The sequence below is a fragment of the Engystomops pustulosus genome, chromosome 9, assembly GCF_040894005.1.
Source record: "Engystomops pustulosus chromosome 9, aEngPut4.maternal, whole genome shotgun sequence".
NCBI classification, from domain to species: domain Eukaryota; kingdom Metazoa; phylum Chordata; class Amphibia; order Anura; family Leptodactylidae; genus Engystomops; species Engystomops pustulosus.
In genome coordinates this window covers 56,543,608-56,687,786 of record NC_092419.1, presented here as the reverse complement: position 1 = coordinate 56,687,786, position 144,179 = coordinate 56,543,608, and the positions used below count along the sequence as shown (strand labels likewise).

General features: G+C 40.9%; 2 protein-coding genes and 1 long non-coding RNA gene across 9 annotated transcripts in view; 2 read left to right on the top strand and 1 right to left on the bottom strand.

Annotated features, from left to right (window-relative positions):
- The window catches only part of ATRX (ATRX chromatin remodeler), a 133,347-nt gene extending 122,867 nt beyond the window's left edge, over positions 1–10,480 (top strand). For all 5 annotated transcript variants that reach the window (XM_072124093.1, XM_072124092.1, XM_072124089.1 and 2 more), the window contains 5 exons: positions 1,629–1,778; positions 3,666–3,800; positions 4,069–4,164; positions 4,255–4,383; positions 7,705–10,480. In XM_072124093.1, coding sequence (XP_071980194.1) covers positions 1,629–1,778; positions 3,666–3,800; positions 4,069–4,164; positions 4,255–4,383; positions 7,705–7,980 — 786 coding nt within the window. In that variant the 3' untranslated portion in view covers positions 7,981–10,480. The remainder of the gene's footprint in view (positions 1–1,628; positions 1,779–3,665; positions 3,801–4,068; positions 4,165–4,254; positions 4,384–7,704) is intronic.
- A 29,543-nt stretch (positions 10,481–40,023) lies between these two features.
- On the top strand, positions 40,024–102,640 carry LOC140077063 (uncharacterized). Of its 2 annotated transcripts, XR_011849694.1 has the most exons (4): positions 40,024–40,253; positions 40,531–40,613; positions 93,965–94,069; positions 102,534–102,640. It is a non-coding gene; the product is annotated as an uncharacterized lncRNA (long non-coding RNA). The 2 variants fall into 2 exon arrangements; XR_011849693.1 differs by having other exon boundaries at positions 40,024–40,613.
- FGF16 (fibroblast growth factor 16) lies at positions 70,296–100,116 on the bottom strand. Of its 2 annotated transcripts, none has more exons than XM_072123922.1 (5): positions 99,865–100,116; positions 98,566–99,092; positions 78,264–78,367; positions 71,725–71,966; positions 70,296–70,733 (listed from the first exon to the last, which is right to left on the bottom strand). In XM_072123922.1, exons 2-5 carry the CDS (start codon positions 98,837–98,839, stop codon positions 70,697–70,699), a joined length of 657 nt encoding a protein of 218 aa, XP_071980023.1. In that variant the 5' UTR covers positions 98,840–99,092; positions 99,865–100,116; the 3' UTR covers positions 70,296–70,696. The 2 variants fall into 2 exon arrangements, with proteins under 2 accessions (XP_071980023.1, XP_071980024.1); XM_072123923.1 differs by having other exon boundaries at positions 98,566–99,088.
- Positions 102,641–144,179: the final 41,539 nt, after the last annotated feature.

Sequence of the window (144,179 nt, the reverse complement as noted above, 5' to 3'; positions counted from 1 at the left end):
CCTGATCTGAACTATGATGTACACTTTCCTGCCCATGATTTTACAATCTGAACTGCATGAATAAGCATTAAATGTATAAAATTCTACGTGGCACTCATAGGGACGATAAGGTGATCCATAAGGAATTTGATCCAAGTCCAGTAGAAAGTTACCGTGGCCGCAATGTACTGACAGCTAGTTGGCGGGGTCTGGCTCTATTGTAACAAGCTGGTCCTGCGTGATACAAGTATTGTTCTGGGCTGGGACACTGGATATGATATGACTCCACAAGTAGCAATAAAGTATTTTGGCATTTTATGCTGCCAAATGTTTGTCTCGGATGTTTTTATGGGTGGTCCAAAACCACTGAAACAGCAATAGGCTTTTTCTTTCTTTTCTTTTTTTTTTTTTTTTTTTTTCTTTTTGTTTGTAGCTGGAAAAAAGTATATGTGTACAAGTCCAAGTATATCAGGCATGGACATTAGAAGTGGAGGTGTTTTTGAATCCATGACATAGCCAGAATCTGGCTAGAGGAAAGTAATTGATCTTCCTTTAATGAAGTTTCCACACACATCCTGGCAGTCGCTCACTGCTTATTTTTACCTTGGTTTTACTTTTCTTTTTTGCCCTTTATACTTTCCAGAGTATAGAGAATCTTCAGATATTGTCTTATAGTTGACATTAATAAAGGGGTTTCCCAGGATAGTTATTTAGTTACAAGGACTTCCATTCATCAGAATTGTGGATGTTTGCGAAGGAGATGCTAAAATCAACAAGATTCTGGTTGTGTGGCCAATGGTGACTGCAGGTGAAAACAGACTTACTATGCTGATTACCTTAAAATAGAATTATTTTTCTTGCTATGCTGTAGGTCTAGTGGATCGTATGTACGCTGCAATGTTTTATCTTACCGTCCGGATTTAGTTTCCCTTGCAAACACTATACAATCTGTCAACCCAGCAAAGAAGCTATAGTCTGCTACTCCATTGCTAGGGTCGGATCTGTCTGCCTTTCTGTTCTCTTTATAGAGATCCAGTGACTGGCCACGCCAGTCCTGGATCCCGTGCATCCTCATTTCATCAGCGAAAATTCTTCACACTAGCATCATGCTGCTGCTCCTGCTTGATATCACTGTTTTCTGACAGGGGGAGGGTCCACCTGGAAGTGTGTAGTGGTTGGTGCATTTTAAGAGTGCACACTCCTAAGTGCATAATGGGAACTTAGGGCAGCTCTGTGAGCCTCTGTGTGCTGGCAGATGTCACTCTTACTTTCAGCACCTCTGCTTTGTGAAAATGGGGATTTTACTGAGGAGCTCAGAGTGGGTGTTGCCATGGGGCCCAACAGGTAGGAAATACCAGAGTTTCACAAAAAGCAATCCCCTCCCTGTGTGACAAAGGGTTGTGTTTTTTTTTTTTATTTGTCAAATGGCACGTGCCCTTGTATGACAGACTATGATAGTACTATGTATATGTAGTGCAATCTATTCTTTTATATATATTTGATATAGATAAACGTAGTGCCTCAGATTCAAGAAGCTTTTGCCTCCCTTGTGCATTACTAAACTGTTGAGGTTCGCTTATAACCATGATCCATGGACTAAATGGTAATTATCATTAGGCACAAGCTCACATATGTTCTGTTTTTCTCAGGACACTGTTCTTGCAGAGTTGCTGCAGATCAGAAAGGAACAGATAGTGACCTACCATGAGCATGATTCTCTTCTGGACCACAAAGAGGAAGAGGCTCTGACCGAAGAGGAAAGGAAAGCAGCGTGGGATGAGTATGAAGCTGAAAAAAAGGTAAGACATGATGTAGAGAACCTCAGGTCTCCATTATTAAGGATACATATTAAATAGTTTCACACTTCAATTTTAAGATAGTTACATAAATTACTAGTAAGACATATTGGGTATGATTATGAAGTCTGATCTTGGCCCTTGGCATCCCCTGGTGTATTTTGCACTAACCCCTATTTGTATTTCTGCCAGTGAAATTGTAGAGGGCTGTTTTGGAGCACTTTGCCAAATTCAATACATTTACTGTAACTGGTATTGCGCTCTGCTTGTATCCCTCTTGTTTGTCTTGTATGAGGAGCAACTGATTTTCTGCCTTACAAACTAAATATCTATTTGTAGCTTGGCTGGGCTCTTTTATTAATCCAGTTGTGAATGCATACTATAATTCCATCAAGATCTGGGGGAGCAAATAACAAATGGGGGAAATTTTCTGCTTGGGACGTTGTTGGTTGTGCTTACTACAAACTTGAATAGGACTTACTGCTAAATGTTAATTTGCCCTATTTATTTTAATTCCTTAGAAGTAAATACCACTTTAAAAGTCACAATCTAAAGAATAGGTCATAAATATCTATATTTGCGGATCACATCTCAAGAATGGTGGTGTCAGTCTCACTGCTGGGCCAAATGGAAAGGAGGCAGTGCACACCTAAGCAGTGCACAATAAACTTATATAGAGTCACTGGAATTTCGTATACAACCGAGGAATCTAAATCTTTCTATGTTCCAGAAAATGGTTTTCTGATAGTCTGCCTTAAAGAGAACCCGTCAGGCAAATTAAACCCCTAAACTAAATATATTTTCATAAACTGCCATTGGAAAGCAATGCCTCTATCCCTCCATTGTCCCTCTACACATGCTTGTAAACTTAAGCAATGAGGTCCTGCTGTATGCAAATGACCTGTGAGATGTCCAATGAGTCATTATCATATTCAAGCTGTCCAGCTTATTCATGAGTTGGAGGTACAGCCACACCCCCAGTGCTTGACTGACAGCCTGTATAATGGTGTGAGGTATAATGGTGTAATGGCTCCACCATGTGCTTCCTGGTGCTGGTACCCCTGCATCCTGTTTGTGTGTGTATAGAAGAGATACAACAGCTGCGGGATACAGCCATGTTATAGCAGAACATGTCAGGTACTTGTGTAGCTGATGTCTGTGTCTCACACATGTGTATTAGGAGAAAGAGCATGTCAGCAGATAAAGCACAGACACTAGCAATGCTTTACTATACATTACACACAGACATGAGCAGGGGGAGGGGAGGGGGACAGGGCTGACATCACTGCCTCTGACCATGTGAACAGCCTCATTTAGATAATAAAAAGAAAAGATTATTTTATAATGATTAATGTACTAATTTACTTTATTGTGGGATAAAGTCAGTAGTTTAAATGGGATGAGTGCTCTACTAATATGACTTTTTTTTACTTAATCCAGAACTACCAGTGTTTGGATATTGTTATTAATTGCTTGTTATAGTTGGTTATTTTGTATGTCATGATAGAAAGAAATACGATCCAGCATTTCCTTTGCCCATAAAATGTAGGTTCTATTCCAGAGATATATATGAAAAGGCATCCATTTGCAACCTGCTCACACGTTTCAAACCTTGGCTTTAAGAGTGAATATCTATGGTTCTATGGAAATTCCATACACAATCCAGATATATTGAAAGGGAGATTCTCCTTTTTAACATGACACTGGTTGTGTTTCTGGACTCCAGGGTCCAGGAGATACAGCCATTTTAAGTTGATCAATGTCATACTGTTTATAAATTACATTTCTGCATGGCAGTCGTGAAGGGGTTAATGCCAGGTTTGTCGATCCTGCTGTAATGCAGTAATCTAATATCTTTACGGTAAATGTCTGTACCTTTTTGTTTTTAAGGGTTTGACCAGTCGTTTCAACATGGGAGCTGCAACTGGGATCAATTACTCTCAAATCAATTTTGGTGCTACCCAGTCTCCTTACATGCCATTAAACTTGGGAGCATTGTCTTCACTTACTAATCAGCAACTGGAGGTAAGTTATATATTGCAAATGGTCAGATCCATTCACAGTTGGACATTGTAAAATGAACAGTGCCTCTATTGGTCTGTTTAGAGATTTAGAACCCTGCTGCTGGCATGGATGCATATGCTGTTACTATATCTCTGACTGATTTTACTTAAGAAAATTACTTTAATGGGAGTATCCATACACACAACGATAAAGCATTCGTTACTGTACAGCACACACCTCGGTAATGTAATACATCATGATCTAACTATTGATTTACTCTCCATTCAAGGACCTTATCAACCAAGGCCGAGAAAAAGTAGTTGAGGCTACCAATAGTATAGCATCTGCAAGAATCCAACCTCTGGAGGATATAATTGCTGCAGTGGTAAGTAATTTTCTAGGAGTCTTTTCTGTGTGTTACATATACTCGCGTAGAGGTATACCTTCATGTCATCATGTAATGTCTTTTTCACAGTGGAAGGAAAATCAAAATTTGTCCGAATCCCAGGCCCAGTCTTTGGCTCTTAGTAGACAGTCAAGTCAAGAACTGGAAATCAAACGACGAGAAGCCATTTACAATGATGTTCTGTCCAAGCAACAAATGGTGAGTATCTGGCAATTGCTCACTTCTTTGTTATTTAAAGGGTTACATTTCACAGCCATTTGTTATGTGAGCTACTGACTCCTACCAAAAAATCCAACATTATCCTTCCTGCGGAATCCCTTTGACTTTTTCATGCAAGTGTTTCCTGGACTTATTTCCAGCAACAGGCTTCACACAATTAAAAATCCTTCCAGTCACTAAGTTCCAAGTTATTTGGGGCACACATTGCTCCGGAATGTCCTGGCCCCGGCAACGCTTTGGACAGATCGACATTCCTGTTCCACATTGAGCCCCACCATTAATTCTTTTATATTTGTGTGTCATTTGCTGGAATTTTTAACTTGCACATGTACTGCTACCCCTTCTCTCGTCACAATGAAAACCTCATCTCTGAGACAAATTTCAGCTTTACTTCCTCAATGCTACAAGGTACATCTAGCCTGCATGTGTATTGTTTTGAGAGTTGGATCAGGAACAAGAGAGAACAGACTTGTCCTGTGTCTGAGACTTAGTACTCACAGGAATTGCCCTCTGGATACCAACCTATTCGTGATAATGAAAAGTTTTTGCACTTTCTCTAGCTGCATAATTGATAAGAGAACATCATGTTCTATTAAACCAAATGTTAAACCAGAATAAACCTGTGAATAAAATTATTAGAGCTGAAAATTGAGAGATTTTAAGATTTGTCTTACACTCATGAATACTATTACTGATTCATATGTTTCTCTCTGTTGAGGGTTGTCAATCACTGCAGAGATGCAAATAAAATACAAGTTGCACTGAATTTTTTCCCCATAAAACTATGAGGGTGCTGTCACACGTTGCAGTTACAACTGCATCACAATCAGTTTTGAGGTGGTTTTAGATGCGGTTTTGTTAATTTAACAGGTGAAGGACATGATCAGAAAGGGTGAATTTGATTTTGTGGGTGCGGTCACACGTCGCGTTTAACACATGCGTTTTAAAAGTTACGTTCACAAAACTGCATCTAAAACCACCTCAAAGCTGATTGTGATGCAGTTGTAACTGCACTGACTGCAGGGCTGAGTAGTAGCTGGTCCCTGCTGACATGTGCCTCCCTGCCCCTCCCCCTTCAGGTCCTACTGATGTAGCTGACGGCAGCACAACACAGGAAGCTTCTCCCTAGCTCAATGCTGCAGAGTGCTGATGCCTCCCGCCTTGTCCTCTGCCTGTACTTCCTACCTGAGCTCCAGTAACATATCTATTATCGGGCCGGTAGCTACAGCAGTGATTTGAAGAGGCTGCAGCTCCCGGCCAAACAGATTTGAGATGCGGATTGATATGCATCGGGGTACTTTCTAGGAGTAAAACTGCCTATACATGCGTCAAACTCTTGTGGAGGCGTTAATGTAATCTCTGCGTGTGACTGCACCCTAATAATAAAGGGATTGTCCGGAACGGGGGGCGGGGGTTTAAGCGGCAGGTATAAATAACAACCTATATACCTATATACCTTTCCGGAACTGCAGTCCAGAACAGCACCAGTTTTTCTATTTTGTACCTGCTTTTGTCATTAAAGGCGTATTCTCATCTGAGAATTAACATTTAATTTAATTCAACTATCATATACATTCATTTAATAACATACATGGATGTTATCAAAAAAATAAAAATCTACCAGTGTGGATCTAATTCCCCATAAGCATAGGAAATGTTGTCCCTTAGAAAAGAGCAGTCCTTGGATACAGCCAACCCCGCACAGTAGCAGCAGTGACCAAACATTCTCTATTGAGGTGCCCAACCACCAGGATTCAGCGTTCATTACCACAGGACGGCTCTGGAACATGCAGTATCTCCCAGCCATTTCACATGCAAAGACAATTTTTTTTTCTTTTGTGCAATCATTCCAACAGCAGTGGCAGTATCCAAGGACAACAATCTTGTTTCTAAGGGACAACATGGCTACATTTATAGGAATTTATCTTCACACAGGTACATTTTTTATTAAAATTCAATTAAAGAAATGTATCTATTTGGCAGATAAAATAAAATGTCAGCGACAAGATGAGAATACTTAGTCATGCGATGTATGTGTACAACACATGTCTGTTAAGGATGTGTATCATCAACAGCGGGTGGAAGCTGCATTGGTGCTGCCATCAAACGAAATATTGGCATTTAAGTGTCTGCACTGCATGGGCACTGACGTGGGTGTCAGCAGGCTCTTTTTCTGTTCCAGTGAATAGTCGTCAAGTTATCAGACCTAGGGTTAAAGTACCTTTAAAAACCACAAAATGTTCAAATTGCCCCCTTTCCCTAGAACTGATGAACAAATTAACAATAAAAATCATAGATGTTTTAGGTATTGGTTAAGTTTCAATCTATTAATATATAAAAATGGTTATTCCCAAAGGTGAACTGCAAAACGGAAAATAGCACCTAAATGACTGAAATACCACTTTTTTTTTTTTTGTCGTTTTACAGCACAAAAATTTAATAAAAAGTAATGAAAAGTTAGTACAGTCCCCAAAATGGTACCAATGCAAATGTCACCATGTCCTGCAAAAATTTACACCTTAAACAGATCCATCTGTTAAAGTATGAAAACGTTACTAGTTATTAGTTTATGGCAAATGTTTAAAGCTCCGACCACAGAAAAATAAACTTATACTTATTGTTTTAAAGACGGCAGGAAAACAGAAATGCAAAAATGAAAAAGGGAATTGGCATGAAGTGTTTAATATAATGTATGTGAACCCCTAATTAATTCAACTGGACCATGGAATTAATGATGCCCTTTAAAAAATAGTTTTTGTGTACCAGCAGTGACTGAAGCTAATGTGCTGGACCAGAGAGAGGTAGGTATATCATGACAACGCCTGGGGCCCATAAAGGAATATTTACACATCCAGACAACCAATTTAAATGTAAAGAATGTATTTTCCTTTTATTTATATTCCATGTTAAAATTACCACTTTAAAGGTAAAGTTCACATCTCTGCTCACAATTTCTGGTATACTCAAATGGTATAAATAATGTAAATAAATATTGATAAGTGGTATTAGGTTTTGTCTATTAGATAGTAATAACTGAGTTGTGGAGAGGGGATATGAACCAATTGGCTTTTTTCATGTCAGACATAACACATTGGTCTGCTCAGTGGTGGTCCTCTGTCCTTGGGTGCAGCTTTCTAAAGATTTTGTGGTGGTCTCAGCCACTTGGACTTGAAGGATTGATGTCATAACTGTTAGTTATGCAATAATCCTCATATATATATATATATATATATATATATATATATATATATATATATATATAAATAAAGGACATGGGTTAATTGTAGTTTCTCCCTACAGCTCATCAGCTGTGTCCAGCGAATTTTGATGGGCCGAAGGCTACAGCAACAATACAACCAACAGCAGCAGCAGCAACAGCTAGCCTTCCAACAGCAGGCAGCAATGAACCGTCTGATGATGCAGAAGCCTCCAAACATTATTGTGAATCCAGCTAACTTTCAACAGATTGACCTGCGAGGAATGTATCAAGCCGGTCTACAGAACCACCCAATGCAGAGAGCACCAACTCCCAACAGAGGCAAAAATGCTGGACCTTCCCAAGCAAAGAAAATGTGATGAAATTGCACTAAGACCTCTACCAGATTGTTTGTTTCAATGAAAGAGATTTTTTTTTTCCCCCATTTGTCTAGGAAGCTAAGGCTTTACATACTGTAGAAAATATTGCAAACTGTACCGTTATTATGCTTTGCAGATGATTGATTGTTTCTCAGTTTTTGTTGAAGAGGAGCCCAAAGGAGACTTTTTGCCGACAGGTTGCAGAAGAGACCTGTTTTCAGTGAAAGCATGCCTTCTGTATCTGACGGTTGCTTCCAAGAGCCAATCTCGCTGCAAAACATCTTATTGTTTAGGAGCCAGTGCGCTGTATATGTAGTTTAGCATCCCGGCTGTACTTAAGGCATTTCTATGGTATTGGACAATGCCATGTATGTACTAGTTTTCTAAAGTAAATAGTTTTTAGACGAGAAATCTATCTGTACTGCCGTCATTGCTGAATTATTTAATCAGAGACTGTAACTGCAAGAAGTAGCGTGAGATCATTGAGGGAATCGGTGGCTTCTAAATGATCTGATGTATGCAAATCTTAAAATGACTTGAGAATTACCTAATGGCTTCTATATTTGACTAGACACTTCATCCTGAGGCTCCTGATGTTATGTACTGCTATACGTTTTTGTTGTATTCGCATCCCTGTGCCTTTGTAAATATAGTCAGTTTTTTGTTTTCCTAGTTCTTTACTAAATAGGTGTTTACATTAAACATTTTTTTTTCTTCTTCTGCCCTTGTACTGCGCCACAAAGTGTTTGAAAATATTAGATTATTCTGTCATTTGAATTTGCACAGCGATTACTTGTATCTTTAGCACTTTTAAAGTGCAGATCTTTAGCTTCACCTTAAAATTAGATTAAATTGTGGCTCTCAATTAGCACTACCAATTAATGGAGATCTAAGTAATAATGTGGAATATCTGGACGTGTTAGAGATGTGAACATTTTTCACTTATGCATGTCCTACTGAGGGGTGTAATATTTCAACATGAGTAATGCATTAGAACTACTGGTTTGTTTTTTTGCAATTTATGCATAGTACTGAGAAACTGATTGCTTACTGTAATGGGATTTCATCCTGAGCAGCCTGCAGGAATTAAGCCATTTTGAGCAGACATTAAGCAGAGCAGAGATTTGTACTTAAGTCAAAGGAGACGAGACACATTTTTCTGCTTATGCCAATGGATGGCAATGATTCTTTTTATTGGTGGTTCATTATAACAAGGACTATATTCATATAGGTACCAATCCGTGATAGCACTGTTTAATGGCAGGCATTTATATACAAATAGCAACACTTATTTTGTTACTTCATTAAGGCCTTCCAAAGCCCTTCCAAATTTTTGGTCGCTCTCCAGACATTTCTTTATTAGTTTCTATTGTTACATGGCCAATCACTGAATATAAACTCTCTAGCTGTGGCTGTAGTGGAAGTGGTTAAATCAAAACTACGGTATGTGGTAGTCATTGTCGGGAAGCCACTGTGATCCCAAAAAAGGCAGTTTTACTCTTCGTTCTTTATTTTATTTAACTGTTTTCTTTAGTTTTTCATGTAGTGGTAAAAGTCAGGACTTTATATAGTTAATGATCTGGCCAATCCAATGTTGAGATGTTTAAGAGAAATAATGTACGGTATGTGCTTTGTAACTGCTTCAGACGTGTTGTAATAAGTTTTTATTTTTCATTTTACCTAAATGTAAAAAAAAGAAGAGAAAATGCAGTTGCTCATTATTAAAGCAAAAAGTGTATTTGCCTTTTGAAGTTACAGCTTTTTTACTTTATCAATAACATCTTGGTAAATCAGCACCATCTTTGGACTTTATACTAACCGGACACTTGGTTGTGATAAAACAGCAAGTTTTGTGAAGATGACTTGCGTCGTGGACCACTCACACCAGTTTGTCAGTAGACGTTTTAGCTGCATAAGCTGTGTGCATTACATAGAGCATCAAGCTTTAACCAATATTCACAGACTTTATCTTTAACTTTAGAAATATGTGGAAGGCTTTTTTTTTTTTTTTTTTTTTTTGCGTTTTAACTAGCTGCACTACCTTTTAAGCACAGTTAAAACAAAGTTGCTTGTATTACAGTTTGCCTGCTAAACCCTCCACATTTTGATGCTGTTACTTTGGATGTAAAGCGTTTGGTATTTGTGATATTGTACATGTATGTCTCAGTTGTATAGTAGTCTCAGTTTATCTATTCAGCTTTGGCTGCTGAAATCATACAGCTGTGGAAATTCGCCTTTTTTCTTTCCTGCTCTTTGATTTCAATATTCAGTACTGTAGAAGTACCATAGAAGAGTTACTTCTTCCAACAACGCAGATTTTTTTTCTTTTTGTATTATACTGAAAGGACTGAAATGAAATTGTGTTTTTAATGAACGAGCATTGAAAAATGGAAATATCCTATGTGTTTTCACCATTGAAAGTGCTGTTTAGTAGTTGAAACTTAAAAAAAAAGTATATTTAATATCTCATTTAATAAAGTGACCAAAACTGTTTCCAGTCTTTTGACTGTTGTTTGGATTCTTCTGTGACAATCATTATTTCCTACCACTGAGACACACGACACTATGGACAACCAGGGCCAATTCATATATTGCGCCAAAGGATTTCACACACAAGGCTACATTCAAATTAAATATTTTTATACGCTTGGCTTATGTGCCAGGAAAGGACCTGGTGTATCCATAGACACATACTGGCAGGTGGAAGCATCCTTTTTGCCTCAGCCTATCTAGTATACATTGCATCCTGTTGGAAACTACAGTTTTAATTCCTGCTCACTTCTGCTGACCTACACACAGTCAATGGAGGCCATTAAAGTCTATTAGGAATGGATGCATAGTTACACATCCTACCTAGGCCTCCGCTAAATCTACATTCATGTAGGTCCCTGTGATCTCATTGTCCATAAAAGACGGAATTATTTGGTCTTGTTATAAGTTCATAAAATTATCCCTTTGGCTACTTTGAACAGCACCATAATTTCTGGTTAAGAAAAATATGCACAGGTCATACATATATGGTAGTTGAGGTTCCATTCATCAACACCTCTGACATGTCCTACACCCATTTGTTTATATCATGTAGTCTATTCTGTTCTTATAGAATAGGAAAAGTCACATTTCACTAAAAACACTAGTTTACAAAAGCACCTGACCTCAGACAATGACAACTTATCCAGAAGAGGGGGGCTGTGGGCTGACAATAGGATCCCACAGCTGCTTAAGTTTAGACTAGACCCCTAGACAAAATAAACTACATTGTGACGCAAGCTCTGCTGCGCCTGTCTCATTTAACAGAAGGGTCACCAAAGAGAGACTTAATACTGGCAGAAGTTATTTTTAACACTTGTCTATTTATGTAGTCATTTAGGAAGATGATAAATATGGACATCAGTTTTTTTTTTTTATAAATATTCTGTAATAGTTGGGAGCAGTAGCATAGTCACTTTGTCTTTTGAAGGTGTTGCCCAAGAGTCTGGATCTTCTAGTGCAGTGGTCTCCAACCTTTTTGTATCCAGGGACCAGCTATACTCAATTTTTTTTTTCCAGGGACCGAGTCAGGCAACCCCCTTACCATGGCTGCCCCCACAAATATTGCAAATCTAACCCTGACCCATATAATGTGCCCTTTCCAGCAGTCCCCAGTCTAAAATGCCCCCCTTTCTGTAGCCCCCTCCTGATAGTGCTGCTTAATCTGTTGTCTATATAATAAAGAGGCTACAGAAAAGGGGACATTATAATCTCCCTTTGCTATAGCCTCCCACACACCTTTAATGTCCCCTTGTTGTTGGCCTTTTCACTGAGAAAACCAAATGTTCATACTTAATATATGTATAAGCCACGGTGCCTAATTTTACCACAAAATAGACATGGGAGAAATTATTGACCCGAGTATAAAAGGAAATACAACTACTACTCCACGGCAACTCTGTTGCTCTCTCGAAGCAATGCATTTCTCATTTTACTAAACAGGCAAGTAGCCGACAGACATTCAAAGGTAGTTTAACCCTCTGGAAACCCTATTACCAAGGAACTCTGTTTTAACTGTGCTTAAAAGGTAGTGCAGCTACCTTATAAGCCACGGTGCCTAATTTTACCACAAAATAGAGATGGGAGAAATTATTGACCCGAGTATAAAAGGAAATACAACTACTACTCTAATGAACTGTCCACAGCAGAGCCCCACTTTAATGTTTAGAGCAGTGCCCCCCCTGCCCTTGAAGAAATGTGCACAGCAGAGCCTCCTTGAAGGGGAAAAAAAAACCACACTCTATACTTACCTCTGGCTTTTCCCTGTGGTTCTGTCTTCTCGTTTTGCCCATGTGCACATCATAGTGTGCGTGCGGCAGGAAGAAAACAAGCCGGGGGTAAGTATTGAGTGTTGTTTTTTTTTAAGCTGAAGCTATTTGCCATGGCCTGATGGTTGAGGACTGCTGTTCTAGAGTATTCCCTTGTCCAGAACAATGCGGTTTGCAGAGTTTACTATGGATTATGAAGGTCCCTCCCATGTAGCACTACACATAAGATCTCAGCCGACCACCTTCTCTGTTAATATATATTATGAAGTATTAGTAGAAGTTAGGCTCTTAATTGATTTTCACTTTGGAAACCCTATTACCATAGGTCAAGCAAAGATCCAGAGGGTTAAACTACCTTTGAATGTCTGTCGGCTACTTGTCTGTTTAGTAAAATGAGAAATGCATTGCTTTGAGAGAGCAGGCTTACAAAGTAATTCTGAGAAAATACAAGATCACAGCCATCTCAAATGAGCCGTGCGGTTAATATTTCATATCCACTTTCCAAAGAGCTGGAATAATTCAGATTAATGCCACCGTGAGGGAAAATTGATTTTGTATGGGAGAATGCGAGACTGACTTTGGTTTCTAGAAAGATATGGTCGCATTGTGTTTTCTGTTGTACATAAAACATAAGCTGCACTAATCTTTTTTTTTTTTTTTTTTTTGGAAAAGTTAAAAAAAAATAAAAGATAAACTCCACCTTTATTCATGGCACATTTGACTATTTTGCTGATAAAGCAAAAATTCACTTAATGTTTATTTTTTTTATCAGAAATGAATATTATTTTTATGCAGAATCTTTTCTGTTTTAACCCTTTTTAATTTTTTTTTAACAGCTGAAACATCTGATATTACTATCAGTTATCTGCTGTAAGAAGTTTCTGAACCCATTACTATCAGTTATCTGCTGTAAGAAGTTCCCGCACCCAAGTGGGTTCCTTTTCCCAGGTTAGAGATGAGTGAACCCAAACCGGCAATTTTTGCAAGTTGGACACCTAAAGCCGTATGTCACAAATCATTCTGGCTTTTGCGCTGTGATTTGCCTGAAGGGACATGTGACCCAGCTCATCACTAAGCAGCACCTATAAAATTGTACAGTCATGGCCAAAAGTTTTGATAATGATACAAATGTTAATTTTAACAAAGTCTACTGCATCAGGTTTTATAATGGCAATTTGCATATACTCCAGAATGTTATAAAGAGTGATCAGCTTAGCAGCAATTAATTGCAAAGTCAATATTTGCCTAGAAAATGAACTTTTTCCCCCAAAACACATTTCAACTTCATTGGAGGCCTGCCTTAAAAGGAGCCGCTAACGTTGTTACAGTGATTGCTCCAGTAACACAGGTGTGGGTATTGATGAGGACAGGGCTAGAGATCAATCTGTCATAATCACATCACTGGACACTTTAGAAGGCTGGTGCTTGGCAGCATTGTTTCTCTTCTGTTAACCATAGTTATCTCTAAAGAAACACGTGCAGTCATCATTTCACTGCGCAAAACTGGCCTAACAGGGAAGAGTATCGCAGCTAGAAAGATTGCACCTCAGTCAACAATCTATTGCATCATCAAGGAATTCAAGGAGAAAGGCTCCAGGGAACCCAAGAAGGACCAGCAAGTTCCAGGACTGTCTATTAAAAGTGTTTTAGCTTTGGGATCAGGCTACCAGAAGTGCAGAGCTTGCTCAGAAATGGCATCTGCACACACTGTGAGGTGGAGACTCTTGGAGCAAGGCCTGGTGTTAAGGAGGGCAGCAAAAAAGCCACTTCTCTCCAGAAAAAACATCAGGGACAGACTGATATTCTGCAAAAGGTACAGGGAGTGGACTGCTGAAGACTGAGGTAAAGTCATTTTCTCTGATGAATCCCCTTTCCGATTGTTTGGAACATCTGGAAAACAGCTTGTTGGGAGAAGACAAGGTGAGCGATACCACCAGTCTTGTCTCATGCCAACTGTAAAGAATCCTGCAACCATTCGTGTGTGGGGTTGCTTCTCAGCCAAGGGAATCGGCTCTCTCACAGTCTTGCCTAAAAACTCATCCATGAATAAAGAATGGTACCAGAATGTTCTCCAAGAGCAACTTCTCCCAACCATCCAAGAGCAGTTTGGTGATCGACAATGCCTTTTCCAGCATGATGGAGCACCTTGCCATAAAGCAAAGGTGATAACTAAATGGCTCAGGGACCAAAACATAGAGATTTTGGGTCCATGGCCTGGGATCTCCCTAGATCTTATTCCCATTGAGAACTTGTGGTCAATCATCAAGAGACGGGTGACAAAAAACAACAAATTGTGACAAAAAAAAGCATTGATTGTGTAAGAATGGACGGCTATCAGTCAGGATTTGGTCTAGAAGATGATTGAGAGCTGCCAGGGAGAATTGCAGAGGTCCTGAAGACGAAGGGTCAACACTGCAAATATTGACTTGCTGCAGTAACTCATTCTAACTGTCAATAAAAGCTTTTGCTACTCATAATAAGATTGCACTTGTATTTCTGTATGTGATAAAAACATCTGACAAACACACATAAAACCAGAGTCAAACGGATCATGTGAAAATATAATATTTGTGTCATTCTCAAAACTTTTAAATAGAAATCCCGGCACTTGTTGTTTTCTCAAATCTTGTCGGTTTATTAACACATTATAAACCTATTATGATGCGTTAATAAACCTACAAGTTTTGAGAAGACAACGAGTGCCAGGATTTCTATTTATTTGATTGTGCATCAGCTTGGTCCGGGCCCTGAGCACCATTGGAAGTGGAGTGACGTCTACCTTTATCTATTCTCAAAACTTTTGGCCATGCCTGTATGGTTCATAATGTACATCTATGTGAAAACAATTTCAATTATGTCTCTGATCAAATGTGGATTATTTTTTGTAATTTTAAATTTGTTGTAAACAGCTGCTGAAATCAATTTATATTCTTATTGGAAATCACGTTAACCATGCTGACCTAGCCCTAATTTCCCACAAAGCAGCATTAAAACAGCTGGAAAAGTGTCATTATCTCCCACAAATACCACTTTCCTGAGTCACAGCACTCTTCGTGTACCAGTCCTCAGTGCCCCTATAAAGAAGGCTCCAGTAACAGCTGCACTTTGTGTGATGTTCTTCTTCCATTCATTGCAGCACTTCCTCATACTTAAAGGCACTAGCTACTTAGCCTTTTAAAGGGGCATTACAAACTAAAATCCTATACAAAATATGCAATATAATTAGAGATAAGGGGACATGTCTGTGATTGGCCCATTCCTCAATACATAGAATTAACATGTTTCAAGTATTCCCACTTTGAGCACTTATTGTCCGAAGGTGATGCTGCTTCAGTATAAGACTATCGAGCAGTTTGAGCATGATCAGCTCCAGAATGGAGAGTTATAGGTGGAAAGAAATAGAAGAAGGGACTGGTGTAACTACCAAATAATGTGAGGGGATCAACAGTGAGGGGACATGATATACACTCACCGGCCACTTTATTAGGTACACCATGCTTGTAACGGGTTGGACCCCCTTTTGCCTTCAGAACTGCCTCAATTCTTCGTGGCATAGATTCAACAAGGTGCTGGAAGCATTCCTCAGAGATTTTGGTCCATATTGACATGATGGCATCACACAGTTGCCACAGATTTGTCAGCTGCACATCCATGATGCGAATCTCCCGTTCCACCACATCCCAAAGATGCTCTATTGGATTGAGATCTGGTGACTGTGGAGGCCATTTGAGTACAGTGAACTCATTGTCATGTTCAAGAAACCAGTCTGAGATTATTCCAGCTTTATGACATGGCGCATTATCCTGCTGAAAGTAGCCATCAGATGTAGTTTACATTGTGGTCATAAAGGGATGGACATGGTCAGCAACAATACTCAGGTAGGCCGTGGCGTTGCAACGATGCTCAATTGGTACCAAGGGGCCCAAAGAGTGCCAAGAAAATATTCCCCACACCATGACACCACCACCACCAGCCTGAACCGTTGATACAAGGCAGGATGGATCCATGCTTTCATGTTGTTGACGCCAAATTCTGACCCTACCATCCGAATGTCGCAGCAGAAATCGAGACTCATCAGACCAGGCAACGTTTTTACAATCTTCTACTGTCCAATTTCCATAATCTTGTGCAAATTGTAGCCTCAGTTTCCTGTTCTTAGTTGGAAGGAGTGGCACCCGGTGTGGTCTACTGCTGCTGTAGCCCATCTGCCACAAAGTTCGACGTATTGTGCGTTCAGAGATGCTCTTCTGCCTACCTTGGTTGTAACGGGTGGCGATTTGAGTCACTGTTGCCTTTCTATCAGCTCGAACCAGTCTGCCCATTCTCCTCTGGCATCAACAAGGCATTTCCGCCCACAGAACTGCCGCTCACTGGATGTTTTTTCTTTTTCGGACCATTCTCTGTAAACCCTAGAGATGGTTGTGCGTGAAAATCCTAGTAGATCAGCAGTTTCTGAAATACTCAGACCAGCCCTTCTGGCACCAACAACCATGCCACGTTCAAAGGCACTCAAATCACCTTTCTTCCCCATACTGATGCTCGGTTTGAACTGCAGGAGATTGTCTTGACCATGTCTACATGCCTAAATGCACTGAGTTGCCGCTATGTGATTGGCTGATTAGAAATTAAGTGTTAACGAGCAGTTGGACAGGTGTACCTAATAAAGTGGCCGGTGAGTGTATATGCACATTTGGGTTCAGCAATTTCTGAACAGAACAATATCTTCAAGTTACATGGGCTGCTGCTGAAGCCATGTCCATTATTAATGCACCAAGTAGGACACATAGCGATCAACTCTGTGTTAAAATGTTTTGTTTTTTTTTTTTTGTTTTTTTTAATCTAAATGGCACAATGATGCACCTTTAATAACGTTGCTCTGCTTTATATGAGGATAATAGTTAGTGTTTGTTAGGGCAGATTCACATTGGTGTTTTGATTTTGCATAGGGGGTTTTTCACTAAACCCATTTTGGCTTATAGGCACATAGAGTTTGGTTTTTGCTTCCTGGCTTCAGTGATTTTTCACTGATGCCTTTCTTGCACTAATCCAATGTTGTCAGTGAACACAAAAAGAACAGGTTCTAAATTGACCACTGATTAGTGAAAGGCACTGTTGCTATTTAGTTTGCCAGTCCATCAAAATTGCAGGGTGCTGTTGTTCTAATTTTGCCTGTCAATCAATATCTGAAAGGTCCTGTTGCTGTATATTTTGCCAATCCAACAAAATTTGAAAGGTGTTGTTGCAGTATAGTTTGCACCTTCAAGCATGATAAACCAGGGACACCTACTCATAGTTTCAAGTACTGTTACTGTGGTAATCTTCTCATATTTGTTATCTGTGTTATTCTTCCTTCGAAAATAAACTTTAAAACTATTCTAATGAGCCTGAAGGGCTCTATTGGCTGTTTCCGGAGCCCCATTAGTGCTGTTGCTTCACAGTTACAATGAGGAGAGCAGGTTTCTTCTCCCCCTGCATTTCAAATTTCAAAATTACACAGGCAGAGCCAGAGAGGGAAACCAAGGAGTGGGGTGAGACAAGTTGTGCTCACTCCTAGACATTGATAAACACTCATAAACATTGATTTTAGAAGGAAGAGGAGGCCATGGATCTAATATATAAAGCTGAGTGTGTGTATGCATGTATGTATGTCCACTAATGCAATCTGCAATGTCGCATTTACAATCACCAAGTTTTGCACGGCCACTCTCGGTGTCTCAGGGAACGTCTTAGACTAGGTTTTGAGCTGAAATTTTAACCCTACGCTTTCCAAAATACACTTATTTACCACCATATACAGGAGCCATTGTCTGCTGCTGCTGCAACAGTTAAAAGCTGAGCCATGATTGGTTGCTGTTTTGCCACAAGTCATTAATATGAGCTCTGAGCTTTGATTAGTTATAGGCAATGAGTATAAAACAGCTTATTTGTGAGGTAAGTTAGATAGGGGGAGATTTATCAGAAATGTCTGATTTAAAACTGTTCCAGTTGCCCATGGAAACCAATCGGAGAACATCTGCAATTTTATAAACGGCTGTGGGAAAATTAAACTTTGAGTGCTGATTGGGTGCTATGGGAAATTACCGTATATACTCGAGTATAAGCCGACCCGAGTATAAGCCGAGACCCCTAATTTTACCACCAAAAACTGGGAAAACCTATTGACTCGAGTATAAGCCGAGGGTGGGAAATGCATTGGTCACAGACCCCACCAGTATATAGCCAGCCAGCCCCTTATAGTATACAGCCTGCCCCCAGTAGTATACAGCCAGCCCAGCCTGCCCCCAGTAGTGTACACCCCAGCCCATCTTGCCCCCAGTAGTATACAGCCAGCCCATCTTGCCCTCAGTAGTATACAGCCCAGCCCAGCTTGCCCCCAGTAGTATACATCCCAGCCCAGCTTGCCCCCAGTAGTATACAGCCCAGCCCAGCTTGCCCCCAGTAGTATACAGCCAGCCCAGCTTGCCCCCAGTAGTATACAGCCCAGCCCAGCTTGCCTCCAGTAGTATACAGCCAGCCCAGCTTGTCCCCAGTAGTATACAGGCAGCACGGCTTGCCCCCAGTGGTATACAGCCTGCCTGCCCCATGTAGTATACAGCCAACCTGCCCCCATGTAGTATACAGCTTGCCCCCAGTAGTATACAGCCAGCCTGCCCCCATGTAGTATACAGCTTGCCCCCAGTAGTATACAGCCAGTCCCCAGTAGTATATAGCTTGCCCCCAGTAGTATACAGCCACCTCCGCCTGCCCCGTGTAGTATACAGCCCAGCCCAGCCTGCCCCGTGTAGTATACAGCCACCCCAGCATAAAAAAATAAATAAACTTATATACTCACCCTCCGCTGGCCCCGATGCACAGCGGTGCTCCCCCGATGTCCGTGCGGCTCGTCTTCAGGCTTCTGTGCCCGTCTTTCTTCCTTCTGCCGGGCGGTGCCATTGCTCTTTCCTGGGCCGGCGTCTAGTATAACGTGATGGGCACAGAAGCCTGAAGACGAGCCGCGCGGACATCGGGGGAGCAGCACTGCGGATCGGGGCCACCGGAGGGTGAGTATATAAGTTTTTTTAGTAATTTTTACTGACTGACTGCTGTATTGACTCGTGTATAAGTCGAGGGGACGTTTTTCAGCACATTTTTTGTGCTGAAAAACTCGGCTTATACACGAGTATATACGGTAGAACAGTTCTCTTTCAGACACTTCTAATAAATTCCTCCATAGACAAACTTACAGTCAGAGACAGAAACTGATAGGGACAGTCGGTGAAAGTCAGAGACAGTCTGAGAAAGTTAAAAACCGTCAGAGAAAGACAGAGGCAGTCAGAGACAGAAACGGACAGAAGTAGACAATCAGAGACAGAGACGGTCAGAAACATTCATATAGATAGATACAAATAAAATATTTTTTGTTAACCCATTCTATTTTATTATAGCTAAGAGCAGTTATTTATTATTCTGGGCAATGCTGGGAGCAACAGCTAGTAACGAATATAAGATGATCACCACAGTCTCTGTGCCTGGATCTATGAGTAAGTCTCACAGGTTTGTCAGGCTTAATTTTGATGGTGGATTTCCTTTAAGTTAAAATACTAGTCTTAGACAAATTTCAGTGGTACTTCATACTTCACAGTTTTACAAGTGCAGTCATGGCCAAAAGTTTTGAGAATGACACAAATATAATATTTTCACATGATCTGTTGTCCTCTGTTTTTTATGTGTGTATGTTTTTATCACATACAGACATACAAGTGCAATCATATTATGAGTAACAAAAGCTTTTGACAGTTAGAATGAGTTAATGCAGCAAGTCAATATTTGCCGTGTGGACCCTTCTTCTTCAGGACCTCTGCAATTCTCCCTGGCAGCTCTCAATCAACTTCTGGGCCAAATCCTGACTGATCGCCGTCCATTCTTGCACAATCAATGCTTGCATTTTGTCAATATTTGTTGGTTTTTGTTTGTCCACCCGTCTCTTGATGATTGACCACAAGTTCTCAATGGGATTAAGATCTGGGGAGTTTCCAGGTCATGTACCCAAGCCATTTTGTTCCCTGAGCCATTTAGTTATCACCTTTGCTTTATGGCAAGGTGCTCCATCATGCTAAAAAAGGAATTGTTGATCACCAAACTGCTCTTGGACGGTTGGGAGAAGTTGCTCTTGGAGGACATTCTGGTACCATTCTTTATTCATGGATGAGTTTTTAGGCAAGACTGTGAGAGAACCGATTCCCTTGGCTGAGAAGCAACCCCATACATGAATGGTTGCAGGATGCTTTACAGTTGGCATGAGACAAGACTGGTGGTATCGCTCACCTTGTCTTCTCCGAACAAGCTGTATTCCAGATGTTCCAAACAATCGGAAAGAGAAAATGACTTTACCCCAGTCCTCAGGAGTCCACTCCCTGTACCTTTTGCAGAATAGCAGTCTGCGCCTGATGTTTTTTCTGGAGAGAAGTGGCTTCTTTGCTGCCCTCCTTGACACCAGGCCTTGCTCCAAGAGTCTTTGCCTCACAGTGTGTGCAGATGCACTCACACCTACCTTCTGCCATTCCTGAGCAAGCTCTGCACTTCTGGTAGCCTGATCCCGAAGATTTAATTCTGAAGCCGGTCCTGGCGCTTGCTGGCCCTACTTGGGCATCCTGGAGCCTTTATGGCAACAATGTAACCTCTTTCCTTGAATTCCTTGATGATGCAATAGATTGGTGACTGAGGTGCTATCTTTCTAGCTGCAATACTCTTCCCTGTTAGGCCAGTTTTGTGCAGTGCAATGATGACTGCCCGTGTTTCTTTAGAGATAACTATGGTTAACAGAAGAGAAACAATGATGCCAAGCACCAGCCTCCTTTTAAAGTGTCCAGTGGTGGGATTCTTACTTAATCATGACAGATTGATCTCCAGCCCTGTCTTCATCAACACCCACACGTGTGTTACTGGAGCAATCACTGAAATGATGCTAGCTGCTCCTTTTAAGGCAGTCCTGCAATGAAGATAAATGTGTTTTGGGGGAAAAAGTTCATTTTCTAGGCAAATATTGACTTTGCAAGTAATTGCTGTTAAGCTGATCACTCTTTATAACATTCTGGAGTGTATGCACATTGCCATTTTAAAACCTGATGCAGTAGACTTTGATACAAATGTTAATTTTAACATTCTCAAAACTTTTGGCCATGACTGTATCAGTGTCAGAGTTAACAGTGTTATTATTTCAGCTGTATATGCAATTAGTACCGCAGGTTTTTTAAAATGAGGTAAGCAGGAATTAAAGAGGACCTGTCACCAGATTTTGACCACCCTGAGTAACAATATCTGCTGATAAAGGGTTACAAGTCCTCCCCATATCACCTAAGTGGGGGACTGTACCTTAATTACAGACGGTTTTCTGATATGCAAATTAGCTTTTGTGACTCATGTCTGGTATCTGTGACTCCTCTCTGACTGGCAAGGAACCATGGCCCATTATTCTGATTGACAGGTCTGTGTCTCTTAAAATCATTGCCCTGCCGCCTTGTACTAGGGAGCATCTGCTAATATTCAACTGCAGACATATAAAACGCTATAGAGTTTTATATGTTTGCAGTTGAATATTAGCAGATGCTCCCTAGTACAAGGCGGCAGGGCAATGATTATATATATATATATATATATATATATATAGCTGGGAAATTTTTTTTTACATGATACCTCGTGTTACATCGTAACATGTAACCGGTGACATCGTTGCAGGACCTTTAGCCTTCTTAGAATACTGTACACCCAGAGCCGGATCATCATTGGCGCTATTGGAGCGCTAGCACCGGGTCCCCGGATCCGGATTTATTGATTGGGGGCCCCCGAGCTGGCGCTCCAATAGCGCCAATGCTCAGTCTCCTGCTGGGCCCACCGACGGGCCCCGACCATCTCTTCGGCAGTCGGGCAGGGTCCTCCGTCCGGACCGGAAGCTCCTGCCCGTCACTATATAGTGCTCGATGCGGCCACAACGGCCGCTCGAGCACTATAACTGGAGCAATGTGGCCGGAAGACAACCCCGCCGCACATCGCTCCATGAACTAGGCTGCGCGGCCGCGTGATGACGTCATCACGCGGCTGCGCACCCCTTCCTGCCCAGGCGCAAAGAAGATAGAAGCCGTGGGAGCCAGAGGTGAGTATAGGGTTTTTTTTTTTAATCAAACAGCAGTAAAAACATGGTGGGGGCTTATTGTATAAAATCACCCATTGGTGGTGAGGGGTGGTCGGCGGGCAGAACATAATATCATTTATTGTGGTAGGCAGCATATAATATATAATTCATTCTGAGGGGCAACATATCAAATAATTCCTTGTGGGGGACAGAATAAAAAATAATTTACCGTGGGGGGGGGGCAGCATATCATATAATTCATTGTGGGGGGGGCAGCATATCATATAATTCATTGTGGGGGGGGGCAGCATATCATTTAATTCCTTGCGGGGGGTGGGGTAGCATATCAAATAATTGATTGCGGGGGGGCAGCATATCAATATTTTAAATATTTACTTGAGGTGACCAGCATCTAAAATTCATGGGACACTACCATATATTAGAGAGGGCTATAAATAGGTAAATTAATTCATTAAAGGGGGCAGTAAAAATTAAGTCATTAATTGGGGGGGGGGGGGCAACATATATACCACATATACTCGTGTATAAGCCGAGTTTTTCCAGCACAAAAAATGTGCTGAAAAACCTCACCTCGGCTTATACACGAGTCAATAAAAAAAAAAAAAACTTAATGCTCACCTTCCAGCGCCCTGATCCTCAGCGCAGCTCCTCTTCTTCTCTATTTCTTCTCTATCCATCAGAGTCGCGTCCATGCGACCTGCTGGCCAGCACACACTATGATGCGGCAGTGTTGCTGCTGATGACGTCATCAGTGGTGACACCGCCGCATCATAGTGTGTGCCGGCCAGCAGATCACATGGACGCGACTCTGCCGGCTGGCTGTATACTACATGGGGCTGGCTGGTTGTAGACTACATGGGGCAGGCTTGCTGGCTGTAGACTTCATGGGGGATGGCTGTATACTACATGGGGGCTGGCTGGCTATATACTAAATGGGGGCTGGCTGGCTGTGTACTTCATGGGGGCTGGCTGTAAACTACACCCTCGACTTATACTCGGGTCAATAGGTTTTCCCATTTTTTTGGTGGTAAAATTAGGGGTCTCGGCTTATACTCGGGTCCAGGGCCGGCACTATGGGTAGGCAAAGTGGGCAATTCCCCAGGGCCCCCTGAAAGGGGAGAATCTCTTCTTTCAATTGAATTTTTAATTGTGTTTCTAGGTGCCATGGATCCAGAGATATTCAGGTTTAAAGTGAGAATATCAGGTGCCATTTTTATATTAAAAAAATCACTCCCGACAGCAGTTTAACAGTTAATAGCTCTGTTTTCCTGACACACACATTTAGATTCATATAAAAGAGGAGACTCTCTTCTTTCATAGGAAAAAGAAGTGAGATGCTATGTGTCACAGAGCCAGAGATACAGCCCCCTGAAGTGTCCCCCCTCCAGATTCATAGCCATTAGGCTGCAGGGAGAATTTGCTGCACACAGGAGCTGCTGCACCTCACAGATAATGGAAATATTCACTTTATACGTTACTACATTCCGATAAGGAATAAAATCAACTAATATTCATGTTTTTAACCCATATCTATGCAGAACTATCTAAGAATACACTTTCTTTTTTATTGCCTTTTATTTTGTGATAGTTTTTTTTTGCGAAAATTAACTGATATGATGAACATTCGATCCTCTTCGCCTAATGTCGCTATTATATATTAACACCACGACCCAGAACATGTCCATAAAGTTATATGTAACACCAATGACACATGTTCCAGAATAAAGTTTTTATTTCACACCTCCATTATTTACATCTATGTTATGACATTCTCACTCTCTTTCTTCTGAAGCGCGGAGCGTTCTGTTATGGCGCAGCTAATACATTGGTGCAAGTCTAAACGTGACTTTTGCTATCTCATTAGTTTGGTTTATGGATATATAGGTATTTCTTTGGGCTACCATTATGTAAGGAAGCATACAATGATAGATCTGTGTGACGCTCAGTGTAATTTTCTGCAAAAATTGTTTGGCATCCTCTGTGGATTTAACGTTCCCTTTGCTGCATATTTTGGTGAATATACACATGTGGGATATGTATGATCTCCTCACATCTTACTGTTTTAGGAAAGTATATTTTTGAGGAAATTTTGAATTTTAATTGCCAAATGCATCGCCTGGTTGTCTGCTTTCAAAATTTTATAGGTTATATAGGCGCCTTTACTTTTTATTCTGTTTTATTGATATATTTTGCAGGTTGTGACTGTCTTAAAATTTGTAGCTGAAAAGCAGATATCTAGTTATTTCAGTTTAAGTGATATTATGTGGATTTATTTATATGAACATATCAATATGGGGCATTTGTGAACTCTACACATGACCATCTATTACATTTAGGAGATGTGAAGATAAATATTTTCTGTTTGGAACACATTTTTTGCCATCAAAGTCAAATTTTATGTATTTTTTTATAAAATGTTTCAGTTTGAATCAAAATTGCATGAAGGCGCCTCTGTCTATAAACTCTTTAATGCAATTTTGAAAATGGGGCAAGTGTCTGCTTTCAGAAAATATGTCATTTGTTAGGTTTACTTTAATTCTTTTTGCTGTAATTTCGATTTGTAAAAAATGTAAAAATTGCTCTGGTCAATAATGCAACAAACTATCCAGAAATGCCAGGCGGTGAAAGGGAGGAACTGCCTTAATAAATCCCGGCCGGACCCGAATCCAGAGCAGAGAACGCGCCGCTGGGTTGCGAATGGACTGGGTAAGTAAATCTTACAAACTCTTTGCAAATGTTGACCAGCGCTGGAAGGCTGTAGTGCTAACCACTTAGGGAGATTGATGGGCAGCACGGTGGCTATCATCTATCTCCTATAAAATTCTCCCATATTACAGTTTGTTTTACCAAACTAAATGGAGCCTCTTGCTGACTGGTCATAAAATAGTTTTATTTTGGGGCCCCACTTTTAGTTGTGCCCAGGGCCCCACTTTGTCTAGAACCGGCCCTGCTCGGGTCGGGTTATACTCGCGTATATACGGTAATTAGGGGTACAGTATTATTTATTCAAGGGCTGTAGTATAGTAATATATTGGGGGTTGCAATGTGTTCTTTGATATATGCAGGAGCCACAGATTGGTTTTATTATGGGGTATATTTGGAGGGGCATATTTCTGTTATCCAGGTGACATTATACTGTGAGTAACTGTGGTATTTTTAGGTGCACAGTGTGGGGCATGTGCTGCCGGGAGCTGGAGACATCTGGTGGAAGATTCTTCAGCCAAAAGTTATGTTGATTCTGGCCCTGAAGGAGAAGACAAGTCACCTGTGAGGTACTAGAAACCACTTCTGCAGTATTGTATTCACAGATTAACCTCCTAGTGTGAGACAGCTCTCAGCTTGTACTGTACATGTACTGTTATATTCATAGTGTCCATAGTGAGCCAGCAATGTGGTGTAATTGTTATGCATTCTCTAACGATAACGTTGGTGCTGTGAACACACTTTGTGTATTTGCCCCCTGTGCTGTGACATCACTGTGTGTGTTAACCCCCTGTGCTGTGACATCACTGTGTGATAACCCCCTGTGCTGTGACATCACTGTGTGTGTATTAACCCCCGTGCTGTGATATCACTGTGTGTGTTAACCCTCTGTGCTGTGACATAACTGTGTTACTGTATCAACCCCCTGTGCTATCACTGTGTGTGTATCAGCCCCCTGTGCTGGGACATCACTATTTGTGTATATTAAGCCCCTGTTCTATAACTGTGTGTGTATGTGTGTATTAACTCCCTGTGCTATGACATCACTGTGTGTGTTTTAACCCTGTGCCTAATACATTCCTAAGGGGGGCTTACCTAATGATTTATTAAAGGAGAGCCCTGCCTAATAAATTACTAAGGGAGAGACCTACCTAATGAAGTACTATGGGGGACACTTCGTTAAGCATTACGGGTGTACCGTGTGGTCAGTTGTGTTGTGAGCAGTATATATGTGGAGGCACAGTGTGGACAGTTGTGGTGTGAGGGGTATCTATGATATATGTGGGGGAAGTGTGTCAGTTGTGGTGTGAGGGGTATATATGATATATGTGTGGGCACAGTGTGGTCAGATGTGTGTGAGGAGTATATATGATATATGTGTGGGCACAGTGTGGTCAGTTGTGGTGTGAGGGGTATATATGATATATGTGTGGGCACAGTGTGGTCAGTTGTGGTGTGAGGGGTATATATGATATATGTGGGGGCACAGTGTGGTCAGTTGTGGTGTGAGGATTATATAGGTGAGAGCACATTGTGGTCAGTTGTGTTGTGAGCAGTATATATGTGTGGGCATAGTGTGGTCAGTTGTGGTGTGAGGATTATATAGGTGAGAGCACATTGTGGTCAGTTGTGGTGTGAGGGGTATCTATGATATATGTGGGGGAAGTGTGTCAGTTGTGGTGTGAGGGGTATATATGATATGTGTGAGGGCACAGTGTCGTCAGCTGTAGGGATATATATGATAATGTGGGGGAACAGTGTGGTCAGTTGTTTTGTGAAGGATATATACGATATATATGTGGGGGGCCAGTGTGGTCAGTTGGGGTGGGAGGAGTATATACGATATATGTGGAGGCACAGTGTGGTCAGTTGTGGTGTGAGGGGTATATATGATATGTGTGAGGGCATAGTGTCGTCAGCTTAAGGGATATATATGATAATGTGGGGGAACAGTGTGGTCAGTTGTTTTGTGAAGGATATATACGATATATATGTGGGGAGTCAGTGTGGTCAGTTGTGGTGGGAGGAGTATATACGATATATGTGGGGGCACTGTGTGGTCTGTTGTGGTGTGAGGGGTATATATGATATATTTGGGGCACAGTGTGGTCAGTTTTGCATGTGAGGGTCAGGTGTGAGGATTATATAGGGTGAAGTCAACCATGTCCGTTTTATAAACCAGCAGAGATGAGTCATGACTCGAAGAAATCTCCTGGAAGATCAGAAAGAAGGGAAGAGACAACATAAGGGACGTCACCTGTAAGTCATTGGATCACACTGCAGCCTGTGTATAGGACTGGTATCTATTACTATATGGTAACTATATGCTGGTCCATACTGGTCTGTGTGAGGTTATCATATAGTATTGCAGTATTATCCTGTCATTATGTAGTGGTAATGTTATTATTGGAATAGCAAAAAAGTCCAAAAGATGGTGTGAATACCATCTAAAGAAAACGTCGGTACTACCAGACTCAAATTGGAAGTTCACGGACAGCCTTGTAATATGGCGTTCCGGTAGGGTGCACTCCTAATACACGGGTGGTGCTCAACCAAAGAAGGAGTATCCATATGAGTCAAAAAAGACAAAGAAAAAGCGGCACTCACCCAAATAGGAGACTCTTCTTTTTATTTCAAAAACGGTGCGTGGGACAAAGAGGTGCTACACGCTGTGAATCCGGCAACGGACCGTTTCGCGCACTCTTGCGCTTCGTCTGGCTGTATGGGAGGCGTGAGCGGATGTGGGCGTATATACACCCCCCGCTGACGTCACCCGTCATGGAGTGTCATGTGATGAGGGAAAACAAGGGGGTGTGTGTGTTCGTAGTGGGCGTCACGTGATCCGGTCATGTGACCGCAGTCAAATACACATTTGTTCCGGGCCTACGTGATCGCCGCAATGTTATTATTGGGCCTGGTAAGAGGTGCTATTAGTGATATTGTCCTTTGCAGGGTGGTGTTTGTATAATAACAATACGGCAGTAAAGATCATCAGTAAATGGAGTTTATATTTGGTAAATTATTGATAATTCTGGTCTGTGTATAGAGTCTTTTGCTCATTATCAGGATGTTGGTATTTTCTTTATGTTGTGGTGATGCTGTGTGCTGCATTTTGGAGGAATCATTTATAAATTGTAGCGCTATTGTTTGGAATACTGGTCTTATGGTAGTTTTAATAGTATGGCGGGAGTATTTGTTGGTTTCTAATATCTCTAGAGCTTTGAAACTATGTGGTATCTTTTTACTTATATTGTTGTGGAAGGGGGGCCCCGCTTTGGCTGCAGAGCTAGCGGGGCCCCATCCTAAATGAGGTGCTCCATACCGCTGGGACCCTTAATCTGGCCCTGTGTACACCATGTATGTGATTACATGAAATCACAGCAGCCTGGAGGATGGAGAGGAGTAGAAGTTGATGGAGGCTGCTGTGACTTCCTGGGTCATACAATTCCGACTTACATACAAATTCAACTTAAGAACAACCCTACAGAACCTATCTTGTACGTAACTGCCTTTATAGAGGAAATCTCATTTGTTTTTGCATCGCCAACTTTTCTGAGACGTAACTTTAATATTTTTTGGTTGACGGAGCTAGTTTGGGCTTATTTTTTACATGTTGAGTTGTCCTTTTCACTTGTACCATTTTGATGCACATAACTTTGTTAAAATTTTATGAAAGATTTACATTTTTGGTGAGTTCAGGTTTTGTTTTAACGGCGTTCACCGAGCGGGTCCAATAATGTTTCTGAGTTATTGTACGGATTGTTACGGACGCGGCTTTACCAAATATGTGGCTGTTTTTTTACTTTATTACATGTGTATAGGAAATGTTTGTGTTTACGGGACTTTAACCCCTTAATGACCACCGTATCGGCTTTTTACGGCGGTCATTAAGGGTACTCCTTTCTACGGTGGCGCGTCAGAAGAAGATTTCGGGACATCGGGTTAGGTTGGTGCCGGTGGCAGGCTGTGATATCGGGCTTGACCACGGCGTGTAAGGGGGTTAAACACTCGGGATCTGAGTTTTTCCAATCCCGGGTGTTTAACCCCTTACACGCCGTGGTCAAGCGGTGTGCTTACCGGGGAATTTGATCAATCCTGCCTCAGCCCCGGGTTCCGACGAGTGACGCGAGGCTGTCGGCTCCTCTCTGTGCATGGTTCCGCCTCCTGGCAGGACCCGGCTGTGTGTAACTGAGCATGCTCAGCATGCTCAGTTACTAACACAATACACTGCAATACAAGTGTATTGCAGTGTAAGGGCTTGAACAAACGATTGGATGAACGCTTGTTCAAGTCAAGAAGTAGTAAATGTAAAAAAGTAAAGAAAAAAAGATTTAGCCATTTTATAATATAATTAAATAAATAAATAAAATAAAAGTCCCATAATCTCCCCAGTTATACATAATATACAAATAAAGTATATAAAACACAAAAACACGTACATATTTGGTATCACCACGTATGTACACCAAATCTGTACAATAAATCTAAATCAATATTGAACCCGCTCGGTGAACGACGTAAAAAAAACCTCGAAAAACTTCCCCTAGTATACAATTTTTCATCAAACACCATCACTAAAAATGTTTTAAATAGTGATAAAAAAAGTTACGTTCCCTAATATGATACGACTGAAAAGAACAACTCTTTTCGCAAAAAATAAGCCCTCAACCAGATCTGACAACAAAAAATACAGAAGTTATGGCCCTAAAAAGTTTTCAATAGTAAAAACAATGCGATTTTCTACAATATTGGTTTTGCTCAGGAAAATTGAGCAAAGATAAGAAAAACTATATAAATGAGGTATCACCGCAATTGTAGTGAACCAGAGAATAAAGATAAAAATTTTTTTTTAGGTTACAGTGAGCGGGGGGAAAAAAATGCTAAAAATCCAAAATAACAGTTGATGATTTTGTTTGTGTCCCCCTTGAAATAGTTAATAAAACCTCATGAATAAGCTATAGACTGAATTATCTATACATTGTATCTCATCCCGTAAATAATAAGCCCTCATATGTTTGCATTACCATAAAAAATAAAAATGTATAGCTCGTACAATGTGACAATACAAATCTGCTCTGGATGGCGCCTCCTTTCATTCTATACTTGGTCGTGCGCCCATACAGCAATTTACCACCACATATTGGGTATCTTTACACTCGGGAGAAATTGGGCATCAAATGTTGCAGTGCGTTTCATCATTTAATTTATTCTGAAACTGTCAGTTTTGGCCTATATTAATGTATTTTCCAAAAAAATTATAAAGTTTCTAAATCGCACGTCCATATTGTTTTAACCCATCTGGAACACTTAAAGGGTTAATAGACTTAATAGAATTTGTTTTACATACGATGAGGAGTGAAGTTTCTATAGTGGGGTAATTTATGGGGTTTTACTATTATTAAGGCCTCTCAAAGTCACTTGGAATCTGAGTTGTCCCTCAAATTGTGAGTTATGGCAATTTTCATGAAAATGAGAAAAATGGCACCTAAAGTTCTGCACCTCATAACATCCCAGAAAAATGAGAGGACGCATAAAATATCATCTCAACATAAAGCAGACATTCCGTAAATGTTAATTATCAAGCTTTTTGGGTAGTTTTACTTCCTGTCTGGAAAGCAGAACATTTGAAACTTGGAGAATGAAGAATTTTTACAAACTTTTGCCAAATTTTCACTTTTTTTCAGAACGAAACGCAAAACTTATCACTTAAATTTTACAACTAACATGAAGTTCAATGTGTCATGAGAAAACATTCTCAAAATCACCTGGATATGTTTTTTTTTTAAAAACACATTTTATTTGGTTTTGAATACAAAAACATAAGACAATATAACATAGATGATGTGCATATCAATGTACATTTCTTGGAATTGAAAATGATTTCCAACACTCCTGTTTTTGTTGATCACTGTGCTGTCTGTTTCCGGTGGACAATAAGCCAATAGAGTGTGTTGCCCATGGGGGAGACGTCCCTATGGAACACTCATGGACCCCGTACTTGATCTCCAACGAGGAGGGCGCATTCATAATGAGACTTTTATCTCGAAACTCATTACAACTGTAAGGCTCCTAGGGTGCCTTTGAGTTGTTCTGTGTTATACCATTGCGTCAGGCGAAATGGTGAGACCAACTCTGTTATTTCTTCTCTATTCATATGTGTGATAATAAAAGTCTTCCATTTTTTGAAAAATCCTTTTGTTTGCTTATCTTTATGTCTTAGGGTCTATAACCTGTCCATTCATATCAGGTACCTCATTTGGGTTATAAGTTCTGACATTGTTGGAATGGATTGCTGTATCCAATGCGCCATAATGCATCTTTTTGCTACCAATAAAAAGGCATGTATATCTAAGCGTAAGGTTATAACCTTGTCCCTATCTTCCTCCCCTTCCTCATCATGCAGGATAAGAAGCAGAGGGTCCATGGGTAAGTCAATCCTCCAGTGTGTTTTGATATGTTCCCTAACTGAAATCCAAAAATTCTGTGAGTGCTCGCATTGCCACAGGCCATGCCATAAATCAGTGTTTGGTGTGGCGCATTTAGGGCATTCGGTGATCCTATCAGGTTTCGCGGGTGTTTTGGGTAGATTAAATCCATAGTAAGCATGGTGCAAGATTTTAAAAAAGGTCTCCCTCCACTGTTCGCTCCGTACACATTTGCGTATTTAAGCTACCTTCCAGCACTTCCCTGTTTGGGAATTTTCGTGACCAGCATTTTCCCACTGTCAACTGTGCTCCTCTAAGCATGTGATCCTTTAGGTTCCCTTACAGTGTAGATATGGAACGCGTGTTCTGTGGGGTACCTAGCGGCGCAGAGAAGGACGTTTCGGCCACTTCCCTAGTTACATCCACTACCCTGCTTCTCAAAAAGTTATGTAATTGGTGATACATGAATGACACGCAGCCAGTCAGTGAGTATTGTTGTTTTAACTCCTGTTCAGTTAGCCAGCGTTGTTCTGTCCCATGGAATAGGTCTCCCACTTTCTTAATCCCTTTCTCCTTCCATGGGCGATATAGTACACTCTCCATACCCGGTGTAAATTCCCTGTGGCACCAAAGGGGCATATATTTGGAGAGCAAAAAGGGGAGGGTATACAACTTTCTAACCTCTTTCCACGCTATCAACGTGTCTCTCATGACTATTGACTTTTTCACTATTGTGGGCCATCTACTGTATTTTGTGTGCAAAAGAGCCCCTAGGTCATCTGGTGCTGCCAATTGTTGCTCCAGCTCAACATTGGAAAAATGTCCTGTCCCATGGACCCAGTCACGTACATGACGAAAAAGGCATGCCAGGTTATATCCCCTTATGTTTGGTAGATTTACCCCTCCCTCCCATTTTCCTAGTATTAATTTCCTTGCAGCTATACGCAGTCTTTTCCCCCTCCAAATGAAAGTTTGAAAGGCCTTCATTATTTTACTCACGTCCACATGTCTTAATAGCACTGGGATAGTCTGTAATGGGTATAGTAGTCTAGGAAATGGAATCATTTTAATTAAATGGCACTGTCCCATCATTGTTAAAGGTAGTTGTTGCCACCATGACAGTTCCGCTAATATTTTTTGTATAAGGGGGGGTAGTTAAGTGCATAAATGGAGGTTGGGCTCTGGCCTATGTGAATTCCTAAATAAGTCAGATGAGTGCTGGCTAGCTTAATTCCCAATTCCGGATCGGGCCAAACTGTGTCCCTCTGATTTGCACTTAAGTCTAGAACTTCGCTCTTTGAAACATTGATATAGAAGCCCGCACATTTTCCAAATTCTCCTATATGGTTGAATACCTTCCTAAGTTGGTGTTTAGGATTGTCGAGAAAGAGAATAACATCGTCCACAAACAATGCCACCTTCACCTCTTGCGTTCCAAACTTAATACCGTCAAAGAGGCCAGAGTCCTCCAGTGTTCTAGCCAGTGGCTCTAGGGCCAGGTCAACCCTGTCGTGTGCCCTTTTGGAGTTCAAAGGGAGGAGAGAGAAAACCACCTGTGTGTATGCGTGCCATTGGAGTATTATATAGGTTCTCAAGGTATGTGTTAAACTTTCCTGTGATACCAAATTTTTGCAGGACCACCCACAGCCAGGGCCATTTGACGTTGTCGAAAGATTTTTCGGCATCAAGTGCCACCAATACTGGATGTTCTCCTGGGTGTGGGCAGGTCTGAACCCTATCTAGAACCGTCAGCACTTTTCTAATGGTCACTGCTGCCCTCCCTTTTATGAATCCCACTTGGGCTTTCCATACCAACCCCGGCATATATTGCGAAAGTCTATCTGCCATAATTTTATATCTTGGTCTATCACCTGTCCCACCCAGAACTTTTTGAGGCGAAAAAAATCCTCATCCCCTAAATGGGTCTCTTGGAGCAGTACAATATCTGGACGAGCCCGTCCTAGGTGCCTCAGGATTTTGGTTCGTTTCTGTGGAGATCTTAATCCCTTCACATTCCATGTTATAATTCTCATTAACTAATAACTATGTCAGTAATAGGTGGAATAAAAGTATGTTATGTACTTTCATTAAGGAGTATAAGTAATGGGCCCCCCTTCTCCACTGCCTAGTTCTTTGTTGTTGTAGTTGTTGTTTTTTTGGTCTCCCCCAAGGGCTAGTTGTGATCAGTGAATGAGTATAAGTTCCAGGAATTAACAGTTGGAGTATGTTGGCATCAAGGCAATAAAAAATAATACATTGAACCCTTAACATAATAACACAATAACACAAACATTTCCTCCCCTTAACCTAGCCATTGTGGTGGCTGTGAATAAGCCCCCATTTGAGCTCCTGGACCTCTCTTTTTTTCAGAGCGTAAGGAGCATCTCGGCCACCCATCCCTGTGTCTCGGGCCGTCCAGGCCAATAGTCCTGAAGTTGTCCAATAAGGATTGTCCTGGTATCGACCGAATCACTAGCTGCCTCCCCTGGTTTAATGTATGCTTGAACCTCAAGACCATAACCGCCCTTGAACTGATTCTATATAAATACTTTAACACTTTACCTAACTTAGCTACATGACTGTTGCTTATGTTCACAAAGCCACCACTACCGACTGTCCATTATCAAGCTCTTCTTGATGCTTGCGAAGCATTGCGGCCAATCTCTGGAGAAGATGCTCTTGAATCTCGACTCCGGAAGCGGAGTCTCTGGGATCTGGGTGGCGATGATGAAGTAGCCCTTTTCCCCCCTTCTCCCCGTAATTGGGAGGAGGAGAGAACTCGGTGTTTCAGGAGTGCCTCTTCCGCTGTCTTGGGTGTTGAGTATGTTCCCATGGAGCCATCGTCGTAGAAAACCCTCAAGGTTGCTGGGAAGGCTAGTTGGAATCTTATCCGTTGCCCCACCAAGGCTGTGCAGATATTGCTAAATGCTCTCCTTTTTTTGTGACTTCCGCCGAGTAGTCCTCGAACAAGAGCAGTTTGGAGTTTCTGAATAGCAGAGGTCTTTTGCGCTGGCAGAAGGCCCTGATGATATCGGTCTTGTCATTAAAATCAAGGTATCTCATTATGACTTGACGTGGTCTTATCGTGTACAGGTCTCTACTTGAGAGCTGCGAGTTGGTGAGTTTTGGGTCTGGGCCCAGCCTGTGTGCCCGCTCCACTCTGCATCTGCCTGTTATTCCCAATACCTTGGGCAGCTCTAATTCACAAAAGGCCTGGAGCTCTCCCTGGTGGACTGATTCCGGCAAGCCTACCAGTCTCAAATTGTTCCTCCTGGAACGGTTTTCCACATCATCCAGCTTTTCAGTTAAATGTTTCACCTCTAGAGTGACATCTTTCAGCCGGCATTTTATTTCATCTTGTGTATCCTCTGTGTTGGCCACTCTCTGTTCCACTTCTAGCAATTGCGTAGCTTGCAGCGATATTTCTTTCTGGAGTGACTGTATTGCCGCTTGCATGGAAGCTTCCAGTGCTTTTTGTATGTCCGGGGCCAATTTTGCTACTACTTCTGCTGCCAGTAGTTGATAATTCATTTGCGGAGCTAGTAGTGGAGGACCTACTGTATCAGTCGTTGGTGCGGCAGTTGCGAGTTCTTCCATGTTTCTTTCTTTCCCATTCTGTGAGTCTATTATCGTGTCTTGGGAGGACATTATTGTCGTTCCTTGTTGTTTCGGAGACTCAGAAGCGCTCTCTTGGGGGTTGCCCACTTTGCTCTTTTGTGCACTCCGTAGTAGGTATCTCTCCATGCACTGCGCTTTCAGTAGGAATGGATGTGTGAGTATGTAGGTCGGGTCTGCCCTGATGGCTGCGTAGCAGCCTGCCGTCGCTGTTGGAGCGGGTTAGTTGTTGCTATCCCCCTGAGATATAAGGCTGGGCTGTTCTGGTTCTTGCATAGGAGCCCACCTGAGTGGTATTACAGAGAGATCTGTTCCTGCAGGGTGTGCTGCTTTGCTCGTTATAAAATAGCCTCCTGTGTATCATGAAAGGGGGCTCTCTTGGCCTTTCTTTGTTGGGGAGCCGGGCTGCTCTGGTTGGCTTAGTGGCTGCCTGTTTCTGATACCTTTGCCGGTTGGGAAGGTGGAGGAGAGGAGGGGGGGGGGGGTTCTGGAGCCTTCAGCCTAGCCTTAAGGGAATCCCTCAGGTGTCATGTGGTAAAATCGCATTGTCGCATTATCTGACGCTCACTGCTGGGATGCAGCTTACCTCCCCCACCTCTGCTGTTCTGTGCCGTGATTTCGCGCATTCGCGCCACGTGGCTGCCCGTGATATGGCATTCTGTCAGCGTGCAAGTTATGTTCCCGGTGTCCCAGGCTGGCTTCTGTACTGCCTAATCCCGGTCTCCGCTGGGCTACTGGTTTCAGCCCTCTCCGCGCTGCTGCTGCTGCCAAGGCCCCTAGACCTTTGTGCAATTCCTCCAGCAGAGGTGGCCGTATCTAGGGACACAGTCGTGTTTCTAAGGGACCATATCACTACATTTATGAGAAATTATCTTCTCACAGGAACATTTATTTTAATGACATCTAAGGGTACATTCACACGATGTATGCCCGCCGTACCGTGGAACGGCGGGCATACATCGGCGCTGCGGAGAGGAGCAGGGGATGAGCGTTGCTCACCCCCGCCCCTCTCCATAGGAAGATACAGCGCATGGCGCCGTATCACGGGAAAAGATAGGACATGTCCTATCTTTTCCTGGGCTACGGAGCGGTACGGTGCCGCCGTGAGCCCATAAAGTGTATGGGGGGCGTATATCGGCCGTATATACGTCCCCCATACATGTGTGTGAATGTAGCCTTATTGAATAAATGTTTATATATGGCAGATTAATTAATATGCATGGGGAATGCCCAGCCGAGAAGACCCCTTTAACTTTATGTAATTAATTCTTTTTATGTAACTGTGTTTTTATTTAGTGTTTTTAACTTTTTTAATTTACTTTTACAGGTTGGCTTGAACAAGCGATCCAATGTGTTACATGTGTAATGTAACACATTGAGCATGCTGTGCCCCTGATGCCCCATCCCATGTATATGACGTGCAGAAATTGCATTGCACTCTGACCCGTTGGGGCACATTTTCTAAGATTTTTGAAAACTGCACTAAAAGTGGGTTTTCCTCTGTAATGCAGTGTGCGCCATAATCGTGAAGAACGGGCGCCAGAAATCATGAATTTGCTGCTTCCCTGCACTGGCCCGACTTTAACTTTTTTTTTGCGGTGCACCTTTAACATAGGGCGTGTGACACACTTATGTCTGACTTTGCATGATAAAGCTGCTGCGCGGTCGGAATGAGCTGCGTAATGCACCCCCCCCTTTGTGTTGCATGAAGCCTAGTGCAGATTGCGACACAAAGTGTCGCGTACGCCAAAAATGTGTCTCAGACGCTACTTAAACACCTATGCCAGCAGTTTGCACTGAAAAGAATGTGCAAAGTCCGATAGAAAACTGGTGCATGGCCCTTAGTAAATGTGGGCCATTATAATGTGTGTTGTCACACATTTTTTTCACGCACACATGCACGTTTTTTTTAACACGTGTTAAAATCTCAGCATGCTCTTCTTTTGCAGGTGAAAAATGTAGCATGCAACTCTATGGAGACACTTTAAAAACACATTGCACTCTGAGACGCATGCAAGTGCAATGCGTTTTTCACTGATAAATTGCCATAGAAAAGATGGACCACAGTCAAGAGTCTTTTCCACTGGAGTTGTCTGCGTGTGAAAAACGCATTGCAAATGCATTGAAAACACCAAGAAAAAAAAGCATGTGAAAAACTGAGACACTGAACAACCTCTGATTTTATTAACAACATACATATGACAAAGTAACTACCGTATTTTTCAGACTATAAGATGCTTCTTACTATAGGACACACCCCAGATTTAGGCTTCCAAAAAAAGGAAAAATATATTTTACACAAATTAAATCCCTGTTGGTCACACTAAAGCACAGCACACACAGACATACATTTACACAGACAGCTCTCCATCATCCATCCTCCTACACACTTTCTTACCCTGACCCTGTCAGTCACATGATTCTGACATCACCGCAGGTCCTGTACCTGTAGGACATCGGGGAGAGGAGGCTCTCCTCTCTGGGAGATTGGGTGCAGCTCTGTATCAGGGCATCACCCGATCTCCCTTGCAGCGATCAGGAGGGTCTGCCAGTGCTGGATCTTCCTGACCTTCGGTCTATAAGACGCAGGCACTTTTTAGCAAGATTTTTTCTTGCTAAAAAGTGCGTCTTATAGTCCAGAAAATATGGTACGTAAAATACAATACAAAATACATAGAGCACACAGATAATTTCCTGCCCCCTCCTGTAAAGTATGTACAGGCAGTCCTTGGGTTACGTACAAGATAGGGTCCGGAGGTTTGTTCTTAAGTTGAATTTGTATGTAAGTCGAAACTGTATATTTTATAATTGTAGATCCAGACAAAAAAAAATTTGGCCCCAGTGACAATTGGAGTTTAAACATTTTTTGCTGTAATGGGACCAAGGGTTATCAATAAAGCTTCATTATAGACACCTTACTGATCATTGCGGTCTGGGACTATAGTAAAGCATTCAGAAAGCTTCACCAGAGGTCAGAGGGATCTGTCTGTAACTATGGGTTGTCTGTAAGTTGGGTGTCCTTAAAGGGGTTCTCAGGAGGTGGAAAAACATGGCTGCAGTCTTCCAAAAACAGCGCCACACCTGACCATGGTTACTGCCAGTAGTGCAGCTCAGCTGTATAGAAATGAATGGAGCTTAGTTGCAATACCACACACTACCCATGGTCAGGTGAGGCGCTGTTTTTGGAAGACTGCAGCCATGTTTTTCCACCTCCGGATAACCCCTTTAAGTAGGGGACCGCCTGTATATATGATATATTCTAATATTACAGCAGCTCTTAGATAGATCCTAAAGCAGTAGTCACATACAGCACCTGACCATATATATGTATGTATGTATAAAGACATTAGAGACAGGTTCAGAGTCAGAGGCTATCCTGATGGAGTTCTATGCACTGCCTATCATAGAGCAGTATAACAGAATAAATCTGACTTACCCCCAAAACCAAGCTACAGGACCAACCCCAGATAAGACTGATTGGCACCTTTGATACAGCAGCTGATGAGGACCGGAGAATCATCTCATGATACTGGGGGAGACTAAGGCCCCTTCCACACTGGCGTTTTTCACGCGCGAGTTCTGCGCGTGCATTTGACGCGCAGAACTTGCATTGCACTCTGTCCCATTGTATTCAATGGGTCTTTCTTCATTAGCGTTGGTTTTCACGCGCGTGCTTGCGTTTGTTTTCACGCGCGTCAAAATCGCAGCATGCTCTACTTTTGCGTGTCACGCGCGTTTTTCCCGCCCCATTCAAGTCTATGGAGATGCATCAAGAACGCATTGCACTCGCAATCATTGCAAGTGCAATGCGAGTGCAATGCGTTTTAAACGTAAGGGTTGCTAGGTGACCAGAATAACAGTATTTCCCCTGCTCGAGAACGATCATTTAATTAAAAAAACACAATGAAGAACAGTGATGAATAGAATAAAAACAGTGAACACAGTGAACACAGGATCATTTAAGATAAAAACACAGTGCAGAACACAGTGCAGAATAGATTACAGATGTTCGGCACATCTGCTTACTTGTCGGGAGATACGCGCGGAACGGTGCGCCCAAAATAGCATGTGAAGAACAATATATATGTGTGAAGAACACATTGCAGATGTATTTAAACATCTGCAATGTGTTCTTCACACACATATATATTGTTCTTCACATGCTATTTTGGGCGCACCGTTCCGTGCGTATCTCCCGACAAGTAAGCAGATGCGCCGAACATCTGTAATCTATTCTGCACTGTGTTCTGCACTGTGTTTTTTTCAATTTTTCCACATTTGGATTTTTTTTTCAGCTTCGCAGTACACGGCATGTTAAAATAAATAACATTACGGGAAAGTAAAATTTGTTACGCACAAAATAAGCCCTCACACAGGTCTGTACACGTAAAAATGAAAAAGTTATGGATTTTTGAAGTTGGAGAGCGAGAAATGAGCCGAAAAACCCTGCAGCCTTAAGGGGTTAAAAGGGCTATCCTCACGTCCCATTGATCCACCTACCACCCGATCTACCTAGGTAGATTTGTGGTGGTAGGTTCCCTTTAAGGGCTGTAGACCCTGTGCTCAGCACAGCACAGAAACGGTTAACCCTTCACCTGTTTGGCTTCAGACCTGCTGTATGATAAATATCTCTGCACAGGGGACCTGCTAGAGTGAGGTAGGTGGTTCCCTTGACAATGTTAGTGGATAACGGATGCCTCCTGCTCAGCAGCTGTGAGTATGGTCATGTAGCTGACATGTCAGTATCAGGTCACATGACTGGACCACAGGCCACGTCCCTCCTGGCTTACCTGCTGAATCACAGACACCTGTGCAGAGAAACATAGGTAGTGAGGATGCTGGGAAACAGGAAGGGGCAGTGCCTTGAAGCCAAACAGCACCGAATGCATAAGAAACAGTGAGCCACCACCCCACCATAGACCACTGGCTGAAACACTGTACAGTACAAGCCAACTCAGTATGATTTGCAGACTTATGTGACTACATTTCAGTGCCCTAATCTCTAAGAATTAACTTTTCATAGTACCAACTCCCCTGAAGAGCCTAACATTGTGAAACATGTCATGGGGCATGTACCATATGAAGCCTCTTGGACCACCAACGGTACAGTAGTGGCACAAAGGACATCTTATTCCGGTCTGGTTGGGGGGCAGCCTCCGAGGGCTGTCACTATGAGGTTAGGACTACAGGAGTTAATAGCCATTCCCATACAGGGTGTAATAGGGCTAGATGGTGGTTTTATTGTAGTTAATAGACATCAACAAGCACACAGCAATATAGGCATACCCTGGTGATTAGGCCTTGACTTACCCCAAGCCACTTGTATCCTTTCGCCCTACCTCGCTGTCTTCTTGTGAACCTTGAAGCCTATTGATTCCAGGTGTGAACAGAACACAGGGACCAGATTTGGATCAAGCAGACCTTATTGGATCAACCCCTAGGCACTGACCGCATCAAGAACCGGTAAGATCCCCCCAAATTGGGCATGGTTTTAATAATTGCTTACAGTTGGTGTACTGTGTTTGTACATTATCGTTTTGTGTGTTGTCTCCATAGAAAAAAGTGGTCTGCAGCTGGGACGTTGGTCCTGCTGGTTGTCTATTGATCATTTATATCCTATTTTTAAACAAAGTAAAAGATTTGTTTTATACACAAATAATGTCTATTCCACACTTTTGGAGCTTTATTCTTTGACTAGTGGAATTAGCAGCAAAGATTTAAACTTCATCTTTCATTGCTGAACTCGTTATTCTCTTGTCATTAATATTGCACCATCATGAAAGTGCTGTTATTCATTATTATTGCGCACTGATACGCACATTATAAAATTGATGTCCATTAATATTGCTATTAAAATATACTGGATCCTAAAAGTGCTCTTGTCCAGATTGTACATTCATACGTAAATCATAAAAGTGATGTTGTCCTCTGATATTGCACATGGATATGTACATTATAAAAGTGCTGAGATTCTTTTTTCCCCACATCTTGAACTTCATTTTAGTGGTAAATTTTGGCTGATAAGTTTTGCGTTTATTTACAAAAAAAAATTGAATTGACTATTTTGGGGATAAATACCGTTTTGATTGAAATTTTACATATTTAGCATCAAAAACCCCCTATGTATCAACCCATTTTCAAATGTGCACCCCTTAAGCTATTAGAAACAGCTTTTAGGAAGATTGTTAACTCCTTGAGATCTTCATAGTAATGAAATCAAAATGGAGGTGAAATTTAGAGTGGTCAAATTGTGCCGGTTATACGTTCATTTAGCCCTAAAATTTACACATTTCCAAAAGATAAAAAGATAAAATCCATCATACAATTTGTTCTGCAATTTCTCCTGAGTGCAGAGACCCCCAACACGTGGCCATTTTTTCTGAGGACAGGAGTAGAAAAGCATCAATTCTGTACTGGAGTTTTTCCTTTTTTTTTTTTCCGTGTTCACCATAAAGCCTAATAATCATGTTATCTTTATTCTATGGGTGGATAGAATTACAGGGATACCATACATGAATATTTTTTCTTACGTTTTACTAAGTTTGCCAAATAAAAACATTTTTTTCCCTTTTTTTAACTACTTCATCCATGGGACTTGAACAAGCAATCATCTGATTGCTTGTTCATGATAAAACTGACGTATTGCAGGGTATTAACAGTGCACATACATAGGCTGACACTGTGCCTGTAAGATGACGTCAGAGACGCCATCTTTCAGGCACTGCCAGCAGGCATCTCTGGAGTTCTGATCGGACCCCAAAGATCCCATAGCATCGATCGGGGCACCCCAAAAACGGTTTGGGGGGGTGATTGTGGGGGAAAGATCCCCCAAAGGCATATTAAATGCCGCGGTCGCGCTGGGTTGCACTGGGCTCAGATCTTGAGCTGAACCGGCATCAGCTCAGCGTCCGATATATCTGACGCTGAGTGCTAAGTCACCGATATATTGGACGCTGAGCGTCAAGAAGTTAATATTGCATACACATACATACACTCAGCTTTATATATAAGATGTATGTGTGTACGCATGTCCGCCAAAAGATATCTGTACCGTCACGTTTATAATTGCCCAATTATGCACAGCCGCTCCCTGTGCCTCTGGGAATGCCATGGGCTAGGTTTTGAGTCAAAATTTTCGCCTTGCACTTTCCAATATACACTTATTAACCACTATATGCAGGAACCATTATCAGAGACAGTCAGAAAGAGGCAGACAGAGACAGTGATATATATCTATCTTGCTGTCTCTCTCTGTCTCTTTTTATCGGTCTCTCTCTGTGTATATGTGTATATATATGTGTGTATATTTATATATAATATTTTTTGTCATAGCTAATATAGCTATATTTTTTGTCATAGCTAAGAGCAGGTATTTACTATCCAGGGCGTCCCCGGGGGCTACAGCTGGTACATTATAAAAGTTCTGTTGTCTGATAATATTGTATACTGATACTTAGATCATAAAAATGCTGTTGGTTGTTAATATTCCGCACTAATGTACATCATAAAAGTACTATTGTCCGCTAATGTTGCACACTGATACATGGATCCTAAAAGTGCTATTGCACACTGATATGTAGATTATAACAATACAGTTGCCTGTTAATATTGCACACTGATATATACATCATAAAAGTGCTGCTTCCCGTTAATATTGCCTCCTCATTTGTACATCATAAACATGGCCAGCCTTTGTAAAGTGGGCATCTGAAGTATGCATGGTTAGACTGGGTTTACTATGGCGGCGCTGTAGCAAGGGCCTCTTTCAGTATCCATAGGAGACCCCTGGAAGTGGCTGTAGTAGTACTTGATCTGGAAAGAAGCAGCTGCTCGAGTACGATCATTACAGACTACAGTTTATGAGTGTGACATGGCTGGAAGCCTATGGGTACGATGTGTAAATTAATAAACTGGAGGCAAGTTGTATAAATGTATAATTTAAAGAAGAACTTTCACCACAGATACTGTCAGTGGCAAGCAATGTCAGAGAAGCTACTATGGACGACAAATACCGCTAACTGTTGACCTCGCTTTTACACTGAGTTTACATAATCACATTGTTACAGAATTGCATTCACATTGCATGTGCATTCCGTTTACATTGAAAACTAGTTGTAAAACCAAATGCCATGTTACTATAAACGCAATGCAAATGGCAATTTGATAACATTATGTAAACCTGATATGAAAGCAGATTTAATGTAAAATCAAGCGCAATTTTACAGCAAAAGCGATAACATAACATAAAACGTGATGGGCAGTCCCCGGGTTACATACAAGATAGGTTCCATAGGTTTGTTCTTAAGTTGAATTTGTATGTATGTCAAAACTGTATATTTTATAATTGTAGCTCCAGACAAAACATTTTTTTGCCCCGGTGACAATTGGAGTTTAAAATTTTTTTTGCTCTAATTGGACCAAGGATTATCAATAAAGCTTCATTACAGACACTTTACAGCTGAGAATAAGGCACCATCCAGACACGGAACTGCTTAGATGTTAGTCCTTAAAATCTCCTAGTAGCACATCCCGCTATATAGAGGAAAAAATATACGGACAAAGCGTAGACAGTTCCACAAATTCAGTAATTTATTATCAAATCTACTCACATAAAGTCAGATAAAATGTGCATAACAAATCCATGAGGACGATGAGTTGGGGGCGATGACTTGGTGTCTTCATGGATTTGTTATGCACATTTTATCTGACTTTATGTGAGTAGATTTGAAAATAAATTACTGAATTTGTGGAACTGTCTATGCTATGTCCGCATTCTTTTCTCTGTATAGTGGGATATGCTACTAGGAGAATTTTAAGGACTAACATCTAAGCGGTTCCGTGTCTGGATGGTGCCTTATTCTCGTCTGAGGTGTTAATGGTTCAACAGGTCAAGGGACTCCATTGGAAGATATACATGTAATACGTATGAATTTGGAATAAAACTGAGGGACTAGAAGATTATATAGAGCTCCGGTCACACTACATAATATTCTTCTTCAAAATCTTCGGATGCTCTGGATCTATCCGGGACCGTCATTTGAGCTCTTCCCACAGATAAGGTGCTGCATTTTTTTGTATGTGTATTTGTCTTTACAGCTGATTATTGCAGTCTCAGTTACACCCGACTTACAGTAAAGCAACCAGAGAGCTTCACCGTAGATCACAGTGGGCAGAGGGGTCCTTCTTTAACTAGGGGTCAACTGTAAGTCGGGTGTGCTTAAGTAGGAGACCACCTGTGCATTACATTTACACAAACATGAAGTTTACATAGTAGTTGCAATAACATCGCATTTACATTTACCTTACATCTCTGGGTATGTGGCATTTGCATTGACAAGGTACTTGGCATTTCGCTGGTGGTTGCGTGTACATGGTGTTTACATTTTGTTTACTTTTAACCCCTATGGGACTCCGCCTATTTTGGCCTCTAGGACCCGGTCCCATTGTTCAAATCTGCCCTCTGTCACTATAAGTGGCTATAGCTTTGGAACGCTATGAGATATCCAGGGGATTTTGAGATTGTTTTCTTGTGACACATTGTACTTCAAATTATTTTAAAAATTTGGATGATATCTTTTTTTGCTTAATTTGGCAAAATGTGGAAACATTCTTTATTTTCAAGGTTCTAAATTCTCTACTTTTGATGCAGATAGTCATAGCAGCCAAATTAATTCATAACTTACATTTCCCAAATGTCTGCTTTATGTTGGCATGGTTTTTCACATATTTTACTAGAATGTTATAAGGCTCAGAATTTAGGTGCCATTTTTCAAATTTTTTGGAAAATCACCAAAACCTGTATTTAGATGGACCTGCTCAACTTTTAAATGACTGTGAGAGGCCTAAATAATATCTAGACTAGTAAAATGTGGAAACTACACCCCTCAACGTATGAAAAAGCACTTTTAAGAAGTTTGTTATAGGGGTTAAATCAAAATGGAGGTGCGGGACAATACACTCATTTTGGGTATAAAGTTAAACATTTGCAATAGATTAAATGAAAAAAGGCTCCACAAAGTTTGATGCCCAATTTCTCCCGAGTTCACTGATCCCCCGTATGTGGTGGTATCCTGCTGTATGGGCGCACGGACGGGCATAGAATGAAAGGAGCAGATATGCATGTCACATTGTACAGGCTATAATATTTTTTCTTTTTCTAATGTGGGCCTATAGGGGCTTTTTTGCCTCTACATAATTTTGGGGCATCTATAGCTAATTGGTGAGATTTTATTAACTTTTTGTTGGTGGAGGAAATGAAAATCATCAATTTTTACGAAGTTTTTTTTTGGGGTGGGGGGAGGGCGTTTACCATACCATAAAAATAGTATATTATTTTTATTCTAGGGGTTGCCACGATTACAAAAATACCTCATTTATATACGCATCGCCGCCTTTTATATGCATGACTTTTTTATTTTTAAGCTGACAAATCTGGTTTAGGGCTTATTTTTTTGCGAGAAGCTTTTTTCTTTTTAGTGGTCTTAATTTACAATGCATTTTGTGTATTTTATTAAATTTTCCAATCAGGGCCTTTGTGGCTACAATAAGACGTGTACTAAGGGAACTGCCTGAAAACCTGTCACCATCTGGTGTCAGCCCCAGGCAGATCAGAGGTATGGACAGTTGTACATTTGACATGCATAAGGAACAGATTTTGCTCTGAACTTCCAGCCAAAAAGTCTTGATCAGGGAGCAAGACCACCAAACATGAGAATATGAGCCCCGCACCTCCAGCACTGTCCAGTTGGGTGAAGCCCCCAGTTATGTAGTGCCTCTGGAGTCTTATACCAACGAGCCAGTAGCTTGTAGTGATTCTCTTGTAGTCTAACACATCTGGAGAATCCATAAGAGTGTTTAAGTACCCGATTCTTTTGTTTGTCTGAAAGGGTGAGATCCAGCTCTTTCTCCCATGCTGAGATACATAAAGGGTAATTTGGTGCTCTTTTCTTCAAAAGGAGGTCATGGAAGTAACGCCTCCGCCAGATTTGTGAGCAGAAATATTAAATCGTCTGCGAAGGCCGTTAACTGACATGAGGTGGTCCCCAGTTTAACTCCCTGGATGCGCAGATCTTGTCTCTCAAATTGTATTAATGCCTCTAGACACAAAATAAAGAAGGAAGGAGACAAAGGGCAACCTTGCCTTGTCCCATTATGAATAGAGAAAGGCGCTGATAGCACCCCGTTTAACCTTATGCGCGCGGATGGTTCGCTATAGAGTGAAAAGATTGCCTCTACAAAACTGGGTGGGAAGTCATACTTCAATAGGGTTTCTCTCATAAACATCCAATCAACCCTATCAAAAGCCTTCTCGGCATCAGTTGCGAGAAGGATGAGGGGTGACTTACGTGCTTTAGCTAGGTGTATTGCTTTTAATATTCTAGCCACATTGTCCATTCCCTCTCTACCTTTAACGAACCCTGCTTGGTCTGCCAAGATGAGTCGGGGTAGTAGCGGCATCAATCTGTGAGCTAGCAATTTGGCCCAGATTTTTAAATCAATGTTAAGCAGCAAAATGGGTTGATAACTCCCGGCTGTTCCGGGTCCTTACCTGCTTTGTGCAGAATGGTGATATGGGCTGCCAGCATTGAGGGAGGTGCTCAGTGACCCTGGAAGAGGGCATTGCACGCGTTGGCAAGATGGGGTAACAGCAGTGTTTTTAGCTTTTTATAGTAAAGGATAGTGAACCCATCCGGGCCCGGGCTTTTCCCACTATGGACAGTATTGATAATTTTTTTTTTTTTACTGTGACCGGCTGCGTTAAGAAGTCCCAGTCTGGCTCAGTTAGCTGTGGTGGTTGTACTTTGCTTAAGAAACCCTGGATGTCGGATAACCTATCCCTTTTGATTTGGTTGCTCTCCTGCCTCCTCAGATCGTAAAGATCTGCATAAAATTCGTGGAATACTTTGGCTATATCTTCTGTTTTTTGTACTTTAGCCCCCAGTGGTGTCTTAATGGCAGATATATTTGTGCGAGGTTGTGCTTTTTTCAATAAGGTGGACATGGTTCTGATGCATTTGTCCCCATGTGCGTAAAATCTATGTTTTGCCCTAAGAAATATTTTAGCTACTTTAATGTTTAGAACATCTTTCAGTTGGTCTCTTGCTTTGCGAAGGTATTCCTCTACTTGCAAGGCCTTAGAGCGTTTTTGCAGACGCTCCAGTTCTGAGATTTCTTGAGCAGCCCCTCAGTCATTGCATTACGTTTTTTCTTAACTCTAGCTCCCATCTCCATAAGGTAACCTCTAGCCACCACTTTTTGACCCTCCCACAACGCTAGTGGGTCTAGCCCTGCGTTAGTGTTGTCGGCAAAGGAATCAGCCAATTTGGTTTGAAGCTCGGACAGAAGAGCCTCATCACCTAGTAAAGTTTCATTTAGGCGCCATGTCCACTCTTTTACCGGAGTGTCATTGAAAGTGGAGCATGATCCGAAATGGTGCTAGGGCTTCTGCCGACAAAACTCGCCGTATTTGGTCTGAGTGTACAAAAATGTAGTCCAGTCTCTGCCATGTGTTGTGTGGGATGGAGTGAAAAGTGTATGATCTATCCCCAGGATGTAAAATCCAGAGGGGCAACTACTATGAAACCATTGGTTGTACTGTGTAAGTGGTAATTTGGGTATCTTATTTTTCTTAAAGTGGGTATCTTGAAGTAAAATCAGTTCAGTTTTGAAGCGGTGCAATAGTAGAAAGAACTGGGATCTCTTACCAGTAGAATTCAAACCCTTTAGGTTCCAGGATGAAATGGATAATGTTGCCATCATCTTCTGATCTCAGGGTTGGAGTGTAAGTCTTTTGAAGGCTCGGTCTGGGCCTCTTTTCCTTAACTAGCCTCCTGGGCTAAGGGAAGAGCTAGGTAAATGGGGGGGTAGGAAAGAGGGAGGTGGGTAGGAAACAGTAGGGACATATAAACAATCATAAAAGAGGAAATACACAATGTGAAAAACATAAACAATAAGCGTGGGAACCATCTTAGTGTGGTTCAAAGTGCTAACGCGCAGTGTCCCCCACAGGTGCACAACGCAGTCAGCGCAAGTGCGCCTGTATGCACTGGGGGTACTACTTCCTAGAAAGTAGGTGCGCTGTATCTATGCAAGTGGAGACTCTATGTAAAATAGCATTTGGAGAGCTTAGTTTCTGGGTATTTAACATAATAAACAAACAAGAATTGGGCTAGACAGTATGAGTTATGTATGAAAAGTCTGATAAAGTCACTAGATGGACACTAAGTGTAAATGCCATCTGGCGGAAACGGATCCAAACTATGGGTTAATAAACCTGAAAAGACTTTTGCTGGCCCTGGTGGCCATGTAACACTCAGTATTTCAACATCGGTAAGAAATAAAGGATACACATCCGACAATGAAAGATATGGTGTAAGCAGAGGAAGAGTCCCTTCTTTTTAACGGATTCAAGTGATCTCCATCCTGGCATCCCTCTTCTTTTCTCTGGCCGGTTTTGGTGGTGCCACCAGTTGCCATGGGGTGCATGCTGTTAGTGTCGGAAGATCAATTTCATCTGCTGCCGGGAGCCATGAGGGGATGATGTTGGGGTCTATTTCCAAGGTCTTCCATGCCAACTCTAAGTCTCTTGGATGTCTGATTACGATATGTCTATTGCCTTTAGTAAATTGAAGGCCGAACGGGAAAAGCCATTTGTACTGCACGTTCAGATCCCTCAGCTTGGCGAGCAACGGCCTGAGTAGACGACGTTTCGCCAGTGTGGAGGTGGCCAAGTCCTGATACAGGGCGATCTTGGCCCCTTCATATTGTAGGTCGCCATGTTCTCTAGCTTTGCTGAGAATTGCAGCTGTGTCTACATAGCTCAATAACCCACATACTATATCTCTAGGTGGGTCTGATGGCGCTGGCTTAGGCCTAAGGGCTCTGTGGACCCTCTCGATTATTACCTTCTCAGCGCGCTCTGTGCCCAGTAGAGTGGAGAAAATCTGCTGCATGATGCGGGGTAGTGCGTCAGTGGCCCAGCTCTCAGGTAGGCCTTTCAAGCATACATTTTTCCGGCGGATCCGGTTCTCTTGATCCTCTAGCATTAAGAGGTTATGGTTCAGTTGGCTATCCTTGGCGTGTAACTTGGTCCACCTTTCTCCTTGCCTGCTTTGCGCCCGCTCGATATCTGCTGGCCAGAGTTTCCTCGGGTGTTTCCTGGACAGCTTCCACCGTATTTCACCATCTTTTAGCTATTATATCCCAGATAGCTGCGAGTCTCCTTTATAAGGCGCACGGAGCTCCTGGTCTAACGGTCAGCTCTTGTGCAACGGTCAGCTCCGCCCCCTTGTGTGTTTGTTTTTTTATACTATAAGTATTTTTATGGGAAAGTGACATTTTAGGGGCTTATATTTTTTATTTATTCTAATGATTAAACCTTTGTGTTTTTAACTTTTTTTTACTTCTACAAATGTGAACTTGAACTTCAAGTCCAATACACTGCTCTACAGTACTAATTCATTGTAGGGCAGTGTAAACTGTCTGAGCATGCGCAGAACCTGACGGGGTCTGACTATCAAGAACATAAGGAAACCCCGGGGCAATTGGCAGACCTTGGGGCTGCTTGGAAGAGGATCGGATCCCCTGGTAAGCGGCATGGGGGATCCGATCCATAGGGAGAAGACCCTTACACGCGGCGGTCATGCCTACTCTGTTTATCGGTGTTAGAGTGCTGTGTCAGCTGTAATATACAGCTGACACAGTATGTGGTGCACTTCTGTGGTGTTTGTGTTTACTCTTACACAACGTTTACATTTATGTTGCATTTATACTAGTCCTTAAGTGGTATTTGCATTTGTCTTGAGGTTACTTTACATTTGCATCGCGTTTACGCTTGTTTCCCTTTTAGTTACGCTATGTGAATTTTGCGTTTGTGTCGATATGCTTAGGCTTAAGCATTGTTTGTGGTTTCATCATGTTTAAATTGCATTTACATCGCACTTAAGTGGTGATTGTGTCACGTTGACACTTGCGCAGCGTTCGTAGCTATGTCACATTTGCATTGTGTTTATGTTTGCGCTGCATTTGTGTTTACATTGCCTTTACGGTTAAGGCAGGCGAGACTCGCTTGTCTTCATATGATAAAGGATACAAGTCCCATCAGGTCTACAGATGGACAACAAAACAATGAAAGCATATGTTAACAAGATGGGGGGGGGGGGCGTATCTAGGTCCAGGAAATTATGCTAAGAAGAGTTATGAAACTGGGCAATAGAAAAGAATATAGACCTGAGAGCTCAATATGTTCCGAGTCGGTCAAAGGAGACCGCAAACGCTATGTCCAGACAGAAATTGTCTTTGGCAACAATAGTGTCAACAACATATAGTTTCTTAAAAATAAATCAACAATATGGTCAGAGACAGATCTGTTCACATCAGAGACTACAGCCCAAACTTAAGTATTTGTATTGAGAACATGGTCTCCGAGGGCTTAGAAAGGATGCACTCTTTATCGTGGCAGGGTCTACAAGACCTATACGCCTTCCCTCCCCGAATTTAATTCCACACACAATACAGAAAATTCAGGAGGATAAAACTTCTCAGTTCGGCCTGCTCCAGGCCTTGGTATCCCAAGCTATGCAAAATGCGGATACACAAGAAATTTCCATTGGGAACACAGTGGGGTCCATGCAGGGTCCATTGGACCTCCTACATGAACTTATGCAATTAATGTGGATTGCAACATTAATAATCTGTTCAGATACCCAGAACTAACTGAACGGACCAACAAATTATTAAGTTGGTCTTTGAGACCAACAACATCGTAGGCACATAGTTGACTGCTTACTGCCTGTGCCCAAGGGCCCAGGAAACAAAGGACATCCCACTGTGTGGGATGTTAACAGGTTTTTAACATGCACACTAGCATTTGTGTTAACATTGCATTAACACATGTGTTTGTTTATATACCATGTTAAAAACAAAGTACAGCCTGCCCCCAGTAGTATACAGCCAGTCCCCTGTAGTATACAGCCAGTCCCCAGTAGTATACAGCCTGCCCCCAGTAGTATACAGCCTGCCCCCAGTAGTATACAGCTTGCCCCCAGTAGCATACAGCCAGTCCCCAGTGGTATACAGCTTGCCCCCAGTGGTATACAGCCAGTCCCCAGTAGTATTTACAAAAATAAACTTATATACTCACCCTCCGGTGGCCCCTATGTGCAGCGATGCTCCCCCGATGTCCGCGTGGCTCGTCTTCTGGCTTCCCGGCTCTTCTTCTGTCACATCGTGCAGGGCGCCGCCATTGCTCTCTCACGGCCCGGCAGGCGCATAGTATGATGTGCCGCTACTGACGTCATACTAGGCGCCGTCTGGGAGAGAACAATGGAGGCGCCCAGCACGATGTGAGTATATAAGTTTATTATTTTTTAAGCCCATTGACTTAAGTATTGGAGAAAAAAGTAAAAAAAACTCTCACGTTCCCTGGCTGGTCTGGAAATTGAAGTCCACAATAGAAGGGCTTCCACGGCGTCTGGCAAATAGAGGCAATCTGAGAGTATGCAAGGAAGACCGGAGCACTTGAATAAAATCCAACGAATTTTTATTGCAAATCCCTTATAAAATTTAGCACAAGTTTTGTGCATTAATCGGTGTAGGTACATGAGCAGACAGACCTACGCGTTTCAGCTCAACTCCGAGCCTTAATCATGGTATGGCACACATTTGTTAAAAACAGACTTTATGCACCTTAACACACCTGAATAGTTTGCAGTTTTACACATCATATCCGGTTTCGTGCGTGAGACCACATCTTATTCTCTTATGCACTTATGCAATAGTATATATAATCATACATGAAAAAATAGTAAGAATTTAGATGTTTGGACAAACACTCAATAAATATAAGCCAGATCATTCCTTAAATTCATGCCGTTAGGATATCTAGAATTCAGAGCAAGGATCCAAAACGCCTCTCTCCTAAGGAGGAGTTTTCTCCGATCTCCTCCTCTATTCGGCTGTTTAACCTTTTCAATACCAAAAAACTGAAAATCGGAAATATTTTTGTTATGTCTTTCTATGAAATGTTTAGCGGCTCCAGAAGCTTTAATGTCGCCATTCTTGATACTTGTTAAGTTTTGAGAGATTCTACTTTTTAATTTTTGTATAGTGCAGCCAACATAGATAATAGAGCAGCAACAGCATTTTATAATGTATACTACATATCGTGGGTCACAATTAATAAAAGATTTTATCTTATTACATTTTTTGCTCTCTATTCCAAAATCAATCATTTTGTTAGCTGCAAAAACGCATACGTTGCACCTACTACCCCCACATTTGTAGAACCCTTTAAGGGATAGCCACGTTTCCACTTTATTCTGGGTGTTATAGTTACTAGGTGAAAGAATGTTGCCCAGTGTTTTGCACCGTTTGGCTACACTTCTATGTCCATCTTTTAGGATCTCACATAAAGTAGAGTCCTGGTTCAGTATCGGGATATATTTATGAATGATGTTTTTTATATTGTTGAACTGAATGCTGTACGGGGTACTAAATGTAGGGATATTCGTGCCCGTTTTGGAGATCAACGACTTTTTCTTTTCTAACAGGTTTTTTCTATCTATAGATTCAGCTCTTTTTTTAGCATTCTTTAAATTAAGAGAAGAGTACCCCCTTTTAATCAATTTTTTCTCAATTGTATTGGATTGTATCTGGAATTCATTATCATTTGAGCAGATACGTCTAGCTCGCAGAAACTCTCCATAAGGGATTGCATGGACTGTATGTGAAGGGTGACAGCTGAAAGCAGAAAGAATAGAGTTGCCTGCCAACGGTTTGGAAAACATCGTGGTCGTTATCGTATTATGTTTTGAGATCAAGTTGATATCCAGAAAATGTATATTGGTGGATAGGTGCTCATATGTAAATTTAAGATTAATATTGTTATCATTGATATACTTCACGTAATCCACAAATTTATCTGTATCCCGTTTCCAGACTAGTAATATGTCATCCACATATTTACCATAAAAAACAATATTTTGTAAAAAAGGATTGTGGATTGAGAAAATTGTGTTCTCTTCCCACCATGCAACAAACAGAATAGCCAGTGATGGAGAAAATTTTGAGCCCATCGGGGCACCACAAACCTGCAAAAAATATTCTCCATTGAACATAAAAAAATTGTTTTTTAATAAATAATCAATACATAATAGTAAGTACATCTGTAAATCAGGATTAAATTGACTATATCTGCTTAAATGATGTTGAATGGCTGTAATGGCCGTGTCATGGGGAATGCATGAGTATAAATTGATTACGTCACATGTGCCAAATCTAAATGTGTTTTCCCATTCGAATGTGTCAAAAAATCATAGCACATCTGAACTGTCCTTAAGGAACCCTGGAGTTCTGATGACTAATGGTTGCAGATGGGAATCAACCCAGGCACTGAGGCGTTTATTAAGAGACCCAATGCCTGAGATGATCGGGCGAAGTGGGGGAGGAAAGGTATTTTTATGGGTCTTTGGTAATCCATGAAAAATGGGTATTGTGGGATTATCTATGCTTAGATACTTAGCAGTTTTTTGATCTAAAACACCCAAAGATAGACCATCCTTGATAAGTTGGTTTAAAGTGCATTTTATAGAAGGTGTAGGGTCCATGCTAAGTTTGCGGTATGTTTTACAATCATATAGGATATTATTGGCAAGTTTTACATAGAGACCAGAATCCATTACAACAACGGACCTGCCTTTGTCCGATTTTCTAATTATAATATGATCATTATTTTTTAAATCGTGCATGGCTTTAAAATGTGTACCATTAAAGTCACCTCTATCCAAAGAATTAATGGGTTGTATATTATCATTCAGTGCATGTAACTCTTTTTCCACTAGCGCTTGGAAAACATCCAACGCTGGTACTCTAGATTGCATGGGGTAAAAATTGCTGTTAGTCATAACATAATTGACATCAGAAATATCAATAGTAGGTACATCGGTGAATTCACTGAGCTCATGTAGGTCCAAGAGCGCATTCTGTTCATGGAACATGAGGCCAGCGAATTCACTATTGGTCGTATGTAGAGGAGAATGAATAGGTAGTGTAACATCTGGGTTATCAATGTGGAAATGTCTCTTCACAGTGATGGCTCTAACAAAACGGTTGACATCAAGTAATGTCTGAAATAGGTCAAAATTTTGAGGTGGAACATAATTTAACCCTTTGGCCAACACCGAGAGATGACTTTTGGACAAAATTGTTGGAGATAGCACTATGACATTATCCTGTAGATTGGTTTCAAGGTCATCTATTTCTTGCTTTTGCGTGTCGTATACCGCTTCTCTGTTGGATCTTCGTCGGTTTCGCTTGCCCCGTTTTTTGTCGAATTTTCAGAAGGAGCTTTATTTCTTGTATATTTCTTTTTGTATCCTGTTGCATTTCTACTTTTATTATCATTTTATTGAGTATCTGACGTTTCACCTTCTGATGACGTAAAATTGACTGTCTGCTCATGTACCTACACCTATTAATGCACAAAACTTGTGCTAAATTTTAGAATGGATTTGCAATAAAATTTCGTTGGATTTTATTCAAGTGCTCCGGTCTTCCTTGCATACTCTCAGACTTAAGTATTGACTCGTGTATAAGCCGAGGGGACGTTTTTCAGCACATTTTTTGTGGCCAAACTTTCAATGCCCAACAGGTTAATGTGCAAAATTTTAACCATTCGCAACATGTGAAATAATTACAATTTACATGTTAAAACAGGATCCATGGAAAAAATCCTTTATTTGCACCGTCCCTGGACCAGGTTCAGATTTGTGCCTAAAAAGTCACAAAAATAAGCAAACAATAGTGATACATAAGCGAAAAGTTACGCAAAACATCTGGAAAATAAAGATACATAAGGCACACTGCACAAGGTGTACATGCAAAACATACGCAAAACTCGCAGTGAAACTCAAAAAAAATTAGACGATTAAACCAGAAGTAATAAAGAATACATGTCTCCCTATGATGACTTTATTGTGCACCCCGCTGCCTTCTTTAGGGCTTTCAGGGAATCTTTAAAGTGGTTTTTTGAGAGCTAAATTAAAAATTGTGACTCGAAGGGGGTTGCTTAAAAAAAAAAATAAACATTTACTTTTTACAATATTTATTTTGACAAAAATTACTATTTTAATTGAAGTTAGACCACTCATATTATAGAAAGGTGACTGTAGCAAGTTTTCATAAAAAAATCCTTCTGGAAGAATTGGAAGCCTACCATGATCTCAGGGCTTCCTGCAATAAATACAGCTAGATTGTGTCAAGGGGTTACCTGACCTATTAATTGAAGGGTTAACAATGCTGGAATCACAAAGGAAGGTAGAATTAAGTTTGTCTATTTCTACTGCTATAATGGGAGTTTCTTTGATTTAGCAGTTAATGAAATGCGTCGGAAGTGTGATTTATGACAGAATAATTACCAACAAGCAGGATTTAATGTATAGCCCTTTAAAGTCTGGAGTTATTTCCTGAAGAGTAACTCACAAGAAAATGTTCCAGCAAATCCCAGCAAAATGTCATTAAAGCTATATTAAAGACAACCCCCTCCCATCTCTGCCTTGAAACCAACATACGGCTTTGGTTATTTGAAAGTCTAGTACCATTCCGCCAATAGCTTATATGGATGGTGTAGGAAGTCGGAGACGGTCACAACACATTGGGTCAAAAAAATTATAATATATGTGTCAAATATTTTTCAAAAATCTATCCAATGATGCTAAACTTGGCTCCCTCCCGTGGCGGTGGGGCGGGAGGCAACTTTAAAATCTTAAATGGGAACCTCCAGTTTTTATTGCAGATTCTGATTTCCTGGGAAAATTACATTGATTAGACTAAGATCTTTTTCAATTTTGGTGACAGATGGCGTAGTCGCCAAAAATCTAAATGTCTGCAAAAACATTGAGGGGGATATTCATAAATACACATTATATCCAAAATGTGTAAATAGACATATACAATATCTTCATAAAATGCTATCCAATGTTAAGTTAATCAACCTCTCTAATGTCTGAGAGGTGGGGGAACTCACATTAAACCCGCCCCCGAGGAGAGCAGAAATCTACAACGTCCACATTAGTTATCCTGGGTTACACTGTAGTTTCTACATAAAAAGTTTTCGGTGATTACAGTGCCATCTGTCAATGGAAATTACTTCAATTGTTGATTTATTCAATGTAATTTTTCCTGGGGAATCCAAATATAAAATAAAAAATGGGGGTTGTCGTTTAAGATTTTAAAGTTGCAACCCGTCCACCACCAGGTGGTTTGATATCATTAGAAAGATTTTTTTTATAAATTTACACATTTATTTTTAGTTTTTCGATCTGATGTGTCTTTTCCCCTGTGCCATTCATGTACAACTCAGAGAAACAATATATTGATACTTCCTCCTATGTACAGGAATATTTCTACAGTAACACATTTAGAATAACACATTCAATCCTGCCTTCTATATACAAAATAAAACTACTACAATACCTTCTCCCATTTACAAGCCAACTACTATAATACTGCCCCTATGAACTGGAATATAACTACTATAATACTGCCCCTATGTACAAGAATATAACTACTATAATACTGCCCCCTATGTACATGAATATAACTCCTATAATACTGCCCCCTATGTACAGGAATATAACTACTATAATACTGCCCCCTATGTACAAGAATATAACTACTATAATACTGCCCACTATGTACAAGAATATAACTACTATAATACTGCCCCCTATATACAGGAATATAACTACTATAATACTGCCCCCTATGTACAAGAATATAACTACTATAATACTACATATATACACAGAAGCGAACATGAAAAAAAAAATCAGTATTTACCATATACAGCTACAGAAAACACATGAGATCCTCACCTATTACATCCAGTGACATCAGGTGACGTCTCCTCGGATTGTTCTCGTTCCTCACCTTCTCCATTAGTTCCACCATCACCTTGTCTCTTCCTCCAGGTACACAGCTTTCCTGCAAACAGACGTCTTATGTTCTGCACTTTCCCATTGTCCCTTAACTGTCCCTTCTTCTGCTACCACCAATACTGTGCCCCAAATACTGTAATAAAGCCCCCTGAAATATTAGTACCACACAAATAGTAGAGCTGCTACTATGACCCAGGTGTAATAATAATGGCCCCAGCCTACCCTAAACATAGAATTAATGGCCCCAACCTAACCCAGACATAGAATTTATGCCACAACCTACCTCATACATAGAATTTATACCCCTAGCCTGCCCCAAAAATAGAATTAATGGCCCCAGCCTACCCCAGAAATAGAATTAATGGCCCCAGCCTACCCCAGAAATAGAATTAATGGCCCTAGCCTATCCCAGAAATAGAATTAATGGCCCCAGTCTACCCCAGAAAAAGAATTAATGACCCCAGCCTGCCCCCGACATAGAATAATGCCCCCCCCTGCGCCCCAGACATATAATTAATGCCCCCTGCCTGCCCCAGACATAGAATGATGTCCCCCCCAGCCCCAGACATATAATTAATGCCCCCCCCCCACCCAGGCATAGAATTTATGCCCCCTGCATACTCCAGACATAGATTAATGCCCCCCTGCCCCAGACATAGTATTAATGCCCCCTGCCTGCCCCAGACATATAATTAATGCCCCCTGCCAGCCCCAGGTATAGAATAATGCCCCCTGCCTGCCCTAGACATATAATTAATGCCCCCTGCCTGCTCCAGACATAGAATAATGCCCCCCCCGCCCCAGACATATAATTAATGCCCCCTGCCAGCCCCAGATTTGTATCTCATACGCCTCTCATACGCCTTAGGCTACATTCACACGACCGTATGATTTCTCCAGTCCCGTATTTACGGGCCGTATATACGTGACGTTTTTCATCCGTATGCAGCACGTATGTAACCCGTATTTTATACGTCCCCATAGACTTCTAGGGCATACGGAACTGAAATACGGGAGAAAATAGGACATGCTCTATATTTTTATACGGCAGTATACGGTACGGTACGGAACGGAGTTAACAACGGCAATATAAAAGGTCAGACGTATTGTCCATTGAAATGAATGTGGCCGTATGTAATCCGTAAAAAAACGGTACGGATACGGCCGTATACATATTTTCATTGTACTGTCACACATTACCCCTGAGGAAACCAAGGACGTGGCGATACGCGTGGGGCTTTGGCCCACACTACTCCCAGTTGCAAGCCAGCATTTAGGTAACATCAGCACGCTATAGTGCTTTCATGATCTTTCTGATTTCAGGCTATTTCAGCCTTTTATTCTTTGCTTGGATATATCTATTCTGCCAGCACTGATGCTTGCATGTGGTTTATTTGTATTTGGATACTTTGCATTTGCAACATTATTGTCTATTGGGGATAGTGTGGAGGGGTTCTATTTTGGTTGCATTGTAACCCTGATGCTTTTTAAGTATCTTTGATGGTGTTTGTTTCAATAAAATTGACTATTCTTTGCATAATTTTGCATACTATGTGGACATTCTTTACACACCACTCTGGTCAAGAGGAAGAGGAAAGACAAAAGGTTTAACCCCCATTCCTTAAAACTTTGGCATTGAGTTGGTTAATTTGAATGGGGGGTATCCTTGGGAAAATGTCAAACTCATTTTATAACCAAGCATGAGTAATCTCATCCTCTCAACATCCTCGGACCAGATAATAAAGGGTTTGTTCACCCCCCCCCCTCTGTGGAAATAACAGGGCATCTAATAACAGTTCAGCTTATCTTACTTTAGCGTTGACAAATCCTCTAATTTCAAAGATCATAGGACCAGGACAATGTCTGTTCTCATTACCCCTCGGGTTATATTGCAGAATGGTGGGTTCTTATTGGAAAAAAGAGGAATCCTGTCTGAGCAGTATCAAACATTTAACTCCTCTACTGCAAGAATAGACTAGATCCCTCCAAACTGCATTTAATATGATTTCAATTATCCAGTCATTGCACATCTCAGTAACCCTTTAAAAACCAGAGTGGATATTAAAAATGTTAACTTTTTATGTCTAGGATTTTATAACTTACAATACCCGCTTATTATGTTATCATTGATTATCCCATTCATACCAATCTCTCCATTGAATTGAATTCTAGTGCTGGTCAAGTGTTGCCTACACTTGACTAGCACTACAATCCAATGCCTGTGACCACAATTTATATGCTTAATGGAGGTTACAACAATAAGGCTCATATATTTTTAACCAATTTATGTACAGTCGAATTTGTAGAATAAACTGGGAAGAAGGAATGGGATTGAGCAGATTGTGTTGAACTCTAACCGTGACATAAAAAACTGGCTATAGCAGGATCTATACTGAAATTGAAATCTGAGGGTCTATAAGGACCTGGTCATAGTTGGTCATAGACGCACAGTTGACTCCCACATACACTTGTACAATTTGCCTGTTTAAGAATTGGGATGCTGAGCTCCAACTGTGATATCTATATCTCCCTAAACATCATGAGGAACAAAAAAAAAAAAGTAGATGAATGACCAAAACTAGGCTATATTCACATTCAATTTTTATAAGATCTTCATTGTATATCCCGGGGAAGCTCCCTCTGTAGAGGCAGAATGTACCCATAGACATATACTGTCTGCCCAGTATACATTACATCCTCGCGTAAACATAGTCTGAAAAGATGCAGCAAGCTTTATCCTGCTCCCTCCTGTTGGGCTCATTGAGCTTACACTCTTGGAGGTCTACAGTAATGTAACTGTCTATGGAAGGATAGTTGGGAAACACAACATATCCCACTGTATGAGCATATCCAACCGCCAGAAGGTTCAAATGCAACGTAGACATATCAGTACCAAAATCCTGTATAAAATGTACAGCCAGCTTAAGGAAGATATTTTAAACAAATGACGGCACATGACCTTTTTTATTGTTAATATCAGAGCCGGCTTTGGTGGAAGACACAGAGACCTACAATGTCTGATTTAAAGGGGTTGTCCGAGTTCTTTAAAAAAAGCTAAAAGTGGCCGGGACAGGGCTGCTTAAAAAAAGATAAAGATGTACTTACCTCCCGGTGCCCTCCCGTATCCAGCTTCTGGCCGGCCGTGGCCGGGCACGCCTATCCGTCCCTATACACAGCATTGTGTATGGGGGCCGGAAGGTTGTCGGGTCTGGCGCTGCTCCGGCGGCCATGTTTGTTTACATGGCACCTGGACCAGAGCGACAGCAGCGCTGGATACGGGAGGGCACCGGGAGGTAAGTACATCTTTATTTTTTTTAAGCAGCCCTGTCCCGGCCACTTTTAGCTTTTTTTAAAGAACTCGGACAACCCCTTTAAGATCTGTGATTATACACAGGGGGTGAGGAGGCTGTGCATGAGAAGTGGAGGCTATTTATACACAGGGGTGACTAGACTGTGCAGGAGAATTGGAGGCTGATTACACAGGGGGTGAGGAGGCTGTGCAGGAGAATTGGAGGCTGATTATACACAGGGGGTGAGGAGGCTGTACATGGGAAGTGGAGGCTGATTATACACAGGGAGTTAGGAGGCTGTGCAGGATAAGTGGAGGCTGATTATACACAGGGGGTGAGGAGGCTGTGCAGGAGAAGTGGAGGCTGATTATACACAGGGAGTTAGGAGGCTGTGCAGGATAAGTGGAGGCTGATTATACACAGGGGGTGAGGAGGCTGTGCAGGAGAAGTGGAGGCTGATTATACACAGGGGGTGAGGAGGCTGTACATGGGAAGTGGAGGCTGAATATACACAGGGGTGAGGAGGCTGTGCTGGAGAAGTGTAGGCTGATTATACATAGTGGATGAGGAGGCTGTGCAGGAGAAGTGGAGGCTGATTATACACAGGTGGTGAGGAGGCTGTGCATGAGAAGTGGAGGCTGATTATACACAGGGGGTGAGGAGGCTGTGCAGGAGAAGTGGAGGCTGATTATACACAGGGGTGAGGAGGCTGTGCAGGAGAAGTGGAGGCTAAATATACGCAGGGGTGAGGAGGCTGTGCAGGAGAAGTGGAGGCTGATTATACACAGGGGTGAGGAGGATGTGCATGAGAAGAGGAGGCTGATTATACACAGGGGGTGAGAGGTTGTGCAGGAGAAGTGGAGGCTGATTATACACAGGGATTGAGGAGGATGTGCATTAGAAGTGGAGGCTGATTATACACAGGGGGTTAGGAGGCAGTGCATGAGAAGTAGGGGCTGATTATACACAGTGGGAGATGAGGCTGTGCAGTAGAAGTGGAGGCTGATTATACACAAGGGGTGAGGAGGCTGTGCATGAGAAGTAGAGTCTAATTATACACAGGAAGTAAGGAGGCAGTGCAGGAGAAGTGGAAGCTGATTATACAAAGGGGGTGAGGAGGTTGTGCCGGAGAATTGGAGACTGATTATACACAGTGGATGAGGAAGCTGTGCATTAGAAGTGGAGGCTGATTATACACAGGGGGTGAGAGGTTGTGTAGGACAAGTGGAGGCTGATTATACACAGGGGTTGAGGAGGCTGTGCATTAAAAGTGGAGGCTGATTATACACGGGGGGTGAGGAGGCTGTACATGGGAAGTGGAGGCTTATTATACACAGGGGGTGAGGAGGCTGTGCAGGAGAAGTGGAGGCTGATTATAGACAGGGGATGAGGAGGCTGTACATGGGAAGTGGAGGCTGATTATACACAGGGGTGAGGATTCTGTGCAGGAGAAGTGGAGGCTGATTATACACAGGGGTTGAGGAGGCTGTGCATTAGAAGTGGAGGCTGATTATACACGGGGGGTGAGGAGGCTGTGCAGGAGAAGTAGAGGCTGATTGTACACAGTGGGGGAGGAGGCTGTGCATGAGAAGTGGAGGCTGATTATACACAGGGCATGAGGAGGTTGTGCGGGTGAATTGGAGGCTGATTATACACAGGAGGTGAGGAAGCTGTGCAGGAGAAGTGGAGGCTGATTATACACAGGGGGTGAGAAAGGTGTGCATGAGATTTGGAGGCTGATTATACACAGTGGGTGAGGAAGCTGTTCAGAAGAAGTGGAGGCTGATTATACACAGGTGGTGAGGAGGCTGTGCAGGAGAAGTGGAGGCTGATTATACACAGGGGGTGAGGAGGCTGTGCAGGAGAAGTGGAGGCTGATTATAGACAGTTGATGAGGAGGCTGTACATGGGAAGTGGAGGCTGATTATACACAGGGGGTGAGGAGGCTGTGCATGGGAAGTGGAGGCTGATTATACACAGGGGATTAGGAGGCTGTGTAGGAGAAGTGGAGGCTGATTATACACAGGGGTGAGGAGGCTATGCAGGAGAAGTGGAGGCTGGTTATACAAGGAGAGGTGGCTGTGCAGGAGAAGTGGAGGCTGATAATCCACAGGGGTGAGGAGGCTGTGCAGGAGAAGTGGAGGCTTTTTATAAACAGGAGGTGAGGAGGCTGTGCAGGAGAAGCGTAGGCTGATTATACACAGGTGGAGTGGAGGCTATGCATGAGAAGTGGAGGATGATTATAGACAGGGGGTGAGAAGGCTATGTATGAGAAATGGAGGCTGATAATACACAGGGGGTGAGGAAGCTGTGCAGGAGAAGTGGAGGCTGATTATACACAGGGGGTGAGGAGGCTGTGAAGGAGAAGTGGAGGCTGATTATACACAGGGGTGAGGAGGCTGTGCAGGAGAAGTGGAGGATGATTATACACAGGGGGTGAGGAGGCTGTGCAGGAGAAGTAGAGGATGATTATACACAGGGGGTGAGGAGGCTGTGCAGGAGAAGTAGAGGCTGATTGTACACAGTGGGGGAGGAGGCTGTGCATGAGAAGTGGAGGCTGATTATACACAGGGGTAAGGAGAGCTGTGCAGGAGACGTAGAGGCTGATTATATTCAGTGGGTGAGGAGGCTGTGCAGGAGAATTGGAGACTGATAATACACAGGGGGTGAGGAGGCTGTGCAGGAGAAGTGGAGGATGATTATACACATGGGGTGAGGAGGCTGTGCAGGAGAAGTGGAGGATGATTATAGACAGGGGGTGAGAAGGCTATGTATGAGAAATGGAGGCTGATAATACACAGGGGGTGAGGAAGCTGTGCAGGAGAAGTGGAGGCTGATTATACACAGGGGGTGAGGAGGCTGTGAAGGAGAAGTGGAGGCTGATTATACACAGGGGTGAGGAGGCTGTGCAGGAGAAGTGGAGGATGATTATACACAGGGGGTGAGGAGGCTGTGCAGGAGAAGTAGAGGATGATTATACACAGGGGGTGAGGAGGCTGTGCAGGAGAAGTAGAGGCTGATTGTACACAGTGGGGGAGGAGGCTGTGCATGAGAAGTGGAGGCTGATTATACACAGGGGTAAGGAGAGCTGTGCAGGAGACGTAGAGGCTGATTATATTCAGTGGGTGAGGAGGCTGTGCAGGAGAATTGGAGACTGATAATACACAGGGGGTGAGGAGGCTGTGCAGGAGAAGTGGAGGATGATTATACACATGGGGTGAGGAGGCTGTGCAGGAGAAGTGGAGGCTGATTATACACAGGGGTGAGGAGGCTGAGCTGGAGAAGTGGAGGCTGATTATACACAGGGGGTGAGGAGGCTGTGCATGAGAAGTGGAGGCTGATTCTACACAGAGGTGTAGAGGCTGATTATACACAGTGGGTGAGAAGGCTATGTATGAGAAATGGAGCCTGATAATACACAGGCGTTGAGGAGGCTGTGAAGGAGAAGTGGAGGCTGATTATACACAGGGGTGAGGAGGCTGTGCATGAGAAGTGGAGGATGATTATAGAAAGGGGGTGAGAAGGCTATTTATGAGAAATGGAGGCTGATAATATACAGGGGGTGAGGAAGCTGTGCAGGAGAAGTGAAAGCTGATTATACATGGTGGGTGAGAAAGCTGTGCATGAGATATGGAGGCTGATTATACACAGTAATAACGAAGCTGTGCATGAGAAGTGGAGGCTGATTATACACAGGGGTGAGGAAGCTGTACAGGAGAAGTGGAGGCTGATTATACATAGTGGGTGAGAAAGCTGTGCATGAGATTTGGAGGCTGATTATACACTGGGGGTGAGGAGGCTGAGCAGGAGAAGTTGAGGCTGATTATACACAGGGGGATGAGGAGGCTGAGCATGAGGAGTGGAGGATGATTATAGATCGGTGGTGAGAAGGCTGTGCACGAGAAGTGGAGGCTGATTATATACACAGGGGGTGAGGAGGTTGTGTATGAGAAGTGGAGGATGATTATACACAGGGGTTGAGGAGGCTGTGCATGAGAAGTGGAGGATGATTATACACAGGAGGTGAGGAGGCTGTGCAGGAGAAGTTGAGGCTGATTATACACAGGGGGTGAGGAGGTTGTGCAAGAGAAGTGGAGGCTGATTAGACACAGGGGGTGAGGAGGGTGTGCGGGAGAATTGGAGGCGGATTATACACAGTGGATGAGGAAGCTATGCAAGAGAAGTGTAGGCTGATTATACATAGTAGATGAGGAGGCTGTGCATGAGAAGTGGAGGCTGATTATACACAGGGGCTGAGAAGGCTGTGCAGGAGAATTTGAGGCTGATTATACACAGGAGGTGTGGAGGCTGATTATACACAGGGGTGAGGAGGTTGTGCGGGAGAAGTGGAGGCTGATTATACACAGGGGGTGAGGAGGCTGTGCAGGAGAAGTGGAGGCTGATTTTACACAGGGGGGAGGAAGCTGTACAGGAGAAGCGGAGGCTGATTATACACAGGAGGTGTGGAGGCTGATTTTACATAGTGGGTGAGAAAGCTGTGCATGAGATTTGGAGGCTGATTATACACTGGGGGTGAGGAGGCTGAGCAGGAGAAGTGGAGGCTGATTATACACAGCCGGTGAGTAGGCTGTACATGAGAAGTGGAGGCTGATTATACACAGGGATGTGGAGGCTGATTATACACAGGGATGAGTAGGCTGTGCAGGAGAAGTGGAGGCTGATTATACATATTGGGTGAGGAGGCTGTGCAGGAGAAGTGGAGGCTGATTATACACAGGGGGTGAGGAGGCTGTGCATGAGAAGTGGAGGCTGATTATACACAGGGGGTGAGGAGGCTGTGCATGAGAAGTGGAGGCTGATTATACACAGGGGTGAGGAGGCTGTGCATGAGAAGTGGAGGCTGATTATACACAGGGGGTGAGGAGGCTGTGCATGAGAAGTGGAGGCTGATTATACACGGGGTGAGGAGGCTGTGCAGGAGAAGTGGAGGCTGATTATACACAGGGGTGAGGAGGCTGTGCTGGAGAAGTGGAGGCTGATTATACACAGGGGGTGAGGAGGCTGTGCATGAGAAGTGGAGGCTTATTATACACAGGGGGTGAGGAGGCTGTGCATGAGAAGTGGAGGCTGAATATACACAGGGGGGAGGAGTCTGTGCAGGATAAGTGGAGGCTGATTATTTACAGGGGGTGAGGAGGCTGTGCATGAGAAGTGGAGGCTAATTATACACAGGGTTGAGGAGTCTGTGCAGGATAAGTGGAGGCTGATTATACACAGGGGGAGAGGAGGCTGTGCAGGAGAAGTGGAGGCTGATTATACACAGGGATGAGGACGCTGTGCAGGAGACGTGGAGGCTGATTATATACAGGGTTGAGGAGTCTGCAGGATAAGTGGAGGCTGATTATACACAGGGGGAGAGGAGGCTGTGCAGGAGAAGTGGAGGCTGATTATACACAGGGGTGAGGAGGCTGTACATGAGAAGTGGAGGCTGATTATACATGGGGTGAGGAGGCTGTGCAGGAGAAGTGGAGGCTGATTATACACAGGGGGTGAGGAGGCTGTGCAGGAGAAGTGGAGGCTGATTATACACAGGGGGTGTGGAGGCTGTGCTTGAGAAGTGGAGGCTGATTATACACAGGGGGTGAGGAGGCTGTGCATGAGAAGTGGAGGCTGATTATACACAGGGGGTGAGGAGGCTGTGCAGGAGAAGTGGAGGCTGATTATACACAGGGGTGAGGAGGCTGTGCTGGAGATGTGGAGGCTGATTATACACAGGGGGTGAGGAGGCTGTGCATGAGAAGTGGAGGCTGATTATACACAGGGGGGAGGAGTCTGTGCTGGAAATTTGGAGGCTGATTATACACGGGGAGAGGAGGCTGTGCAGGAGAAGTGGAGGCTGATTATACATATTGGGTGAGGAGGCTGTGCAGGAGAAGTGGAGGCTGGTTATAAACAGGGTTGAGATGTCTGTGCAGGATAAGTGGAGGCTGATTATACACAGGGGGTGTGGAGGCTGTGCAGGATAAGTGGAGGCTGATTATACACAGGGGGTGTGGAGGCTGTGCTTGAGAAGTGGAGGCTGATTATACACAGGTGGTGAGGAGGCTGTGCATGAGAAGTGGATGCTGATTATACACAGGGGGTGAGTAGGCTGTGCATGAGAAATGGAGGCTGATTATACACAGGGGGTGAGGAGGCTGTGAATAAAGTACAGGATACTTATACTAGAAAATCTGTCTGTTTGAATGTGCATGTAGAGATGTGTTTGTGACCACCAGGAAATAGGTGTCAAATGTATTTTCCATTTTTTTAATGTCCAAATATCAGGTTGTGTCTTACAGTCCAAAAACATTGCAATACAGTGGGTGTTGGTTACATTGCATGCTTTTCTATATCAAAGAATATGCAAGAGGGCCCAGGCAAGAGGGCACCTGCTTTGCGTTTGTAAAAGCAACCCAAGCGCCATGTGTGACCCCATTCTGAGACCATTGTCAAGATTGTCAGATTTGTTAAAATGACCCCCTTCCCAATGACCCTCTTTTGCCCATTTCATTCTTGTGATACAATCGTGTATGGCATGGTATAGTAGAATATGTAATGGTGATATTATACATATAAAACAAAAGTTTGTATTGGTGCATAATACAGACTGTAGTATTAAGTTACCACGGCAACCCTAAAACACCATCCAAATAAATATTTTAAAATTCTCAGACGACTGATTTTTGCAGAGATGGCAAACGTAAACATGTCATTACCTCTCAAAAACCTGGAGCTGACCCATTTCATTACAGACACCACAGATTATTACTGAGTCATATCCAAGGTTATTCTCGGGTCCACCAGTGTGTAGATGGAGTCTTGGCCAGAAGATCAGGGGTTAAGGGTGGCACAACTGGTGGGAGACACGGCTTCTGGCTGGCTGCCAGTCCCAGTTCTCTGAAGACAGGACTCGCTCCTGCTAATAGCTGCGGAAGGTGATTAAATGCAGCTGCCTCCATGCAGAGCCTTTCAGGGGATCCCCTTTCAGATGCCTCTCATCATTTACCCTTTCGGTGCCTCATACATTTTCAGCATAGAAATATCTACCCAGAATTATGTGAATGCACCCACAAATAATATTCACACATATATGTGGTTCAGATAATTATCAATAATCAAGTAAAGGGAATTTAGGAGAGAAAAATAAAAGAATCTGGAATCATCAACTGTTACCTTTGCTTTGGTAGCCCAAGACCATGAAATTATAGTTTGGCCATTTCTGCATGTCATTTCCATATGTCATCGTTAAGTTAAGTGAAAGGGCCAATTCATTATTTTACCTATTTAACCCTAAAATGAATGAACATGAGACAGAAATTAAAGAACTGTCGTCTAATGATAGAATAGAAAGAGAAGATAGGAGAGTATTATTTTTTTCTCCGGCATTTATTGCCATGTTTACTGGCATGTATAAACCAATGTTGTCCAAGTGATCCCATTGAAGCAGTCGTGTAGCTACATAGCGTGCAGAGGTAACTGTTGGTTTTGGCCTCAAATGGCCCTTTGCCTTTGCCACAACACATTATGGGCAGCGATCTGTTACAGAATGTACATTTGGACCCTGAAAGTTCCTGCTCAGCTTGATGCATTAGAGTTTGGTAATGGTTTAATAGTGAAATGCACAGATAAAAATGTTTCTGTTAAAAACCAGATGTATCACTCAATGGAAAGATAACAGAACAATGGCTTTGTGTCCTGAGTGTGGAGTTGTGCCTACAGTTCACCCTTCCCAGGTGAGCACCTAGACTCTTAGATTCCAGTTAACTTTCTCCCAGTCTCATGCTAATCATCTGCTATTAATGAAGGGGGACTGCTGGAATTACTGCTGGGATATGGGAACCTGTTATTACTATTGGGTGACGCTAATGTAATTGCTTTAGGAGCATTGCCTACTAGAAGAGAGAATAGAAAGCACTGATGTGACCACTAGAAGAGAGAATAGAAAGCACAGATGTGACTACTAGAAGAGAGAATAGAAAGCACAGATGTGACCACTAGAAGAGAGAATAGAAAGCACAGATGTGACTACTAGAAGAGAGAGTGGGAGGCGCCGCTGTGACTACTGCAAGATTGAGTGGGGAGCACCACTGGAAGACTTTGTCAAGAATTAACTAAACAATATTAGGTTTTAATGGGTTGTTCTTTATCTCTCTGCTAATAATAAATGGTGTGTTACAAGTTTCATAAGAAACACTGCAAAAACACCACAAAATAAATAGGTTTTAGCTGTATACAATCACTGTGTGTATTATTCCTGTGCTGTGCCATCAATGTGTGTATTATCCCTTGGTACTGTGACCTTACTTTATTTATTATCCCCTACTGTGGCATCATTGTCTAATCACAGTGTCATACTGTGATATCATTGTGTGTATTAAACCTGTGCTGTGACATCACTTTTGTGTATTATCCATGTAACTGTGATATCATTGGGTATATTATACCTCTATTGGGACATCACTGTGTGTATGTTCTCTCTACTCAGACATCACTGTGTGTATTTTTCCTCTACTGTGATATCAATGTATGTATTATCCCGTAATGGGACATCACTGTGTATTATCCATATACTGTAAAATCACTGGCCCACATTTACTAAAAGCAGTGCAAACTGTACTATGTGCAGTTTCCCTGTGTGACGTGTCCATAGGGCGCCCGTCTTCATGAATCTGGCGCTCCATGCACTCTTTCGACAGAGTGTACCACTTTTATTGTTGGTGCACCTTTAACATGGGGCGGGCACTTCTGTCGGACTTTGCCTGATAAATGTGGTGTACAGCCCGACTGAGCACTGGAACTCCTATTTCAGTGCAGCTGTGACACAAATGTGTCCCTTGTACCACAAATGTGTCTCAGACTGGGGCCTCATATTACAGCATACAGCATGTACATATATACATATTTTGCTGTACAGTGTGCACAGATGATGGGGCCGACTGACACTGCAGTTAAGCCCCTGCCAGTGGCTTGTCGTTTTTTGACATGTACAAACTGGCAGATGTGCAGCCCCTCCCTCCTTAGGAGATCATTAACTTTAATGATCAGAAGTAGCAGTAACCTCACTATATAGTCAAGTAACTGAGTTATACATGCAGCTGCCATAGTTACAGTTATGTCCTTCTATTCTATTTTCACTACAATCATAGTAGATGTCACAGGATAGAACTGGAGGTCATGATAATTATGGGCATGTGTAAAATATGCGTTTGCATTTACTGTAGTGCCTGTGAATCTTTCGTGGCCATTGTACCACATCTGGCAAAAAATCTGAAGTAAATCCCCAACTAACTCTTGTCAATTGCACATTCATATTCTTGCAGATTTTGCTGAATGAAGGACAGAGTAGAAATCTATTTTTTGCATGTGTGCATGTTTTGCAAGTGTGCATGTTTTTACATGGCTGTAATCATGAGAGGCTTCTTACATGAGCAGAACACAATGGCATACTCACACAATCTAAATCCTCTCCAATTTTGGGACACATTTGCATAAGCCTTAGCCGATTGAGTTTGTGCACAGACCAATTGGCCAGTGCATGGTTACTATTACTGGCAAGAACAAGCCCAGGTCTTTTTTTTATCTGACAAGTTTCTACATAGCAAAAAGCTATTTTTCATGTGGATGTTCCATCAACTTCCCATATTTCTGCATTTTCCAGTGTTTCCCTCTCATCACTAGAGTTTTAAAGAATGGAGAAGCTGGAGGTAGTGAGAGAAAACAGACAGGATTCTTCCATATTTTAGGAGGTGACCTGAGATTCTTGGATGTGGCTATGACCAGGAGAGCCCCTTAGTAGAAGTGGCCATCCTAAGATGTGAAGGGACAGAAATCTTTTCAGCACTCCTTAGTTTTCATTTGATTTGCTTTAGATAAACTTTATATATTTTCCCCACCACTGCCATGAAAAACATACCAGCTTACAATATAAAGACAATTTTATTGCCAATAAGCTCTTAAAGACTCAAAATTATTCTTATTTTTTATGAGTCAGGAGGATATTGTTTCCCTCCTGATGAAAAATCTGGTCATAGGTATCTCTCATTAAAAATAAAATTATTTGTAATAAATAAATATATAAAATAAATATCATATACATTTCATAAATAGTTTTCATCCTTATGCACAGTATCTATGCTTGCATCTTTATAACGTTCCTTGAAAACAGGAGCACTGTGAGTTCAGGGGAGGGGAATTCCACAGATTTCGTCTTCAGATTGACCACATGCAGGTCACCATCATGTACAAGCTGGTGGTGAAATCCTCTTTTATAAGTTTTCACATCTTCTGCCTTGGGATGGCAATTGTTGTGTTAGACTCCTCATCCATCCAAGAAGTTGACATTTCTATCCAATGTTCTATTAAACAACATTTTTACACTTTAATTAGTGGCCTTAAGTGCCTTTATCACATACATTCTAGTGTGTGAAAGTTTAGTGGGTCTGTAAGTTACGGATACATAAGGCACAAAAGCAGCATATATGGAGCATACTTTGGTTGCACCTTCAGTCATCCTGTGTGCTCCACCTGGATCTATATTTGTGCCTCAGATAATTTTATGAAGCTGAGTGGAGCCGCTAGAGGGTTTTCTACCATTGCCCATCCTTAATATTACACACAATTCTAGTGTAGTGTGTGCATGTCATATGTTACTCATATGGCTCCCTACAGCTTCTAGTCATGTGCTAATGCTTGTGGATGATTTCAGTGATAGTTCACAATTGTTTTAGAATTTTTACAAAAGGATTTTGATATTTGGTTACATAATTTACAAAAAGCCATAGGGCAGTTTAATTGTTTGCCATAAGCCCACAGCACCAATATATATTTTGTTTTACGAGATTCCAAAAAGAATCCCCTTTTAGGAATTTTTTGAAAAAGGAACAATATATGATCCCCTTAGAAACATAATGCTCTCTTACATTCAAGCACAGTACCATTACTCTTAGTCTAAAGCCTAGAGTATGAAAAGGCCAAAAAGAGCCATTTTCAATGGCCTTTCTTCTACTGGAGGCTTAAACTCAACCAAAGTCAGGAATGCTTATTAATATTGGGTCCCAGAGACTGGTAACCAGTGGTATACATTTGTTGGTAGAGAATGGTACTAAGTACCTATTGTCTTATTTATATTTACAAAAGTAAGTATCTCTTTTATATAAAAAAGGAAAAGTGGTCTATATTGTGATGGCCATCACCCTTTCTCCTAGACCGCAAACCTTTTAAACAGGTCCTCTCACAACAGTTTAAAAGAAGTGTGCCTCCTGGCCAAGTAGCATTTCAAAACGGCGCTCCAGCCACTGTAAAAGTCCCAGGTATATACATTAACATCAGTAGGTAGCCGAACATCACCTATAGTGAAAAAGGTCTCTGTACATGATTGGTATCTTAGAAGGTTCCACAGGCCTTGGGAGGAAATGTGTGAATTTCTGATGTCGTCTAGTCTTATATCCATCTCTTGGAGACCCGTCTTTATTTAGAGCCACATAGAACTGTCTCTCTGGGTCTGTATGCTTATACAAAGTTGATGCATATGTGTTGTACCAATTTTCTTCAAACTGCTCCCGAAATACACACTCCCTGTTCAGCTTTTTCTGTCAAATAAGAAGGAAAAACATTGGTGAGGTTCATGGAAATTATATTTAATGTACAGTTTTAAATAATGTATAACAAAACCTTAAGATGACCACCCAAAACGATTCAACTCTATAATAGTCTCAGGGCAACAGGTTTTACCCCCATGGGCATATTTGAGCTGCAAATGACTACACTGTGAGTAAATGTTGCAGAATACTGCTCAAGGTGCCATATGAGTAGACCGTTGACTTCAGCATTAACCAACAGTATATATGGATTTTATTCAGGAGCCTGCGTTTGCCGACAGATACACAACTCATTGGTAATGTTTTCATGATTTCATATTACATGTGTGTTGTCTGTTATTTTCTGTTATGGAATTTTTAAGAAAAATGTCATCCACATAGGTATTAAAGGGTTCATGTCACTTTGGACATTTACTGTAATCCACAGGCTGCACAGAACAATGGCCAATCATTCATGATGGCTTTTTATCTCTACATTCAGGCAAGGCTATCAATAACTGGACCCCACGGAAAAAAAAGCAGGAGCCAAGTGCATTTTCAGTGGTTAGAGTAGAGTAGAGTAGAGCTAAGTAAGCCACTGCCAGACATCTCCACTGGGAATCTGTCTCCAAGGGAAGCAACGTGAACTAGCACTAAAATCCAACATGCCTGATCCTTCTTTGATCATGTCAGGGGATTGCTGGATGGCACACTACACACTGGAAAGTTATCTTTTGTGGTAATTTGTTCACTCAGCTGACTTTTCTATGTATGTTTGGTGACTGTATCCCATGGCTGAAGATTGAACTTTTTCTCTGCAAAAAAGGCTGTGTGTCATCGTGAGCATAGTATTATAAAAAAATTTCTGTAACACTTGCTGAATACTTAAGGTTGGATGACAGTTTCTACTATGGTAAATCTATCACATGAATCTTTGTATCATTAAATATCCCATGAAATAATAATTCCCATGAAATAATTTCGCCCCAATCCACAATAGAGATTAGTGGGGAATGTTAATTTCATGGAACAACCCCTTTAAGTTTTCTGCTTCCACTTTTATTACAATCTGTACTCCCCTTTGTTGCTACAAATATAAAAAAAACACATATAATTAGAACAGCCATTGAGTATTTTAAATACATCTTAATCTATGGGAAAGACAGATGTGATTATTGGTTTAGCGTGACTTCAGATGGAAGAAATGTTACTTTCCGTATGTTTTTTACAAGCTATTTGGGGCCACATAGCCTAAGGGACCCTTGATGGATTTCCAGCAGCTTTAACAGCCAGACTGATCTTCCTGCTAACGTAGGATGGAAGACACAGGCATTTAGAAAAAGAACAATCTGCAGTCCTTCTGCATACTGGCTGGTATACCTTTTGTGTAAAAGCTGCTGGCATTGTGGGGGTTAATCAACTATGATTTTTGCCTGCATTCTCCCAGCTGGGTTTCTGGGAAGAAAAAAAAATCCTTGACTTTTTTTTCCTTTGGACCAAGAATGTTTTTCTTTTAGCGTTGCTAATTGTGTCTTTGATCATTTTAATAGGAAAATCTCCACCTGTACATAGATTTTTTTTTGAAGATTGTTCCCTTATGCCTTGGCACAGACAATATATGTTTTCAACATGAATTTTACAACTTTGACATAAAAGAAGCTGGCTTGCAAGTGACACATCGCAGGGCCAGCTCAAATCCGCAGAGGGAAGAGAGCAGGCTATTGTAGAAACACATTTTTAATCATGAAATGACTACCATATGTATATACATTTGTGAAAAACGAGAGTATACATCAGAGAAATCTACCTTGTCCTACAGAAAAACCCATGCAATTTATAATAGAGAGGGATATCTGCAGCCAAATATTGGCCAAAAAATTTGATTTTTTTCATTAATTTCTATTTCTGTATGAATGTGGCAGGAATAAAGCTGGAAGGTAACCGCTAAGGATTTATTTGGCAAAAGGTACAATAAATTGTGGAGAGATGACCTTCTTAGATGCTCAGGTGGTGAACTAGTACAGTCCCTATTAAATAACTTTTTCTGTGCCAAAAATAACTCTTTCAGAACAGTAGTTTAGCAAAACACTAGGTTCAATGAAGGTTAGGGCAGAGGAATAGGGGAAATATTTTGTGTGATGTCCTCCTCATATGAAGTGACAATGTACCAACTCATATCAGGGTGACCCAAGCGGGCTTTTTAATTCCCCACACTGATAAACTTTAGATTATATAGTCATTATATTATTATCATAGGCATGAAGCCTATGTTGGATTTAAGGCATCATGCTCATGGCAGATAAAAATTGTCTATATGAAATTGAGGCATACTATATGCTATCAGTATATAGCATCTCCCTATGGTTCTAAGTAATAATGGCTTTGAATTATGAAATCTGATATAAGATCAATTTTTCCCCAAATTCTTTATAAATCATAAAAAATGTGTTTGACTGTACAACCCAGACTATAGCAGAATACTTTATTGTACAGAGTTATTATATGGCATCACATGTTCTGAGCACATCTCTAGCTATGTCATCATACAGGTTACATGCAGGTGGTTCTGCTGTATGAACAAGGTTTCATAGTGTATAGGATAAAATATTAGTCATTTTCCTTTTGTGTATAAGATGGACAAGGTATAGATGTGTCATGTTCAAGACTGGATACCTTGTCAGCACTTCAGAAAATGTATGCTCTAGTCAGGGCCGCCACTAGGAATTTTTGGGCCCCTGACAGATAAGATTTAGTTCCCCACACTTAAGTTCCCATACTATTATGCTACATTGCATACAAGTGCTTTATAAATTCATTATCATGGTATATATAGTTCCATGGAATGAATTATAGCGTGAACAGCACCCCCAATTTATTATATATAATGAACCCCCTAATTCATTAATTAAGGGTTTGCTCATATAACATATAGCGTAAAATGCATTAACAATGCATATAAAGTAGCACAGCACATGTCCCCTAGTAGATAGCTAGCCAGCGCAGCACATGGCCCTCAGAAGGTGGGTAGTCACCACAGCACATGCCCCCAGTAGATAGTTAGCCATGGCAACACATGCCCTCCAGTAGCTGGTGGCAATCGCAGCACATGCCCCCTCAGCACATCTAGTGGCCAGGCCCAGCTGCAGTTCTCCCTGTTGGTGGCCCTGGCTCTAGTTGAAAAGACAGGCCAGGTAAGACAAATCACCGACAAAATCTGCTACATTCACATATTCTCTAGTAGGAATATCTTTTATATTGATAGTCGCCCTTAGAGACTAGAGGTGCACATACACCTTCAATATCTGTTAGTTGAAATCTCATTCAGTTGACAGCTATTCCTTCTGATCCCATCATACATGCATACTTAGTTCTACCAAGCCTGCACGTTCTCAGATTCACCTGTGAACGGACACTGGTGGCCATGGCTTTTCTTATGGGGAGAGCAAAAATTCAAAATGTCTAACCCTTCCTGTTTGCAACATCTCATGTCAGTTTATAAAAGCAGCAGGTTCAGCTGAGTGGTCTGCTATATGTATGAGGGCCATGTTCAGTTTAAGCTGTGCGTATGACCTGTGCGTGTATGAGTTCATACTAGGTAGAGGTTGTACTTAGGATGCAGCACACATTGCAATACTCCCAATTATACAGCTCATAATTTTAATTGTTAGTGTTTTATTAGCAACCAACCCTTTTGTCTGGAGTGCTGTTTGTGTTATTCCCCTTTAAGGTCAAAGTCCACATGCACCATGGAAGAGTATTCTATATGTACCTAGTAGCATGCTAACTTACAGGAATTATAATTATATTGCGATTACCGGTACTAATTATGCATGACCGCAGTGAGACATTATTATGCTGCTGGACACTAGGGGCGCTGTTTGTTCATGTTTTGCAGATGTTATATAATCCGGAAACATTTAGCTAGCAGCCATGGCCTATTACTTTCTAATAATTAATGATTATAATGTAGAAACATGTCATGTTAATGCGGAACAACTTATGCAACAAGTTTGCTGCACATTTAAAGGAGAAAAAGTTAAATATAAACATTACAACCCACAACTTTAATGTATTATTAAGTTTTTATATGGTCCGGGTGGCTCTGCTGGGGTTAAACAAGATGGTATATGTTCAAGCAGCTGCACAACTAGGGAGCACTCAGGCCCTTGGGCATAAAAGAGGTTGGATTTCCCTTCATAACCCAATTACTGATGTTTTATCAGCATAAGTGATCAAGATTTATTCACATTAAAAATGTGATTATCACAAGTCAGCGCAGCCTGATGCAGTGAAAACTGGGTGAGGCTGCTCTAAATTATAGCACAAGGGACATAGTGTTACTGTGCCTGATATGTAACGTTCCAATCAGCCATCTGCCTCACACTACAAAGGATTATAATATCCATGATGGTTCCTGGGATCATTGTAAGACACAGTTTGTTTGTGATGATTGAATGACGTGTAAGAAAAACATGTTTATTTGGGTTGAAACACCTTCTGCATCCATGCTATGGTATCTTATGTGACAAAAACAAGACTGAAATAATCGAAAATGATTTGAATGGGAGCTAAGTTGCAGTAACTCATTTCAGCCACTACACAAAGAATGGAACTATCTGCTTCCCATCACATTCTTTATTTAAAAGCTGCTATAAACATATGATCTGGGAGAGGTACTAGGTGTTGGACTCCTACCAATCTGATATCCCGAAAACAACATGTCGGCAGAAATTGACTCAATAAACCACTTCCAGCATATTTTCAAGCAGATTAACACCTTTCAGATCAAGTTTCTTTCATGGCCAAGTTAGTGGCATCATCTAGAAAATCAACTTACAATTTTTTGTATGAAGTCATGGCAGAGATTTTAGCACTGAAGTAAAGTTCTCCTCTCCTCAGAACATCCCCAGCCAGATAGTGATGTCCATAAATGCATGGCATTCTAAGGTAAGGAGAGATTGACCTCAAGCACTGAGCTCTCCAGCTCTGTGACTATATACAACTACAGTAGTTTACTTCACTGTGGACTTTCTGGATGATGCCACCAAACTGGACCATGAGTGAAACAGAAGGTGTTATTCTTGACAAAATACTGATAGTGGGGGTATATTAGGTAATTTTCTACTAGAAGATAGTTTGAAGATAGTTCTGCAATATTTGCAGCCTAGAAAAACCCTTTAATTCTAAGCTAGTGATTTAATTAAAATTTTTAAAAAGGCTTCAAAGTATGTGTTCTCATCAATATCTCCTTTATGAAAATCCAAAAACTCTACTACTGCAGGGTCATCCCCATTAACACTGAGGCAAAGATTGATTTTTCCCTTTGTTCATGGTGTGGGCGAAGATCTGACCTGATTCTACTTGAAAATACAGCCACATTTCCCAGTTGTGTATTTACATGAACAGGTGGCCCCTGACTTAAGAACACCTGACTTACAGATGACCCGTAGTTGCAAACAGCCCTTTGGATTTTGGAAATTTATTATACTTTGGTCCCCAGGCTACAATTATGAGCTATAAGAGTTATCAAAGGTGTCTGCAATTAAGATTTAGTGTTAATCCTAGTTTTTATGACAACCCAATAGTTTTAAAATCCAATTGTCACAGAGACCAAAAAAATTTAGGTTGGCGTTACAATTATAAAATATACAGTTCTGACTTGCATACAAATTCAACTTGTGGAACAAACCTACAGAACCTATCTTGTACATAACCTGGGGACTGCTTGTATTCTGACTGATTGTATCCTTCTTTTATCTGCTTGTAAATCTGGCAATTCCGCAAAATGTTCATGATCTCCAATTATTCGGGTGCATTAAAAACCTTTCTTATTGATTAAATGTCCTACATGTACACTGAGATCATGGTTTTCAATGTTCTTAACATTACTCATGTTCTGTATAGTTAAAGGTTGTGCTTTTTAATCATTTAGCATGATGGGACCAAGGGGTATAGCACTCCAACAGGGCAAGGTAGTCTTCTAACCAGGAGAGGTACTTGTTGCTAGTTCTCTGTGCCAACTTCTGGCCCTCTGCTATGTCAGGTAACCAGTAATCCAACTCTCCCACTAACATGGCTTCTAACTTGTGGACAGCAAATGAGTGCCTCTATTTATTCCTATAAAAGCTTCAATGCAGTCTTGTGAGAATAAATAGACTGAGTTCCTGCACACACTTAAAGGAATTTTATAGGAATCTGGAAAACCCCTAGGGGTCTTTATATTATGAACTAATATTTCAGATATATTTCAATAGTTCACTGATACGAGTATTCAATATGAGTTTATTGTATTGGATTTTTCAAACTTACCGACCCATACAGTTCTCCTCTTTCATTCATGCCCAAGTACAGTCCAGAGTCCACACCACGGATACTGACAAGACCCACAGCCAAGCTGATGAACTCTAATATTCCTAAGGAGAAACCAAGTGCACAGTGTGAGCCAGATCTCGTCATAACTGCTATACATAACCAAGCCTTTTCTGACATTTCTTATGTATATTATGTGCTTGCTTTATACTTATTTAGAGATGGGTTAGATGAGCTGAATCAGATCCATCTCTGGTGCTTCTGCCTATGCGCAGTATAGCCATGTTGTACTATGCCAGCATTACCGAATGACTGCACAAGCGCTATTATTTATTGCGGCCCCAGTATAGCGTCCTAAATCTCCTTAATAGGTTAAACATTATCTTAAACATCTTAAAAATCTTTAAACATTATTGCATTTGTTACAAATGAAAGATATTCAGACCACTACTAAATATATTCATCCTTGTATTTTCATGGTTGTCGACTAATGTAGACAGATGTTGGATGGAAAGGAACTGACAAATGACATAGTGGCTGGTTGCTTTTAGACAACTTTCTGGGCCACAATTGGTTGACCCTGCATGACATTTGCACTGGCATGATTTGACCCACCTCAAGGTTACATAAAGAAGATCTACTCTTTATTCTTTTTGTAAAAAGTACATGCTCATAAAAGAGACTTCTGTTCAATAAAAGCTATTTTAGCTCATCATTACCTTGTATGTTACAGATCTTTATAGTGGGCATAAAACAATAGATTGTGTCTTTTACATTCACCAGTCAATATAAACTTTACTTATGAACTAAGAGTCCTCAATATTTCTGGATCAACATTTCCAATACATAGGGGGTTATTTATCATATGCTGGGGAGCCCGCCACCACTCCAACACAGTGGGATACATCAAAAGGCTTAGGCTAGCGTTCTGGCGCAGAAACCCTGATAAATAAGCTGTCTATACACACTGCAGCTGTCCGCTCTGTTTATTAGCCAGACAAAACATCTTTAAACTGTGATCATTCTTTAAAGGAAAGTAACATCTTAGAAGAATAAAGATCAATCATCTTTCACGTGATATCATTGGAAACGTATGCCCAACATGGGTAAAGATCTGTCTGGCTGCAATGAAAAATTGTGCAAATGCGAGACAATTCTTGGTTAAACCATCAACCGACTTCTTTCCAATGTTAATAGTGACTGCCATCTTGGAAGTACAGGGAAACCTGCCCTATTAACTCAAAATATTAAAAATATTTTCTGACGTTTTGTACAGACAACACCTTTATCAGAACCAGCTGCAGGATCCACTGAGCCCACAGAGGGTGAGTAGGGCACTGTCAAACATGCTAGAACTGGTCAAGAGAAATGACTACGTAGTCCCATGTACCAAATGTCTCATTTGCATATAGATAAAAAACAGTTTGCCCTTAGAAGGGTACTTTACTTACAAGGCTGTATGTTTAGTTTATATTTGACAAAATGAGCTGATAGCTTTCCTTTAGTATATGTATACGCAGACTTACTCATTCATGCATACAGTAGAATATTTCATAGATTTCTGTACACTAACCACACCTGTTTCATAAAGTCTACTTTGTAATTATATAAAGGTATACAGGCGGTCCCCTACTTAAGAACACTCGACTTACATACGACCCCTAGTTACAAACGGACCTCTGGATATTGGTAATTTATTGTACTTTAGTCCTAGGCTACAATAAACAGCTATAACAGTTATCAAATGTGTCTGTAATGAAGCTTTATTGTTAATCCTGATTCTTATGACAACCCAACATTTTTAAAATCCAATTGTCACAGAGACCAAAAAAGTTCTGGCTGGGTTTACAATGATAAAATATACAGTTCTGACTTACATACAAATTCAACTTAAGAACAAACCTACAGACCCTATCTTGTATGTAACCCGGGGACTGCCTGTATTAACATAACTTGTTGGGCAGCCATGATTCTTTCTTCTTCCAGATATATTTTGTTGAACCAAAGTACAGTTAATAACATGTAAACCAGTGTGAATAATATGAGGCCTGCAGAGTAGAGTCTTGCATTGAAGCATTTGTCCTCTTTGTTTTGGGTGACCAGTAAATACAAAATATTAATGTATTCATGTATCTTCTCACCTCTTCTCTTCTAAGGCTAGAAGTGAAAGATAGTTTGTTATTTTAATGCAATACATTTTAATGGAGAACAACCATTCTTTTAGCAGACAATGCCACCAATCCATTAAAAAGTAGAGCATGTTTATTACAAAGGCATATGACATGTGATAAATGGAACAAACTTTCAGTGTTTCACAGCTGAGATTTGGTACATTTGGCATGTGCCGGAAGCCTTACTACAACCTTCTACAACTACAGAAGGAAAATTAGCTACTGAGCCAACCTGAACATGAATGTATGTAATGAAAATGCGGTGGGATTGCTCTCTGCGAAACAAGCATTTGGATACTGGCTATTGATGAAGGCGAGAAAAGATTAAGAGAAAAAGAACATTCATTTGTACTTTTATTGTATATTAAATAATTAAAATAATTATATGGAATGGATTTACATAACAATTGTAATGGAATTTATAGGTTTATGCAAATGAACTGTATATCTAAGATATCTGCTCTGTTCGAAAGCTTTTCCACTTTTGGGGACATAGACAGATGTGATTAGCTTATCGTCTAATAATTACATCTAATGTATAATGTAATAATCTAATGTATAATGTTCTACACTTTTGTAAACTGATTATATATAGTGAATTGTTAAAGAAGGACACATGGGAAAAATGTTGCCAGTTGAACACAGTCCTGATAATCCTGCCCCTTCTAGGTATATTCATACACCAAAACATACAAACATACTTTGAAAAAATAAAATGCTGCACATTCTTGATGTGGGGCCGCGGCAGTAATCCAAGGCTGAACTGGGCTTCTGCCACTATTGCAACAAAGGGTTGACATGTTGATGAGTGTTTGCTAGGCAATAAAAGAAGTGTTTTTCATTGACCAAAACTAAAATGGGAAGCACCATGAAAATCTTAGTATGAATATACCCTAAGATGTTAATACATCATCAATAGTGTAACTAGATGATGCGGCAGGGAGTGAACTTTTCTCCAAACAGATTATTCCAGCCGGGGTGATGCTGTTCACCAAAATAGTAGCTGGCACTGTATCTTGCAGACTTCTGTAACTGTTCACCTTTCAACATTAAAGGCCTTTTAATGAGTATTCTGTACTTTGGCAGGAAACATTCTGTCTGGGGGCCAGGGGTGGAGACTAATTTGATCCCGTCTAGGATTCCTTTGGTTTTCCAAGTGTACCTGTTGCCATACATTCATTCAAATGGGACACATCTGCTCTTTATTTCCGACTCTATCATCTCATCTCCAAGGTCAAGAAAACATGATAGCCACCAAAATTCTGAACACATCTTTTATATTATTTGCTTTGTAAAAATGGAAAGCAATAGAGGCCCTCTTTCAAGCAGCTTGTTAAAAAAGCCGCTTACACAATCTAACCGCCTCTTACCTCAAACATTACTATTTGATTATTTGATGGAGCTCAATTTTCAGCTGCTTAATCATGGAGATATTACACTCTGCTGTGTGTAACATTAACAACATCTGATATGAACTATAGAAATTTTTTAAATAGAACAAAAAGGATATTCAGGATTGCCTTGTGCCATTTACTGTACAGAAGAGCACAGGGTGTCACTGAATCCATATGGAAACCATTTATTAATAGCAATTTAGTCAAAACACAGTACATGAAGTCCTGATCGTGGCTCTTTGTACTCATATTCGACAGATGAAATAATTAGACTTTCTTACTGAAAGATAAGTGCTGGGGCTGGACAGATCCCAGTTGTCTGATACTGACCTTCCAGAGTTTCCCCATTCAAAGGGAACTCCAAGATTTACTCCTGACAGGTGGAAAATAAGAATACAACAAGTACATTTACAGGCAATCCCCGGGTTACATACAGGATAGGTTCTTCAGGTTGGAACTGAATTTGTATGGAAGTCAAAACTGGTATATTTTATAATTGTAACTATTGGACAATTGGATTTTCAAAATTTTGGGCTGTCATGGGAACAATGATAATCAATAAAACTTCATAAGAGACACCTTATTACTGATCATTGCAGCCTAGGACTAAAGTAAAGCATCCAGACAGCTTCACCAGAGGTCACAGTGGGCAGAGAGGGCACATCTGTAAGTTAGGGATCACTTGTATAATGGTCCACTCTAAAATCAAGTATCTCCTTCATCCAGACTTATGTAACCTAAAAGTAGAAGATCACAGTGGTCACTTTCTAATGAGGGACCAATGTCCATATAGGGTTCAGGGCACTTACTAATAAAGAAATAAAATATATATGAGTCAAGATCACTGACTTTGGTTAAGGAAGGAAGACTATCGGGTCACACTGGACAACCCTCTGACAGATTTCCGCCCTCCAAAACCTGAGTGAATTTAGCTGCCAACACATCATATATAAGGCTGACAAGACACCTTGCACAAATTATGCCCAAACACAATGGGGCAAATTTATCAAGCTGTCTGAAAGTCAGAATATTTCTAGTTGCCTATGGCAACTAATCACAACTCCCCTTTAAAATATTCATGAGCACTGGTAAAATGAAAACTGAGCTGTGATTGGTTGCTATGGGCAACTAGAAATATTCTGACTTTCAGACAGCTTGATAAATCTGCCCCAATATAACACTAGCTAGATAGATCTATCACTTCAGGTAATGTCTCTTCTGAGTTCTGGAATCATTAAAACACAGGAAGGCTCTTACCTTAGGTTTTAATATAAAAAAGGAAAATGCTTACAAACAAGGGGTTATTGTAAAAAAGGGTAACAATTAAACAGACAATACATAAAATGCAAAAATAACAGTTTGATAAAAGGGATAAAAACAAAACTTAATTCATTACATAAGTTTGGTGCCTGGGGAAGCAGAAATATATGATCAAATCCATCTACTAGGGATTCCCAAAAGAATGACCATCTCCTATCTCTAAACTTCTACCTAAATATGATTCTAACATTCCCCCAGCCCCCCTTCCTGTGATTACACAAAGGAGGCAAGAATATGTTAATTGCTGTTATAATTGCTAGTGGTTTATGACCCCTTGTATGCCTCAATCTTTATATGTGGATATCTTGCCATGTGGGCATCCTACAGACGTAGTCTTACTTTCATCCCATATGATGTCCTACATACATACATACATAATCATAAGGATAACCTTATAAATATTTTGGGAGTTATTTAATTGCTCTCTGAAGTTATCCCTTGGCCTAAGAAACATTATTATGGTGAATGGAATTTTTATGGGAAGGTTAGTTGCCGAAATATGAATTATTCAACATATTTCTTTGATGTGTATAGCAAGACGGTCTATCTAGCTCTGACCTAAGAGCCAGAGGACATTACCTCTTGCTGACCTCGTTAAGGGATGTAGAGAGAAGCTCATTCAGACGCCATCAATTTGTACAATAGGATTTTTGGTTACCCTGGTCTGGTGTTAGCAGGATTCCTGAGGAACTTCAGATGGGAGGGTTTCCTACCACTCCTAATTTTGAGATATTCTTGTATTCACTTTACATATACAGTAAGGATGCAACATTTACACTAGAACAATATAATTAGTATGAATGCGTTCTTCCATAACAAATGAGATTACACAATATGCAGCCTATAAATGTCCAACTTGATTAGGGAGTATCATGATACTTGAAGTTCACATTCATTTAAAATCTACTATCTATATAATTATGTTCACTGTTCATCCTCATGTTTATTTTCAAGAATATCTGTGTAAAATGGATATGTTTTTAGCACAACAACTCTCTAGTCCCAAGTGTTAAATCTCCTCCTATCATTGGTATATTTTACACTCCCTAGCAATGCACTGTGCCATTATTGCTGTTATATACAGTGCTTAAAGAAAGTCCAAGCAGCACAGATGAAGACAATAATGAAGGGGTGCACGCCTATTAGGGCCGGGCGTCAGGTCCTTTAAAGGTATCCAAATAGAAAAAAGGCAGCACTCCAAATGTAAAGTGAAAAAACGTGAGTTCCTCTTTATTGCATGTCCCAAAGCAGCAGCAACGTTTCGGCTCAGTGTGAGCCTTTTTCAAGCTCAAAAGGCTCACACTGAGCCGAAACGTTGCTGCTGCTTTGGGACATGCAATAAAGAGGAACTCACGTTTTTTCACTTTACATTTGGATTGTTATATACAGTGGTTATGGAAAGTGTTCAGTCATTGTTTCATTGCAGCCAATGGGTAAAAAATTCATTAATATACAATCAGACAATCTTGTCAGAAAAAACCTGAAATGTAGATATTTTTGCAAATGTATTAATCAACAAAAAATAAAATATCACATGGTTCTAAGTATTCAAACCCTTTGCTGTCACACTCATATTTAACTCACATGTTGTTCATTTCCTTCTGATCCTTCTTGATATGGTTCTACTCCTTCATTGGAGTCCAACTGTGTTTAAAGGAGTTTGTCCATGAAATAAAGTTCTTAAAATTTAATCCCCTAGTGATGTTTACATAATGAATGTTATTTTTAACCCCCTTACTTTACAATTTGATGTTTAAGCTCATATTACTCGGTGTAAAATTTAAGCAGATACTTCATGATAACTCTGTGCTTTGAGATCCTGTGTGCTGACAATGTGGTTAGATTATCAGGCAACAGGTTTATCTACACTTTTATTTAGCTTCTGGACATTCTCCTAGCATCTGACACAGAAAAAGAGAGATGAGACCGATCAGAGATGAGAGATGATGAGATCCATGAAATGGATATAAAACACAATGACACTCTTTAGTTGGTCTTGTAATGCAGGGAGGGCAGGCAGAAAATAAAGTATTTTTGTTAATAACAGTGAAATAGAGAATGTGAGAATTAGATAATTAATTAAACTGTTTGGACTTGATTAGGAAAGGCAAAAACCGGTCTATTTAAGACCTCACAGTGCATGCCAAAGCACATGAGAATCATGAGGTCTAAGGAACTGCCCTAGGAGCTCAGACACAGAATTGTGGCAAGTTTACGAAACAATTTCTGCAGAACTCAAGGTGCCTGAGAGCACAGTGGCCTCCATAAGAAGTTTGGGATGACTGCAACTCTTATTCGAACTGGCGGTCTAGCCAAACTAAACAATCGTGAGAGAATAGCCTTGGTGAGAGAAGTAAAGAAGAACCACAAAATCACTGTGGCTGAGCTGCAGAAATGCTGTAGGGAGATGGGAGAAAGTTCACAAAGTCAATTATCACTGTAGACTCCTCCATTAGGGGCTTTATGGCAGAGTGTGCCAATGGAAGCCTCTCCTCGGTGTTAATTCTCAGTGGTTTGTGTGGAGAAAACAAGAAAGGCACTGCTCATCACCTGCCAAATACAATCCCAACAGTGAAATGTGATGGCAGAATCATGCTATGTGGGTGTTTTTCAGCTGCCGGGACAGGACAATTGGTTGTAATTGAAGGAAAGATTAATGTTGCCGAGTAAAGAGATATTCTGGATGAAAACTGAAGCGGATCTCCAAGGAAGAATGGCAGAGGATCCTCAAATCCAGGTGTAAAAAAACTTCATCATCCCAAGATGGCTGTACTCATGACTGTATTAGCTCAAAAAGTGCTTCTACTTAAAGGGGTATTCCCATCTGGGCATTTACTTTTAATTTAATTCATTAGTCATATTTAAACATTTCTTCAATTGGATGTTATTAAAAAAAAATGTTCCTGTGCGAAGACAATGTCTCATAAATGTAGTCATGTTGTCCCTTAGAAACGAGATAGCTTCTTCGCATATGACCACCTCACATTTTGGCAGTGGTGGCCAGACATGCGCTATTCAGTACTGCCTGACCACCTGGCTTCAGTGTTCATTACCACAGGACGGCTGTGGAACATGCAGTAACTCCAGGATATTTCCTATACAAAAACCCTTTGTGTCTTTATGCAATCCCTCCAGCAGTCTTGTTTCTAAGGGACCATATGACTACATTTATGAGAAATTATCTTCACATGGGTAAATTTTTTTTAATAACATCTAATTGAAAAAATGTATACATATGGCAGATTCATGAAATTGAATGTGAATGCCGAGACGAGAATACCCCTTTAATACTGAGCAAAGGGTCTGAATACTTATGCATGAGAAATATCGAGATAACCGGCACCACCCTCTCAAAGTACGGACAGCAAAGTAAAGTCCAACAAAACAGCATGTGTGAACTGGCACAAACTATCCCAACTTAGGGTGCACGTGGAGATCCACAGCAAGTGATAATCCAATAGAGATAGAAAAACGGCACTCACTGGATATAGGGATGAACAATGCTTTATTGAAGGGAAGTCAAAAGTGCAGGGGTGATGCATGCCATAGGTTGGCGATGGGCCGCTTCGTGCAATGTGCGCTTTCTCAAACCTCAGGTCTGAATACTTATGACAGTGTGATATTTCAGAAAAAATTTTGTGTTGCAGTATCCGGAAAAAGGGAGGCAAATACTGGAGGAGCTACTAACTTGGCAAAACACCCAAATTAGCCAGAAAAACACACATAAAAAACAATGTTAGTGCTCTAACAGTTAGAGCACTAACATTGTTTTTTTTAAATGTGATATTTCAGTTTTTTTTTAAATAAATTAGCAAAAATAGCTACATTTCTTTTTTCCTGTCAAGATGGGGTGGAGGGTGTAGATTAATGAGCAAAAAAGTTTATTGATCTTCCTAATTAGCTGCAATGAAACAAAGAGTGAAAAATGTAAAGGGGTCTAAACACTTTTCGTATCCACTTGATAATATTTCAGTTAGCGGTATGCCCACAGTGTTATGGGCCACCACACTGTTAGTGAATGCATTCAAAACTGCAGTTATCTCTCCCACTGGCTTATTTCTCATGGCAACACCAATACTTTTATCTTGTCTAAAAGCCAGTAAATTAGGATTACCAAAAAAAATGGGAAAATAAATATCCAGTTTCAATAATTTTTGATTAAAATAGCAGCAGAACAAGTGTCTATAGTGGAGAATGGTCTTACAGAAAAACAGTAATAACATTTTTCAAGATAAGCAGATGCTATGAAACATGTGCCTTTTCTTGGGGTCACAGTGGAGAGATATAGCGAACGAGAAAGCCGACCATAGCCTTCCCAAATACTTAAAACTGCATGGATTTGCACATCATGTCAATACAATTTAAAGCTGTGGTACAACTGTTCAGCCCTACTATTTGGAGTGGATATGTGTATTACAGACCTCCTCCCCAGTCGGTACCCAAATGCCAAATTTGCCCATGAGCATAACTTTTCCAAAAGACAACCTATAATATATACTTATATAACTGCCCTATGCTTTAAGAACACTACAACTCTAGAAGACAATTTTTTAAATATATTGGCCCACATTTATCAAAAACAGTGCAAACTGCACTAAGTGCAGTGTGCCTGTGGAGTGTGCAGGATGCAGGGCCGGCGCCAGCACTGGTCATACCTGAGCAAATGCCGGGGCCCAGAGCTGCCTGGGGGGCCCACATAAGGCTGTACATAAGGAATTAAGGCAAACGGCTTGCACAGGTATTTAAGAAGTGCCTGCACTACAATTGTGTTGTACGCAAACTTTTTGTGGGACTTTCCGGTGCTCAGTCAGGCGCCCCCTGCACACTACACAGGAAAACTGCATTTAGTGCAGTTTGCCCTGTCCTAAGTAAATGTGCCCGAATGTGTCATATATCTGATGAGCAGATAAGATTATTGAGATATTGATCATTACTTAGTGAGCCATCATATCTCTTTAGGTTCTGAACATGACCCCTCATAGTTGAGGTCTTTGACCATCTTTGAAGACAAACCTAACCCCAACCTATATGAGAGGGCAAACTGTTCTATCTATTGAAGTCTAGGGATCTAAGAAGACAACTAAACCATTGACTCTCTAGACTTCAAAAGTAAGTCACACGTGTGTGTGGTCACCTGTCTACTTCTTAGCTGGACAGGACAATAGTGTTCTTCCAACAATCTACCTTCACTGAAATTATTGAAATGTTTCCTTACAGGAAAATTGTCCTATAAAGTTTTACATTTCACAATGTATGCATAATTAATGAAAACTACAAATGTGGAATCAATCTAAAACATATTAGGGTTGTTAATATTAATAAATATGTGTTTATGAAAATCCAGCAGAAGTTTGAAAAGTTTCTGAAAAAGAATCTAAAGTGTAGAAATTATAGAATTAAGAAACAGCGATCAATCGGCAGATTAAACTATATTTAAAGATTTGTGCCCATAAATCAAAGGATTTTTCTTGGCAGCTTTGAGTTTTTCAGATTATATTTTGGTAAACTTTGAGGTTCGGAGAATGGGAATTAGTGACAGGTTTCAACAGGCTGAGTGATCTGAAAGACGTGGTAATGTTTGTAATGGGTTCTTAGAACTGCTCCTTTATAGGTGTATTTTGTGGTTTTACGAAATCTCTTTATAGGGCAGATAAATATCTACAATATATTAAAACTGTCAGTTCCTGTCTTGAATTTGAAACATAGATTTGTTGGATAAAACCTAATTTGATGATTAAAAGATACCTACCTAAGTAATTCTGGTTCGCTCACCTAATCACCTTTAGACAGCCTCCAGCAGTATCTCCATGTGGTGGTGCACGCCTGCAGGTCCTCAAAACCGACTACGCAGAAAAATGGGAATGGACGGCACTCTTAGTAAGCCACACTGGTACTGTGTTAAAAAAAAAAAAACTTCATCCTTTATTTAATTACAATTGAGGTGCAACACAGGAACAGCAAAATCAACGTGTTTCGACGTTAGTGTGTCTTACTCATGACCTCAAACTGCTATGCAATGTCAGGCATTTATGCATAAGGAAGAACACACCCACAAACCTACAATCTCCCAAAGTACCCCAAGAACCCATAATCACTCTACCTTGTATGACGGGACGCCATTGCTGACAGCAGTCAGCAATGTCAACAATGGCGTCCTGTCATACAAGGTAGAGTGATAATGGGTTCTTTGGGAGATCGTTGATTTTGCTGTTCCTGTGTTGCACCCCAATTGGAATGAAATAAAGGATGAAGCTTTTTTAACACGGTACCAGTGTGGCTTACTAAGAGTGCCGTCCATTCCCATTTTCTACAATCTCTGTAGTTCCAAGTGACATATATTCATATAGCATTTTTTCATAGATGGTATTTCAAATTTTACTGCAACTATTATGTTATGTGGACCCTGTCTCCACAATCTCACGGGATATACTGACCAAAGAATTTTCCTGGCATACCATGGGCCTCCAGATGACAGATACCATCAGGCTATACATACAGGCTGTGCATTGTCACAATGGGAACAACTTCCAATAAGTTAAATAGGATTGTCTTCACTGGCTCAAAAGTCAGGATTTGCAAGATTATAAGTAAAAGGTATAGTGCCATTTATAACCATTATAAATAGGTCTATAATGGCAGATTATTGGATGCAGGAACTGTTTGTTGTGTCATCCATTTTATGCAGCATTTGGTTGGATATGAATTGGTACTTATGACTTTTATTTTAGATTTTAATGGATTTTCCTTTTAACTCTTTTATTGGAAAACCGAAAAATGCCTTCCAAACACATAAGGGCACATTTACAAAGAATGTGGGAAACTGCACTAAAAGTGCTCTGCCAGTGTATAATGCTGGGTGCGACCAATTGAACATGCAGCAGAAATCATGAATCTGGCACTTCCCTGCACTGGCCTGACAGAGTTCACCAACTTTTTTGTGGTGCACCTTTAACATAGGGCGTGTGATAGTCTTTGCATGTTGAATCTGGCGCACAGTCTGGCTGAGTGCCGGAACGCCCCCTAATAAGTGTCACTTGCTACCTAGTGCAGCTGCTTCACAAAACAGTCGTGTGGGACACATTTGTGGTGCAAACACTTCTTAAATACCTGTGCAAGCAGTTTACACCGACAAAAAACTGCTGCAAAGCCTTAAGTAAATGTACCCACATAACTTCTCATGTGAGATTTCATTGGAGGTAAGTTCTACTCCTTTTTTTATATATACTTTTTATATTTGTTTTTTTATATTCTTTTTCTGACCTTGCTGTTTGTTTAAAAAAGCCCAGAAACCCATATTTATTGATTAGAGATGAGGAATATATCTTTATGTATGCCGAAAAAAATACTCCTTGATGTCCCATATAAAGAAACAGCCTGAAGGCTGAGCCAGGTAGTTCATAGAGAGTTAATAGCAAATGATCGTAGTACATACATAATATTATAGGCTTGAGCTGTATGATTCAGCTCCGTTTTATGTAAAGACACAGGTTTCCAATAAATACTATTGGGCTTCCCTTTGAAATGTAGCACACAAATATTCATTTAACACTGCCTTGGGGAGCTCTGTAATGTACAAACCCAGAATGCCTTATATTGGATGTCTAGACACATTCACTCACATGAATAATGGGAAATGGAACAGACTCAGCAAAGCTGAGCAGAATAGGACAATGGCCAGGTGGAGCAAATAGGAACAGCAGTAATCTAATGCTTAGCTTAAAGTTGAGAAAGGTCTTACTAATGGAATGTCACTCATACCCATTTTATTCTTATACCCATCTAGCTACTTTCAGTAGAAATAACCATCAAAATAATGTGAAGAGGGCCTTTTAACTGTTCTTGATATTAGTTGTTGTGAATTAAAAGGTTTAGGTAGATCTTTGCAGTCTTTTGCAATCCTTTTCTTTCGCAGCATGGAAGCTGCTGCAAATGGTGTCTAACAGGGAGTTAGGTAACCTGCACACGAACATGGCATAAATCGCCCATAAAAAACCTTTTCATAAAAGGCTGTATCTCTTCAGTAAGGCATATGTTTTTCCCAGATCCCTGTGAACTATAGTTTTCAAGTGACCCATGAAAAACAGTTCTGAGTAGGACATGCTCTTCTCTTTAATGGATTGGTAGCTCAGTCCATTTGGGTGACAGCCGTTCATACATAGCATTTTAATGGTCATTTTTTATGTCACTTTGGGGTAGGTGCGCACACGAGGTAGCTAAGTCAGCAATAAAAGAATCTATACCCCTTGTCTTCCCTCCCCTTCCCATCCAACTTGCGCCAGCACTTGATGTTACCCTGCCCTTTTGGTTGGATTCGTGGCTGAACAATTCTACACTAGGCTCTGCCTGGCATGGAATTGTACTATAATATTTTCTCCACTTGCCGTTGAGGTGGTGTAAGGGGGTGAGTGGACTTGACAGAAATTGGGACTTTAAGACTTGTACTGGCATAAGGTTAAGTTAACATTGACATTAACGTTTTGGTCATTAGACTACTGTTTGAGTGGTAGCTATCTAAAGCATATGGCCAACTTAACTCTTGGCTTGTTTCAAAACTCTACATCTGTGCCAATAAATAATTCCTAATCGAAATATAAAAATGCAGTAATGGTGGCCATAAACATTAAACTTATGTTGGCTGAATTTTCCAAATGGTGAGAAGGTGAATGAAGTGTTGAGCTGACCTTTATTCATCCTATTGTTAAGAATAATGGATTGGGCATGTTTACTTTCAATAACCTTTATCCTTTGTTTTCATGGGCAATGAGCTTCCCATGTGTTTTTGTGTCGTGTTATAAATGACCTAAGCCAAGGCAATTTGGGTGACAAATTTGTATTGTTGCTGTGGTGACATCAGTCAGAAGAAAACTGACTCCACTTCTAGGCCTATATATTGTGTCAATATACTAGATGGGTCTACAGATATTTTAATTAGATTTAAAAAAAAAAAAAATCTTTTCTTTAAAGAATGCCTGGATGGGTCATGAAAAGTCCATTACTAAACAGGTAAAAATAATGAATATATTGACAACTGAAATCTAAATTACTTACCGTATATGCAAGTTAAAGTGAGACTCTGAAACTCAGACGTTCTCATGGTCATAACAAGTCACAAACATTCATACAAGTGTCTGTACCATATTAAGTTGCATTTTTTGAACCAAAACTTGATTGTAAGAAAAGAAGCAAAATAACTTTAAGAATAAAAATATGAAAGATATGCCGTAATGGCGCAATTTCATATTATCATCAGAATTCTGTAAAAAAATCTGCTGTACCAATATGCTATTAAGCATGGTTATCAATAAAGCTTTGTCTGATAAAATAAATACATTTAAGAAAAATTCTACTTCTCTCTATATATTTTAAATTTATATCACCACATGTAGCTGCATCTGTTAAAGACCCTTTGTCTAAAGAATTCAGTACAATAACACAATCTTTTTCTTTTGACAATATATTGGAAGTACTTGTACTGGGTAGATCTGGGATTGGTTGAAGGTTTTCGTGGGTAGCTTGTATATTGATAGACAAATTATACATAAAGTAGAATTTATAAAGTGTGATTTCATGTGATCATTGACACTCATCTGCACTTCAGTATAACATTACAATCTACATGTACTTCATAAATTCCTGTTTTTATGTTCCACCATGTTCACATAATGTTTAATTGACAACAGAATAATAGGGAACAGTAATGAGCTAAGTGACCTTATAGGTACTGCAGCAACTGATACCAAGCTCCTTAACTCCCTCATTATGTAAAGTGAGCTCTGTGCTTGACTAACTCAGTACTTTCACAGTCTAGTATTTTCTCATATAACAAGCCTCCTTTGATCTAATGGTTTTGGTAATTAGCTTTATAAATACAGTGTTATTTTTGCAGATTGTGCCCTTACAGCATTGTAAGTGGTACTATATAGACTTTTGTGATCACTTTGCATTTGTCTCCTTCTGATGCTGGCAAATTTTGTTCTTAATCTGATCTGCACACTGCTCTACCACTAGTGTGATAAAGTAATACAAATAGTTTCAATACGACGAGATGATCCTTGCTTTACACAAGATGTTTGTTACCATAAGCCCTTTACAGTTCTTATAGTTTTGTGATAGTCTTTGCACTATTTGCAGAAATTGGTAGTATAGGTGAAAATTTAAAAAAACCTCATTCATGCTGCTTACAGGGAATTTCCATCTGTTTAACAATCAATGACGTTTCCATAGTACAGTATAGGTCATTAGTAGTTGACTGGTGGGGGTACAACAGCCATTAACCCCATCCATCAGTTGTGGGAAGGGGTGCTGTTTCACCATACATTCACTTATAATAATTGATAAAATATGCCCATCCAAACAGTTTTACACATGTATTGTCTATAAGAGGTAACATGAGAATTAGAGATAATACTTCCAGAGGGCAAACTGCTAATAAGTATAGAATAAACATCTTGGCCCATAAAACTTTAAAATCTAAAGTGTAAGACACTGCACATTTTTAATTATTTTCTATGTTTTTAGTTAAATCTTAAATCTGATTTACTTTACTGCAATGTAGCATACCAGAAGCAATTAGGACCAGTGTGTCCCTGGCCTAAGTCTATTGTTTGCCACAGAGCTATGCTGAATCCATCATAGATAGATACCACTGGCATGCCGGAGACTAACATCATGTCTTCCACTGGTTGCCAGGCAGCATGTGTCTAGAAACCTTACATAGGTTTTCAGCTTGTCCAGGCTCTGAAAAACGTTATATATGGTTGGAGGGTGTAGCTACATAATATAGCATCTTATACTTGCCTCTCTCCATTCTTCCTAGGAGACGGTCAATACAGAAGTGGGATGTGAAGTCACTTTGACAGTGTGCCTCTGTATACAATCAGAAGGTAGTATTATGCCTGTTGCCACAGGAGTGTGAAGTGAGGTAAGTATAAGATTTTTCATTATTTAAATATACCCCCAGTCATATATAAACTTTTCTCCAATCCCAGACAACCCCTTTGATGCAGAATTGTTGCTAAGCTAAGGAGAGAAGGGGCATAAAGGTCTGACAAAGAGCCAGGCTTTCTTCTCTTCGTCCCACATTCAGTTGAATTTTTCTTTGGGTAGTGAACTTATTTGTTAGGACGTGAAAGCTCAAATCAAGATACATTACACAGTCAATGTTACTAAAGTCAATGTAGTGATGGAAATCAGCACAAACATCTAATTTCCATATAAAGAGCACTTAATAGCCCAATAAACATTCATTGTTGCTCCTTACCTCTTTCATTTTGGCTATGACAATGCAATGAGGTCTTAGACAACTAATTTCCATACACATTTAAAGCCTGCAACAAGGTGCAATTATCCAGCTAATTATCAGGTTCCTAGAGGCTTGTTCCCATAAATGGCCTATGTAAATGTACAAACGATTCCCTGACACATGAGCAAATGCTTGTCAGTTTATTAAATTTTTGCCACTGCAAGGTTGGCCCATGTGCAAGGGCCAAAGAATTTTATACATACAGCTTTGCTCCTGTCTAAATCTAGTACCAATTATTCAGCAGAAGGCATCCTATCCATAGGCTATATCTTCAGTTCTACTCTCAGCTCTATGAAAGGGAACAGAACCAAAATGCAACACCAGATTTATTTTAAGCAAGTTGCCTTGAATCAATATATAATATATATATTTATATATAATTATAACCGGCCTCTGATGTCATCCACCAATGTACCGGTACTTACCTTTGGTCCGATCCAGAGCGGCTCCTCCTAGAGAACCAGGGGTGTTGCAGTGTTGACAATGGGCTCCTGTTATAACCTCTAGCTGTGGCCTTATTAGGCTGTAGCAAGTGTGCACTGTCAGTGTGACATGCCTATGTAACCTTTGTACAACAACAGAGGTAGGAGCCATACTAGACTGGAATTAAAGAATAAGGTAACTAAGAGTTATTTCTTATTTTTTTAGTACCTAGGCCAAGAAACATTAAGCCCATTTAAGAATGGAAGTGTTGCTTAATAAAACTAAGATTTTATAAAAATCTCCATAGAGACATCTTTGAGGGGTCCATGCACAATCATTAAGTATAATCAGCTATGTTGGCAGGGTTATTAGGACTTTTAATGTCTATGTAGTCACGTCAGTATTTACTCTAAAGTGTTTGGCTGACAGTGATCTCTAGTGTACTTCATCCACCATGAATAAGTTTGGAAAAAAAGGTGCAGGTCCATCAAGTCCAACCATATTTAAGTGACGAGGGTCTGACCACTGGGAAGACCAGTGATCACAGAAAAGAGGTTGATAACCACACTGTGGTAGATGTATAAAAAGAGTCATTAAATAGCCCAATGCAGAGTGAGACACCACAATCTTCTGTACCAGATAAATCATGCTTAGTGATGTATCTGGAGTAGTTTAGATCTGTGGAGTAGTACTTTAGATCTTCTTTATGGTTGAATTTTCTGGATCTTATGCCCTGTGACACATGGCATTTCAGGTAGAAATTACTCTGGAGTTCTGTGGAAGACAGGTTAATGAATCTCCTTAGCTGTCTGTATATGGGGTGTATGCATTGCTACTGTTCTCTTCATGTCTATGGGAGTGAAGGAGCTATAACATAGTATAGTATAGACAGAGATAACTAACATCCATTGCACCACACATATACATTGACGAGTTCTGTTAAGACCCTAAATGGGGCATTGTCATTTTTCCTAAGAAATCTTATGAAACAAGAAAATAAAGCTTTGGTTATTCAGCTGACTCCTCTTTTTGCTGACTACAGTTGGTAAAAACACCCATCATACAATTTTCAATTTTAGGTGACATATTTTTAGCTATTCTCTTCTGCCATGTTTTACATATTAAAATATGACTGCACGTCATCCAGATACATTCATGTGCAGCCAGCTTTAGTATATAGTACACTGACCACTTTTGGTCATCTGCCATCCTCAGGACAGGCGGTCGCCTACTTAAGGACACCCGACTTACAGACAACCCCTAGTTAAAGACGGATCTCTCTGCCCACTGTGACCTTTGGTGAAGCTCTCTGGATGCTTGACAATGATTAGCTGTAAGATGTCTGTAATGAAGCTTTATTGATAATCCTTTTTCCCTTTACAGCAAAAAATTTTGAAACCCTAATTGTCACAGGAAAAAATTGTAAAATATACAGTTGCGACTTCAACTTAAGAACAAACCTATGGAACCTATCTTGTACGTAACTTGGGGACTGCTTGTGTATGTATAATACAACATCTGCTTAAGATCCCTCGCCCACGAGCAAGTGTAGAATGAACTGACATGCTGAGTTCCTTCCAGTGATCAGAAGTTTGGGTTGGGAGATCTCTTCAGTGCACAGAGTGATTTTCACTGACTGCACTCGCTCATGGGCAAGAGGCCCATTCAATATAAACACAACTCTCTGCGTTAGACATGCAAAGAAAATCTTTGTATTTTTGATTGTTTGCTACAATGCAGGACCTGGGATGAGTTGCCTTATCCCAGACATTCCTAAAAATGTTTTTTGTGCACCTGCAGAAAAAAAGGGAAGTTGGAAAAAAAGGCAGCTGACATATCTTGAAAATGAGCACATTTGTTTAGCATTTCAATTCTACCCAAGCGGAAACTAGAAAGGAGAGATGATTTATATTAATCGTGTAATTAGTTTTGTATGTGGCACTGGCGGCGATGTTTCAGGATTGGTATGCAGGTTGGCAGGGAAGGGGTTAACCCTTCCCTTGCCAGACGAGGCCCACAAGGCATTGCAGGATGGTGATGTGAGAACAGACATCAAGAGGAAGGACACCTGTTTCCTCTTGGGTGGGTCGCAGACCATGGGAGCATGGGAGAGGGTCACTGCAAATTCTCTTCAATGAAGGCACACCTTAAATGTAAGTTAACTGTTTCATCATTGCTCAAGCCTCAGATCTATGAGGAGTGTGTATAAGTGTGTCCTGCAGGACCTTTCCTTTAACTTTGCTTGACTGCGTTCATTTCCTTTATCTAATGTATGACAGCTTTTAAGGCATCAATGGTTTCCTGAGCATCGCTGATGGAAGCATAAATGCTTTGTATGCCCAAACCCAACCCATTCAGGTTCATAACCAACTGCAAGTCATCATCTAAACAAAGCTACTGCAATCACTTCTACTGTGCTGTAAAAACTATTTATATTGTTGGATTTGCCATTCCACATGCTTGAAAAGGTAAGATATTCTGAGACCAAGTGGCTTCCTGTAAAAATTGCTCTAGAATGTATATGTCTATGTGAGATAGGAAGATTAGAAACTGGGATTGTAGTGTGTGTGCACAGAATATGTGGGTCTGTAATATAATAATAATAATAGGAAACAAAATGTGTTGTAATCTACATAAATATGAGTTTTACAAGAAGAAACATACAATTAGTGATTTATTAGGTAGAAATAACCCCCTGGGAAATCATGGAAGAAGAGATTAGGAAAGAAGATCTTGTCTCTCCTCCCATAACATTATTAAACTTAGGGTTCAGGGCACTTTCACTCATTTCATGTAATGAGTAAAGAGAAATGGCCTAACTACAGAGCTTATCATACCAGATTATTCCTCTATACCAGAACAGTATATTCCTTTCAACATCCCAGGATACACATTCATGCAGCACCCAGAATATTGCTTTTTTACTACATTTCAGTGTAATTAACACACGGCAGAACTCCTATATAGCATTAAATACCAGGACATCCCTCTATAATAGAAAATGCTAAAATGTATCTGTATATTAGAACATGGTAGGATATCCCTCCATACTAAAACATGCCAAGACAACTCACTATAATATAACATGACAGGATATCTTAGAATATTTAAACATCCCTGGATATTAATCTTTACTAGATTCAATGATATTCCTCTATATAAAACATACAATCATATTACGCTATACCAGAATATGTGTCAGGATATCATGTCAGTATATCATGTCAGTATATGCTTAATACCAGGCTGTTTTCCCAAGCCACTAAGTGGCAAAATATTTATCCATACCAGAACATGCGCAAAGATCAATATGTAGCATGAAGCAACCAGTAAATAATCAAAATAAAAGTTAGAAAAGTAATAAATCAGAATATGGATTCTCTGCAAAAGCTACATTGGAATTAATTATATTATTGAAAAATCCAATGTCCATTTTTATTATAACCTGCCATTTAGCTCATATATAATAACTTTCATTTCAATGCTTATAAATATATATCCAGCATGCATGTAACATGTGCTTCATCTTTGCCCACCACCTGCTTAGCTAGTGTGGATACATGCATATCAATAAATGACCATCTATTTCTTTAATAAGCAAGTTATTATGATTTCAAAAACTGCAAAACATATTAAAAATGTCAATAAAAGAAGAAAAGGTAAGATCTATAGAGACCACAATGAAATCTTACCAAATCTGCTGTGGTCCTGCCTTGTTCCATGCACGGTGCCATTGGGGAAGATCTCCAGGTGAAACCCAGTCCTACAGTAGAGCTGCCTTCTCCTTAAGATGCCCTTAAGGTGAGCAAAATCGGTGGGAGAACCTCGTTGCAGCCTCCCTTCTATCTGACCCAGTCTTTCATTCAGAAAGCCAGGAGAGTCAGCTAAAGGAACATTCCCAAGAGATGAAGAAAATCCATGCAAATCTATATCCAGAGATGCTAAAAAGCCACCAACTTCAGCCATTGCAGGAGATGACAGTGGGCAACAGTGTTGTCAATGCAAGTCCCTCAGACTTTAGTAGAAAAGCAAGAAGTGAAGTTTCTAGATGAATCAGATTAGAAATGTGCTGTTGATGTCCATCAACTTGTCAATGGCTCTTGGTTGCAGTAGCCCCTCTGGGTAGATGTGTCCACCAGTGACCTTGTTCCAAGGGGGAATGGAAGTCTTGTCCCTCTTCATTAATCTCCTCTTGCTTTTCATAGCTGGGTCTGTCTAGCTAAGAGATGAAAACTGCACTTTATATACATAACACACTCCCCTTAACATTGACTTACTGGATATTTAAATACAAGCCACACCTCATTATTATTCCCCCTGGCTAAAGTTTTTTTCCCCTCTGATCCATTTAGTTCTTTTTGGAGGAAAAAAAATGTTGCACTCCCTCCTTTATTATAAGAAAGGAAAAATGTGCACATGGCAGTGAGGCAGAACAGTTTCTGGCAAAGTCCCTGATGAAATCATGAGTGTGTGACCTGAGTGTTGTACACAGATCAGCCTGCACTCACACTGCACATAGGTGTCTGTTCACACACTCCCAGCATGTCAATGGGGATACCTCATCCTGCCTGGCTGCACAGTTTACAAGGCACTAGAGAGTAGGGGATAGATACATATATACTGTATATTGGAAGTGGGACCACCTTTGTCATGTGGAGAACAGGTGTTTCCCCCAGCTCTTGTGTGCCTGTGATCATGGGGCTGCAGCTGTCTGGGGAAACTCAAGAAAGAGGCTAAACAGAGAAGGAAAACTGAGTCAGATAATGTGACTGACTGATCCCAAGTGATAAGCCTATGGGGAGGGGGTGACATTATTCTGACTACATGGGAATTAGGATATGTCCCCTACGTTATATGGCCATGTAGTGTCGTGTGTAGAACTATGCCTATAGATATCTGCTAGTACATATAGGATTGTGGCTGGATGTGCACATAGCATAGAAGATTAATTGCAATCAACAAAACCAGCCAGGTCCATTGAATTCTCTTACCAGAGAGAGTGTGAGGTGAGGATGCGGCCACTAGGCGTCGCTGTTGCTCATTTGTTGGATGCTTCACCTGCAGACGTCTTGTAAGAAGCTTCTGTTCCGTGGAGCTCAGAAGGGGTTGTCTTCCTTCGTCGGAGTTTTTGGGAACTGCTTGGGTCCTGGTGCAATCAGGTGTCAACCCATATGCAAAACAGAGAGAAGGGCAGGAACAGAGGTCTCCAGGGAGGAGTCTTAGAACATTCCGTAGACTGGAGCAATGTCATTTACATGCTGAACCCAGCACTCCAACAGCCACATCCTCAGGACATAGGGAATGCTGGGAATACTTCACCCTGTGCGAGCTCTCAGCCTCAGCAGCTAATATCTCCTCACTACAGGCTGATGTCTAGGACAGGGTTCACACATGGGACTTTCTGACACATCACAACACCATCTGAACGCTGAACATTTATTGCTCTCTTCATTATTGTTGCATCAGTAGAAATCGATTGGAATATAACTAGTCTAAATATGCACTGTTTTACTTTGCAACCTTTTTAATAAATCTCCCCTAATGTGTTTATTAAAAGAGAAGAGTGGGCAAACTGTTAAAGGATACACTAAAAAGTACTAATACATCCAGGATCTCCCAAGAATGCAAAATGATAAAGGTTTTCTCCACCATTAGCATTTTCTGGTGTGTTAATAATAAATGAAGAACATGCACTTGCAAGCTCTGGAATATACTATTTAAGGCTGCATTCACACGAATCTATGGGGGACGTATATATTTGTGGCCTTGATATACATTGTCGTCTATGACACAACCTGTGCTCACCATATCGTGCCGTGGATGCAAAAAAAGATAAAACATGTTCTATCTTTCGTAGTAAGAGCAGTCGTGCAGCTAGATTTTTAATGGAGAAGAGAGGGGTGAGCAGCGCGCCCAATGTTTGCCCGTCCAGCTGTGTGTATGCAGCCTTAATGTTAGTCCATGACACTGACTTATTATACTGTCCAATAGGGAAAAATTAATGGCTGCATTGGAATCAGAGCTGCTGGTAGAGTACAGCCAGTTGGTTTATACTCTAAAGATAGACTAAAGACCCTGCACTGAGCTGATCAGCAGTGGTGCCAAGTATCGTACCCCTACAATCGGCTATTAATGACCTATCCTTTATAAAATTTGTTGAATAAAATCCTGGAAAGCCCCTTTGAATTAGGTTTTCTATGCTTCTGAACATTTAAGGGAGTTTTCTGGTTTTTCACACTCACAGGGGCAATAAAAGTGACATTCAGCAAGGATGTAACCCCTAAGCCAGTGATGGCTAACCTATGGCACGGGTGCCAGAGGTGGCACTCAGAGCCCTTTCTGTGGGCACTCAGGGCATCACCAGAGAGGACTCCAGGTATATTCCTGCAGTCCCAGACAGCCCAGGACTTGCTGTGCACAGAGGTATTTTAAAGTGCCAGCTGTACCTGGGACTATTTTCTGCTTTATTTGTGTCCTCAGGGGCTGGTATCAATGAAATCTGTGACAGAGAAGGGAGAATAAATCACAAATTACATTTCTGTGTTGGCACTTTGAGATAAATAAACGGGTCTTGGTTGTAGTTTGGGCACTCGACCTGTAAAAGGTTTGCCATCACTGCCCTAAGCTAACTTTTATTTTGAATTCTCCCCCTGGCCTGATTTTCCAAAGACCAATAAACCAAAGCAAACTTATCACCAGGAAGGTGGTTATCATCTGGTCCAAAAATAGAAAAAAAATTTGGGGGATGTAGCACTTGCATGCAATTGCATGATAAAAACTACATCTTTAATGAAAAAATATTGTTAAAATGGTTGCCTAGAAAAACATTGTCAAGAACCATGTGGACACAAGACACACAATATACAGTATGCAAAAAGAGGGGGGAGGGGAGGTGACACGTTTTAGACTTAACAGAATAGTAGTCCATGCTCAAGGACTAATAAGGACTAGTATTCTGTTAAGTCCGAAAACTGTTAACCCCCCCTTCCCCCTTGTGTCCACACGGTTCTCTACAATGTTTTTCTGGGCAACCATTTTTTCGTTAAAGATGTAGTTTTTATCATTCTATTATCCTCGTGAGTGCTGGATCCCAAAAACTTTTTAAAATTTTTGGATTATATTTCCTGATGGATGGACCAGTGTATTGGATTGTGTTCGCCGGAATTTGTATCCTGCTTGCGGTAAACTGAAATTTTTTTTATACACATAGTTTCTTTTTCTCTTGTATTATTATCTGGTGACCGGTTCCAATAGCCTTTGCTTTGCTGCTTTTAAAAAGTTTAATTCACATTATCTGGCTGCCTGCCAGCAGTGTGTGGTAAGTCCTGGGGAAGGGACAGCTGCAGCCTGTGTCTGCCTGTGTCTCCACAATTATTCTTCCTCTACTCCACACTATCCCTCTCCCTCATATGCCTGCTCAATGCACACAACATAAAGTGGGAGGGTAAGGTAGCTGCATGAGTGTGGAGGAGGAGACTGACACATGCACACACAGACTGCAGAGGCCCCTCTCCTAGGACTCACCTTATGCTGCTGGCAGGGAGCCAGGTAATTAAACTTATATAAAATAATTAAATATATATTTATATAATATAATTCAAAATGCTGACATGCCAGATGCATTTTTAAATCAGCAAAAAAATGACATTCCTGTTGACAGGTTTGCTTTACGACCAGAGAAACGCCCTCCATGCGCTGGATTTCCTAGACTGACATGCTAAGTTTAGTCCAATGACGCAAGGTTCGATCCAGAAAATCCTGCCTGTGCATGGAGTGAGTTTTCTTCAGACTGAACTTGCTTGTGGACAGCTGGCCTGAAGGAAATGTATTGTTCATATATGCATAACTTTATTTTTAATATGTAGATTTCATGAAATCATCAAGAGACTCAAGAGTGACTCAATGTATTCTGCGGACATGGACTGTCACATTGCAGTTGCCAACTGTTATATGACAAAAGTCCTGTTTTCACAGCGTGATAGGGCTGGATCTCCGAATATAGTTAATAAGATGTATAACTTACAAGTACAATACCATGTTCCTAGGCAAACAGTCCGATTGTGGAGCAGCACAGCATACTTGCTTGATAATGGCTATATGAATGAGCTGAAACGTGGCACCTTATTTTCTCAAGGGTGAATAAAGATCACCTTTATACTTACCGGAGTGCTGCCTCATTGCATTTTTTTGGATATGTTCCTAGGCAATATACTTCGAAAGTCAAGTTTAGTCATATTGTGACAACTGTAAAGTTGTCACAACTGGGAAAGTGAGCTGTCTGGTGCTTCCCCCATAAGCACATATGTCATCAAAGCCCCTATTCAGAAGCACATTTCATGTTATATCTCATCAAGTAACATGACACTGCAAAATCTGAATTTAAATGTATTAATTTTACTGCTGTATATTGAAAATCAACGTCACTTTAAGATATGAGCAGCTGCTGGGGGATTAGGATCAGATGTTCTCCACATTCAAAGCCCTCATAACTCAGAATTTGGGTTAACAGCATCTGTGAAGTATCTCCCTCTATTACCAAAATCTAGCTTGTACAGGAAATCCAAACTCTTATTCATTCAACCAACGACGAGCGGTAAAATTACTCAATCCTGGTAATGAAATGAGCCAGTCACTCGAGGGAGCTCAGTATGTCATGTATTTCAATTGCCGTTCATCCTCATGGTTTGATGTGGTTAAATTTGTCCATGGAAAATCTCCTGGGTTACAAAAAATCTTTGTCTATGTCTATTAAAAGATTAATACTGGAACTTTAGCTGGGATCAGCCACTTCAAAGAACACTCCTTCTTCTTGTGAAGGGAGCCCACAGGTTCATTTGCAATCCACTTCGAGAAAAAAGATCTCCATAACATATAAAAATCTCTCGTCAGATTGTTTTATAACTTTTTTTAACCAAAATGTAATACTATGACCTTAAAATGCCAAATTGTGCCAAAATAGTTACCTTTTAACTGGAGGCTAGATTAGCTTCATTAATTGTGTGGATAAAAACCTCACTATACAACTGGAAAACTGGAAGGGCTGAGATGATGGTGGTGGTCCAGGATTAAGTTACAGTTCTGTATGCCGTGTAGATCTTAGTCTTCGTTCATATGATGTATGGGTATGCCAGGGAGAGGAGCAGGGGATGAGCCCCTCTCCATAGAAATACACAGCGCATGGCGCCGTATTCCGGCAAAAGATAGGACATGTGCTATCTTTCTACGGGCTACAGAATGGTACGGTGCCGCACGTGTGCTGCACTGTACCGCTCCCGTACGACGCAGTGAGGCCATTGAACTGTATGGGGGACGTATATACGTCGTATATACATCGCCCGTATATACATCCCACATACATTCATGTGCATGTAGCCTTAGTGTGTAAAATACAGTGCCGTAGCCTAGCCAAACAATAGATGCAAGTGATCTAAGTGTGCCATGTCCATTTTCAAATGATGGTTTGATGTGGTTCCATTTACTAAGAAATATGTCCTGAGTTACTGAAAATGTCCTGGTCACAAGAAGAATAGAAGTAGGTGATTGCCTGCTTCAAAGTCTGCCCTTATTTCTTGTGGATATTAAGAGATAGACCACATGATGGTCTGTGATCCAAATGAAGACGAGAGATATGTCTAGAACTTTATTTGTGTTTCAAAACAGTATATCAAAACATGTTCCTAGTATAAATGTAAGCGTTGAGCCCAGTTTTACATCTTCTAAGCATTTCTTTGGCCGTAATTATGCAGTTGTGTTTATGTATTTGTGGGCTACATTGGTTAGTTAGGTTTTTCTTTGAGGTCATTGAGCCTCAGGGCTTGGGACACACACTGAGTTTCTTTACATTCTCACTAAAAGATTAATTTGGGCTTTTGTGCATTGTTTGTCAGTCACTGCATCCCTGAAGCCACCGGTCTTTACATGGCATCATGAATTCTACATAGTCATCATGCCTTGACAATCTGGAGCATTGCTGACTACCATTAGGATAATAAACACTATTTTCAGTGTAATTCATAGACCATTTGTGCTGTACAAAGAAATTTTCACTTGTAATCCAGACATTTTTCCAGGCGCTCAGATGTACTAAACTCTAAAGACTAGTGTCTCATCACATATCTTACCTTGTACTGAAGTAATGTCCTGGAAAAACTCAAATGTCCTTTTAAAGGAAAGCAAAGACCTTACTTACCAGGGACATGCATATCAACATTGTAAACAACATATATGGTTGGAAAGTGAATCATGACGCACACTTACATTGTGTAAGTATTTGGAATCCCTGACATAAAATGCACTTAGTATGAAATAGTAGGTAGTACAATATATTAAAGAACAGAAATTTTATGGGACTTTTTTTTAATAAGGAGCAGTAGGTCGGGTAAGTACAGAAGGCATGTTAACAATCACACTTTGCACATCACATTGAATACGAAGAGCAAGTAGGAAATGTTTTTGCTATAAGGAGCAGTGAGCACACCATGTCCTGTTGTGAGAACACTGCTACTATCAGACCCATCTCATGTACACCACACCTTCATTCCTTTAACCCATTCATTCCACATGGATTTAGCACAAGCTATTTCTACAAATCACAGTAAACTGTTTTCAGATGCAATGAGGTACATGGGGGTGTGGAGGGGGGGGGGGGCAAAGAAAAGACATATTCTAAGTAAAGCCTTGGTGTCCATGTTATGTCTAAATAATATATCACACCACACTGTAAGCATACTGCAACCTGTGTGGGCAAACAGAGAAATTATATAGAAACATCACATTCTCCAAACAATCTGCTTCAATATAAAGATCATTTCCACACACAGATTTTTCTATATTAGTAACACTACTGTCAGGATCAAACTCGTCCATCAGCGTGCCTGAGGTCTGGATAAGACAACTCCATGTGGATCTTGATGGGGATCCAGTTATTTGTCACTAGAGTTTATTTCTTATGGGATGATTCACAAATAGAATATGAGACCTTTTATATATTATATATTACCTATCCACATAATGGGTGATACATGTATGACCACTAGTGTTTTAAACATTTTGACCCCCACAGCAGAAGAATAGATCTCACAACCCTGTTTTTGGAATCAGTGGTGGTTCTAATGGCAAAACCCTCAGTTATCATACATGTATCAGTTATCCTAAGTGATCATCTGAACGCCATCATTATAGTGGAAGTTAATACTGTCTAGGTTTAGACTTTAAACATTTACACACACAGTATAATAGGACACAAAGTCTACAGGGTTTAACAACTGGGACCACAGGTGCAATTTACACCCTAGGTGACATGTTTTCTAATTGTGAGGAATTTCAGCTCACACCTCCATTTCACACTCGCTTTTTACCACATTGTACTCCTTTCCACCATGACCCGTCTGGGTAACACTTTTGTTCATGTTACATATCTTAATACTGTGCAATACACATGTACAGAAACAAATGAGATACTAATGGATACATAATAGTTATTCAAAAGTATCCGTTTTGATCAGTTCCACATGCCTTCACTTACAGTTGGCATCAGGATTTCGCGTTTCCATACAAGGGAGTCTAGGCCCTGCAAGGGTTTTAAGGAGAAATTAACAAACTTGCTGGGGGCTTGTTAGGTGCCAGTCAGAAAAAGAATGTGAAGGGGAACAAAACAGACGCAAAGTGGTAGAGCTGTGTTGGAGGAGAGGATAAGTGGGAACAGACTAAAAAAGTCTCAATGTCGCAGCAGGGGGTTGACAGTAAGCATGCAGGGTTTCTATAGTCTGGCTACTCTGATGTACAGGCCTCAAACCAATATATAGACTTCAGACCATCTACCCTTGTAACAGATATCAGACCATCTATCTTTGTTAACCCCAAGCCATATACTCATTATACAGACCCAATTTGAGCGGCTTACACAGACTAGTTACCTGTTTTTTTACAGACCATTGACTAGTTACTATTTTATTAACAGATCTCTGATGAGTTATACCTTTTTAAAAAAAATTGATTTACCCTTTTATTTACAGTTCCTAGAGTTACTTCTTTTTTAGAGAACACAGATCAATTGACTTTTTAAACAAAAATTTTTTACTTAACTTCTCTCCTGGCACCTTTGCACTTAACACCGTGTTGTGTGAGTCGCCTTCAGGACCTTTGTATAGAAGGTCACACATAATGCTTGACACTGAAAAGCAGTTTTTAGGCCTTTATAATAGAGTCCCAAAATGTGTTCCTTTGGAGAAAGGAATGGGTACTACAATGTATCTGGGCCTGCCTTTCCCTGCAGTTTTAGTTTTAGTGTTAGTAGCAACTCTGTACTTTATTAAGGCAAATCGTTACAATCCATAATGTGAATCTTGCTGACGTGTTTCGAACAGACTAGCCGTTATTAGTCATGGCTAATGTGAATATCTTGTTAAGGCTATATTCACACTGCCGTTGCCCGCCCGTACCGTACTGTAGCGGGCAACAGCAGTGTACGGGGAGAGGAGGAGGAGGTGAGCGCAGCTCACCCCCGCCCCTCTCCATAGCAACCTATGGCGCACGGCCCCGTATTACGGGAAAAGATAGGACAGGTCCTATCTTTTTCCCGGGTACGGAACGGTACGGTGCCGCACGTAGGGTGCCGTGCGCCCATAGGAGTGTATGGGGGACGTATATCGGCCATATATACGTCGGCCGTATATGCGTCCCCCATACGTTCGTGTGAATATAGCCTTACACAAACTGAGAGAAGAAGGAAGGGGGATGCATGTATATCAAAAAAATAAAATATTTTATTGAAGTATCACAAAGGATAAAAACATTTTTAAAAAGTCCACCCTGGGACTTCAGAAACTGCACAGACATGCCTACATAATGGACTGGAAATGAGTATTATAGAGTATGCATAGATGATTTTATATATACATATATATATATATAGTGAATTTTCCTCCTGTATAACCTAGTGAATAATAATGTGCAATTTCATATAATTATCAGTGATATTATCAGAATGTTGCTTAATAAAATGCTACAGTGCTAAAGTCAATGCTGGGAGCAAAAAAAGTTGTACAGATGCATACTGGCTCATGTCTGTAAGAAGACACCCGACGCGTGTCGACTATCAAGCAGGCTTCATCAGGGATAAAGAACAAGTGGAGGAGAGTTGCCTTTTCAAACACACGCCGTCCGGCGTGGTTGGCTGTAAGGTAATACACAGTGCAGCCATGCGAAGACCGGAAGTATGTAATAATATGGGACACTCAGTGGAGCGCTTCAAGAGGTGTCGAGCCGATCACGTGACTTAAGGAGGCAGATTTTAGAGCAATGGGACAATCGCTACGTACAGGACAAATAGTGTAAATCAGTTTATAGATCTCCCCTATCAAAATAAGATGAAAAGATTAAATAGATGCCGTATTATCAAAAAGATAGGTTAAGTATGCGGCGACACATGAGAAATATATATATCAATATGACGCAAATACAACATAACGGCAGTGTACAAAAAATGTGTGTCAAGACGGCACAGGGACAACGTGTAAGTTGTATATAAAGTAAAAAAATGAAAAATACAGCTTAATATAGAGGTTGATAAGGGTTAATATTCGCATATGATGGTCAGTACATGCATGTACTAACATAATGGGTATAATGCAATATACATATAAGAATGTAAATACTGACGACTTACAGTGCCCCTAACCAATGCATAAATAGAAGTATATAGTGTGCAAAATGTGCACAACTAAGTGCCAAAGTGCTGAAATAAGAGAAATAATCCCTTTTGTTAAAGCTGTGTATAATGCCAGACAATATAGTTGACAAAATACTTAGAATAAAAATTGAAAAAGATCATTTTTACCATATTGAAGGTAACAAAAACGTAATATTGGTAAAACATAATAAATAATAGTTATAGGGGATTGACGTACAGCAAACAGTGCACCGGACAGTGCGAGGCAAAAAGGCGTATAATATCAACAGTATAAGAAACTTGATTATTATGAGTAATCAAATGTACATAAATCCTAGACAAAAGAAAAAAATATATAAAATATTCAGGGCCTTACAGGGGACAGAGTAGGCATGGCCAACAAACAAGTAGGGGCCGCTAACTGAGCAACTGAGATGGAGAATGTCAGAAAGGTGCAGATTCGCAGTACATTAGAATCATGATGTGGATAAGTCCAGTATGGGCAAGGGATGATTCCTGTTGAGTTCTGTTTCCATATAGGTGGGGACCAAGTAGAAGAAACCTGGAGACACATATTTGACTTTGCCACAAAGCGAATTTGTGGATCACAATTCACGCAAGGTAAGTACAAGAGCCGGAAGGGTGTCTTTCTGTAGGTCTAGAATTTAGTGCATTTTACACTCCCGGAACTTCCTCTTGGGTTATCAGGGATTCTTTTACCGCCTCTCTGCCTTTCTTCGGCTCAATTCTACATCCGGTCTCATGAATTCAGGGAGTGCATTCCATTTGTTCTTTACAATTTTGTCTTCCCTGATTCCCCAACAGGAGACCATGCTGTGCCCACATACTTTATAATGTCTGTTTTTTGTACTCATTTTGATACGTATTTATAGTATATATGAGCTTTTGCTCCAGACATTCACATTATTCTTCCTCATATACCTTAACCCGTCTATATTGCATTTAAACTTGCAACTATACCTTCGCAAGATATCTGTTTTTATATTTTATATTTAATCAATTTGATGTGGTTATGATGTATATTGAAGACGATTTCTGTAGTTTCCGCAGTTCCTTCTTGTCCTGAGGAGCTCCGGAACTCCGGAAATTGGGTTTGATTACGTGAAGAATGGGAGTGTCCATTTTTTACATGTGTATAAATGTTTGTTAACAAGATGTTCACATTAGCCATGACTAAGAACGGCTAGTCACACTATGGATTGTAACAACTTGCCTTAATAAAGAAATCATTCTCTTGTCTAAATTGCCCGTGCAGAGGGGTGTTCCGCGCCAAACCAGGGTACTCTGAAACGCTGACAGGTGAGCTGGACTTTTAAATGTGCTTCCAGTTCTATCACCTTGCAGTATTTAATTGGCCACCTTGAGTCCCCAGCAAGACCAATTATTCAACCTTTATTGTAACTCTCACTCCATGCCCTACTGTCAGAGCAGTCATTTTCAACCAGTTAAATATATTGATTTAACAAATTTTTAGGTCCACCACTTTCCATATTCTCATGTGAAGTTTAGAATAACTAGTTCTGACGTGTGACCTGTCAAGCCTGGGAAATACAATTAAATTAGCACATGTTAAACACATACTCCTTTAAGAATAATATGTAAGGTTTTCGTTCCTGTGCGGTAGCAGATATGCTAAGTGCTTAGTAAAATACAGATCCTTAATGTTGTCACACATACTTGAAAGGTTTGTTCCTTGGGTGCAGGAATGTTCGGAAAAACCTGTATCACAGTGGAGTGTGATAAAGAAAATGTGTTAGACCATCCTTCCCGGTGTTCTTCACACCAGCAGACTCATTTTTGCATTTTTTGTTTATTGGGTAATGAAGTTTCTTTGAATTGGTGTTAGTCTCTTGTAGCAGGCCCAAAATGTCAGCAGAACATGCAGTAAAATAGCTTATCCTAGCTATACTATTTTATCAGAAGGGCAGTATTATAGACAAGATGTGATCTTGAAGACCCAGGCCATGCAGGACATATGATCAATAAGATCTCCCAATCCATATTTTCCAGTAATCCTACCAGTAAAAGACCTTAGTGTCAAGTGATTATCCCAATCATCACCACATGGTTTTGTCTTCTGTTTGGGGAGTCATTATAAAGTGTTAGAAAAAGAAGGCTGGTGCTCACCCTTGGAGATGTATATCCCAGGTTTGGAAGGGCCGTGCCGGATATCCAAGACGCTTGATCTGGGTACAAGGCATGAATATAAGGAGAAGGATAATATAAAAATATCTGCACTGGCAAGAAAAAAAGTAAAAAATACTTCATTTTATTTTAAGGTTAAAAAGGTGACATCACTTGCAAAAAAGAGAAAAGAGTATGTGGTAACACGTCTCAGACGTCAGCAAATTGTAGTCCTTAATCATATCATAACAATACAGAGCCTATTTAAATGGAAAGAGAATGCCACCGGAAGCATCAATCGTGCAGTGGGTGTTTCAAAATAGAGATCACATGATTAAATCATGGAGGTGTGTATATCTAGAAATCACATGACCAAACATAAAGGTGATGTCAAATAACAAAGTACATAACCAATGTGGTTGTATAATATACAGCAGAGAAACATCATATCTTCATGATAAATATATGAGCAAACCTGTGAACAAGAAAATGCATGACATGTATTTGGGTCCCGATGATGACATAAGGCGACATAGTGGAGCAATTGACCTCATCGGGACTCAAATATACATCCTGCATTTTCTTATTTACAGGTACAATCATATATTTCTCATAAAGATATGTTTCTCTCCTGTAAATTATAATTTGCAAGTACAAATCTCTGCATATTGTTTTCCAAATGTTTTGGACAATAGCAAAGTAAAAATACTTATAACATGCATATTCCAACATTAAAAAATGAAAGAAAATCTCAGATGTATAAAATAAAAAAAACTTTAAACAATGAAATTATAAACAACATAAAATTTTTTAAAAAACCTTGCATATTAAAAGGAATAAACACAAATGAAAAATATTTTTATAAAAGCGTCAGAATTAACTAAGTGAATGTATGACTGATGTAAGTAAATATCCAATAGGGAATGAAATAATTTTGTTGAAAAAGTTACCACATCAACCTTACAGTAGGTTACAGGCCCCATCCCAGAATTAGTAAAAACATCAATGAGCCACCCAGATATACTCCGAGTTTAATGAAGACTTACAGTATCCTTCAGCCATTGTAATAACTTCTAGTTGTTTTTAACAAAAAAAGGTAATTATAAGGTAATTATGCCCTGTTTCTTCCAATGACTGCTGTGCATATAGTATTGATTTAAAGGATAGCTTTAAGGGTAGATATTAAAAGCATATCCACAAAATATGCCGTAGATATAAATAGGCACTGCTTGGAAACCTACATCTATCAGCATAATTATGGCCCTAGAACTTCAGCTCAAAAGGCTGCATGGAAAAAATCTGGAGAGATGTCCACACAAGCTCAAGCCAACCGCTTCCAACTCCATGTATCTGTATACAACAGAATTCTGTCATAAATTGCAACAAAACTGTCTGCACCACACAGACACTTTTACAAATAGTACGATATGCCGAAAAAGTTAGTGGGGAAAATTAATTCACTAAAATACCCCCCATCAGTGGGCTGACGCCTGGATCCACTAAAAGGCTGAGGCCTCTTAGTAGATTGGGAACAAACTCTGCTATTTCAGACTTAAGACCAATTGGATAAGATAAACTCTGCTACCCTGACATGTCACTGATGGAGAAGGCATAATGCTAAAATATTTAGAAGGCAAAATTAATGCTAATATATTTTGTATTTTTACGCCAGTATTTTGTTGCAGCTTTCTGGCTTAAACAAAGCCAAATAATAGGATGTGCAAGGTATGACTAGACAGTCTTACACTACGCTTGATTTATCATCCACAATCAGACACATCAGTGATAAACCTGGCACAGAATAAGACTGTCTAATGTAACACTGTCTTACCTTATGACACTTTTGATAGATCTGTCCCCATAAGTCCTGTTTCTACATGGCGCTGAATAGCTGATTCCTTCAGGGCTGAATGTTGACACTCCATCTATCAATGAATGATGGCCTAGTAATTCCCTTTAACTTTGTATTTCTTAATGCTACAACAGCTTAGTTCTGGATGAAGTCACCATGATTCAGTCACAACCTCTGGGATCCTTGTGGATTACGTAGCAACCATGAACAATGGGACTTCTCATCTCGGACAACTTTTGCCGCCCTCGCCACTTTCAAAGGAGGATCGAATGCAAGCATTGGAGAGAGGCAGGTCTCATGACCTCAGGGTAGTTATGATACTTAATTGGCATGAAAGGTCACTGAAATCTTCAACAGCTCTCAACCTTGGCAAGCCTTGTGCCTTGTCACAAATAAGGTGCCAACAAGGTTGAAAATAGAATTTTAGTGCAAAGTACAAAAGCTTATTCTGACCCATTTTAAACTGCTTGATACCACCAATAATATGGTAGATGGTTGTAAAGCCATACGTCTGTGATAACCATGTTCTCCAAGTAGATCCTATAATATTTTTTCTTTTCATTTCATCTCACATACTGTATGTAGTAAATGGGGGAATTTCATTCTATGTGTCTCATTGTTTCAGCTACTGTACATTGAAGCAGTTGCCTCCTCCATTACCTGAATTGCACCTTTGGAGTAACATTAATATACTAGGTAGTACAACAGGGAAAGATTCCCATATATTTGTCCCTTACTATATTACAGAAATTATCCTGATAATATATGGGATAGGAAATCATGTAGTAGTGTGCAGCTCTCTCCATTCATGGAATAAAGGTGCCAGTATTCGTCTGACAGTGCAGACACAGCAGCTGCAGTAGATCCGATTTCCTCTCCTCTATTACCTGAATTGCTCCCGCTTGCAAAGGGAGTGCCTTGGGTAATAGGTACTTATTATTTGAATTTCTAATTTAATGTAAATACATTAGTGTATTATTTGCTCTTTATTGCAACATGATTATCATTATCACCAGTTTTGTTTATTGGAGCCATATAAAAGTTTCCAATCAGAATTTAAAGAGATTTTCCAATGTAGGCATTAGTGTCAAAAAAACATGAAAGCTTAAAAAAAAAATACATGAAATCTTTAATTTATAATTATTACAAACCTACTAAACCCGTATAATACCCTCCAATAATGACTACCTTCCTGTTGGCCCACATTTAAAATGGTCACTTTTTGTAGCCCATTTCTTATAATGTCCCAATGTATCTTGTCACCCAATTTTTAGGGCTCCCTTTTCTACTGCACCCAATTTAAAATACCCCCTATATATATATTGCACCCAATTTATAATGCTCCTATTGTTGAGAAGCTCATGATTTTTTTTGTGCATAAATAAATCAGATGCTTACCTTTACCCATTCCAACACATCAGCTCTTAAGTTCTACTCCCTGCCGCTGACAAAACCATCTTAACTCTTCATGCACACATATGTGTTTTTTAATGGATCTGTGTAACTGTTTTGATAAACCTGGGGTTTATCCTATTCTGGTGCATTTTCACACACCAGATTTACCCACCAAGGTCCACAAGTCTATAAAAGAAACAGAAACAAATCAGCTAGCCTACAAAGTGTTTGAATCCTGTGTACTTGGGGAAAAGTGCGTATTTTAGTAACTCCTATATAGTTGTCTACTTTTTCAAGTAGAAGGGACTGAGGAGAAGCAGATATGGTTTTGTTCAGGAAAGGGTGACTTTATTTGCTGTATTGGAAAATGATACATGATACATTTGGGTGTGGAGTTATTGTGTTAATTAACATAAGTCTTTTTTAAAATTATTTATTTACTATTTTAATACAATTAATTGTCAGAAATATGTAATTAACATTCATACACAATCCATATGAATGGCAACTCCCCCCCCCCAATTATACACACAAATACAGACCATAGAAACACGAATACAAAACACTAAAACAAAAATGACAAGAAAAAATAAGTCTTATGGTTTTCAATAGGTAACAGAAAATTTTGGATGACAGTTCATTACATGAAGATATCTGCAAATAGAACTGTTAGAGGCAGGGGTGAACCAAGCCTGTCTGCTGCCCGAGGCGAGCCGTAGAAAGACGCCCCCTCCCCTATATATGTAATATATCAGATGCAGTGTAGAAAATAGATATAGCGTGCCGCCATGTAGTATGAAATGCATACAGCATGCCAGCTTGTAGTATAAAATAGATACCGCGTGGCACCCGACAAGGCACGGATGACCCCTCTGTGAGGGCCGTGGCAGACTGTGCGAGAAAAGAAAATTGCAGATCCAGCCGTGTCAAGGGCAACCTGAACTTTATTGTGGCATATCATTAAAAGCCATACGTGTCAACGGTCAACGTGTTTCAAATGTAAGCACCGTTCAGAGTCATGGCTGAGAGTCATGGTTTGAAACAGATACAGATACAAATACTATGTAGTATAAAATGCATACAGTGTGCAGCCATGTAGTATAAAATGCATACACAGTACCGCCATGTAGTATAAAATGCATACAGTGTGCCGCCATGTAGTATAAAATGCATACAGCGTGCCGCCATGTAGTATAAAATGCATACAGCGTGCCGCCATGTAGTATAAAACTAAAATTTGCAATTATTTCAGGGCTTCTACGCAACTGACATGGTGCAGAAACCCTGATAAATATCACCAATACTGCATAAACATACAGCACACACATACAGTATATACAACATCTACACACATACTGAGTATACATACAGCAAATACACATATACAAACAGTATATACAGCATATACACACACTGCACCTACATACAGCAAATATACACACACACACCATACACAGAATATACACCCAACGGCCACTTTATTAGGTACACCTCTCCAACTGCTCGTTAACACTTAATTTCTAATCAGCCAATCACATGGCGGCAACTCGGTGCATTTAGGCATGTAGACATGGTCAAGACAATCTCCTGCAGTTCAAACCGAGCATCAGTATGGGGAAGAAAGGTGATTTGAGTGCCTTTGAACGTGGCATGGTTGTTGGTGCCAGAAGGGCTGGTCTGAGTATTTCAGAAACTGCTGATCTACTGGGATTTTCACGCACAACCATCTCTAGGGTTTACAGAGAATGGTCCGAAAAAGAAAAAACATCCAATGAGCGGCAGTTCTGTGGGCGGAAATGCCTTGTTGATTCCAGAGGTCAGAGGAGAATGGGCAGACTGGTTCGAGCTGATAGAAAGGCAACAGTGACTCAAATCGCCACCCGTTACAACCAAGGAAGAGCATCTCTGAACGCACAGTACGTCGAACTTTGAGGCAGATGGGCTACAGCAGCAGAAGACCACACCGGGTGCCACTCCTTTCAGCTAAGAACAGGAAACTGAGGCTACAATTTGCACAAGCTCATTGAAATTGGACAGTAGAAGATTGGAAAAATGTTGCCTGGTCTGATGAGTCTCGATTTCTGCTGCGACATTCGGATGGTAGGGTCAGAATTTGGCGTCAACAACATGAAAGCATGGATCCATCCTGCCTTGTATCAGGCTGGTGGTGGTGGTGTCATGGTGTGGGGAATATTTTCTTGGCACTCTTTGGGCCCCTTGGTACCAATTGAGCATCGTTGCAATGCCACAGCCTACCTGAGTATTGTTGCTGACCATGTCCATCCCTTTATGACCACAATGTACCCAACATCTGATGGCTACTTTCAGCAGGATAATGCGCCATGTCATAAAGCTGGAATCATCTCAGACTGGTTTCTTGAACATGACAATGAGTTCACTGTACTCAAATGGCCTCCACAGTCACCAGATCTCAATCCAATAGAGCATCTTTGGGATGTGGTGGAACGGGAGATTCGCATCATGGATGTGCAGCCGACAAATCTGCGGCAACTGTGTGATGCCATCATGTCAATATGGACCAAAATCTCTGAGGAATGCTTCCAGCACCTTGTTGAATCTATGCCACGAAGAATTGAGGCAGTTCTGAAGGCAAAAGGGGGTCCAACCCGTTACTAGCATGGTGTACCTAATAAAGTGGCCGGTGAGTGTAATATATATATATATATATATACACACACACATCTATACATACATACACATAAAGACATACATGCACATACATACTCACTTATACATAGATGTACATATATATATACAAACACATCTGCATATACATTAAAGTTATTTTCATTTTTCTTTTTTTACAGTCCTCGCAGGTTCGGCCTTGTCCACCGGTGGGGGGGGTCGGTGGGGGTGGGTGTGATCGGATCCAGGGGGACTGGAGCCTAGACCGGAGCCGTGGGCACCGGTGGCGGGGGGAAGTGTGGGAACTCGGAGCGGACAGGTGGGGCTGTGGTTATGGACATTAGGGACGTTATGGGGAAGTGCCAGCTGGCGAGTACATGTGCTGGGGGTGGGTGGAGGATGTACCGGGAGGAAGGACGTTATGGGGATGTGCCGGTCGGCGGGCAGGTACATGTGCCGGGGGGCGGGGAATGTGCCGGCGTGAGTCGCCGCCGCCCCCTAGTCCAGCAGGAGGTGCGCCCAGCATAGGGAAACACTGGCATAAGATGCTTGCGCACATTTACTTACAGGGTCACCAGAGTTCACAGAAAGGGCATTGTCCGACTATAATGCACTGTGCCCTGATTCACTAAGATCGTGCACCCAAACTCATGAATGTGTCGCTTCCCTGCTCAGGTCCCACAGAGTTCACCATCTTTTTAGTGGTGCATCTGCTTGGGCTTGCGACACAATTGAAATTTAAATCCCGCGCTCAGTCCGAATTGGTCGGACAGTCTGACAGCACGCCCCCTAATTTGTGTCGCTATAGAGCAGCTGTGGGTAGATTGAAAATGTGATGTTGCAGATTCCTTTAGCAGACATACATATATATATACACATACACTTAGCTTTATATATTAGATACTTGTTGTCTGTCCTATATTGGAGTTTTTGCTTTCTTATGAGTTAAAGTGCAACTAAATTGCATGGCTAAAAACGGCTAAAAACAACCTTTGACAACAATTTCAATGACAACGATATCATGCTACTGGATTCTTCCTAGCCTAAAATCAATTCTTGAATGTCTATCACATTTTCTTATAAAATAATTTTGCTTATCCTGAAGTGGATGGCGCCTTCCTGGTTGCACTGAGGCCAGTGAAGCCTCCCTCACTTTCCATAAGGCTGAGCTCTCCTCTCTTTCAGTAGAAGTTTCAGTACATGGATTATTACACACTTGTTTACACCTATTGACTGTTACACAGATAGACCTATTATCTAATACAGCATTATAACTAATATACACATTACTTGCTATGATGGATGTGTCAGTTAGCCTACTCAGCAGATGTTATCACTCTCATGCAAGGACAGTGGAGTATGAGAAGTTCAGAGAATGGAGAAGAAATAGCAGAGACACTTAAATAGACTCTGTACTATGCCTGAGAAGACTTTGTCAAACCCTAGAGAGAAGTTGGTGGAGAGCAGGAAAGGCTTATGAATGAAAATAGATTCTTTATTAAACTGAGCAGCTTCCGGGAAAGGAGGTGCACTGTGTATGGGAACATAAGAGAAGGGTGTAGACAGAAAAGACATAATGGAGCTGCTGCTTCCTGTAAATACTAAGTAGAGACCAGGGCTAGCTCAGTGCTTAGTCCCACTCACTCACCCTCAATTTATAGACTGCATCTCCTGTTCCCTCCTCTTTCACTCCTTCCTCACAATCAAAATGCTAAGCTGGGTTTGATACAGGATGATATCACAGGATTAGCAGAGAAACAGCTACATCAAGGTAAGAAATATATGTTATATCAGAAAAATGTTAGTTTTCAGCTATTGTAACTATAGAAAAAGCGTAACAGCTGCGATTTGACACTGCCTAATTGTAATTCAATATGTTGAATTTATATAACTTTATAACTATGGGTTTTTATTATGGAGGTATATGAAGTCACTCATATCCCTTGGTCCCCCAAAGGTCCTTAAACTGCAAAGCTGAGAATTGACAGAAGGGACCCCTTAGTTCTGGGCAAATGGGTCTTCCAAATAGACAAGACCCAAAGCATACTGCCAAATTGGTTTCAAATTGGCTTAAGGATAACAAAGTAAATGAGGGTAATTCAGTAATGTGTCACCAACTTCAACAGTGCAGATCACCACAACACTAGTCTTTTGGTGTGAGAGATTCATCAACCTGATCTGTTGTTGTTTCAGACAGTCTGGTTCTACTTTTAGGCCTTATTTTTGCTGTTCTAAATGTGGCACACCCTCTTTAATTAATTTTTATAAATTAATTATATATTTTTTTATATAATTAATTATTATGGCACTCTGACTATTTCCTGGACACGCTCCTTTTTCCAAATACAGAAAGCCCTGTCTAGCTCCAGACCACTTTAGCCACATGCCGTGACCGTTTCAGAGGAACTAATGCAAGTGGACAGAGCTCGGCTGTCTACCCAGGAATGTTCCAGGCAACTTCAGGTGAATCTGCTGTCTCCGCTCCATTTTTATTGTATATAGGCTACATCCTCGTCCTCCTCTCCCACTTGCTGAGAGGTCTGATGTTCCTGCCGTGGAGGAATTGGTCTGAGATCTCAGATCCATCTGGGAGCAAACACAACAATCTTTGCTTCAGGCATCCGTCCGCACCAAAACACAGGCGGACAAGAAGCGCGGATCTCCTCCATTTTTCTCTCCAGGGGACAAAGTATGGCTGTCTTCCAGGTATGTCTGTTTGAAGATACCCAGCTATAAGCTTGGTACTCGTTTCCTGGGCCCATTTGAGGTACTGAAGCACCTCAATCTTGTGGCGTATAAGCTGCGGCTTCCTCCCCCCATGCGGATCCTGAATTCCTTTCATGTTTCTCTCTTGAAACCAGTCATCCTGAACCGCTTCAAAAGTAGAAAAGGTAATCGCGGCACATCCTTTAAGCATAAAATCTTCTTTATTGGTGAAAATTAAAAAACATGGGAAGTGGTAGGAGTATTACCTACGCGTTTCAGGCACTTCGGTGCCCTTAGTCATGGCATACACTCCTATAGACAGATACGACTTTTAAAATAAGTAGCTACCAATCCCAAACCCTGTGAGGCGTGTACCTGCGCGCCAAGGTAACGTCACGTGACAGGCGGAATTCCGGTACACCATGGCAACGGGACACGCGTCCATCAGGTGAGCCTAGTTACGGCTTCTGGTTACACCAATTCATTATTGCATACAAACATATTACAGCTTCCAGTTACACAGGTGTTACAGGTATTGTAATGTCCGTAAATTGACGGAACATGTATCCAAAACAACACGGGTAGTCCCGTATGCATTAGCATATCCACAAATTACACAAATTACACAGTTTGAATGGCTGGACTAATGGTGTATAAGGAGAGACTAGAATGGTATATCATGCGTACAAAAATACAAAAGAGAGAAGGAGGCACGAGGGGTAGATCATAGATGGGTGATCCCGATTCTGTGTCACAGAAAAATCGATAAAATTAAAATTAAAAGAACAGAGACAGGTCAGTTCTAAAGTTTAAGCCTGATGGTACTCTAGTTCCTAATTTAAAGATCCACAGGGCTTCCCGTTTTAACAGGGTCCTGCGTCTGTCGCCACCTCTCTTGCCTCTCCTAACTTTTTCTATGCCAAAAAAACGGAACGAGGAAACATCTCCTGTATGGATAGTGGCAAAATGTCTTGAAGCCCCTGACATGTTCTTATCCATGCTTTTAGTGGAATCTCGAAGATGTTCCGCGATTCTAGTTTTAAGTTTCCTTGTGGTACATCCCACATAGGAAATATTACATGTTTCACATTTAATTACATAAATCACGAAGGTGGAATCACAATTGATAAAAGTGTTGATGACATGTGGTTTGGTGCTGGTTTCAAAAGACATCATTTGTACAGCATGACAACAAACATTGCATCGTGAGGATCCACATCTAAAGAATCCCTTAGTACCCAACCAAGTATTCGAAAATGATTTATCTGTGTTATTCGTAAAGAGACTCGGGGAAAGCTTAGACCCCAGGGTACCCCCTCTTTTAGAAACAAAATTACAGCCACTGCTTAAGATGGAATTTAGTTTCTCATCTTGATATAATATAGGGAGGTTCTTTTTTAGGATACCAATGATGTGATGGTAATCAGAATTGTATTGTGTTGAAAAGGTAATTTTTGAAGGGGTCTGTGTAGTGATACTATTTTTATTCTTCTTCGGCTTGAGTAGAGATTCCCTGTCTTTATTTTTTGCTATTTCGAAAGCTCTTTTGATGGACCATTTTGGATAATCCCTTTGTGTCAATCTGAGGCTAAGGGATTCAGCCTGCAGGAGGAAATCATCTGGATCCGAACACGCCCTCCTCAGTCTGATGAACTCCCCTACAGGTATGGCTTTTAAAGTATGAGCAGGGTGGCTACTGTTGGCATTCAGGACGGCGTTACCCGCCGTTTCCTTCCTAAATAGAGTTGTTTTAACTTTACTCTCAAAGGGACATCCCATTAAGGTGAGATCCAGAAACGAAATGGTGGTATTGTTGGCATTAAATGTGAAAGTAAGATTCATGTTGTTATTATTCAAATGGGCAACAAAGCGCGGCACGGACGATACATCAGACGACCACACAATCAGTATATCGTCGATGTACCGCCCGTACCACGCGATGCTGCCAAAAAACGGATTCTGTGTGGAGTATATGTACTCCTCCTCCCACCAGGACATAAATAGGTTCGCCAATGAGGGCGAAAAACGGGCCCCCATTGGCGCTCCTCTTATCTGCAGAAAAAATATATCGTCAAATAAGAAAAAATTGTGGGTGAGTAGAAATTTTGTCACATCTATGAGGAATTCGCACAATTCCACAGAATACTGGCTGGATCTATATAAGTGATGTGCCAGTGCTGTGATGGCAAGATCATGCGGGATTGAGCTGTATAGGGCACTGACATCACAGGTGACCCAGGTATACTCGTTCTTCCATATAAATTTGTCAAAGATGTTGAGGACTTGTTTGCTGTCCCTCAAGTAACCCGGTGACCCTAATACCAAGGGTTGAAGTAGCATATCCACCCATTCGCACAGGTGTTCATTTAGGGACCCTATGCCAGATATTATAGGTCTTAGGGATGGGGGGAAAGTATTTTTATGGACCTTTGGTAGCTTCTCTTGCCAAGTGCCTCCTCCTGCTCCTGAGGCTGATTCCACCTATGTCTTCGAGGTAAGGAGGTCCTAGATATGAAGACAGAGGGAAGTGGTTCTTCCTTGTCGACTGGAAGGGGCTCGGGCCAGAAGAAAGATCCTGGGAGCCAGAGGATAGCATCTTGGACCATGGTCTTCTGCAAAAATTCCTCCAGTCCAAGAAGAGGGGGAGGCCGAAGGGGGGGGGTACTGTCACGGGTGCTCCTGCGACCCATCTCGAGGGCCGCAGGCGCACCCATGCCCCTCTCCACCACTCCAGGTTCCACTCACCTCCCCACCATCCAGCAATGCCTCCTTGGGCATGCACGTGGCAGCTTCAAGAAATTTAAAGGGTCAGCGCGCCGATAATTGGTGGTGGCCGGCCAGCCATATTGCTTAAATTTCCAGCGCTTTCCTGTGCCCCATGCCGGATATTTGTGCCTCACAGCCTGAGAGAAAGCTCCCTAGCGATTATACTGCGTTCCTGTGTCTATTGCATTTCTGTGTATCCAGTTTTCCTTCTCCCGTGGGTTTCTGCTCCTGAGTTCCCATGTCCTGCGTTCCTGTGTTCCTGTAACCATCTGCCTGGACCTCCCGTTGCTGACCCCGGATTGGACTTGACGTTGCATCTCTGCCGCCTGCCCTGACCTTGTGCCTTGACCTGACCACGAGACTTCTAAGGAACCTTGACCTCGGCTGCCACCATGGGCTAGTGGCACCTGTGGAATGACCTGGTGGTACCCTGCCACAGCAAGTCCAACCCGCTTTGCAGCGGGCTCTGGTGAAGACCAGGTGCTACCTAGACTCCGGTCCTAGGTATTGGATAGTACCACCTCCTGTGGTGGTCAAATGGATACATCTATCCCGAATCCTGACAGGCGGCTGTTCCTGACAGCCACCAACTTTGCCTTGCGGTCTAGAGGGGTTTCGTTGCCCCCCTCTGTTCATGTTCGCCGCTTTTCTGGTCAATCTGGACCAGCCAATAGCAGCAATATTCGTCACAATTGGCCTTGTTGGGGTGAATATGAGCAACACTCGGCGATAATTGTTGCAGCTTAGGACAGCACCAATCATCAGTAGTAGGGGCCATGTCTTGTGGCATCATGCCATCTCTCAGAGAGCTCCGATTGACTGATCTAATCACGACTGCTGGACAAGGGTTACCACTTGTTTGCGGATAAATTTTATCCCAGCGTTCCCATTCCTGACACTGTACAGCACCCTACGGAAAATATGTACGAAGATATGGTACAAAAGCGCTGGCCATATACATTGTACCGATGATGCTGTACAACTCTTACGAGCTGTTCCAAAGTGCAGGTCCTGTCGTATCATTTCTCCATTTTCAAGATATTAGGAAACTAATATTTGGACAAGAAGGACAGGGCCCCAGTACCTCTGGATTAGATTTCCCCTGGGTTTTGTCAAGACAGCATTTTTCTGATGAATTCTGCTGCTTCTAAAGGAAGGACTCTGCTTGGAGTCTGCTCCAAAAGAGGAGTTAGGATGGACACTAGATACTACTAAGAGACCTGCGACAACTCTAGAATGACAAAATTTTAGATGGTCCCCTGGTATATTCTGCCTCCTTATACGCAACACATTCACAATTCATGTCCAACCTTTGTTGTGAATTCATTTCGGTAAAAGAAATTATTATAACAACTGGTAAAATTCATCACCATACCCCTCAATTATTTCATTGCAGGATGTAGTTTGCAAACTAGGGTCACATGTGTTTTTATTTATGATTTCTATTTCGCCTCCAAGCCTCTTGATTTGTTAGCACATCCTTTATAATTCTCCAAGTTCTTTATTTATTTATTATTGTTATTTATTTATATTCCAAGTGCTTTATCATTCCGGAACTTGCTGTTTTTTCTGGCTAGCATTTAGGATCACATGTAAGGTCTTTCCCGAATCAGGAAACATTGGGCCACATTTATCACTTGTTTTTTCTGTTGTTTTTGCGCCTTTTCGTTTAGGCGCACCGTTTTTGCGCCATTTTTGCGATTAAACGTCAAATTAGCCGCACAGTTAAAATAACCACCTTTCCCTCATCTATCTTACCAATCCAGATGTTTTGCTGCGCCTAATGATATTCATCACGTGCGACTTTTGCATTTAGGCGCAAAAACGGGCGCAAAAACACTCCAGCCCGAAGGTGGCGTTATCTGAGAAGAAAGCACTGAGCCCCTTTGCAGAACAGCTCATTTCTAGCAGCAAAGCTCAGCCAGACACTGGAACATATAATAGATACATTAGATACATTGCAGACACTGGAACATATAATAGATACATTAGATACTCTGCAGACAGGAGCTGCAGACTCTATTTACAGTTCATCACCTTCTATTTGCAAAACAATCTGCAAAACGCTGAGCTCACAGCAAGAGCAAGAGAAGTTTGCACAAGTTTGCAGAAGCTTGCAGATACTATATACAAGTGTCCCCCATGTAATTCTGCACAGTATCACCAGTGTGTCTGAGGGGGATATGGTGCAGAATTACAGGGGTGCAGCAGGAGACCAGCACTGGGGGACCCCCTCCAGGAGAAGCCCCTGCTGAGGAGGTCACTGGGTGCTGGGTGTCACACACCTGGGTGCAGCTGTGAGTGTTATCTTCATTCTGGGCTGTGGGAGAAGCAGAGAGGAGCTTGTAGCAGGATCACATGTAAGTGCCCGAATCTAACATTGCGCCTAAACTGTGTTAAAGTAAAGTGATTAATAAGAGGCAGAAAATCTACTTATCACAGATGGTTGTAGCTTGTGATAATTCTGGCAAAACAGTGCGCCCGAATTTAGGCGCAACTACTACACTTAGGCGCACAAAAGTGATAAATGTGGCCCATTGCTTCCTAATCAGAGACCTGGCATTTTACTGTGGCACAACCTGGGCATCACATAATGGGCACTGAACTTTCCAGAAATAACTGCAATTTCCAGCTTGGTCTCCATTGCACATCATATTTGGAAACTACCTGTATCTTCAAAATGCTCATTTCACCACAGGTATTACACTACACCACATATTACACCATGCTAAATTCTCCAAGGGGTGTACCTTCAACTATTAGGTTCACTTTTCAGGTTCCCCTCTGTTTTGGTACCTCAAGGGCTCTTCAAATGCATCCTGACACATGTGAAGGATTTCTGTCAAATATGGCTTCTTAAAGACAAACATCCCTCTTTTGCTCTACCGTGCACCCATACAAAATTTTATATGTACATGTATATGTACTTAGGGCGGCACGGTGGCTGAGTGAGTAGCACATCTGCCTTGCAGCACTGATGTCCTGGGTTCGAATCCCACCCAGGTCAACATCTGCAAAGAGTTTGTATGTTCTCTCTGTGTTTGCGTGGGTTTCCTCCGGGTACTCCGGTTTCCTCCCACACTTCAAAACATACTGTTAGGTTGTTTAGATTGTGAGCCCCATGGGGACAGGGACCAATTTGACATGCTTGTGCAGCGCTGCGTAATCTGTGTGCGCTATATAAATAAAGAATTATTATTATTATTATTATTATTATGTACTTCTATACTCGGGAGAAATAGTTATACACATTTTTTTAGGGTTATTTAATCTTTTATTCCTCGTGGCTTACAAAAATTAGGGTTAAAAGTGAACTTTAAAGGAATTTTTTTTCATTTTTAGGGCCTAATTGGATCATTCACCTAATTGGATCATTCAGGGTCAAATACACATATTACACATTGCTAAATCCTCTAAGGGGTGTGCGTTCAAAAATTAGGGTCACTTTTTGGGTTCTTCTCTGTTTTATACCACTAGGTCTCTCCAAGTGCATGTAAAAGATTTCTGTCAAATTTGGCTTCTAAAAGGCAAGCATCCCTCTTTCCTTCTACTGTGCACCAATACAACAATTTATATACACATGTGGGGTACTTCTACAATCAGGTGAAATAGGTTTAAACATATTTGGGGGTTATTACATTTTTTATCCCTTGTGGCTATAAAAATTAGGGGTTAAATTGATAGGAAAATGTTTACCTTTTTCCACTTTACGGCCTAATTAAATCAAACACCTTTATGGGCAAATACACATATTACATCTTTCTAAATTCTCCAGAGGGTGCACTTTCCTAAAGGGTGTAACTTATTGGGGTTCTCCTCTGTATTGTACCACTAGGTCCAGTGGATTCATGTATCCCGAATCCTGACAGGCGGCTGTTTCTGACAGCAACCAATTTTGCCTTGCGGTCCAGGGGGGTTTCGCTGCCCCCCTCTGTTCATGTTCGCCGCTATGGGCTGGTCAATATGGACCAGCCAATAGAAGCAATATTCGTCACAATGGGCATTGCTGGGGTGAATAAGAGGAACACTCGGCGATAATTGTTGCAGTTTAGGACAGCACCAATCATCAGTAATAGGGGCCATGTCTTGTGGCATCATGCCATCTCTCAGAGAGCTTTGATTGACTGATCTGTTCACCCACTGCTGGAGATTTTTTTGAGAAAATTTTCATCTTTTTACTTTTTGGGGCCTAATTAATTCAAACACCTGTTTGAATACACAATTACACCTTGCTAAATTCTCCAAGGGGTGTACTTTCCAAAATGTCACTTGTTGGGGATTTCCTCTGTTTTGGTTCCACTAGGGCTCTCTAAATGCATCCTGACACATGAATACTTTTCAGCCATATGTGTCCTCCAAAAACAAAACAACACTCTTTCCCTTCCAAGTGCCCCGCTGTGTCCGTACAGCAGGGTACAATGACAAAATGGGTATTGGCATACTCAGGAAGAATTGCACTAAACATTGTAAAATGCATTTTTTGTGAAGGTGTAAATTTTAGTGTTCAATGAATATGTTGTAAGATAAAATAACATTTCTTTAATTTCCCTTTCATTTATTTTTCACATTAATGAAACGCTCATAGGGTTAACAAACTTCCCAAAGGTTGCTTTGGATATTTTGAGGGGTGCAGTTTCTAAATGGTGTAATTTGTGGGGGGTTTCTAACAGGTAGGCCTTATAAAGTCACTTCTAACTAAATTGGCCCTCCAAAAGTCTTGATGATTTTTGTGAAAATCAGTAAAAATCACGCCTAAAGTTATAAGTTTCCTATCATAAGGAATATAAAATAAGGAAAGGATATTTGAAAAATGATGCCAAGTTAAAGAAGACATATGGGAAATGTTAGTTATCAAGTTATTTTGGGGATATGACTAACTCTCCAAAAAGTAGAACATTTTGAATTTGGAAAACATTGATTTTTTCAAAATTTTGGCCAAATTTTTGTTTATTTTATAAATACTAAACATATTGCTTAAAATTCTCAACCAACATGAAGTATAATGTGTCATGAAAAAAACAATCTCAAAATAAACTGGATATGTTAAAGCATTCAAAGTTTTGACTACTTAAAGTGACACATGTCAGATTTAAAAAAAAGGGCCATGTTCCGAAGGTGCAAAATGGCCAAGTGGGTTAGCTCAATCACTGATCACAGCATTTTTCACAATAAAATTAATAGCTAATAGCATAGGAAGGGGTTCGTTGGGTGGTAACATGGGATACAATTAAATGTTTTCTTAGAGGATTAATGAAACAACAGGGTAAAATTATGATGGGTAGAAGATTAGCACAGATAGAAGATAAAAGAAAAACGGTAATGGAGGGAGAGAAAAAATATCTTGATAACCCTAGCAAAATTAATAGGCTAAAATTGGAAAAAGCTATTGTAACCTATGAAATAGAAACAGAACAAAGAGTGAAAAAGATAAATACAAAAATTAAGGTTATGATCTTTTTGGTAGGTAGTAGGACAGGAAAAATCTTGGCATCATTTGTTAAAAACCAAAATGAAGTCTCTTATATAACAGCTATAGAAGGGCAGAATAACAACATGGTTTCAGATAATGACAAAATTAGCAAAATATTTTTGGAATTTTATACAGAGTTATATGATACGAAAGTAACATACTCCCCTGGGGAACTAGAAAGATATCTCCAAGAAATTAAACTACCTAAACTTAAAACAGAAGAGAAACAATTTATGGAACTACCCATAACAAAAGAAGAGATACAATGGGCTATACATAATATGATAACTGGAAAGGCCCTGGGATTGGATGGTGTTCCTGCAGAAATATATATAAAATATAGAGACTTAATCATCCCATATTTATACCAGGTTATACAGAACACTTTTACAACAGGAGAGCTGCCACAGTCTATGTCTGAGGCCCTGATAGTCTTGATTAAAAAACATGATAAAGATCCTTTAGACCCAGGAACATATTTCCCAATTTCTTTGATAAACTTGGACAGTAAAATTATAGCAAAATCCTGGTTGATCATCTTAAAAAAATAACACTTATTATTTCAGAAGATCAAAATGGTTTTATGCCAGAGAAATCAATTGCTATGAATTTGTGGAGGGTTATGTTTAACATCCAGAGAAGCATGCAGGAAGAAAAACGAGCTAGAGCTGTGGTGGCCCTCCTATGGTCGATAAAGAAATAATTATTATTTATTAGATGGATCCAGATCTTATATTATAGGCCAAGGGCAAGAATTTAGGTTAATGGCGAGATGTCCTCTATCCCCCCCTGTTATTCTCAATGGCGATCGAGCCACTGGCTTCAATAATAAAATATAATGCACGAGTGAAGGGCATACAAATAGGGAATAGTGAAGAGAAAATTGTGCTCTTCGCTGATGATGTGTTGCTAATGCTATCTAAGGCCTCAGAGTCCCTGATAGAAGTGAGGGAAATACTAAGGCAGTTTGGTAAATTGTAAGGACTGTGTGCCGGTTTGATTACAAGGGCGCACAGGGCGGAAGCTCCCATCCGACACCATCTCCGAGCGCTTACAACGCTGAGAGATGGGGGCGAATGGGAGTAGCCGGCCACATCACAGATCGGAAGTTCCCTGTGGGCGGCTTCTGTTCCCCCTGTAAACAAACAGGGGCACGGATCAGACGGACCACGGCGCGGGACATCGGCGGCGCCGGAGGAGGTAAGAACATGTTTATTATTTTTAAATAGCCCATCCCAGCCCGGCCATAAGTAATTTTTAACACTCGGATAACCCCTTTAAATCAGATAAGAAACTGTGGAAAATTAAAGTGTATGTTCACAAATGCCATACGTATCACAGGCAAAATGGGTGAGATCGAGGCTCTGGTATTAGAGGAATAGTTAGATGTTAGTTGGTGTAGCAGAGACATGGCTCGATGCATCACATGATTGTGGTGTTAATATTCCAGATTTTACACTCTTTCGGAAAGACAGGGCAAATAGGAAGGGAGGTGGTGTATGTCTGTATGTCAGAAGAGACTTAAAAGCGATTGTGAATGAGTCAGTGGTCTCAGAAGAGTATGAGGAGGCTGAAACTTTGTGGGTTGAAATTCTAGAAGAGCTTTGAGAAATTTATTTTTGGTGTAATTTATAGACCCCCTAACATCTCTGAGGAAAGGGTGTCACCTATATAAACAGATAGAGCGGGCTGCTTTAACTTTCAAAATATAAATTGGGGTCAGGGCTCTTCTTGATCTGTAAAGAGTTGATGCATTGTTGGACCTTGTGATTTCTGTGGAGATTGTCCAAAATGTCCGGGAAAATCAGTGTCCGGGAAGCCCTTGGGAACAGTGATCACTATATAATTATTTTCCTCTTAAACTGTAAAAAGCAGAAAGAGGTGGGAAAATCGAAAACTTTGAATTTTAAAAAGGTTAATTTCCAGAAATTTAGGGCTGCACTACAGGATATAGACTAATATAGAAATTGAAATCTATCCTGGGTCACTTCTAAATTTATTCCAATAGGTAACAAGTATAGACAAGCTAGATTACATCCCGTGTGGCTTACAGCTACAGTTAAAAGGGCAATTAATGAGAAAAAGAGGGCATTCAAAAAATATAAATCTGATGGGTTACCAAAATCTGTAAAAAAGAAATCAAATCAGCCAAAATACAGAATGAAAGACAGGGGGCTAAAGATAGCAAAACATATCCCAAGAAATTTTTTAAGTATATTAATGCAAAAAAAATGGGTCAGAACAGGTTGGACCCCTTTATTCTGAAAATGGGGCATCGGTGACTGGAGACCAAGAGAAGGCGGAGATACTTAATGGGTTTTTTAACTCCATTTATACAATAGAAGAAAGAACTTCTGACATGGGTGGTGCCAGTGCGGGTCATGCATCCTGTAACATACTAGACTGGCTGAATGTAGACATGATCCAATCTAAGCTCAATAAAATTAAGCCTCCTGGACCAGATGGGTTACACCCCAGAGTTCTTAAAAAAGTTCTGTTATTGCTGTACCGCTGTCTAAAATCTTCAGGGATTCCGTAGTGTCTGGTGTGGTGCCAAGTGGCTGGCGCAAGGCAAATGTGGTGCCAATATATAAAAAGGGTTCTAGAACCCCGCCAGGCAATTACAGGCCTGTAAGCTTAACTTCCATTGTGGGGAAAATATCGGAAGGGTTAGTAAAAGACTATATACTGGAGTATGTGACATCAAATAGTATAATATGTGACAGCCAGCATGGGTTTACTAAGGATAGAAGTTGTCAAACTAACCTGATCTGCTTCTATGAAGAGGTGAGCAGATGCATGGATGTAGGAGCTGCTGTGGATATTGTGTTCTTGGACTTTGCAAAGGCATTTGACACTGTCCCTCATAGTCGCCTGATGGGTAAAATAAGGTCTATTGGTTTGGTAGAAATCATTTGCAATTGGATTGGGAACTGGCTGAAGGATCGTATCCAGAGAGTTGTGGTCAATGATTCCTACTCGGAATGGTCACCAGTTATGAGGGTTCTGTGCTTCCCCCACTACTATTTAATATATTTAGTAATGATATAGAGGTAGGAATTAATAGCGCTGTGTCTATTTTTGCAGAGCTTACACCAAGCTGTGTAGTGTAATACAGACTATGGAGGATGTTCATAGGCTGCATGGTGACTTGGACAAACTGAATGTTTGGTCATCCACTTGGCAAATGAGGATCAATGTGGATAAATGTAAGGTTATGCACCTAAGGCAAAGTATGTCCTTTGGGGAGTAAATTTGGGAGAGTCCCTTGTTGAGAAGGACCTGGGGGTACTAGTAGATCATAAATTGAATAACAGCATGCAATGTCAATCAGCTGCCTCTAAAGCCAGTAGGATCTTGTCATGTATCAAAAGTGGTATGGACTCTCGGGATAGGGATATGTTACAAAAAATATGGTGGTAAGTTGTTTCAGATTAAATCAAATCATAAGATGAGGGGGCACTGTCTCCGTCTGGAGAAATCAAGGTTTAATCACCAGAGGAGACGGGGCTTTTTGACTATGAGAACTGTCAATCTGTGGAATAGCCTGCCTCAGGTGCTGGTCACAGCAGGGGCTTTAAAGTTCATTTTCTGGATGAGACCATCTTCTTAGCAGCATACAAGCAGTGGTTTATTAGGTCAATTTCTTCTGACAGGTTCCCATTAAATAAAATAGTGTAATAAGGGTACAGAGCATTCTGACACCAGTGTCTGTATAAGTTCTTCCCATGTACATGTTCTCCATTAACTGCTCTTTATGAATTACATTGAAGAGTAGACCCAGGGTCATGTTTCTCATTAGTATGGCTTGTTGTATACCTTGTACTGATGTGTTCCTTTGTGTTTTCACTAGATGTCCTCTCCTGAGCGGCTCTCTCAGACCCCAATGAGAGGTGGAAAGAGGGGAAGAATAACTAGTCAGAGATCAGCCATTGCCTATTGAAATTGAGTCTAATATCTCCATCTCCTAAGTTTTAGCCCAGGATATCAATCCGAATACCCACAGCAGTCTCTGGCTGAAGCATTGCTGTCATGAATCAACATGAATGAAGTTCGTTCTTCACAGGAGTTTGCTCTTCTTCTTTGTCTTCCAGCCAAGAGGAAGAATTGATCTCAGTGGAGGATTAATCTAATGATCCAGACCAAGAAGCAGGCCCACTAGATACTATACCCTAGGCACATTGGTCCTAGGTACTATATACAGGCAGAACCCCCCCCCCCCTCACCCATAGGTTGTATATACAGACTAAACCCTCATAGATACATATATAGTTTATACAGGCAGGAACCCCCATATATATTATATACAAGCAGCCCCCCTAGATACTGTATATATACAAGCAGGACCCCAATAGATAGTATATACAGGCAGTTCCCCAAAGTAGATAATATACGCTGGCCCCTCTTCTCCTGGCTGCCGTGTCTTGTGTAGTGACAAAGGTCGGTGCATGTGATGAAATCAAGCCAGCCTGTGTCATGCAGGTCTACTGGTGTATTAAAGATGTCAATGTAATTGATTTTTCTAGTAGTAAGGACTTGCCAGTGTTTGGCAAATTTGTACTTGGGATCTGCTGCCTCCCTCAAGGGTCTGCAATCCTTCACCTGATGGCAGATGTGGCCCTTCAAAGGGCAAGAGTAAAAACTCATTGGAACAGCCCAATAATAATAGAAGTAATCATCAACAAATGCTCAAGTAAGATGTCTGCTGGAAGATATCCTCTCTGCATAAGATACAATGTCTCTCCCCCTTCTTACTACACTCACCGGCCACTTTATTAGGTACACCATGCTAGTAACAGGTTGGACCCCCTTTTGCCTTCACAACTGCCTCAATTCTTCATGGCATAGATTCAACAAGGTGCTGGAAGCATTCCTCAGAGATTTTGGTCCATATTGACATGATGGCAACTGTTGCCGCAGATTTGTTGGCTGCACATCCATGATGCGAGTCTCCCGTTCCACCACATCCCAAAGATGCTCTATTGGATTGAGATCTGGTGACTGTGGAGGCCATTTGAGTACAGTGAACTCATTGTCATGTTCAAGAAACCAGTCTGAGATGATTCCAGCTTTATGACATGGCGCATTATCCTGCTGAAAGTAGCCATCAGATGTTGGGTACATTGTGGTCATAAAGGGAGGGACATGGTCAGCAACAATATTCAGGTAGGCTGTGGCGTTGCAACGATGCTCAATTGGTACCAAGGGGCCCAAAGAGTGTCAAGAAAATATTCCTCACACCATGACTCCACCACCACCAGCCTGAACCGTTGATACAAGGCAGGATGGATCCATGCTTTCATGTTGTTGACGCCAAATTCTGACCCTACCATCCGAATGTCGCAGCAGAAATCGAGACTCATCAGACCAGGCAACATTTTTCCAATCTTCTACTGTCCAATTTCGATGAGCTTGTGCAAATTGTAGCCTCAGTTTCCTGTTCTTAGCTGAAAGGAGTGGCACCCGGTGTGGTCTTCTGCTGCTGTAGCCCATCTGCCTCAAAGAAAACTAGAAATTAGTGTGACTTCAGTGTTTCAACTTCTACAGGCTTTAATTATAGCCTAAGGCCAGAAGAAACGAAAATCCAGCCATACCATCCTGGGGCTCACCTTTGGTACTTAAGGCACAAACAAAATCAGCTTTGAGTCCATAGTTCAGGCAGACCTTATAATGTTTCATTAACCGATTAAGGACTGGGCCCTTTCCTGGTTTTTCATTTCCATTTTTCACTCACCACCTTCAAAAATCTATAACTTTTTTATTTTTACATGTAAAGAGCTGTGTGATGGCTTGTTTTCTGCGTAACAAATTACACTTCATAGTGATGCTATTGAATATTTCATTCCATGTATTGGGAAGCAGGGAAAAAATTCCAAAGGCAGTGAAAATGGTGAAAAAACGCATTTGCGCCATTTTCTTGTGGGCTTGTATATTACGGCTTTCACTGAGTGCCCCAAGTGACAAGTCTACTTTATTCTTTGGGTTGGTACGATTACAGGGATACCAAGTTTGTATAGGTTTTATAATGTTTTCATACATTTACAAAAATTAACTGTCATTTTTTGCGTAATTTGGTAATATTTTCAATTATATCATTTTTAGGACTGTACGACCTTTTGATCACTTTTTATAGATTTTTTTATATTTTTCAAAATGGCAAAAACTTTAGGCGCTATTTTCCATTACGGGGCTAAACGCATTGAAAAACCATTAATATATTTTGATAGATCGGGCATTTTCGGACGCCTCTGTTTATGATTTTTACAGTTTATTTATATTTATGTCAGTTCTAGGGAAAGGGGGTGATTTGAATTTTTAGGTTTTTTTATTATAACTTTTTTTTTTTTTTTACTTTAACCCTAGGTTGTCTGATCGATCCTATCATATACTGCCATACTACAGTATGTCAGTATATGGGGATTTTCTTCCTCATTCATTACAATGTGCTATGAGCACATTGTAATAAAGGGGTTAAAAGGAAATAGGAGATGGATCGCCATGGAGATGGATCGCCGCTCCCCGATGACGTCACGGGGAGCGACGATCTTAGGCAAGATGGGGCGCCCATGCGCCGCCGTCTTTTTGAGGCTGCAGACAGCTTTGCCGGCAGCGATCGCTGTTATAACACCCGCGATCGCAGCAAAGACTTACCGGCTATGGAGAGGGCTCAGCCCGTGAACCCTCCCCATGCAGCGGGACCCAGCCGCCACCGTGAATACATGGCGGGCAGTCGCTAACTAGTTAAAGGGTACCATTCATCAGGAGCCCCAGGGAGGAGTGCCCCCCCCCCCTGGGAAACCAGTCTATGCATGCATCAATTTCGCTTCCCCCTCATAAATGTATGCCCCACTCCGTACTGGCCACTCCCATGTGACTAGGAACACAGCTCTGCATACAAAAAAGTAAACTTTCATTTAACTTATCTGTTTTGGGGGGAAAAAGACAGTTTTACTATAAAAACTCTTTGGCAATGTGTAAACTACTCTCTATGGGGACATGGGCGAGCCAGAAAAAGGGCTCCTGATGATAGGTTCTCTTTAAAATGCTTCTTGGTGGCCATGACATCACCCTGGAAGATTGGAGAACTCCAATGTCCTTCAAAGATCCCTACCTACTCAACCTGCCGGGAAACATTACATTATTTATCTGTCAGGCTTCATGCCTAAGGTTTCTACAATCTCTAACATTGAAAAGGAAACCTCTATCTTCCCTAACAAAATGTGGCTCCACACTCAGGATGTCAGGATGGCTCTCATATGGAGATGGCTCATCCCTATAAATCAACCTTTCAGATTTATTGTGTGTCCAAAAGGGGAAAAAGATCAGGAAATGTCCAAATGGATCAAAAATAGAGTTCCGTGTCGGGGCAATGGCAGTCTTCATCCACCCCTGCTATTCTGGGGATGCACAGGTACCTCCCATAGCATCATATGGCATCTACTAGAACATGGCTATTTTGAATGTGCATCAGGTGCGAAAAATATTAATAGAATATTTAACATGAAAATGGCATTAAAATTTGCATAAAATGACACCAACCACAACTCCATACACCAAAGTATAAAAGAGTTATAAGCGCCAGAAGATGGCGAAGTTTTAATTTTTGTAAATGTATGAAAACATTATAAAACCTATACAAATTTGTCAATCCAAGCCCACAAAAAAATGGCGCAAATGCGTTTTTTCACCATTTTCACTGCATTTGGAATTTTTTTCATGTTTCCCAGTACACGGCATGGAATATTAAATACCATCACTATGAAGTGCAATTTATTATGCAGAAAACAAGCCATTACAGAGCTCTTTATGTATAAAAGATTGATTGATCTTTGAAGGTGGGGAGTGAAAATGGAAATGAAAAAACAAAAAAGGGCAAGGTTGTTAAGGGGTTAACTGTTTGGATTTATGGTTTATATTTCATTGTAGTTTAAATTACTCATTCAAAATATATTAGATTAGATCACCAAAACAGAAAAATCTTATTTCTCACAGTTCACCCCAACAAAGGTCTCAGTTGATGCAATGAGGACCCTCATTGACATGGAGCTAGATGCCTGGAAGGTCCCTATAATTCAATTTAGATCACAGAGAATAATTGAACCAAAAAAAGAAGAGCAGTAAATGACATATAATCATGTTTGACAAAGTTATGGCTTGTGATGCCATACAAACAGCATGAACATTACTAAATGAAACGCACACTACATCTCATTTATTAACACTGCATAAAAAGATAGTTAATGTATATGAAACACAGTGAAGATGGAAAAATGTCAGAAATGTGTTAGGCTAGACCCACTGCTTGCTTGGTTTTTGGTTGTTTGTGGCCTGTGTGTCTTGGCAGTGATGGCAATAAATAACATCTGAGCCCCAAACACGGATTGGAATAGTACAAGCTCTGAGTTTACATCTTGAACTGTCGGATCTAAATGTTCATCTACTCCTGCATACTATTTTATTGATATGTAATCAAGGTTGCTTTTTTCTCTTGGCAGATTGACTGTATGTTTCTGGCTTGTAGAAGATGACTGACGTAAACATTACCCTTATGGCTAATGCCCATGTTTCACGTGAAAAAAGGATGAGTACAGCTGCATTAAATGCTTTTCAGATGAACAATGCTTTTGTTTTTTATGTTATACTTCGGCAGAAGTGTGAATGCAGAACCCATCCCCATATCTGACTGGTGATCTATTCACTTACTTGAGGCTGCCAGAACGTGGTCCCATACAACTCTGTAGAAGTGAATACAATTTCAGTTACATAACACAAGTGCTTTATTAGGGGTAAAACTTTGGTCGCCCATTCTGCTGCTCCTCCAGCAACTGAAGAATTTCTCCTATCCTGTGGATAAGGAATATGTTGCAGGACACTGGTTCTATTCACAGAACCGCCATGCAAATGATTTCAAGCCACGAGGAGTAGAATTGTAGTCATCACTACAAATTTGCATTATATTTCCGAAATTCTCGCCACCTCAGTGGTTGCAGAAAGAGAACAGTACAACTTCTTTGAGTCAATGACACAATACCCATTTCCCCTTTTTGGAATACAATAGAGAACCAGGAAATACTGCAGGTGACGCTAAGAGACATTGCAAAGCAATAAAGTCTTGCAGCTGTGAAAAAACACAAAGTACTTCAAAAGCCATAGAAGAGAGAGGCAGTTGAGTCATATTAACATATTATACAGTCCATGTGTGAGCTGAGACTTGCACTGGGACATAAGGACATCACAGTATATTGCTGACTTAGTAAAGAGGTGGCTATAAAAGGTTGCAGGTCATTGAATGCCCTCTGATAGACCTGTTACTGAAATTGCTTCAGTTTCACTTCAAGGGTGAGAATTGCCAGGTCATTAGCTTGTTAAAGGGTGTTATTGGCATCATCAACTGAAAGAATGAACTTGTTATACTGACCCCCACCACAATGAATTCAGAGAGACATCCCCTGAGCCAGCAACAGGTGAAGTACATGGAACGAAAGTAACCCCAGGTCATCTGCTAAAAAAAACCTAATTTTATTATGTCACAATACAGACCTTCTTTACCTAAGGCTTATTTAATCTGTTACATTTTAAGATTGTTATACTAACTTATAATAACATTAAGCATGAGCACACAATGGAGCCGGTAAAAGGTTTACACCTGCAACTTCATACAGTAATGAGACCAAAATACATGAGATTGCACACGGAGTTGGTAACTGTTTTTTTTTTTTATCTGTGATGTATATATCAAAACTCCTTGGGAGACATTTAGCTTGGAAGTCTTGTAAGTTTTCTTTTCTCGATTTTGGGCTTGCTTGATTTACCTCTGGCCTCGTTCACGCAGTGCTTTTCGATTTTGTTTTGAGATGCAATCTAAAGGATTTACCCGTGATCATATGTTGAGGTAACATTGCGTTTCTAACGTGTTTAGTAAATGCGATGGAAACACAATGTTACCTCAGCATGTGATCATATTTTGGGTCTTTGGATTGCGAATGCGGCCTTAGAAGGTGATATCTCTGGGAGAATATTGTTTTTTTTTGCCACTTTTGTCTAAAAGCCACACATACTTAAGCTATTCCTTCTAAATATTTATCTAAAATAACCATGAGGGGGATTACATTACAAACTAGGGAACAGAAGACTGTTTAAGTTTCTGAATTTTTAATGCCACCCCACGAGTTTACTGCAAAGGAGCCCACTGAGGCTCTGTCGCCCAGTGGCCTATTGAAACCTGGAGCCAACTTTGGCTACATGGGCCATATTTTTCATGGCTTGTATGCCTGAAATCTGGCGTACAGGCCCTGAAATAAGAGCAATTCCTGACCGTGCATATTTCTTCTATTACGCCACCTTCAAACATTTTTACGCCATGTCCGTTCGGGCATAGAACTGCCTTGCTGGCTCAGCACATTGCTGCCGCCCCGCAAATTTATGAGGAGACCGGCATAACCTAAAAGATCCGGTGGCTGGCTCACCATCATACACAGGTGCTTTTAAAGCCACTGTATGCTAAATGTGCTCCCACACGTATACCTGTGATGACACATAACTGTTGTGGAAATGTTTTTGTCTGTACCGGAGGCACACTGTTGGTTGAACCAAGAAGACCCCCTAGGGTTAAAGTACTCCATGGAATCTAAAAATACAGTAAAATAAAATTTAAAATCATGTAAAAAACCAAAAAGTGTAAATCACCTTGCCTTCCCTTGAACTGATTTATAACTAAACAAAAAAAAATCATATTCTATCAAAATGTAAATGTTATGTGAAGCCCATAATTGAAAATGGTGTCCGAATGTCCAATGCGTTACTTTTTCGTCATTTTGCTCTTAAAAAATTGGAATAAAAAGTGATCAAGAGTTCTTACATATCCCAAAATGGTAGCAATGAAAATGTCAGCTTGTCCCACAAAAAAGACACAGGTACCTATAATGTATAAAAAAGTTATTGGCCTCATAATATGGAGAAACAAATAATGTTTTTCGTAAAAAAAGGTTTTAATTAAAAATGTATTAAAAACCTATACCAGTTTGGTATCCTTGTGACTGTACCAACCCAAAGATCAAAGGGGAGGTGTCTTTTGGAGCATACTGTAAAAGCTGTAAAAACAGTGCCCACAAGAAAATGGACAGACCCAGACAGGAATCTTTTAATTGGGGTAGGGGCATCAATATTCTCTTCAGGTTCCCAAGGCCTTTCTTTTGGACCGAATCCCTTCCAGTCTACCAGATAACGGGTTCTTCTTACTATTTAAACTTCAGTGGCGGAACCAGAAGCAGGAACAGAATTTTTACAGTAGTGATTGAAGACCACAGGTTTGAGGAGGGATATAATGAATGAGTTAAGTTAAGTATTATAATATTACAGTTGGAGGAAGATGGAGCTTGTAGATCACTGGGTTAATTTGTTGCAGAACTTCAAATGGTCCAAGGAATCTAGGAGCAAACTTGTAGGAAGGCCTTCAAATGGATGTTTTTAAAAGATAACCAGAGCTTTGTTCCGGTAGAGAAAACCAAGGAGGTGATCTTTGCTTTATGTCAGGATAATTCTTCATGCGAGCAATGGCCTTTAAGATGGCAGATTTTGTTTGCTGCCAGATCTGTACGAACGAACCATTGGCCTCATTTGATGCAAGAACTTCAGAGTTAGCTGGTACAGGTAGAGGCACACGAGGATGTTGGCTATTAGTGTTGAAGAATGGAGATGCACCAGTAGATTCACTTATGTGGCTATTATACGAGAGGGGGGACAAGTGTAAACAAAATCAATCATCCAGTGCTAAAGAGACAGTATACAGAGAACATCCTGTACACGTGGTCATGGTCAAAGTCAGTAAAAACCTAGAATGGGTATATGGTCAACCTCACCATTCTGAGGTATGACCCAAGTAAACTGACAGATGCTGAATGGCAAAATATCAACAAAAAACACACCTAAGTGCTGAGCATATTGCACAACCCAATAACTATACACATATATATTGCACCTGTCCCTTTTGTTATTGTATATTATTAGCTAAAGTGCTGTACAGGTACCAGAGGAGGACCCGGTCTCTATGTGCACAATATGGGTATGCCATAGTGATTGCACCGCTGCATTGTTATGGTAGTGTCCCACATGTATCAGGATGGCTGACACCCCGACACACGTTTCGTCAAGGGGTCTTGAAGAGCTGTTCTTTTGGAACAGAAGAGCTCCAGCTTTGATGGAGAATGCGTCAACCTTCAAGAAGATATGTTGTGTCCATCAGGATAATGTAGAACAGAGCTGAGGTAAATGATCTTTTTGGCTCAGAAAATTCTGACACAGCTTCAGAAGTCCAATTCTTTGAATCCCCCCCCCCCTTACCACGGTACCATGGCAGATATTCTTGGTCGCACAGAGAAATTATATTTTCCCCTGCTTAAGTTGTTCTGAATGCTCAAATGTAATATGGTGTGAAACGTTTCACCTTGTGAGACAATAACAGGTGAAGAAAAGGGTTAACAAGCATAAATCTACAATAAGATGTAACAATGTGTTTTTGCCTATTCACTTTCAGTCTAAGTCCCACTCAGTAGCTCAACTTAGATTTCAAGTGTAGAATAACAACAAAGAAAAACAAAGGCAAATATTCAATGTATTGGGGTCAGCTCTGACCTGTACCCATAAGAAGGAGCATCTGCCAGGGAATTAGCAATCCACCTCATAAATATGAATATACTACCACAAGAAGACTTATGAGGAACCAGGAATAGAGTAGAAAAAAAGCATCTTTATTAATTAATTTAAATTTAAACACAGCATGATAAAACCATTTTAAAAATCAAGAGTATCAGGAGAGATAGAGGTTTATACACACCAGGACATGCGGTATACAGGGATTCAGTACTTTAACATATAGGGCAAAACACTACCATGTATAATAGATATTTATATTATATGTGCCCATCCAGTACACAGACATACTAACCGAAGAGAACAAGAACGATATCTATAGTAGTATACATTAGGTGCTAAATAATACACATCTGTGAACTGGATACCTATATGCACAAGAACCCCAACACGCGTTTCAACCCGCCGGTCTTTCTCAAGGGGTTGAGAAAGGTCTTGAGAAAGACCGGCGGGTTGAAACGCGCGTTGGGGTTCTTGTCCATCAGGTAACCGTGCATACAGGTATCCAGTATACAGATGTAAATGTGCCCCTATGTCACAATGCAGGAGGAGCTGTTACGTCAGTGGGAATGGTCTATTGTGTTTTTCTATTTTATGTGTTCGATTTAGTAGTAAAAGTAGTAAGGTTCAAGAAACAAACTGGGATCGTATACCAGGGAGTGCAGATCCAGTCCGAGTCAAGAACAAGTCGGGGGTCACACATGAGTAGCAGACAGAAACAGAATACCATGCAGGTATGCATGCTGGAAGCAGGGAATTTTGGGCAATAAGGCTAGAGGTGCACCTAGATTGACCGGGACACTCTATTGGAAAACGCCCTGTTGCTTCAAGAAGGATGAAAAGGCATCACCCAAACCCTAAGGAAGCCAAAGCATGGCTGGAACCAGTGGCCAGAACCTCTTGATATATGCAGCATGAAGATTGGGCCGGGATAACATGAAGCACAGCAGCATGATGCGCCAGCATTTGATTAATCCTGATTAATCATGACACCGCTAACTCACAAATAATAAAAATGCCTTCACTGCAATTTATTGGTAAGGGTGATGCCATACTCGGTGTTTTGAACCCATTTTGGTCCGTTTTTAAGCAGTTCGTTAAAAAATTCATGCGTTAAAAAATGCAAGCATTTTTGAAAAACGCATCCGTTTTTGACAGGTTTTACCAATTATCTTAAAACTGTTCAAAAACTGATAAGTTTTCAAAAAACGCATGCGTTTATCAAAAACCCATGCTTTTTATAACACATGCGTTTTTGGACGGACTGCTTAAAAAACGGACCAAAAACAGGTTCAAAACACCATGTGTGGCATCACCCTTAGAGAATAAATTTTTTCTGGAGTGGTCCATTAATTGAAATTCTTTTATATAACAACAATACATATTGTTAGAGTAAGAACGCAGAATGTGGCAGCCAAAAATCTACTTACTCATGGATTTAAAAACGGATTGTTACTTCTTTGTATTAATTTTCTTCAGATTTACTGGGAGAGCCACAAGGTCATTTAACATTCACTCTCATCAATTAAGCTAAAATGAATGCTTATTATATTGTTCTCTTCCTGAATTGTTTGCTAGTGGTACATAATCAGTTAACAGCAGTAAAGCAATCCAATGTACGTTAACTAAGCAATACTAAAAACTTATAACAAAAAGTACTGATACAGGGCACAGGGGAGCTTTGAACAAATGCCCAGTGCGCAGTTAATGGAGTCTTAAGCCTAATTTAAAACATAAAAAATAAACCATGCAGTTGATGTTTGATCATTTTGTATCCAATGGCTAACAACTGCTTAATGTGGCACAAACAGAGACTTATAATGTAGGGCGTGTGCCGTCTATTACTGCAACCCTCTGCATCTGTGCAGAATCACTGCCTGAGATAAAGAACAGCCTATCCACAGGGAGCGAGTATTATACTGCTGCCAGGTGCGCTCCAGCCTACAAGGCTCATGTCATTACTTTTTCTATTATAATTTCTTTATGGAGTGACAACATATTTTTACAATCCATTGCCAGAGGAGAAAAAGCGCTATTCATAGTGAACGGTATTCCCTTTTTTTCACCAGTGATGGGAACAAAGCTACAAAATCAAAAGATAAGATTGCACCTAGGTCTGCATGGTGACGTTGGCCGTGACTAGAGATGAGCGAACAATACTTCGCCCGCTCGAGAAAATGGCATCTCCCGCCGTTTTGCTTTTTGGCGGCCAGAAACAGAGCCAATCACAAGCCAGGAGACTCTGCACTCCACCCAGCATGACGTGGTACCCTTACACGTCGATAGCAGTGGTTGGCTGGCCTGATCAGGTGACTCTGGAATAGACTAGTCCCTGCCCACGCTGCTCGGATCATTCTCTGTCTGGATGCCGCTAGGGAGAGAGCTGCTGCTGGTCAGGGAAAGCGTTAGGCTGTTCTATTAGAATAGTGTTAGGCAGGAGTGATTCTACAAGAACCCAACAGCCCTTCTTAGGGCTACAATAACGTTTTATTTTACTTTTTTTTGGTTTGCCTGTGGTTGGGCTTGCTGCCATTAGTAGTGCAGCTAGTACCATATTGTGAGTAATTTGCAGGGAGACTTGCTACCGTTGTGTTTAGCTCTTAGTGACACACATACCCACCTCAAACACCGAAGTGGGACAATTTATTAGGGGTTTGATTAGAATTAGGCAGAGTCTGCTGATTTATTTTTTTTTACCTTTATTTCTTTTTATAGCTCAAAGTCATCTTGCAAAGCAGTGTGCTTTCACTGTAGGCTAGAAAATAGCCATAGGAGAACCCCAACGGCTTACTTAGGCCTACAATAGCGTTATATTTTCCTTTTTTTGTTTGCTTGTGGCTGGGCTTGCTGGCATTAGTAGTGCAGCTAGTACCATATTGTGAGGAATTTGCTGGGAGACTTGCGACCGTTGTGTTTAGCTCTTAGTGACACGCATATCCACCTCAAACACCGAAGTGGGACAATTTATTAGGGGTTTGATTAGAATTAGGCAGAGTCTGCTGATTTATTTTTTTTCCCTTTATTTCTTTTTATAGCTCAAAGTCATCAGGCACAGTGTGTGCTGTCAGTGTAGGTTAGAAACTAGCCATAGCAATAGGATAGCATCATTTTGTTTTAAAATAAATAAATAAAAAACACAAAAAAAAAATTTTAAGTTTGCACTTTAATTTTGAAAATGTTTAACCCGAGGGCTAGGGGTAGAGGACGAGGACGTGGGCGTCCAACTACTGCAGGGGTCAGAGGCCGTGGTCCTGGGTGGGGTGAGACACCACCTGCTGATGAGGGAGCAGGGGAACGCCACAGAGCTACACTCCCTAGGTTCATCATGTCTCAAGTTACTGGGACTCGTGGTAGAGCACTGTTGAGGCCAGAACAGTGCAAAGAGGTGATGTCGTGGATTGCGGACAATGCTTCTAGCCATTTGTCCACCAGTCAGTCTTCCACGCAGTCCACCCATGTCACCGAAATCGGCACTCCTCCAGCTCCTCCACCTCAGCCTCCTTCCCCCCAGTCTGCCCCCTCCCAGCAAAATTTGGCATTTGAACCGGCATACTCTGAGGAACTGTTTTCTGGACCCTTTCCACAGTCACAAACCACTTGTCCGGTTGCTGCTGAGCAATTTTCCGATGCCCAGGTTTTCCACCGGTCGCAGTCTGTGGGTGATGATGACATTATTGACGTAGTGGAAGAAGTGTGTAAAGAGGTGTCGGACGATGAGGAGACATGGTTGTCAGACAGCGGTGAAGTTGTTGTCAGGGCAGGAAGTCCGAGGGGGGAGCAGATTGAGGGATCAGAGGATGATGAGGTGACAGACCCAAGCTGGGTTGATAGGCCGGGTGAACACAGTGCTTCTGAGACGGAGGCGATTCCTATAGCAGAACAGGTTGGAAGAGGCAGTGGTGGGGCCAGACGGAGAGGCAGGGCAGGAGCTGGTGCATCAGCGCCAAATGTTGCCCGTAGTCAAGCTCCCGTGGCGAGGGCTAGATTTTCAGAAGTCTGGAGGTTCTTT

Coding starts and splice junctions, on each gene's coding strand:
- FGF16 (XM_072123922.1), bottom strand. CDS start 98,839: ATGGCTGAAGTTGGTGGCTTTTTAGCATCTCTGGATATAGATTTGCAT. Junction 78,368..98,565: donor GCAGGACCACAGCAGATTTG/GTAAGATTTCAT, acceptor GTTTCTCCTTAG/GAATATTAGAGTTCATCAGC. Junction 70,734..71,724: donor AGAGACCTTTTTCACTATAG/GTGATGTTCGGC, acceptor GTTGTTTAATAG/AACATTGGATAGAAATGTCA.